Here is a 143653-nt window from a genome sequence, read left to right on the forward strand (position 1 = left end):
ACCAGACAGAGGCGTGCACAATGACGAAAACCATGGCCGGTTTGCAGGTGCCCGTATTCCCTGCAACATAAAAAGTCATTTTAGAGGCATTTGCATTCAGTTTTAAATTTGTAACAAATTTAACTACTTTGGTGCCTCCAATAAATTATGAATATCTTATTGGACTTCAGCAGGTATTAGGGTGTAATTTAGTTTTTGTCTATCATCGTAGAACAATACATACATGCATATAAAATGTCCGTCCTCTCATGAATTTGAGGAATGCTTGAAATGAACCCATTCAAATGAAAAGTAATTACAAACATTGTATTATCCCAAACGTTATTCAATGATCATAAATTTTGACATAAAGTTTATAAATTAGATTATTTAGAGTGTATCAAAATATTATTTTACTTCAAATCATAAATTCAGAGATTTTGACTCAAAGTGGTGCTACATGTGTGAATTTGCAAGGAGACAAAACACACATCAATAGCCTGTATATATGTACTTATATTAAAATGATATCTGACAGGGTGAAAAAATAAAAATCAATTTCCATATCTTTTTTATCATAAGATCCAGAGAAGGATATTCAATATGTTTTGTCCCTGTTATTGAGTTTAGATTTCTTAATAGCGATTTCCCTGCGGTAAAAAAGTAGTCAACAGATAAACGCTAACAAGCAATTAGCATGACACGATTATTAGCATAGGTTCAAATTGCCTGTAAAATGAAAATAAATGTACTAAGACTTACTTAAATACATGTAAAGCTGTAATACTAAGAACTTATCATGTACATATACACCCCTCGGTGTTATATTTACTTTAATATTCACATTTACTTGACTAAAACATGGTTCGAACCAGTATTAAGTAAGGTAACATTAAATCAGTCATTTTCGCAACTTAACTATTCCGTTTTTTTTACTACATTCATATTCTACTACATGGTTGAATTTTCTTTTCACTATTCTAGTACTCATGGAGTGAATCCCGACCTTAAAAGGTGAATGCATTGTCAATATTTGTAACCGATAAAATATATTTTTAAGTTGGTTCAGATGCAATAACTACAATATATTTATTAATTTATGGTTTTAATAAAGGGCATTAAGCTTGGATTATATATATATATTTTAAATTATTCGGTCTTTGAAAAGGGGGTACATGTTCAGTGAATGAAAAGAAAGACAACTCAATATGATCAACCGACTTTTCTGTTTATATTATAGTAACGTAATTTCTTTATCAATGTGTCAGATTTTTCCCCTTTTCATTAATAATACAAAAATGCATACATTTACGAGTTAACATTGTACTTTTGGATATCGCTTTCGTCAAATTTGTTTTTCCTCATATTTATCTTGAAATCATTTTTACCAAACATGCTATACCGAGCCATGCAAAACTATAACTCTTGAAGTAATTTTCCACTTCTATATACATGTACATGTAAATATTATAAATAAAATATATATTTTACTCTTGTTTCGAAGAAATAATCAAAATAAAATCTTCATCTGACATTTTTTATTTTACAGGACAATCACAGTACAAGATACAAACGGATACAATTTTTTAAAAATTTGACCCCCCCCCCCCCAAAAAAAAACCAACAACCCACTATATAGCATTCAAAGTGGGATAACTCGAAAACGTTTTCCAGCAACACATAGATATGTAAATTATGTAAAACAAACAGATGAACTTCGAGACACATGTATAGTTTCTGTCTCGGAAGTCATTAAACTTAATCTTGTCATCAAAGTCGGTCAATACATGTTGGTGTATTGAACATCTGTAAATCAAAATAAATATTGTGACACGATAGTACGATTCTTTGTTGATTTGTTTTTCTTGAATGCATCGGCCTCTTTTCCTCAGAGAAATCCCGATGTTTCCCCATAGATTTTTTGGATAAATTTGAGGAACAAATAAATCGATGGTTTTGGTCGGAACACTTATTCATTATCATCGGCAATATTATTTCATCTTTGCTTGGTAGGAAAATTTACACAAAACCCTTTCAATAGAAAAGCCAAAGAGACTGCCAATGGTTAGTGCTTCCCGTTTTTTTTTTGTGTTGTTCATTTACTAAAATGCTTGGTTTCGAAAAGTTCACAGAAAGTTTATTTCAAAAGTACTAGAATGAAAGAAAACAAAATCCCTTTTGATGATCAGTTGTTCCGCCCCAGAATTATACTCTGACCAAAGAATGAGATTGTCGATGTCATTCAGTCTCAGAAAATTCCTGTATTCTCTTGTATGTGCTCATTTTGGCCACGCATTATACTGTACTACAATGTATAAGGGTTCTGGGCATTGACTCTGTCTACGCTACTACTGTATAAAGCACATAGTTCATTTAGTCGGCAAGTAGGGGGGGATGGAGCGTTCCCCCACCACAACTTTTTCTCCCGTCAAATCTTGTTCTTAAATTTACTTACAAAAATGAATTAACATGGAGTTGCCCCTCTTACTTTTTTGGAAGTATGTAAAAAATTGAAGTAAAGGAGTGACAGAAAGGAAATTAACAGTAGAATTGAAGCTATAGGTACTATACTACGCTACTACGCATTACAGCATGTCACCTCAGTGAATCTGGGGAGAAACTTAACCTTTTTGAAAAACTGGGATACCGGATCACTGACACCGGTAATATTTCGGTGTTTGGTTTGGTTGCTATGGAGAGGAGAGGAGATGAAGTTGTGTTAAGGCTACACGGAGGTCACGACCACTGTGTCACCGCTCCTATTTATAGTATCAGACGCGACCATCCGCTATGGATACCTCACAGGTATGTTAAACTGAATACCAATGAATCAATTTAATAAACATGCAGTTGCAACATCAGGAGATAGCTATCATGACTGCACAGTCGATGTGCATCAGTCCTTTATTTGCATGTTTTGGTCAACCATCCGCCATCAAAGCAATAAAATGGGATAATGCGATGAAAGCGTTTAACATATCACAGTAAATTTCATGTAAGCTTACTGTATAACCTCAAAAGTTTTTTCAAACATTTTAAAAATCTTTTATATCATGTATTAGTTTTTGACTTCCTTACCCTTTTTTACCGTCATTTTTTTTCTGCGCAATGATTTTGATACCTGTTTAAAACAATTTGATGCTATACACTTTTTTAGTAGACTATATTGTTTCTTTCCGCAATTTCTTCGATTTTTCACCGAGTAAGGGCTTCGATAAATGCCTATTGCCAAAGTATTTACCTACATAAATGTTCGTGTTGTTAAATATTTTTAAACGAGACCATATTTTTTCAACACTATTGCGTATAAGAGGTGTGTGTGGGGGGGGGGGGGGGCTTGGCTTGTGTCTACATTTGAACATCTGATACTTTTCTCGTAATTTCTTTTTATGTTACTTGCTCTCACTTTTTTGCTGCAATTTAATTAACACCCTTGTATGTATTAACCCGTCCTCTCCAGTCATGTTGAAAATTTAACATAGAATCACGTGATCAATTTCGGAAAGAGTCGGAAATCAGTAAACGGGACACGATACCGACTTGTGTAATTTATAAAATTCATTCCTTGCAGGAAAGTTAAATCGTAGCATAAGAAGGTATTTTATTTGTTTTGATATTAAAACATACGCAATCTGTACATTTATTCCTTTGAATGCATCACAATGGGGTATAAATTAAAGTTCGCTATACATTGCATGAATTTATCATTTCTCAACAACTACTGGTATTTTCATATGTTTTTTTCGAAATTGTTTACTGGCGTTAATATATTAAGATACTCTTAAGTCCTAGAAAAAGTACAATTACATATCTTGATCCAGCCACTGCCACGGTGTTGGAAAGCGATTGATTGAAGTAAGAAAATTTTGATTCAAGGGTGCTTGGATTTTGATGATTCTTTTAAAAAAGAAACTAGTTTGATCAAAGTCCTCTGTATCTAAAACAATGTATCTATTTTGAGCTTGGATGACTGCAAAATATTTTTCTATTTTGACAGCATATTGCTCATTATGACTATTAGACATCAAATATTTAATACCAGAATAAGCCGTCTATGCAAAGGCTTCTTAATCACACTTGTGCCAACATTTAAAGATATGACTATTTATAAAACGTGAAGATTATCAGGAATAGTTGTAAAAAATTCCGGTTTATTGAAATCCAACAAAAACTGTCGTTACTCTACAAATATCTGTCAAATGGAGTGATTCATTTGAATGTACAAAAAGTATACGAAAGCATAAGTTTAAATTATTCACCTGTTTAATCTCTGTTGTTTGATCACATTCCGATTTACTTGTACAAATGAACTAATATAGTAAATAAATATATATATACATGTACATATACATATACATGTACTAGTTATAAAAGGACACTCGTCATCAAAATTGTTTGTTAGTGTTTTTAGGAGTAAAATAACTCGTAAAAAAAATTGCATGGAATAAACATGGACGGATGAACAACGAAACACAAATAATCCTGTAAAATAAAATAGGGCAATTGAACTACTGCACACAATTGATTCTAAATTCGTCCAAGAGATTTTTAACATGCAGGGAATCTCCATATTGCATAATTTTATTGAATTACATAATTGCTCTCTCGGTTTGAATGAAAAGCTACAATCTGATTTGATTTTTATCTTAATACCTAAACAATAAATATTAATTTACCACTGTAACTCATGTCTCTAGTTTGTTTGTATATTAATTGTCTCAAGCCATATAAATTGTTCTTGAGGTACAAAATAAAAAATATTTAAAATTGTACAGATACATACTCGAGTTGTTTTCCCCTAATCATAGCTTCTAGTAGACTCATGCGGTTTTTAACAAATAATTTGATTCAAAATTTTCGTTGTTTCTTAAAATGCATATTAATTTATTGGTATGTTATATAATAAATAATTGCGGTTCTATGCTCTTTTGATTTTCTTTTCTGACATTTAGCTGACAAATTCCAACTTAGAATTCCATATTACTCTCGGTATCGTTCAGTACAAATAGTGAGGACAAACAATTTAAATCACGGTTTTCAATCGAGCTTCAATGTATTTGCGTTTTGATTTAATTTAAAATTTACAACGCATTAAAATGTAAACTTTTTTTGTAAATTTCTGACTCTTAGATACACAATCCTTTTGAATATCAAGATAGGAAGTAAATAAACCGAGTATGTTGAAATGCAGGCTTTATTCGGAAGGGACCAAACAAGAAACTTAAGGACTTGGATTTTGAATCCATGTCCGTTCTTAGAATATTTAACGAATGAAAAGATAAAGAGACGTCCTAATAGAAAATAGAAAATTTTAATCTGTGATTTGTTGGATGGATTTCATAACAGCATGATAGTATACCATACGATTAATAAATAAAATCAAATAAATAGCTCGTTCACACGTACACGGGTACGTGCAGATACATACAAATGTATGGCATACACAGACCAGCTAGCTCCGTTTTTATTCTCAGCGAATGAGACCACTATGGCGAGTTACTCTCTAATTCAGTTCTCTTTTACTTTCACTTTGTCTTATTTTACGTTTAGCAACACCGCCGTTTATATTTGATCTGTGGTACAAACGTTGGCATTCCTCGTGGTTCGATTCTTGCAATAGAGCGACGTGAGCCTGTACGCCAGTAACGTGGACATGGTGTCCGAAGCGGTGAGTGACGCATCAAGATCTAGCCCTCAACATATGTCGGATTCCCTGACGTTCATGTACATATCAACACCGAACCGCTGTCTCTCTTCCTCTGTCATGAACACATTGTCATCCTCTTCCTCTTCCGGTCCCTCCTTTAAAGGCGTTAATTCTTCCGGCGAGTGAATGTATAATCTAGAAGAGTTCGACACGAGAGAAGACTCGCTGGTCGGTTCACTCTCTATAAATAACGAGGTCCTCACACTAGTCCGTACATCCGGCGGGCCGTCCGTACTCGCGCTCCGTCTGTAGGACCGAATAAAACTCCTCACGTTTCCGACCTGTTTCTCCTTTTCAATTCTAGTCCTAGCTTGCTCCAGATTTCTGAGAAAATTGTTGGCCTGTTGGTCAAGCTCGGCGTTGTACCGTCGTATCCTGCCGAAGTACCCCATGACAAACACCCCCATCACTGCCACCCCATACACCACAACTACGGCCACCGTAAACTTGAGGGCTCCCTCCGCATCGTAAGGGGGAACCACACCCTCCCTGGTCTCGGTACCGTTGACACAACTAACGTTGGTAGTCGCATTCAGTGTAACGTTAAGTCCAGCCATTTGTAGTCTGACGGAGTCCGTAAATGATATTTGACATTACAAAAGTTTGTCAAACAACTTTGTTGGAATGTCCCATTACATAAACATAGGAGATGTACGTAAACCGTATATATGACCGGTTACGCAGTGCAGAAATGCATTTACAAACACACCTGAGTGGGTGTTGTCAGGTGAAAATCTGTGGAGGAGGCTTCTTTACATTCGTTAAAAGTTTCCGCATGATTTAATGCCATTACAATGTGTGAGATTTAAATTTTGAAAAATGCATCAACAGGATATGAAGGTGAATTAACAATACAGAGTTACCTGTGTGTACCTGTGATGGTGTTCACAGGCATAACACCGTACAACGAAACATCAGGGAAATATCCTAACAAAACTCTATAGTCACCTTAAAATCGCTCTCTATTGCTAAAAGATCTTCTTGCACTGAAATATTAATAGATTGAAGGACACTTGCTGTGAAATTTCAGTATTAATCAATATCATATTGATGTTACGCAGGAAATATTAGATCCTGTATAGATGGGGCAAATAGTTATGATCGAGGCTTTGTTCTTATTTGATTAATTAGCAGGTGGAGCGATAGTTATAAAAAAAAGTTTCTAAACTCCCACAAACCACGAAGAAGATAGAGACGTTTTAATAATAGCTATAACTGATAAGATTAAACAGCTCATGTGTTGAAATCGACGTTAGCAATGCTTCAAAATTCTTTATGCAAATAATGTCTATAAAATGCACTCAACCACACATTCGGATCCGTAGTAAGCGGATTTTTCATTATCGTTTTTTTTTTTTACAAATACGCGTACGTACTTATCAAGGTTTTTTAGTGTTTGGTATTTTGGTGGGTTTTTTTGGGGGCGGGGTGTTTCTTTTGAGGGGGATGGGGGGGGGGTCGCCAAATATCCAAAAGAACACGTTTTTGGGGATTTCTAACAAAATTTACACATTCACTATATATATACTATTATATTATCCCAAATTCTTTTGAAGTTTGTATCACTTACTAATAACTTTACTTATATATTGCAGATATAGATTACTAAGGGAATTGGGTTAGCTTAGAGGGGTACTGTTTTTGCGGTCTAAATATACAAGTGAAGGAAATAAATTTGTTCTGGATCGACAAAAGTTTTCATACACTTGGAATCGTGTAAATTAATTCATTTATTTCGCCATACTACCCCGATAAATGCGTACATTTATTGTAAAATAATCGAAGCGTGCTTCCCTTTCGCCATCTTGGACTAGGGTAAAATGCGTTACCCTAGTCTGTTTCTACACAGTGACAACAGTATAAATTATGTGTCAGCTGGTAACAGAAAATATTGACAATTGATGCTAAATGTGGGTGTTCAGAGTTTGAAAGACGAAAAAATGGCTGGTTGTCATTGCTATATAACATTTACTCAGTAAACAAAGAGGTCCTAACCTCTTTACTAGCTCGGTACAGTACACTAATTCTTTATTCTAGATGTTACCTTTGTAAATCCCTGTCCTTGAGACTAATTTAATATTTGTAACAATTACTAATGAAACAGCAATGATTGCACATGTACATGTATAGCGGCTATACAGTAATGGATTGCACAAAAAAGATTTTATTCAAAGTGGGTGTTCGGCCATTTATATACATGTAGTCCATAATGTAAACATTTCTTGAACTGACTTATTTATACCAAAAACGGATCAGAAACTGTTTTCAAAAGATAAAAAAGCAATAAATAAATGTAAAAGGTGCACACAAGTGCAGAAAATGCCTTTTTAATCACTTAGAACAGCTGTAGAACTTTAGTGCAATTTTGGGTTTTTTTCAGTTCTATACGTATAAATTACAGTAAATTCTTTTCAGAAATGGGGAGGGGAATTCGAATTGCCTTAAAATAAAATATAAACATTATCATATTTTTCAATGAAAAATATAACTGCAATATACCTCCATAGACGCAGACAAATATACCTCGAACCGACTGATAGTTTTGTGGGACCCATTTTAAGAATAGGGTATCCTATTTTGAGACAAAGCTAGCTAGCTACGTCATGAATGGAATGGGCAAGTTTTGACCTTCTTCTCAACAAATGGTTTTGGAATGGATATCAATTACCTCCTTTTATATTTATTTAGAATTTTAAATCTTCAGTTTAAGTTCATACATGTACCTGCGTAGTTCTTAGTGTTAAAAAGGAATTGTTTTGTTGTTGTGTGCGTAATTTGCATACATGTACATAAAACATATGTAAAACTTCATAATGATTGATTTTTTTTTCTTTTGACAACAGTTTTGGTCATTGCGGGACAGAAAAAAGCCACTTCAAGAAATATATTAATGTTCAAATGCACAAGTTGGCCAGACACCCCCTTAAGTAGTGTCAATACTTTGATTTAAGTACAATGTACTTGAGGAACGTGATTCTCGTAGCAGCAACAAGAATACTTGTTTATTCTCATCAGCTCGGATAATGATGGAAACCACCATACCTTTTCATTCTGTTTATAAGTAAATAGACAGTTATTACTTCCCCGAGTATCACAAACACATGCTCCATATCTCACTACCTACACTGCCCTGGTCAGCACATGGATGTAACGGATTATGTAATTAAGAAATACAAGGCTAAGGTATAGATTTTAGATGGTTATCGATTTGATGCACCTGAAAAATTACCAAATGGTGTAAATTGATCATTTCTTTCACCTTGAATTCACGCTGAAGCACAGATGACATGTTATAAAAGCATGTATATACACAAACAATATGCAAAGAGCACAATAATATAGAATTCCAGTCATGCCAATAAAATGATAATGACCACGAAAAAAATATCGAACTGCATGTAGTAGATGGAATAATATTATAAAACTTAATCACTTTTTTCAATTCTGATTTCAGTACTGCAACTAGATAGACTAGGCATTTTAAAGTTAAGTTCATCCATTCTACCGATGAAAATCAAAGTACTGAAGAACTGACGGGAGTTGATTTTGTCGATGTAATCAATGATACGTTATTTAGCATGACAAGTACAAGTAGTTTCTAATTTGTATTTGAATTACGCACATTTTTATAATATGAATTTTTGGACTTTTTCGACAAGAATGTCGAGAAACCCCCATCTGAATCATGTTAAATACTATTTAAAGATAGAATTAATTCAATCAAACTATGTATCAGTAATAGTCTCGTTCAACCAAACGCTCGGCTGCCACCGTAAATCGCCGACAAGCAAGAGAGACTCTCTGCTTGTCGGAGATTTACGGAGACAGCCGAGTGTCGAGTTTAACGAGACTATATTAGACTCTGGCGTAGGAATACATACGACTACAAAAAATATCTAAATTGTTCGTACCATTTAAAATCTGATTATTTATAAATAAGTTCCCTTGAAAAAAAAACAATGCTTTAGCATACATTACATCGAATTTATCAATCATTTTCAAGAACTAAGTCTTGTCAGCAGCGATGATTTGTGCTGAGGTCCAAACACTGTTTCACTTTCGGTTTGTCTGAGTAACTGCATAGGAGATTTTGATTAAAATCAACTCCCAAAAATTAGTGTACTGATTGGATTTTATATAAATCAATACAAGATATAAAAGATTGTTTATTTTTCTTTCTTTATCTAGATATTATCTCATTTCTCCATCAGTAAAATATACGCAATAAGATTCAAAACTGAAATCTCTCCATCAATGATCACTCGAAAAATTGGTATTTATTGAATATATCTAAATTAAAATACAATTTTTACACTTGTTAGATGAATTGAGATATGATATTACCCAGTGAATCGTAGACGACAAACAAGTGTCCAAAAATGAAAAACAACACTGAACTTGAATCAAACAATGCAACAGATAGTTGCCATTCCCAGAAGCTCTCCGAAGAACTAGAAGGTTTCGTAATCATTGGAGCATTGCGAAGTGTAAGTTGTCTTAGTAATGTCAATCTGTAGGGTTCACGCCTTGACCTTCACCCAGGTACAATGCTGCCAATACAGCCAGGACAATTAATTGGACTCGGCACAAGCGCCATCTTCTGCCAAAATCATCGTCTGTGTCAGCTGATACGGCAAATCAGAATCGTATCTGCTCAGAGGTCCTGCAACTTTTATCTGCAAGGTAAGAACATGTATTCATCCACACTTTCACATGCATTTCATTTTATTTGTAACTTGCATTTCTTTTAATTCATAGTTTGGAAATTTTCAAGCGTGCAAGCTCTATCAAACATTTGTTTCCCTCTCCGTTTTAAATAAAACTTTTTCATTTGTTACATAAGCTTTATGTTGTTTGTCCGAGTGCTTTCTATTCAAGTTTGATAGATTTTTTTTTTAAATATCAGAAAATATAGAGAAAAATGACTTTAGTTAGATATAATGATATAATACGTAATTTATTCCAGAAAATAAGTTGTAAAAATTTAGATATTCAGTCAATTCAAATTCAAAATTTGTATTCGATATGATTTTTCAAACTGTTTTGATTTTAACCTATTAATTTGTTTTAATCTTAAAGAAAATATTTGGCGTAAAAAAAATACTGTCGAATATGATCTTGCAAAAATGTCGTGTGAATAAAGAATAGTTTGCAGGCTACTAGTACATAAAAAATAAAATTCATTTTCATTTCTTTTTTCATTTATTTCTAATAAAGAAAAAAGCCAAGCAACAGACGAATAACAATCTGTATTGGTTCTTTTTTTTTGTACCCTATGTACTAGGAATAGTTCACAAAATATAGGAAAAATTGCGATGTATGTGGTGAAAAAGAGATTGATCAATATCACGAAACCTGTCTAAAATGAACTATTTAACTGCATCGAAATTTAATCGGTTTTCTCTCTTTAAATGTTATGCGTAATTTAAAATTTGAAATTAGAAGGAAAGGTATTTGTCAATGTTAGATTTTCAAAATGTCAGAGTATTAGTAGTGTAAAGCCCCAATATATTTGGTCCATCGATCTCTTAAAATTTCCAATCAAGGGAAATAAAATTGAAAGGTTGGACAAAACCAGCTTGCCTCTGTCACCGTTTTATACCCATAAATCTGTTTTTCGTCGACGAGGAACCAGTATTTGTACAGCAATGTGTACTGTATCCATACTTCGCATGTACCTGTTCATGTATTTTATGTGCATCTCCCGCCGTCTGAGATAATGCCAGCTATTTATTTCAGTGCTCGGTGATAGTACTGTACAGTTCTAGACGCTCGGTGTATACAATGAACATGTTGCTCATGATGACCTTAGCTGATATAGTCACTCATGTAATTCTGTGTGCGATTATACCCGACCCTTTTTATGATATAACCAAGTTTTAATAAATTCTTATTAACAAAATTAGTAATTTAGCTTCCCCCCTCCTCCGCCCAGTTTGAAGACCATCGCGGTCCCTTCTATTTTTTTAACCTTTAAAACAAGACTGAAACAGGGGTTTTCAGTGACTATGCAATACACAAAAATACACTTAAGATTACTAATTTTAATCATTTTTGTCCTTAGGAACAAATAATAAAGAACTCCACTATCCAACAACCGAGCACCCGTGGTTTGGATGCAAGAAATAGATAGTTACGTCCTACTGAAAGTACAAGGGCATGAAAATAATCTCTCTCTTTCTCTCTCTCTCTCTCTCTCTCTCTCTCTCTCTCTCTCAGAAATAATTACACATAAACAACAGATATCTTGACCACATACACATTCTGACTAACACATATAGATTTCCATGAGCTGTGTATTACATGGAATCATTTGTCGAAGAATTGTCTTTCAGATTAATATTAATACCATCTGTTGCTGTTAGTAAATCATACATTCAAAAGATGAACTTGAATTATGAAATTGATCATGATTTCTGCATTGAATCGGTAGATAATAGGATTAGTTCTTGCGACAGACTCGCACTTTGACAAGAAGGACTTCGTAGCACCAATTGCTTGTCAATAAATTGTGAACAGATAGTGGTGCGGGCCGTTTTCATTCGACTCCGACCAATTTTAAAAGTAAAACTGGTTAAAATAGTGAAACTAATTTAAGGGTACTTTGAGTTTAAAATTATTATTGATTTCTCAATTTCTTGAGGTTTTCCTTCAGCCAGACATTTTTTTAAAGATACAAATACTCAGTCACATGTAGACCTGCTTGGCTTTGTTATTACATAATTTATCTTTTGTCAAACAAATTATTGTTTTTCGGGATTCAAGCCCTGATGTTGATTTCATATTGATTTTTTCTTAGTTCGCCCTTTGACCTTTGCTACATGTATGTTTACAGTGATTTCTTTACACTGGAATTAATGATACATGAGCTGTTGGTTCCACCTTGGTGCCGTCAAACTTAATTAAAATTCCCTCATCTGTCATAACTTTTTCCCGGCAAATAATTAGAAAAAACTATAAAAAAAAACCCAAAAAACTGAATAAACAAACAGTGAATAGTGATAGTTCATTATTATCATTATTTACATTTTTTAAAGAAATTTCGAATCTTTCTGTCTGAAAGTTAATCCTAGTACTTTAATAGAAAACATGACTGTACTTTGTGTATAGAACATTCGCATATTATTTTCAAACTTTTTGCAAACGTAATAAATAAATCCATTATACCATTCTTGATTTGCTTTCAATTTAGCCCCCCATTGCCAAGTTCTTAAATTTTACTCTAGGTGCAGTGAACAACAGAAATGGGAACAGAAAACAAACTGAAAGTTTTAGTTTGCGGAGGAGGAAACGGAGCTCATTGTTTGGCGGGATTATCGGCCAGTAACCCGGATGTTGAAACACGTGTTTTAACTTTGTTCGCTGACGAAGCAGAACGCTGGTCCAAAATACTCCAGGACAATGATTTAATCGTAACTATGGTCAACAGTGATGGCTCCTCTAGAGAAATTAAATCCAAACCAACATTGGTAACTAAGGATCCCAAAGAAGCCGCGTCGGGTGCTGACGTCATATTCCTAGTAGTCCCAGCGTTTGCACATGAGCAGTACTTCAGAGAGATCTCGCCTTTTGTCGGGGACAACACGTTAATAGTTGGTCTCCCGGGCCAGGCTGGGTTTGAGTTTCAATGCCTGTACATGCTTGGAGAAAAAGCAAAAACTTGCATCGTCATGTCTGCTGAATCTCTACCTTGGGCATGCAGAATTTTGGAATTTGGTCGTCTGGTTCAAATTCTGGGCTTTAAAGAAACTCTAGGAGTTTCAAAACTACAAGGAAGTCAATCAAATGTTAAAGGGTCTCCTTTTGATACCGTTCAGAAAGTCTTGGGGCCAAAACCCGTCCTGAGGGAGATCCAGAACTACATCGCCGTGAATCTGATGGCCAAGTCTATCATTCACCCGCCGCTAATGTACGGGAAATGGTCGTCATATGATGGAACTCCGCTCAAAGAAAAACCATTGTTTTATCAAGGAGTCGACGAAAAGCAGGCAAAGTTATTGTCTGGGGTAAGCGACGAATGCATTGCCATCGGGAAAGCAATAGAGAAGCAGATTCCGGGAATAGACATGTCAGAGGTCATCCATATATTTGACTGGTACCTCGCCTACTACGCGGACCAGATTACAGACAAGACAAATTTGATGACGGCCATGCAGACAAACAAGGCATACGACGGCTTACTTCATCCAATGAAGGAAGTGGAAAATGGCCAGTTTGTGCCAGACTTTAGCTACAGATACACGGCAGAAGACGTACCGTTCGGTTTAGTCGTAATGAAGGGAATCGGGGAACTGGCCGGGGTAGCGACTCCTGTGATGGACGAGATCATAACGTGGGCTCAAGGCAAGCTTCAACAAGAATACATGGTGGGCTCGCAGCTCTCGGGAAAGGACGTGTCAAAGACCAGGGCACCACAGAGATTCGGATTTAAGAGCGTACAGCAGCTATTTGATGTTTAAGTAGACTACAAAGCATGCAAATCAGTGTTTGTATGTTAGAGCCATAACGACATTGCTTATGAAAATGCTTATTACTGAGGCTTTTGAGTTTAACATGATCATTTATCTAGTCTTTTATTACCACGTCGATTTTGTTGTGCAGTTGGATATGTACTTGTATTTCTATTTAAATAAATGTAAAATTATTTTTAAACAACTTTGATTTTATTTTATGATAAAAGAGGACATTTACTATTAGGCTACATGTATTAGTCAAACATTATCATGACAGGTTATCAGTAACTAGTTCTGATACGAAGAAGATTAAATGTGCCTGCATGCTTTTGAATTTTCAGAGTCAGATTTGGGCCCAAGTAAGTATAATTAGATAAATTAAAATCTGTTCATTGATTAAGCTTCAATTAATTATAACCATTTCAACAATTACTTATCATTTGTAAATAAAACTGGTTTGCAACTTCTAATTGTTTAACTTTATTTTTTTTATAGTAAATTTACTGGCGCATGCATTTCTCTCTAATGATTGCTTTTTTCTCAGTTTATTTATCGATATTTGTGTTTTATCAGAAAAAATTCACTTGGTACCATTTAAAGAAAATTAATACTTTTTTGGCTGATATGAGATTGATGCCAAATTTTCTACATCTTATTGAAAAGATAAATGTATATTTTACAAAATTGTTTTCATTTATATCAGTTTATATGAATGAAGTTTAAGTACATAAAAAAAAGTCTTAGCAAATAATAAAGATTTGACATCATATCATGAATATTCCTCCCGTCGGAGCAATCCCAACATCACTTTCGTCGTCAACTTGACGGAAATATTACGTCCGCCGTCGCAGATTTTGAGACAAAATTACAAAGAGCGGTAACTCTACTTGCAAAGATGTCGAGATTCGTTATCTAGCGCCGGTTCTGTTGTGCTGTGCCCCGGCTGCTTTAGACTTGTCCTCAAAAGAATTTCATTTACCATTGAGTCTGAGAGAGTATTGCTGAAATCAGGTACCCTAAATTTATATTTGCATCGAATTTCAGTACATGGTTCTGCTTGCGTAACAGGCAGGTTATCTAAATATAGGGTGTTCGAGTATTTAAACGACGCAGTTTTGGGTGTGACATAGTTCAGGGGGAAAATCCAACAAATATAAATATTGTAGTATTTCTTGCATGTGTTTTTTGTTATAAATATGCAGCTACACTGGTACATGTACTTTCATTCAGCCTGACCTTGGAGCGGACGCCAATGTATGTAAACATAAATCAATACTCGACATGCATGCTCAAGGTCTTCCGTGTGTGTGTGTGTGGGATATACGTGCTTAGTGTCCGGCATTTAAACACACGTTGTTTTTTTTTTTTTTGGTTTAAGCGATAATTCAGATATCTGTTCGTTTAGTGCTAATTAAAAATCATATATAAAAGACTCATAGATATATACACCACTTATTATATTAGCTTTGGTTTGATGGCTGGAATGTTAATTAATTATCTTAATTGAAAGTTCAGTTTGCCGTACATGTACACGTATCTAGCTACATGTTATTCGATCCTTTATTCATCTGGACATTTGAGGGCCATGAACCCCAGGACCTGAAAGATAATATCAGTCTGTCTACTCCAGTCACTACGTGTGTACATGACAACGCTGAGCAGGCAGAACAAATATGCAGTGTTATAAAAAAAATCTCCCAACAAATCTTTGTGTGTAAACAGGAAACATAAGTCGGATTAACACGTAAACTGTGTGGTATGCATAAATTCTACAGTAGAATATTTTTAACGCAATTCATTTATCAGATTACATTCAGTAAAAAATGAAAATATTTATTTAAATTACAGTGATGTCTGGAAAACTGGTAGTATTAACTTGTGGGGGAGGAAATGGCGCCCATTGTTTGGCTGGACTGGCCGCCGTCAGACCGGACATCGAGAGCCGGGTGCTGACAATGTATGCCGATGAGGCGGAGAGATGGGCAGCTAATTTGGACTCAGGATTTATAATCACTGTACACAATGATGATGGAACCATAAAGTCAATTAAAACCAAACCGTCTCTAGTGACCAAAGACCCCAAAAAGGCCGTACCCGGAGTTGATTACATCTTTATTGTTGTCCCTGCTTTTGCACATGCAATGTATTTTGAAGCTATGGCTCCGTACATAGATGACAACACCGTTATTGTAGGACTTCCGGGTCAGGCAGGATTTGAATTTGAATGCGTGAACTTACTTGGAGACAAAGCAAAGCGTTGTACAATGGTCACGTTTGAATCGCTTCCTTGGGCATGTAGACTTATTGAATTCGGAAAAAATGTTGAAATTTTAGGCTTTAAAGATACTCTGGGTGCCTCATTATTGAAAGGTAAAGAGTGCAATTTGACGAAACCCATTATTGAAACAACCCAATATATCCTCGGAGAAAAACCAAAAGTTAGACACGTTCAAAATTACATTGCTATAACTCTCATGGCAAAGTCCATAGTTCATCCTCCAATAATGTATGGAAAATGGTCTCAATGGGACGGAAAACCTCTCTCAGAAAAACCACTGTTCTACCAAGGACTCGATGAGAGACAGGCAGAGCTCTTGTCCGGAGTTAGCGACGAGTGTGTAGCAACAGCGAAAGCTATAGAGAAGAAGGTCCCTGGCCTGGATATGTCTGACGTCATCCATGTTTTTGACTGGTATCTGAATTACTACAGCGACCAAATTACGGACAAAAGCAATCTCATGATGGCCATGAAAACGAACAAAGCTTATGACGGCTTAGTTCACCCAATGAAGGAGATAGAAACCGGAAAATATGTCCCAGACTTCACATATCGCTACATGGCAGAAGACGTTCCCGAGGGAATAGTCCCAATGAAAGGAATCGCTGAACTGGCAGGCGTTTCCACGCCATATTTGGACGAAGTAATCACTTGGTGTCAAGGCAAACTGAACAAAGAATTCCTGGTAGGTAACAAGTTGACGGGTAAGGACCTGAAAGACACAAGGGCTCCACAGAAATATGGCTACAATAAACTTGAGGATCTGTTCACTGGGAGTTTCGAAGTAACTCCACAATGATGAGTTGTTAAAAAGAAACGTTTGTAGATCAGTACCTCTAAAAGTAGACAATCTAATCAGCTTATCATTCTTGTAGAATCATAATTTTCTATATATTTAAAAACAATCTTAAGTTTGATAGATCTTTTACTATAACAATATCCCACTCTCCCTCCGTGACGATTAGTACTTGCCAGATTTTGAGTGGAGTGTAGTATTTACTTCATAATGTATCGTGACCCTGGAATTTTTTACTTGCATGTATTATATGCATGTTGAGAGTTGTTTTTCCTTGCTTTATTTTCTTAGCATGTTAATTGTTCTGCTAGATACCGTTTACAAAGTTGTTTTCTATATATTTATCTTTCTATTAAAGAGTTAAGAAGTTATTTACTGAGTTGGTTTTTATTAATAAATATCAACGGTGCAGATTAAGAGTCAAAGAAAGGAAATATGAATAATTTTCTTTCTCACTCGATTTGGGTCCAAACTAAAAACTTTGATTACATGTGCATTTAAATAGTGTTGGTATTTTTTTTTGGGGGGGGGGGGGGGGCTGCGTGGGGTTGTTCGTAACTTAACAAGAGATACACACATGTAGGCTAGATCGAGGACATGAGCAACAATGTATTGATAGTTGATACATATTAATATTGCGTTACTTTTACTTTATCAAAACAAATACAGCTCAAAAACATGTTTAAATGAAAATTAATTGAAACAAACTGAGATTTAGTTGTTTTTTTTTATCCTAAACCTCCAAGTATATTTTTACCGGATTCTTAATTGTACTAAAATTGCCGTTTCATTCATTTGAAGACTGTTTTTATTCTGGTTTTAATAAAGTATTCCACATGCTCTAAAACCTTTTTTTAAAGTTTTTATTTCCTGCTGTGTGTCCCATTTTGGTTCCTTTCTGATAGCTAGAGTTCAAGGTATACATTTTCTAAACTACCTTGCTCCCTGATCATTTTTTCAATTTAAAGCTTAAAAATTTGTTGTATTATTTTTGTCAGGTATTTTATATAGCGTTGAACCCCCCCCCCTTTATTCCTCCTTTTTGACTATAGTGTATTAAAGTATGAAGGATTTCACAGAAGATTTGATCACTACCAACCAAGTTCAAATCTCGATGAACTTTTCAACATTGCTGTTTATTACTTGTATTTACATTTGAAAACGGCAAATCGCTAAAAATTATTAAAATTACTGTGTTTTTATGTTTACAATACTTAACCGTCAAACGATAATCACTGTGACGTCACCATCAGAAAAAGTTCACACAGAATTGAACGCTTCCCCTATACGATAGTATCATATAAGTAAACATATTTGCAAATGTAAATACATTTGCTCAAGAAGAGAATATCTCTTAGCCAAATGCAAGTAAAGCATAGTTGAAGGTTCAACTTTGATAGGCCTTTGGTTAACCAATTGCTATTTGCATAAAAATTATTGCTTATTGCATATACAGTCACAACTTACTCTACTTAAAGCTCTTGACATTCAGTACATCCCTGTTGTATACTATGTTGCATGGATGAAGTCGTGATCAACTGTATCAGATAATGAGTAATAAGGGTTTTTTTGTTAAACAATTTAATCAACAAGTATAATCCGTCGGAAACTTGGAATACTTGGCCTTGTGTTCTAAATATTGTTGGACCATGCAATTTTATGTTCTTCAAGATTAAGAAAAGAAACATATCTTATCAAATAACTCAGTTTATTAGTATAATTTGATTACAAAATAATTAACTTATCACAAATGGAGAATTTTCACCAGTCACTTATAATATGTATACAAAATGAAATGTAAGACGTTTTATGTTAAATTACCTATTCCAACAACCCAGTTGTACCTCGCCTTGATCTCATTATCATCAAAATGGGCACGTTGACGGTTTAAAAAGAAACAGAGCCGCAAAGTGGCACGCGAGCTTCCTATGTTACGTCTTTTCGATTTTGTTACATTCCGGTGGAATTTCGTTAAATATAAAAACCATTATCACCGGCTGACATTTGTAAGGGCATTCATTTATAATCTTTTTATGTGCGATAATCATGTAATGCAGCATCCAGTAATATAAAACAGTTTACATGTCAACTATGGATGGAATCATTTATTTCGGATACATATACAATACAAATATGGATCTATCTACTACAGAATATAGATAGAAAATGTCAAATCTGAATCACATTCTATATCTGGGTTTTTTACGTCCATTCTCTCAACCTTTCTCATATCATTCCATTCAATCGGGAAATATAAAAGGTATTGCAAATTCAAAGTACACAGATGTTCATGAAAGGTGTAATAAATGGAGTGCTAGAGGATGAAATAAAGGCTGTTGTACCAGGAATATGAAAGAGCCTCTGTTTATACATCTTTGTTCGCCAAGGGTGTATGATTTCCTCCTCTCCTCTCACACAACCGCTGTGGAGCAGAGGATGGGATCGTAAATCCGTGGTTAGCGGAAATTCAGTTTATATCAGGGATACAAAAATCTTAAATACATGTACTATACCTTATAAATTAAGTACATTATTCACAAGTTGTCGTTTGTAGATACAAATAGTCATAATTTCTTATTTGTATACTCAGATTGTTTTCATATTACATGTACTTTTATTCTTTTTGACAAAACAAAATGTTTGCAATTAATATTTCAATCGTAAAACGCTGATCTTTGATACAATTTAGTCGACCCAAACTCAATACCGGAATGAATTCAAGTTTCCACTGAACAGATCCTCCAGCTTGTAGTCGTACTTCTGTGGAGCCCTTGTGTCTTTCAAGTCCTTGCCCGTCAGTTTGTTACCCACAAGGAATTCTTTGTTTAATTTGCTCTGACACCACGTGATCACCTCGTCTAAATATGGCGTGGAAACGCCCGCCAATTCAGCGATTCCTTTCATTGGGACTATTCCCATAGGGACATCCTCACTTAAGTAGCGATACGTAAAATCTGGAACATATTTTCCTGGTTCTATCTCCTTCATGGGGTGATCTAGGCCATCATAAGCTTTGTTGGTTCTCATGGCCGTCATGAGATTGCTTTTGTCGGATATTTGATCACCGTAGTAATTCAGATACCAGTCAAAGACATGAATGACATCAGACATATCGAGGCCAGGTACCATCTTCTCTATAGCTTTTGCTGTTGCTACACACTCGTCGCTAACTCCAGACAAGAGCTCTGCCTGCCTCTTATCGATTCCTTGGTAAAACAGTGGTTTTTCGGAGAGGGGTCTTCCGTCCCATTGAGACCATTTTCCATACATTAAAGAAGGATGAACTATGAATTTAGCCATCAGAATGGTAGTAATATAGTTTTGAACTCTTCGTACTTTTGGTCTATCTCCAAAAATGTACTGTGGTAATTCTAAAACAGATTGCGTCACATTGCACCGTTTACCTTTCAACGTTGATGCACCCAGTGTATCCTTAAAGCCCAAGATTTCTACATTTTTTCCAAATTCAATAAGTCTACAAACGAATGGAAGAGATTCGAACGCAACAATTGTACAAGCATTGGCCTTTTCTCCAAGAAGATCCGCGCATTCAAACTCAAACCCTGCATGACTAGGTAGTCCAACAATGACAGTGTTGTCTTCTATGTATGGAGCTATGGCTTCAAAATACTGTGCATGGGCAAACGCAGGGACAACAAAGAAGATGTAATTGGCCCCAGGTACGGCATTTTGGGGGTCTTTAGTCACCATGGATGGTTTGGTTTTTATGAGGCTTTTGCTTCCATCGTCATTTCGCACAGTGATAAGTAAACCAGAGTCTAACTCAACTGCCCACCTCTCTGCCTCGTCAGAATAAAGTGTCAGCACACGACTTTCGATCTTGGGTCTCATTGCGGAGAGTCCAGCCAAACAATGGGCGCCATTTCCTCCTCCACATGTTAACACTACTAATTTACCATCCATCTTTGCCGAAGGAAGAAAACTACTTGTTATGATTGAAAAAAAAATCAGCAATTGTATCAAAACTTAATGAAAATATTAAATGCACTACGATCCATCACTATGCTCGCTGTCAGATAGATAACTTAACGACATGTTTATGAACTTATGCATGAACCCTGTTTAAAATTTGATTTCATGACTATGCATACGCACTTACTTTTGATATAAAAGCTAAAACGTTTTAAAAATTATGAATTAAGTCATTTTTGGACGTCCCAGCAGCTTACTTGAAATTCAAGTAAGCATTATACTGTCTAACACTTTTTCAAGTCCCCCGCTTGCAGCTATCTCCGTTTTAGTCAGATGTTTATCGTTAAAAAGAAAATGCATCTAAATCTATGCTATACATTATACAATTCTGAAAACCTTATAAGACCAAATAAAAATATCAATCATGATTATTCTGATATTAGTATCAATATACCGGTAATATCATCAACATGATCATGACCATAGTTAATCATGGTAAATGTGAGATAATAATCGGTACGTGAATGTGAATATTTACACACAACGAGTATTATCTCATTTGCTTCTTTAAAAAGCGACTGTATTTTCCATTAACAGACTCTTAATTCAACAGAATCTGAGATTAAATTTTTTTAAAGAAATCTCTTCAAAAAAAGATGCAGAAGCATAGTTTTAATCAATTAACGTTTTCTAGCATCAGATATCCGGTCGATTTTGATTAATAGAAACTCATTTATCTCATCTTATTTATGTTTATCAAATATACTTCATGGTCAAGTGGTGAATTTTAAACAAATAAAAGAATATCTTTCCATTGTCGTAGATTATATACCCTGATCAGGAAAGGCCTGGGATAATTAACAATAAACAAGAGGCCAATTGGCCTTAACGGTCACCTGAGTAGCATATATCCCATACACAAACTTGTCATGGAGTCTCATATATGCATCTAATTAATTAGGTTTCATACTGGAGTAGAAAAATTATAAATTTGTAATGACGACCACGTTTCAAAAAGAACTGTGAAACCTATTATTTTGGTGAAAAACTAAAAGATCTGGTCAACAAAATCATGAATTCAGTTTTCCTTTCAGGTGTGTGGGAGTAAAGAAAATAATTTTTTAACGTTATATGCATTAACATCTATACATCCATTTTGGCCCTGCCCTAGAGTCAAAACCCATCCTTGAGGGGACATGAAAATTAAAATTTCAGTAGAGGACTTCCTGGTAAACATAATTATTAGTCAGTTTTTTTATACAGATGTGTGAGAATAGAGAAGAAAATGTTTAAACATTATATGCATTAACACTATATTGCCATATTGCGCCCCCACCCCCACCCCCCCCCCCCTTCATGTTTTGAACCCCTGACTCAGGGGCCATGAATTTCACAATTTAGGTCAAGGAGATTGTGGATATAACCATGTATTCATTTTTTTGCCCACATGTGTGGGAGTAGAGAAGATTTTTTAAGATTTAAAACATTTTTACTATATGGCCATATTGGCCCAACCCTAGAGCCTGAACACCTAACAAAGGGGTCATGAATTTCACAATTGTAGTAGAGGCCCTCATGGACATCATAACCATGTATTCAGCTTTTTGCTCACATGTGTGGGAGTAGAGAAGAAGATTTTTAAGATTTAAATTTTTTTTACTATATGGCCATATTGGCCCCACCCTAGAGCCTGAACCCCTGACCCAGGGGTCATGAATTTCACAATTTTGGTAGAGGGCTTCATGGACATCATAATCATGCATTTAATTTTTAACAAATATATATGGGAGTAGAGAATAAGATTTTTTAAGATTTAATACATTTTTACTATTTGGCCATATTGGCCTCACCCTAGAGCCTGAACCCCTGACCCAGGGGTCATGAATTTCACAATTTTGGTAGAGGGCTTCATGGACATCATAATCATGCATTTAGTTTTTAACAAATATATATGGGGGTAGAGAAGAAGATTTTCTAAGATTTAATACATTTTTACTATTTGGCCATATTGGCCCAACCCTAGAGCCTGAACCCCTGACCAAGGGGTCATGAACTTCACAATTTAGGTTGAGGGCTTCATGGACATCATTATCATGCATTTAGTTATTGACAAATATATATGATAATAGAGAAGAAGATTTTCTAAGATTTAATACATTTTTACTATATGGCCATATTGGCCCAACCCTAGAGCCTGAACCCCTGACCCAGGGGTCATGAATTTCGCAATTTAGGTTGAGGGCTTCATGGACATCATAATCATGCATTTAGTTTTTGACAAATGTATATGGTAGTAGAGAAGAAGATTTTCTAAGATTAAATACATTTTTACTATATGGCCACATTGGCCCCACCCTAGAGCCAGAACCCCGGACCCAGGGGCCATAATTTACACAATTTTGGTAGAGGGCTTCATGGTCAACATAACCATGCATTTAGTTTTTTCCTCACATGCATGGGAGTAGAGAAGAAGATTTTTGAAAATTTGGTTTTTTTTGCATATTTGGCCCCGCCCGTGGCACCTCAGGGGTGGTAGAGCCATGAATTTCACAATTTAGATTCTTCTTACCATAGAGATGCTTTACACCAAAAACGGTAACGATTGGCCTGGTAGTTTTCAAGAAGTCAAAAATGTAAAATTGTTAACGCACGACGCACAGACGCACGACGCACAACGCACGACGACGGACGAAGAGCAATTGCAATAGGTCACCTGAGTGACTCAGGTGACCTAAAAACAGAAACAAAAAATACGGATAACAGATTATCAAACAGGAACTTGAAAAGGAGAGAAAGGAAAGCATGTTCATCCGATGGATACATCACGAAGAGGACCAAGTATTTTAGTTCTGCATCCGAACAATTTATCAAGGGAATTAACATTAAGATTTAATTTATATAAATGATATTCAAACAAAAAACTAATGAAGCGTATAATTGATTTATAATGTGTCGTTGTAATCATATTCTTGAGAATATTTCTCTATTATTATACTATTTTAAGTTGAATTATTCATAATAATTATTATAATTTTTTAACGGGTGTTAAATCTAATGTTTGTTATTTTTCATATATATATATATATATATATATATATATATATATATATATATATATATATATATATATATATATATATATATATATATATATACTATTATATATATATTTTAAAGATCAAACGCAGCATCGTAGTAATTGTTGGTAATTTAATGAAATATTTTAGCTATTTGCATTGATATATTATATAAACGTGCATTGTAACACAAGTCTTTTCCGTTCTTTAAAATCAAATTGAAGAGTCATGATAATCATATCTAAAAACGCATTTTGTTAACAAGAAGATCAAAGAAAGATACTAACATTAGATAACTCGATAGTAACAAAGGGGATAGGAAAGTTATTTCAAATTCAAGAACTGTAGAGGAACGCGTATATGTCCGGCTTTTCGAAATTGTTATATCAATTTACATGTACAAGTACATGTAAATAGATTAACCTTTTAATTTACGCTTTGGGGGTTATAAATGAGGATCTAATCTTTAACCTTTTAAATGAAAAGTTAACATATTGTACTTCAAAAACCGTATAAAAATGAATATTGTTTCTTAATAATTAGTATATTTACGTATAGTTTCTAAAGATATCGACTTCTATTAACCAAAATTCATGAAAAACATTCAAAATAATGTGAAATCATTAGAATTTGTGGGGAGGGGGGATCTTTTGAGTATTTCAATGATTTCACGAACATACAACCCCAATGAGTCATTAGACAAACATTTTTTTATTTTGTGTAAGGAAATCTACAAAATTACATCTCATCTTACCTTGAAAAAATCAACAGTAAACAGCTATTGATCGAAATACTTAACCGATTTCTGAGTACATGTCACTGAAATAGTAGAAACAAATAGTTAAGAAGTATTTCATGAGAAAATTAAAGTTTAAAGCAGAAAAAGAGTGACAAGAGGATCACACTTTTAATTTTGATATATTCTGTGTTGTTAGCTTGAATTGATTTGTTTACTAATGCTTTTAGTTTACCCTAACTTATAGCCCCTGGTGTGAATAGCCATATCAATTTCTTATTGAATTTATGTTGTGCAGGTACACGAAAAACGAAATTAAATGGAAAAAAAGTCAAATCTAAATACTACCTCACATTTAGAATATTAATCATTTACTGTCAAGGGAACAAAGCTTCCAAATACACTGGAGATTGAAAAGTAAATGCAATATCATGATCATGGATATTTTTTACCTGTACACGTCCTTTATATACGGTTTTGTTATTTTTTGCATAGGACCAGGTTTGTCAGATTGTTAGCTATAATATGCTTTAATTAATTTAAAACCACTATTTGTGACTGCTTCAAGCTGTCGGGCTAAAACCAATAAGTATATAAAAGAAAAGTTTAAACATTGACCTAAGTTCACGTAATAAAATAATTGGACAAACCAATAAAAAGGGTTACCATACGGAATACACACCAATGTGATAATTGTGAAGTAAATTTTTCAATTGGTGACATTTTTTCGGTTAAAACTGATATTGTTTGACCCCTGATGAGCGTAAAAAGAGTGATTTTAATTTGTGGAGGTGGAAATGGTGCCCATTGTTTGGCAGGGCTTGCCTCCTTAAAATCCAACATAAAGAGTCGAGTACTGACTCTATATTCTGATGAAGCAGAGAGATGGACAGCGAAATTGGAATCGGGTTTACTTATCACTGTCCGAAACGACGACGGTAGCGAAAGTCTTGTACAAACCAAGCCATCAATGGTAACCAAAGATCCAAAGGGGCTGTATCTGGGGCTCACTACATCTTTATTGTCGTCCCTGCCTTTGCACACACCAGCTATCTTGATGCTATAAATCCTTACATGGGAAAAAACACCGTCATCGTTGGACTTCCAGGCCAGGCAGGATTTGAATTTGAATGCGTTGACTTACTTGGAGACAAGACCAAGCACTGTACAATTGTCACGTTCGAATCTCTTCCTTGGGTATGTAGACTTATTGAGTTTGGAAAAAATGTGGAGATTTTAGGGATCAAAGATACACTTGGTGCATCAGTATTGAAAGGTGAGCAATGCTTTGAGACCAGACCAATTTTAGATCTTTCTCAGTATATATTCGGAGACAAACCAAAATTGAGACGCGTTCAAAACTACATTGCAATTACTTTGATGGCAGATTCTACTGTCCATCCTCCAATAATGTACGGAAAGTGGTCTCAATGGAACGGAAAACCCCTCTCGGAAAAACCACTGTTTTATCAAGGAATCGACGAGAGACGGACAGAGCTCTTGTCCGGAGTAAGCGATGAATGTTTGGCAACAGCAAAAGCTATAAAGAAGGTCCCGGGCCTCGATATGTCTGACGTCATCCACATCTTTGACTGGTATCTGAAACACTACAGCAGTCACATAACCAGCAAAAGCAATCTCATGATGGTCATGAGAACCAACAAAGCTTATGGCGGCTTAGTTCACCCTATGAAGGCAGTAGAACCCGGAAAATATGTTCCAGACTTCACGTATCGGTACATTCGTGAGGATGTCTCTATGGGAATAGTTCCAATGAAAGGAATCGCTGAATTGGCGGGCATTTCCACACCATATTTGGACGACGTAATCACATGGTGTCAAGGCAAACTGAACAAAGAATTCCTGGTAGGTAACAAGTTGACGGGTAAGGACCTGAAAGACACAAGGGCTCCACAGAAATACTTCTACAACAAGCTGGAGGATCTTTTCACCGGGAACTATTCCATTTAGAACCAGAGAATGCTAATATCTTAACAGACTTTTTAAGGAATCCCACATAATTATATATCTTCATAGGAAATGGTTTTGCATAAGTGTATAAATTGTATTCAGTGTACCTGTTTTTGATTTAGTAATCAATGAGTTCATGTGACTTTTTCAAGTGCCCGGAACTAACAGTATTCAACGAAACCAGTATACGAAACAAAATTGGGTGCTGCATTTATTCACCTGAGCTATCGAAATATAGAAAGTATATTTGCATAATGTTCATTGTTTTAGCTGTTAGTTATAGAAATAGTGAATATCGAGGGTTTTTGTTTGTTGTTGTTTTTTTGTTTTTTGTGTATTATGAGTATTATTTCTACGGCAAATTACAGTCTTGCTTGTAAGCTTGGTTTCAATCCAGAAACAAGCTTGAGTGAAAAGTCAATAAAAATTCATCTCATGGGTACTTAATATTGAAAAAAAAGTCTTTGTCTCACGCTTTTCTATTTTAAAAAATCTTTGTCCCATGCCTGTTTGCACCGGTCTCATCATTGTGATAAATTTTGCCTTGTCCCTAAAACGGGAACGTTGCTTCAGGAATTGATGGTTACCCCCCTCCCCCATTCTTTTTAAAACAGCTTTTTATCTGAAATACGCATGTATACATGTAAAACACTTATTTTGGACAGTGTTAAAAATTATAGTGAATTAGACCAAAAAGAGTAAAATTTAGAAAAGAAATACGACGCTCTCCACGTTTTGAAATAAGAATAATTGGGTATATATATATGTGAGATTTAAGGTTGACATTTAACAGATAATAGATTAATGCAAAAATGAAAGTAATTTTTACTTGCAACAATGATTGTTGGAATAACGGTACAAACAGTCATTACTCAAATGCCAAAATGTTTATAATTCCCCAGTCAGCTGCAACAAAACGAATTTAAGCCACATATTATATATAATCAATTTCAGTTTAGAATTTCATTCCTGTCCCAACTCTAAATAACTAGCCAGTTGCTTTATGATTTCAATTTTCAAAGAGTAGATTAAGAAAAACGATTAAGAATATACAGTACATGAATTTACAAAAAATGTGTGTATAATGAATAGAAAGCCAATTTACTTTCCGCGCTTGCACGGGACATCATGTAGTTAGCATATATATTTACAAGAGTCTCTATTACCAAAAGCATAGACTTGCATCCAGAAATTAACTCGATCTATCAGGTAGAATACTGTGGAATTATTTTTATTCGTGGGGGTCAATGTTCGTGGGTAGCTAAATTTTCCCTTGTTCGTGGGGACGAAATTCGTGGGTAGCATCTTCGGGGTGATCTTGATAAATGTTTAAAAAAATTGTATAAACATTTGTAGGGACATAAATTCGTGGGTAAGGGTTTACCACCAAAGCAACTAATATTGGTCTTCCACGAACATTATGATGATTCCACAATACCTTAGTTCCAATAGTCCGTTTCCCATAAGATTCGACGTAACGTGCGTCCCCGGTCGCCATAATGGTACATTACATTACAAATATTGAAATATAATTTACGAATGACGCAGGCAAAAATGTCAAACTAGTATCGAAAGAATAATAAGTAAACAATTTACCAAAATTTCAAAGTCTTACAAATAACGATTTGCAAATGGCTATTTGAAATGTCCGAAAACCAAATGACAAAGTTGACAATTAACATTTCTATTTTTACATTTATGAAATAAGGCAATAAAACAAATGCACAATTACATTATTTCCCGGCCGGTTTTAAATTCTTTTCGAAAAAATCAAGTTAGTATCATATCCGAATGGGCGAGTGTGAATTTTCAATATGACGTTACTATATAACTTATGCTACACTTTTCTAAATGAATTATGTAACAGCTCCGCTCAGCTGTTGCATACTGTTTATACGGACACATGTTGAATTGTTAACGGCAATAGAGACAATCTAATACTTGTATTGTAGATATGATAATTTCCTGCCAAATAGCTTTTGTTCGCGCGTGCGTGTGCGTTTGTTTGGATGTGCCCCTCCCCCTTCCTCGTGCAAACTGCGGCATGTATTTTTGTGGTATAAGATTCATCTACTAGTAAACTAACAAAAGTTGCATGATTCAAATCAGTAAAATGGTGATAGCTAGCATATTACGTTTTATTCTTACTATACAAAAAAAAAACCCAAAAAGGCAAGGGTGAGTATTATATTGCATTGAAATAAATTATTTGTGACTTGAAAAAAAAAGAAATATGAGGAACTAATTTTTATTAAACCTTGTCTATTTTAATGTTTCTATGTTGAGTTTTTTTTTCAACATGACTATATACATTAGCTGCAATTCAAGAATAATAACAACATACAATAGGGTACATGACCATGGATATAGTAAATTGGATATTCATTAATGTATACAATATGAAATCGTTAAACGCATGCAACACCTTATATGATTTGAGAAAGAAATAATATATACGGGTTGCAAGAAAAGTTTAAACTTCCAATGATAACAAATCCATATATTAAGTAATAGCCAATTAGTTGATCTGAAAAGGTAAATATTATTTTTCCTGCAACAATAAACAATTGATATAATACAAATATACTAATGATCACAGTGACAACAATATTCATTCTTCTTTGTGATTGTTCTGTTACAGACAAAGAATTCTGTAATGTTCTTATCTTTTTAACATGCAATAGGGCCACTACAGAACAGACTATTAACAATATTAAAACATTGAAGATGAGATAAATCGTCAACACATATATCTTAGGTACTGCCTCGGCAGTATATATTAAACCAATTATGACAACACCGCTTGAAATCCATATTGTGAGTGAACACAAACACATCGACTTTACAGTTAGATGTTGTCTGCTTTGTAGGGGATGAACGGTGATCAAATATCTTACAGCGGAAAGTAAACACACGTGAAAAAATGAACTTAATTGAAAAATATCCCTGAAGACTGTAAATTCTGGCAAAAACTTCGAAAAGTTTGTCATATTGTCAAAAGTTAAAACTGTGACTGAAAGAAAATCTGCCAAAGCCAACTGCCCGATAACAGCAAATGTCGGTTTGTGGTATTTCGGATCGTATACGATTTTACCTATTGTGGCAAGGTTCCCAATGCACCCAAAGAACGCAATAGTTAAAATCACACAAGTGAATGTTATTTCGAAAGTCGTTTCTCTATACGTGAGTTGCAAAATAAATCCTTCTGGAGTTGAATCATTTCCAAATCCTTTCTGGATACTTGTACTCGCATTATCATTTATGTTGTCGGTAGCACGTAGAGATATATTCATCATTTTGTATTTTCAATGGAAATATCAGTTACATTTACTAGCTGGGTTTACACATGCATAAATCACAAACGTCTTCTATGCCATACGACTATCCTCTGTACTAACAACGATAACCGAACACAAATGCAACATTGAGCAAAAATGATTATGTGCATGTCGTATACAGGACAGATCGGCTTGACCTACATCTCATGACTGTGTATTTGTTTTAATTTACTTTCCTTGTCTGAATTTGCTGAGGGCTTATTTACACAAATGTAATACCGCCTCGTGTCGCGATATATTCTCATAATTATAGTGTTGAATAAAATTGCTTGAAAATTGGCAATATAATAACGACGATATTCTCTTTTAAGTGACCATTTTGACATATCTCAAACGAATTAGAAATTTTGAATTATCAAGGTCGAATTCCACAATATCTCACAAGAATAAAGCATATTAACTATGACGCCCCAATTAAACGTCGCAGACACTTTGGAAACATATCATATATTACGACTTTGCATTGCTTCTATGACTCGGATGAAACCTGACTCATCGTGTAGCTATGGGCTTAAATTATACTCATATTAGATTTTTCGCAAATTAAAGTTGCCTAATAAACAAACTGTCTACCTGAGATAGTCAAAATATTAATTTCAACATACACGGGTCAATAATTTCTCTTTTTTTAATGGGTAGGGTCTGAGAAACAGAGGTTGGGAAATCCAAGGTCTATTTTCTGTCACTTTACTTCATAAAATTCATAAGTACATGTATATAATTCTGGAGGGACAAGAACCCCCTTATTCCCACCCACCCTAAAATCAAGATATGCGCATGACAGATCCACGCAAGACATTCTTTTAAAATATAATTCAATCAGGCTTGTCTTAATAATGACACATGAAAAATTGCCAATATGTGCTGAGGTTTTATTACTTATAAATGATGAAATTTTTCCAAAATTTACAAAATGCAATCTCAGAAGTAACTACTTACACCTTTAATATTTCAACAAGTGTGAGATGATGTCCGTAAACTATAATTGAATCATACCTGATAAGTCATTAATGTGAAATTAATTAAAAACCTACTTTCATTTTCGATAAACTAGGCCGAACTAGCAAAAATGAGAGTAAGGTGGTAGACACGCTTTGGCGTATCATGTCAGTGGGAGTTTGTATCAAAATATATACTGGCAATGAAATAAAATTGAATAATTATGTAAAGGGTGAATATTTTTAGCGACAATTTAATTAGAGTAATCATAGAAATTAAGACTTGACAAATTTTGGAAAAATTAAAATGAGCCAATTCGTTACTTGAATGGGCGATTTTAGTTCTGATGGAAAGAACTATCCAGAACGGGGTAAGTAAGAACGCTGGTTGACTAATTAACGACTTTGTGGAAAATGTAGGGCGAGTTCAATATATACGCATAAAACGGGGACATTCCTTTAGGAGGTGGTGGTGTAATCCTCCTCCTCTATTTTTTTAATAGTTTGATTTTCAGAATAAAATCTAGAAAAGAGATACGACTCACTACATCTCCCTCCCCGTTTTAAAATAAAAGTCACTGGGCATGTATGTGTGAGATTTAGGGTTGACATTTAACAGATAATAGATAATGCAAGAATTGAGAGTAATTTCAATTGCAAAAAATAAATTACATACGGAACAAACAGTCATCAGTCACATGCCGAAAAAGTTTGTAATTTTCCAGCCAGATGCAACAAAAAAGAATTTAGACCTCATATTATAATGTTATCAATTTTAGTAAAGATTTGCATTCCTGGCCATGCTCTATTCATTTCCTGCGCTTGCGCGAGATATTATTAAGTAAGCATACACATTAGATAGATAGATAGATAGATAGATAGATAGATAGATAGATAGATAGATAGATAGATAGATAGATAGATAGATAGATAGATACACACACAATATGATCTATAAGGTATAAGTTATCGTAGGATACCTAGGGTTCTAATAGCCCTTTCACATAATATTCGACGTCTGTCGTCATAATGGTACATATGTGCATTACTTTACAAATCTTACAATACAAATTACGAATGACACAATCACATTTCAGAATTATGAGTCAATATTTTTCTAAAATTGGATAAATCTTACAAATGATGATTTGAAAATGGTTATTCACAATGTCCGAGAACCAAAAAACAGAGTTAACATTGAACTCTTCTATATATACATTCATTGAATAAGGCATTTAGAAAACACATTCGACAAAAGCACAATTATATCGATAAAATGTTGAACCCTTTGGCTTCCCATACTATCAGGGTATCTTTGATGAATTATGCGTTATCAAAGATTTTCACATATACATGAAGACCTACACGTCTCCAGCAAAAATGAAATGCTTTTACATACTATAATTTGAGTTGTTGACGGCGATAGAGACAATCTAATACTAGTATTGTAGATATTATGATTTCCCGCCAAATAGCTTTTGTTTGCGCGCGTGTTTCATGTTTTCATGCCACGAGATTCATTTACTAGTTATTTAAGCAGTCTAAGTAAAATCTTGTCAAGTTAATTTTTATTTTAGTGAAATAATTTCATCTAATTTTGAAAGTATTTTCAAATCTTGTGGTATTATCTTCTTTTGGGGTTTTTTTTTTCAGATAAACATATTCTATTTTGAAATGGAGGTAGTTGCTATAAATATTTGTATCCTGAGGGAAAGGAAATACGTTTGACCTGATCTTCCTCCGGAAAAAGATGGCCTATTGAAATATAAGCGATGCCACAAGTAAAAAAGTTACAACTTTCCAAAAGGCTTGCCTTACTAAACAATATTATCCCAATGTAAATATAGATATCCTTAATGGTAAAAATCGAATCTCTTAAGTTTAATTTCAGTTAAACAACATCTCGAGACCGAGGAGGATATCATGCAACATCATTGAAAAGTCGTACTTAATTTCATTGCGGTCTGAGAATCATAGATGTGATATTAAAATTTTCCTATGTTTTGTATGATTATTGTACATTCATCAACATGCTTGTATGTCCCTCTAAAGGCATGCATGATTTTAAACACTATATCAATTATTTTTAAAATACATACTGAAAAATGTCTTTTATTTTTACAATTGTCGTAAACAGTCTCGTGGAATGAAAATGTACAAAATTACATCGAATACAATGAAATACTCAAGATGTATCAGTATAGAAAGAAGTTTGGTATGCCACAGTATATACACAAGATGAATACAGAGAAAACCAAGGGACCGTGCCTGTACATGTATACAGTTAATCAAACTGGCATACTTGTACTTTCCTTGTGGTAGTGAAGTCAATACATACATGTATATACATTACTTACAAGAAAAAAAAATAACAAAACAATCATATTTCAGTCTAATGAATAATTTTACTAATTTGTTATTTCTGTGAATTTCAGTAAATAGTCAACCGTGGAAAGAGGAGTGTTTCAAATCATTTTAATCTTTCAATTTTTTGTGAAGAACGGAATATAGAATTATACAGTCTCCCTCCGATCGAATGTTTTAGAAAGGAAGTACCAAATACTGGTAAAAAAACCCAAATACAATAGTGAATTGTTCAACCGACTGAAGTGTTGACATACACATTGTACATTGTACATTTATTAAGACAAGCCAATGACATTCTTTATAACGTGACTGTCATCGCTCAATTGGTCCCGAATAACGGGGTTCATGGAACAAATCACCTTGCTTCTACCAAACAGCCACTATGCTGTTAACACTTCATACTTTAAAACTCAAAGCAATATGAGCTGCAATTTCCATGTCCTTGTAATATGCAATTTTAAGTGTAATGCAACTGTAAAATGACATTAAAAATGGTTTATACATTTTTAGTCATATTGAAATAAAGTTACAAAATAATTGTTGTCTTCTACAAAAATGTTTTGCAATATCCTTTTTATTCCTTAGTATAGAAATCTTCCTTGTAATAAAATTTAATGATTTAGTCTTATATAAATTTATCATAAATGATGAGTTTTTGAAGAATTGTAATTATTTAACAGGTTTTTGCAGCAAAATGAGATTCTAAATAAAATACACAATGCTCGGTGATTTATAGATAGAAATTATAAAAGAAAACACGATAGCTTAAAACGTTTTTCGTGTTATTTTTTCTTTTTAAATATCTATCTATCTATCTATCTATCTATCTATCTATCTAATCTATTTATAGTTTGGTTAATAAGACTTGTTTCCTTTTAAAGAGTAAAGTCATGTAAGTTAGCTATCAGTCTAATATGTTAGATATTATGCTTGATGATAAATATGTCCATAAATATTAACTACAAATGTGATAAAATATGTCTTTAAGTAAATATTGATGATGTTGTATTTATTTTGTACGGTGTTTAAATCATAGCGTAAATCCCCAATTTGAACATCAACGGCTGTGTTTTGTTTTGTTTATTTGATGACAAACCAACGGTTACACGTACACTCCAAAGAAATACAACCGCTTGTAGTTGACATGTATAGATGACGACGTGCAATACTGTTTAAGTCATTTTCAAGGCTTTGTGGTTTATTAGACACTTGACTGATCCCATTGTGTACGTAAAGCAAATTTTCAATTTTTGATGTGGAAAAGTAAAAGGCTTTAACTATGCGAAGAGAAAACAGACCAAAACTGACTTTTACAGTGCATCTGGCATCTTTGAGTTATATATATCCAAAACTCAATACATTGTGAATTCAGAAAATCATGAAATCGGTTATCTAATATCTTTTTTTTTTTTGCTTTGGCAATTATAACCCTGTATAAATACTTAAAAACAAAGTTGCATTGCTATCTCATTCATTACATTTTTATTGCAATTGTATTTTAAGGCCCTTTCTGCCATCTGATAGATCAAGCAAATGCAAACGTGGTGTTGTGTTAATGTGGAGAAGTAGATTAAAGCTCTGATATTACGATTTTAACATTAGCGAGCAGGTACAGTCATTGATGTCCGGTACAAGCATTGCCAAAAACAGTTGCGGATGCAAGCTGACGAACACTCTTGAGTAAAAGGCGTCTTTCTATACCCCCCCCCCCACCCCCTCTTTAAACAAGAGGCTCATGGGCCACATTGATCACCTGAGCAACAGTTCATAGTGCCATTTCATTTTCGTTTTTAAACATTTTCTCTATATATTTCAAAGTTAAACATTGAACCACTCTTGGGGCCCCAGTATTAGTCTAGGGTCACAATTTAAACAATTTAGAATCCACCTTTTCTCAGAATGCTTGTAATGTAATTGTTGCATTTTATTTATTGATACTGTAATAAGATTTTTAATCATTTTCCCTATGTATTTCTATTTCAAACTTTAAACACTTTTAGGGCCAAATATATTAATCCGGGGGTCACAATTTCAACAATTTATGATCTACATTATTTGAGAATGCCTGCATTGTAATCTCATAAATTGTAGCAGTGTAGTTCTTGAGACGATTTTTATATATCACCCCTATACATTTCTTTTTCAAACTTTTGAGCTCCCTTCGTGTGCCCCAGTATTAGTGCAGCGATCACGATTGTAACAAATTAGAATCTTTTTTATTTGAGGATGCTTTCGTTGTTATTTCACAAACGTTAGCATTGCAGCTCTTGAGAAGATTTTAAAACATTTCCCTATATATTTCTATGTTATACTTTGAATCCCTCTTTGGACCCCAGTATTAGTGACAACGAAAGCATCCTCAAATAAAATTTAGATTATAAATTGTTAAAATAGTGACCCAGGTCACTATTTTAACAATTTATAATCTAAATTTTATAGGGATGATTGCATTGTAATCTCACGAATTGTAGCAATGTGGGTCTTGAAAAGAAGATTTTTTAATAGTATCCCTTCATATTTTCAAACTTTGAACCCGTCTCAGGACCCCAGTATTTGTCAGGGGTCACGGTTTAAAAAATTTAGAATCTACATTATTTAAGGATGCTTGCATAGTAATCTCACAAACTGTAGCAGTTATTGAAAAGAAGATTTTTAGACATTTTCACTACTTATTTTTATGTTAATATTTGAACCCTCTTGGGGCCCCGATTTTAATCCGGGGGCCACAATTTAAAGAATTCAAAATATTGATTACATGTGCAAGCTTTAATGTAAATATTGACATTTATGGTGTAGTGGCTCTTGAGAAGATTTTTAAAGACATGCACCCTATGTTAACCGTTTCGCAATTATCTCCCTTTTAAAAAAGGGTTTCGTCCTTCATTTAATTTTTTTAGAAGCTGCTTTGTACTTAATTAAGTTAAATTTGGTCAGGTGGTTCCAGAGAAGAAGTCAAAAATTTAATTTACAGACAGGCAGACAGGTAGAAGGACGGACGACTGACAACATGTGATCAGATAAGCTCACTTGAACCTTCGGTTCAGGTGAGCTAAAAACAAACAAAATTTACTTTTTTGTGGTATTTTTGAATTACATAGCTAAATATTCAATAAAACGTGAATCTAAAAAGTCATGCCATTGGGTATCAATAACAAATTTGCGTCGTCGATTATAACTCTAAGTAACCAATTTTTACATTGTGATTATGTTTACCTCAGGAGGTGTTCATATTAATCATACTTGAGGAATAGATTTCTACGTAACGCTCAGTGATGACTGAAAAAGTTGTGGTTTTAACTTGTGGAGGAGGAAGTGGCGCTCATTGTTTGGCTGGACTGGCGGCCACGAAGCCTAACATAGAAAGCAGAGTGCTGAATTTGTATTGTAACAAGGCAGAGCAATGGGCAGCCATATCCAACTTGGGTTTACTTATTACTGTGCGAAACGACGATGGCAGCAAACATCTCATTCAAACCAAACCGTTCATGGTGACCAAAAACCCTCAAAACGCTGTTACTGGGGTTAAATACATCTTCATTGTCGTTCCTGCTTTTGCACATGCACAGTATTTGGAAGCCATTGCTCCGTACATAGATGACAACACCGTTATTGTAGGACTTCCAGGCCAGGCAGGATTTGAATTTGAATGCGTGAACTTACTAGGAGACAAAGCTAAGCGTTGTACAATGGTCACGTTCGAATCGCTTCCTTAGGCATGTAGACTTATTGAATTCGGAAAAAATGTGGAAATTTTAGGAATCAAAGATACACTGAGTGCATCAGTGTTGAAAGGTGAGCAATTTTCTGAGACCAGACCAATTTTAGAGCTTTCTCAGTATATATTTGGAGACAGACCTAAATTGAGACGCGTTCAAAACTACATTGCAATAACTTTGATGGCAGATTTTACTGTCCATCCTCCATTAATGTATGGAAAGTGGTCTCAATGGGACGGAAAACCCATTATCAAAAAAACACTGTTTTACCAAGGAATCGACGAGAGACAGGCAGAGCTGTCAGGAGTAAGCAATGAATGTTTAGCAACAGCGAGGACAATAAAGAAGAAGGTCCCGGGCCTCGATATGTCTGACGTCATCCACGTCTTTGACTGGTATTTGAAACACTACAGCAGTCACATAACCGACATAAGAAATCTCATGATGGCCCTGAGAACGAACAGAGCTTATGACGGCTTAGTTCACCCCATGAAGGGAGAAAATCCCGGAAAATATGTTCCAGACTATACGTATCGGTACATTCGTGAGGACGTCCCAATGGGAATCAAAGGAATCGCTGAATTGGCGGGCGTTTCCACGCCTTATTTAGACGAGGTGATCACGTGGTGTCAAGGCAAACTGAACAAAGAATTCCTAGTAGGTAACAAACTGACGGTCAAGGACCTGAAAGACACAAGGGCTCCACAGAAATATGGCTACAACAAGCTGGAGGATCTTTTCACTGAGAACTTGACAACAATAACTTAAATACCAATTACACGTTTTCTTGCCAATGAACACACGTACCAAGTTGAAGTCATTCGGGGGCACAAATGGGGGGGGGGGTTAAAATTTTCACATAGGAATATATAGAAAATCTTTAAAATTCTTCTCAAAAACCTTTTGGCTAGGAAAGCTGAAACTTGTAAAGTTCGAATCATGATCCTCGGGGATTGAGTGGGGGAATTATAGACACAGTTTCTAAATTATTCACCTCAAAAAACCAATTAGCCAGAAGAGTTGAAATTTGTGTGGAAACATCCTGAAGTAGTGAGATTCAAGTTCGTTCAATTCATAACCCCCTGGGGATTGATTGGGACCTCTAATTTTTACATAGGAATATATTTAAAAAAAACTGTTGTCATTTATAACTGTGTAAATACCGGTACCAAGTTTTGACACTGATAATGATGTACCTAAGGAAGCGTTCATATTAATCATACTTGAGAGATTTCTACGTAATACTCTGTGCGCTGACCAAAAAAGTAGTGGTGTTAACTTGTGGAGTTTCAACTCCTAGTTCAATGTGCCGAATTTCGAAGAAAAATAACGGAATTAAAATTTCCTGGTAATATGCAAATCTACACAGTGTCATAAAACCGACAGTTTCTAAAAATTCCGTGCAGTGGTTTAAGAGGAGATGCGTTTACAAAACGAACTGACTGAAGGACAAACATTATACCCCTCGCAACTTCATTGCATGGGGTATAATAGGTAACTTCATCTAAAAAAAATTCCAAAAAACTCATTTTCAGCATCCAAGCCTGTCAAAAACATTATTATCACAAGATGTGCCATCCACCTAGGTTTAGTAGATTTGACCAGTAATAACTTAGTTAAGACCATCAAAAGGGCACCTGCTCTAAAATCGTTTACCTCTTTAACCATCTGAAAACTATGGTTTATCATTTATTCTTTAATCATGCATACACAAAATAATACTCAATGTTCTGTCTTCAATAAATTTTATTTTCTATGATGATTTAATGGACAAAATTAGTCAAAATCAAAAACATTTGATGGACATTGTATATTTCCTTAAAAAGTTCATTCCTTAAAAAAAGATCACTTGACTAGGATAATAAAACATAATCTTACTAACATAAAAGTGCACATTGATTACATGTACATATCAAACAGGTGTGCTTCTTTAATGAAAATAAAAGAAAAGATCAGTAAGCAAACTTCCAATCAAGTTGATTTTAACCAAACTTGTACACTAAGAATGAACTGGTTCCTGTGTATTTAGTGGCCAACTTCTTCCCATCTGGTGTTGGATCCGAGAATGCTATTCGTTTTTTGGGAATAAATGTTCCATAGTGAAAGTGTTGCCTGCAATCAACAATTAAATTTGTAAGTAAATTGTATTACTGATTTACTATACCGTACAAAAACCATAAAAAATTGACTAACAGTTGAGCAGTATATCACACAATAGTTTACGTGATGTTTTTCTTAAAATTGTCAATAGGATTTATGAATTTACTTTATAACTTAACTTTATACAATTACCATGTTCTCAGATTCAGAGATGATATCAATAAGAATATTACAAAAATTATCTGATAACTTTAATATCTGCATCAAAATCTTTTGTTATGTCCTTATAAAATATCCATTTCTGAATTTCATCCAAGCAAAAAGTTTAAAACTAATTTTATTCAGTCGCTCTAACAAATTAGATATTGAATGGCTACATCAAAACTAAATAATATTCATCAAAACTTGGCAAAATAGAAATCGCCATACTCTTACACAAATTTATGCTCGTATTTGTAGTGAAAAGTATAACAAAACAGTTATTGACTGGGATTTGGGCAAAATTGTTTGTTGGACATTCACACAAAAATGCTGCCCTCACCAATCACCCTTATATCTCGACAATAATTGTATAATATTGAAAAACTAGATTTCAGTGATGTAAGACCATGACTATACGAACATTCTAAGATGTCACACAACACTGACCTAACACAGTCCAGTAGTTTACAGGCTACTCCGGTTCTCCTGTGCAGCTTATGAACCCAGATTTTGCTGATTCCTACAGAAGCTGGTTCTGGTTCCGAGTCACAGTACCAGGGCCTGGAACCAGACTCTTGACTGGACTGTGAATCTGCAATCACTCGATGACCCTAAAATACACAAAGGATTTTCCTTCACTATCAGAATTCATTTAAAAAAACATTTATTTTTTCTAAAACTTGAATATTAGTTTATAAAATTACTCCTAGAATGTAACAACATCAGAGGAGAAACTATCTTTACTAAATAACCATTCAGATTTTGTCAGTTTTTGTTAATACCTAAACTGTATTCAAAATAATAAATGGTGTCCATAGAACATTTGCATAGAAAATTTGCTATTTTTACTACCCATGCATTTCAGTTTAGCTTTAAATGACAGTACATGTATAAAAGACTGCTAGTGTGAACAGGCAAACAAGCGATTCTTATAATTGTGAAAGAACATGGAAACATGGAAAAAACAAACATTGCAAACTTTGGGGTTTTTTTTTTTTAAATCACAAATACCATGTTTATTTACCTGTGTAATATTCTCGGCAATACAGCATCCAATGATCTTCTTCTCATCAGAAATCATAAGAAAAACCTACAAAAATGTAATAATGTAACAAAGAACAAATATATCAATTTAAAGGGTCTAAAAGTAATATTTTTTCTTCTTCTTTCAGTTACCTTATAATCCGTTCTGAAAATTAAAGTGCTCTCTGGAAATCCCAGCTCAGCTCCCATAATTTTATTGATCTCTTCAACCTAATAAAATTCATAGGAAAAATTTGTAAAAATAATCTGAAAGGAAAAAGTGTCAAATACTCTTTTTTAAAAATAATCTCCAATCATTCAATTATTGTTTTCATTTGCTTTTTTGGGAACGTTTAGCGATTGCCTTTATAAATCTAATAAAATTTTACAGCCTAAGATACATGTACTTCTGAATTGCATTAGCAATCAGTACAGTCATATATATCTTACCTCCTGTTGAATTCTAAGAAAATTATTGGCTTACAGCAGTCATGTTGAGACTATGTATAGTCAGTACAAAATATTACTCCCTTTGAGCATTATGACTTCTTACAGTATTATGACGTCATGTTTTTTTACCCAAATTATCTTATAAAGCATAACTATTAATTGTTATTTTTCATTAATTGCCATTTATACAAAGGCAGTTGGTAAGATATAATCGTTACATGGTTTGTAGTTGATCTAGCAATATTGATCAAGAATGTTGCTAAATAACTTGTCATCTTTGCTTTACCTTTTTGTGAGCGTATTTGGGATCTTCATAAGTCACCATGATGATCCGACTACCGTCATCAAACTCCTGTACCACTCTCTCTTTCTTCCAACCCTGTTAGGATAAATTGAAAGTAGAACTTTATCTAAAAGGGTGGAAAATGATATTTAACACAAAAACACAATCTTTAACTTTTTAAGAAAAATTAACATCATTATATCACAACAATTTCTTAATGCACTTATTATAATATGGAACCAATAACCAGGTTTCATAAATTTGATTAACTTTCAATATTTGACATTAAAATTTTTTGGGCAGAACAATATAAATAAGTTTCTAATGGATGGACATGCAAAAGATAAACCCATTGAATATTCACTGACAGGAAATTTGAGGGCATTGAGGATGCTCTGGTGGAACTTTGCATGAGTGGTTTCATCAGTAGGTTCTGCTTGGGAGTAAATCATTCCACAGGTATCACACTGCGTGGCCCCAAACTTCTTCTGACCAGCATCCTAGTCAAAAGAAAAATAGTGTCAAACAAGAACATTACAGCATATGTGTATTATCAGTGAATAATTGTTGTTAATTTGTTGATTAGTATTCCTTAAATCCATTCTTACCAAAGTCATTTGATCATCTTTATTTTCAATAAATCTCAGCTTAGGGGATTTAGAAACAGATCTGAAAATAAATTCTACAAATCAACAGAATTTCATACAAATCATGTGAACTTTTATACAAAGAAGTTTACTCAATTGACATAACTTCGTTTTTTTCTGCCATAAATGTAGTTTATAACTGCATTAAACTTTAAGAGAGAAAAGCAATACAATAAATGAATGGATGTCTTAAATGATTTATTTAAATTTTTAACAATTATTTTTTACACTTCAGAGATTAAGCAGTCAAATACTGTAACAGTGAAATTTAATAATTTCAACTTAGTCATCCCCTCTGATAAACATAATATGAACACACAATAATACAACAAATTTTATAACGCAATGGATTTGATGAGACTAGTTTTACCTGCTTCGTGTGTCTCTGAGTGTCCGTAGCCTGGACTTTGGACTGGGTGTGACCTTGTTAAATATTGGGAACAGCTTTTGCTGGGGCGATGCTGTAGAGGATGCCATAGGACTCCCTGTAGAACTACTGGACCGGGTCTCTTCCTGTGGGGTATTGGTAATGTCATTCGGTTTCTTGGGTGAACCCTCACCTTCACTGTCCACAGTTTCAATAGGTTGAATGCCCTCCATTACATCAGAAGTTGCGTCTCCATTAGAAGATATATTGTCTGTGCTAAGTGAGATTTTGTCTTCTGTGATAATACTTGAGTTTGTTTTGATGTCCAGCTCGGAATTCATTGGCTGAGATGCTGGCTCTAATGTCTGAGTTTTGGTCCTGATGCGAATGGATGGCCCAGAATGAACAGAATCTACAACAGACTGGGATGAAGACACAGAGTTTGGAGAACTGGTTTTGTTGGAATCTTCACTTTCTTCTTGGCTTAATGTGGGACTACTTTCTTGAGAAGTCTTTCTCTGACAAGCAGCTATTGGATAAGAATGCCTTACATTGTTTTTAACAGTTAACCCTGCCTTCCTAGAGTTTTTAGCTTCAACTTTAGGAAATGGTGTAAGAGGCCATGCTGTCTTTTTGGCTTTGGTCTTATCACTGCCCTTCTTTTGCTTTCCCAACACAATCTCCTTTCGGTTAGGTGTAAATTTTAAGTCAAATCCTTTGCGTATGACCACACCAGGGATGAATTTCTCGGCAGATCCAGGACATCTGTGTTTAAAGAACCGTCTCTCTCCAGTGCCAGGTGTTGATGGTTTTAATGGTGAGTTTGTCTTGTTCCGGATAATAGGTGTTCTTGGTGACTTAGTCTGAACTGTTGGTGTTCTAGGTGAGTTAGTTTTTGATGTCTCATTTTTCTGAATGGATGGGGTTGCAGGTTTAACACCTTTCCTGGTCCTACAAATTACAAACATGCCATAAAAATATCAAAACCTGCTTTAGTATTTTTGAAGAATTGTCCATCCCCTTTAAAACAAGCTGAAGATTTTTTAATTAATTAAATTAAATTTTATTTCAAATTTCTTAATACAATTTTCAAAGTATTAAGCAAGCATTGCGTATAAATAGATGCTACATGTTATAGGTGAATTTACCTTGGTCCCAGATCTGTCTTCTCTTTATTCTTTGCCTCCGGTTCGCTATCAGTTGTCTGACTTTCACCCTGTGAGACATTTTCTTCATCTGAAAGTTTTTTCAACACCTTCTTTGCTGCTTGGCGTCTTTTGGGTGAGTGTGGAAAAGATTTTTTCTCCCTTTTTCCATAGAAGGATTTCACAGCTATTTCCTCTTCCACCTCTGTGTCGGATTGCGATGTAACTGGACTATCAACTGTTGCAGTCACGGACAGCTTACAGGTATTTTCTGAAGGTCTTTTTTTCTTCGGTGGAGTATTTTCAACCTCCTCAAAATTAAAATCATACCTGCAGGACAAAATATTTTAAAATTTAATTTCATCATAGGTTTTATACAATATTTCTTAATTTTCATTAGTTTAAAAAAATCTGATTTATGTAATTAAAGTCATAAAAAAAATGAATTTGTTATCTGAAGTCATAAAGGTTCTTTTCTAAACTATTTCAAGGGTAAATTATAGCAAAAAACATAAACCCTCAAAATACTGTCTGCTTTAAATTACTTAGCTAACATGTATATGTAGGGCAGAAAAATGTTGTCGGGTATTGATGTAATCAATCCTTACTGGTTTTTATTGCTTTCCTCCAAATCACCATTCTTTCTCTTTCGTAATGTTTTCATTCTAGTTGTCATATCTTATGTTTCTTTCCTTCAGTAGATTACATCCATAGGGAGGAACTACAAATCAAAAGAAAGTTAATTATGGAACATGATGGAAGTAAATTATGAACCATCTTAAAAATCATATGAAGCATTGTGCGCTGTTATGTTTAAAATACATTTCACATCAACACATATACACAAGAAAATATATTTTCCCAGGGAGGAGATGATCATATCATGCATCTGGATTTAAAAATATATATATATATACCCCTTAATCAATTGCAAGACTCTTCAGGTACAGTGAGGTCGCCTTTAACGAATCACTAAGTAAATTCGCGTTGATAGTACGTAACCAAGCCCGAGTTAAATTCATAATACAACATTGTTTAATTGTACCATACTTGACTCATAACATCATATATTTCTTTCCCAACAACCAATGATTAATCAAAAATTATCGCTGTACTTTGATGGACGATGTTTTCTCCTTTAGCGGATCATTTTCTCCATTACCGAATCACGTGATATATACAGTCGATTATTTTTTGTTAGGGACAGTGTCGAAATATTTTTTTTTAAGTTTTAAAATGCTTTAAAGCATGAATATGAAAAATGGAAAAGCTAATATTTTTTTTCATTTTGAGTGAAGTGTTCATTCTATTGAACCCGACAATTCATGAAAAAATAATAATGAATTCAACGGTAAAAAAATGATTGCATGATTTGTAAACTTTGATCCACCAATTTATTAAAAACCGTTTAGTTTTTAGTCATTAATATTGTTAATTTTATGAGATACATGTATATGAACATCTTTTCATGAAATTACAAAAAAATATAAAGTAAATGAATCGAGAAAAAAAACGACATACGACATACGAGGGTTTTTCCCAAAATTGCATAGACACAGAATGATGAAGTTTGTGTCGCAACGGGTTTGTTATTTGCATTGAAATTATGTGTTGATATTAATTAAATACTGTATCAGATTGGGTTTTCATAACATATATTTACTACATCATAAATTTTTCATGCGGCGCAACGACACTTAAAAAAAAAATAAAAATAAACATATAGAAACTTGAATATCGCGAGGAAAATAACTCATGGAATAAAAATTTTTTAAAAAAATAAGAAGAAAAAATGAATTTAAATTTCTGCATTGTTTTTTTATTTATTCAGAAACATTTAGCCATTCCGAATTTTTTAAAGATTTTTTAGCACGTACGTTAGAAAAGTTGAAGTTTGAATACACAACGGTAACTAATTTTAAAAAAGGTTTTAAAGGATCTAGAAGCATATCCTAGGGCGATTTTAAAGTAAACAAATTAAAATACACAAAATTGCCTAGAAATGTGTTTAGTTATTGTATAGTTAAGCAACCAAAAAACAAAAACAGGACCCAGTATTGACATCCAGCAAAAAAAAGAAGAAAAAAAGAAACCTCCACCGATAGAAATGGAAGAACAAATACCGGGAAGTCAGACGTTATGAATCGGCGATCATTTGCATGTACAATGAAATATTTTAAAACAAATCTAGAAATGTATAGTGAATGACTGAATGTGCAAGCTGGATATGTGTTCAGGGAAAATAAATATGTTCCATGACCTGTACATGTATATGGAATCAGCGATCATTTGTACTTAAGAAATATTTTTAAAACAAAATTAAAAATGTATAGTGAATCTGCAAACAGGATCCATGTTCAAGGAAAATTATATTTTTAGGAAATAAAGTACTAAATGTCATCGGATACGAATAACTTTAATTTGTAAGGCATGGGTTTTTAAATCAATAAATATCCGTATTAGTACAGGGAATTGGGGAAACCAAAACATGGTTGAAATCATAATCGAATGGAAAAATAACCTAGAAAATGGGAATGAGATATGTTTTTAAAATATTTTATTGTTGTTTCTGTGGTTTTTTTTATTGAAGCAGATGTGCAAATAATCGTAGCGGTATCAATTAATTTTGACATGATCCCTCCATGATCCCCGCATCTCGGTGATTCGTTATTGGAACCCTGACTACCCACAACATTATAACTAATATAATTATTCTCTGATTAAGAAATTGTTTGACGCTTTCAGTGCATGTAGACAGATAATTTTATTAAACATCGGTACCAAATATGCTTAGATACAATGAGCCGATCACATCAGAGCTCAACCGAAAAGTGAAAGTAGTCAGCTGCACGCATGCTTTTTGTCGGCGTCCTCAAAAAGCTTGTTCATGTTTGTTTAGAAATTACGACATAAAACAAGATAAAATTTAATAATTTCATGATAAATAATTAAAACAAGAATAACTCTACATGACAGGATATGTTAAGTTAAGTATTGAACCTTTAATAGAAAAATACAGAATTGTTTATCTGAAAGTGATTCGTTAATGGAGACGATTCGTTAATGGCAACCTCACTGTAGTCTTTGCTTTATTTATAATCCACTAAAATTAAAACTCCTTCTCTTTCACAAAAAAATTCTGTACAGAATGGTACCCTACATTTCTGGCGAGACTCTCTACCTTTGAACTTCCGCAACCTGGCCAAAATTAAGACAATTTGCCATACCAACTCTTTTTTATCCTTTTCATCCCTATCTACCGTATATGCCACATTTCATATAACTTTTTACTAACTTCTCCAGAATTATATGCCAAGGTCCTAATGCCAATCACCCAAACCAACTTTATCAAAGATTATTGAAATACAAGTTCGACAGAATGTGTGTTCCTTCGCCCCGAAATGTTTGCCCTTCATGCTTTTTGTCTCAATTCCCAATAACCAGACATCTTAATGACCTATGTATGGTATAACAAATTATACTACAGCTAACTCATTGAGAGGATATGACTTTTATGTGTTTTAATAAGAGAAAATATCATATATATTGATAAAAAGTCAAAACTTAAGGCAAGTTAGAAAATATTACCGTTTCCAATGGAACGCGTTTTCCCTCTATTTTCAATATTGGCGCTACTGTAGGAGTTTTTATTTTCTGTACATCAAACCCGATGTGATAAAACTATAACCTATAGGCCTTGTCTAACACATACCCACTGCTTATAATGATAACATTTATTTCAAGTAAAATTAATGAAAATTAACTTGTTATTTGTGTCAGTACATTTGTAATGCCTATATAAAATCTAGAATAATATGGCTGAATTAAATAAGCATACAATTTATATCCGTTTCATTTGTCAAGTGTGTCCAGGGGATGAAACTATATAAAGGGTTCTTGATGATTTTGTCTGTTTGCAGGTATATATATCTGTCTCTTTGTCATTTCAGACCTTCTTTTTGTAAGTTCCGAAACATTGGGTAATGATCTTAAAAAGTCATATCCAGAAATAATTGTTGTGAGAAAAAATATTAATATTTTTATTATCAGTGGTGATAATCTGCCATGCTTCATACATAACCGAATTAATCGAAAAGAAAAATCTATAGCACAATGATTGCATAATATTATTTCAATATTTGCAGTTTTCATTACAGAAGTGAATTTCAATCATAAAATTTTAAATTAGATATTCTACAATTAAAGAAAAAAAGGTGATAAAAAGCTTCCCTTTTGGGGTTATCTTTCTTTCCAGCGTTTTAGCCGCTAGAATTAATTTAACACAAAAATGGGGGAGGGGGGGGGGGGGGGGCAGGGGGGATGTGAAAATCAAATTGATAGGAAAATCAGGAAATTAGGATTGAAATTGAAGTTATAATATTATATTATATTATTATTATATTATTATATTATAGTACGCCAGCCCCCCACCCCGGATTAGGATTTTGAAGATTTTGGGGAATTCCTAATTCCTAAAGTCCCCCCCCCCCCCCCACTTTCAAAAACGATGCTTCGTGCCTGAAAAACCAAAACAACAACACAATAAACAAAACAGAGGAGTTCATAAAAAATACAATATTTATTCAATACAATATATCAGTTTAATATACATGGTCTAGTACATAAATGTTCATTCAGTTCTTGTCAATAAAAAATGTTTCTATGCAAGTAAACTTTCTATGCTCGAAATCATTTAAAGTGTTATTTCAATTTATATACTTTAAGCAATATAGCAATTTTAAATAAGCGGCTCACAAAACAGAATGATCATCTTACTACCATATAGCACGTACATAGATCTGTCAGGGAATCTTCTAGCTATATTCTATGGGCGATAATTTAAACATATGGTACCCCCCCCCCCCCCTTCGTCATTCCAAAAGGAATCTTCTAGCTATATTCTATGGGCGATAATTTAAACATATGGTACCCCCCCCCCCTTCGTTATTCCAAAAAAGAATTAAGAAATCTATAAGTATTTGGTATACCACTTAAATATTTTTCTTGATATGCTCATGTGGCTATTATAATAATTGCATATTATTATTTTGTTACTTGCAACCAAAAAAAAAAAACAGAGACAAAAAGTTTGAGAAAATCATAATTTAATGTCAAAACAACTACAGTATTTATTCAATACAACCCCAATTCAATAATACCTGTACATACTGTACATAAATGACATTAATGCTCCGTTTGTCATGCGGTCTGATATTATTACCTATATTGGTATGTGGTACTTTCTTTACTTTAAATCATTAAACGTGAATACACAATTAATATATTTAAGCGACATAACATTTTTAAATGAGAGGCCCACAGGCCTGAACGGTCACCTGAGTACCATAGCTCATTCATAAACCTGTCAGGAAATCTCATATAAATCAAATCTAACATATGAGAAAAAGTAACTGTGAAATCTATACATTTGGATGTACAAATTTAATATCTTTCTTCATATGAATGCAATACCCATACGCCCTTTTAATCCACTTTCGAGACTGAACTCTTACCACAATTAATGGATATCATGATATCCTGACTTTTGATAGACAGCTTCATTATCTCCTCTAAATGTGTATTTATCATATTCATATTAGAATATTTATATATTTTACAGCAGAACAAAAGAAGAAGACTTTTAAACATTACATATATAGTGACTATATACATGTACATACTATACATCCAAACCTAGCGGTCGTGAAATTTACAATTTTTGGTAGACGGTTTTACGATCTTCCTAACTATGCCTTCCAGTAAGTTTTTATTCCTAGTAACTCAAAAGAAGAAGATTTTTAAACATAATATGCAATCATACAAGTTCTATACGACCTTTTTGACCCTACATGCCCATCGGTTATAGTCTATACCCTTACTCAACTGGGGGGGGGGGGGGGGGGTGTTTTCATTAACGGTAGAGGCCTTCTTGGTCTATACAACAATAAAATCAGGTTTTTTAAAATCGGATTTGTTATAGTAGAGAAGCTTTTTTTAAAAGGTCAAATGTTGGCAATTTTAGCCATGACCCCACAGGCGTTTGTTTTTGTAGTCAAATTCATCCTACAGCATGCATACTATGGGGTAGATTTTAGAAACACGTGCCTGTGCATGCCCGTATGGTCCCTGTTGAGCAAGAGTCATAATATTTACAAATTTTGTTCCTCTTACACCCCCCCCCCCCCCCCGATGCATACAATCACAATTGAAATTGGCGATGCGGTTTTCAAAATGAAGTAAGAATGTTTCATTATTAACGCACCTTGCACGCAGACGGACGAACACCAATTGCATTAGGTCATTTTAATGACTCATAAAATTGTAGTTTTATACCATGAATACATAATAAAAGTGTTCTAAGAATAAATTGGAGGCCCAGCGTTATAAATCCAGAGACATTTCATATGTAGCAAGACCATCTTTGCACATCTCTCGCATTGAAACACGTAGTTTCATGATCTGAATAGAAGCAGCAACACAGACAGAAGAGCTGAGACCAGGTGCTCGGACCCCCTGAGACATATGGACCCACTCTCATGGAAGAAACTTCGAAGTGGACACATCTTGGGTTCAAGCGAGTGGTTACTAGAGTGATGGACAATGAAGCCATTTGCTATGTTCGTGTAGAAGGTTTCATTGACTCCCAATACTGTTGCTCTATACAAGAAACAAGTTATGTGAATGATGTTTTAACAAATCATAATTAAAGTTAAAACGACAAAGTTTCTTTCGCAAAATTTGTCTGTATTTAAGATAGTTTTTGTTATTACAGCATTGTTGAAGTTCTTACACAAAATAAAGAGTCCGAGTTTCCGATGCAGAAGGCGGGGTCCAGCTAATGGACACTTCTTCTAAACCTTTTTCAAAGACGTTAAAAGCAACCCCCTGCCACAAAATATAAGATATATATTTAATTCAAATATCAATGCAATAAAGCTACATGTGAGGTAAACGTAAACGTCCATTATACAATAATATACTAGTATTAAACCGATTTAAACTGATCATTTTTGCTCAGATTATTATTTCCCTTTTTATAACTGAATCTTTATATAATGCCATTATTCGTCGTTCACAACTCCTCATGAAAAAACATCATGTAAATACATTATTTTTCAAAGAAAAGCACATATTTGTATGAGACTTTGACTTACGTTGGCAAGTGAATTGTCACACTTGACAGTCTCCAAGTCTGTCTGTTGTTCTGTCCGTTGAAATATTCCGATGGCTTTCTGATTATCCTTGCCCTCACACTTTGCCACCCTGGCTTGCAGCAATATCCCAAAGATAGATTGTTCAGGAAAGAAACTCTCCTTTGTAAAGACTTTAACTGAAATAAAATTTAGTTTGATTTCCTAACACGAAGCTTCAAAATATTGGCCATAGATGAAAGAGGATGAGGACAACACGAACCTAGTTACTTCATTTGACATGTTACATATACTAGTGTAATATACTGCACGTATTTGTACTTTATTATTTTTCTATAGCTTTGTCACCTGTGACAGACGCATCTGGGTTATATTCTTTCCGGTCGAGAGAGAGATCAAACGGTTCTTCAGATTTCCTTAGCTTTGCATTGGTGGCGTCTTTTTGTAAAGATTCTGGGAACATGTCCATGCACTCTCGTTCATTGAGGTAAAAGGGAGGCCTATCGATGGGTTCCAGTGATTGTACTGTACTTGGACATAGAATAAGACACAAAGTGGACAGAACACCGCATTGCAAAATGTTGAAATTCATCTGAAAAACAAGTTTAGCAATCAATAGTGATGAAACACTTCAGGCCTTCTGAAAATGGTAGGATCTTGGACGCAAATACTATGTAAAGATAAAAAATATTTTACCTAAAATATTCTAGAAATAAACAATTAAATATTGTTCTTAGCAAAAAATTAGATTCGTGATAGATAGATAGATAGATAGATAGATAGATAGATAGATAGATAGATAGATAGATAGATAGATAGATAGATAGATAGATAGATAGATAGATAGATAGTGAAAATCTAAATAATTTATAAATCAAAATTTTTCTAATGAAATTCATTTTTTTGGGTAAAAGACAATTATAAACAATACCTTATCTGTTTATCACAAATCCGTGATCCTAGACTGAATGCTGATGCACTGTCGCTTGAGCGTCGTTCGTCCCCGGGAGGAGGATTTCATTTCTTCCTTTTGAAGTATTTTTTTGTTCAAGGCCATTATTCATCAACTAGACCAAGCCCTGGGACACTAGAACATGCCTTTAACACACACACACACACACATGTACACACACAGAGAGAGAGAGAGAGAGAGAGAGAGAGAGAGAGAGAGAGAGAGAGATCCATAATAGCTAACAAAAGAAAGCGCTGAAGAATTTTGACGAAATCCAAGATGTACATTTAATTTTACATGTACTGCGTAACACTTTAAGGATTAACGTTAATCTATTTGCAAAGAAGTCGGTTATTTCATTTTTCAAACATGCATTGCTAAAGGGATAACTTGACGCCGATAAACAGTTTGATATATTTCTTTCATAACAAATTACTGGTTTTCCTTTTGTATTTACAAAAACCTATATTTTTGGAGTCAAAGCTCAAAACTTGTTATGACAAAAACAAAGAATGTCTTTTGAAGGGAAAAAGTATTGCTGAACCTCAACTAAAATCCAAACAATTAAGGACTCGTCGGAATAGTTTTTAAAACCCTTTCACTGTCATCTACATTTCAAACAAAAATGTTTCCAGAAGTTGTCATATCATTGTCATTTAAAACTCAATAACGCTCTGACATTAACATAAATATACGACCTCAACTTAGATAAAATAAGATGAATTTACGTAAGGCTAGACTAACTTATGTACAAGGCATAGTGAATGGTGACAGTCTTTTTATACATGAAACCCCGGCTCAAAGTATCGTGTTTTTTTTAAAGTGGGTAGGATGTAGGGGAGGGAAAAACATATTCTGTAAGTCTTGACAAAAAACCAAGACAGTTATTTTCTTCTCGAAATCTCATTTATCACTTCGAAATACCCCTAGAGCACCGTGCTTGAAATTTTACAGATAAAAACATAAAAAATGTCTCTGCAAGAAGAGGACAGCCTCCACCATATCGAGTGCCTGCAGCCATACTTATTTCTATGAAAGCAGTGGCAATGACCAAGAAAGCAGTGACATTGACTTTTTACGTAATTAAAAACACGACAAAAACTTACAAGATCTATGCATGCTTTAACGTATAAAAAAAGTCTGCCATGCTCTAGAAATATATCAATTTTTGTACATTTTTTAAACACCGTACAAAATTGAACAAAACACTGTCTCCCTATATCTTAAAAAGTGATTGCCCTTGTATTGAAATTTGATCATATCTATATGTACTAGTATTTTGAAAATAAGATATCAACGCAAAATATATTTAAACATATGAAACTTTTTATTATGATTTTCTTATTCTTTTCCTTTACTAATTAACAATTTTTAATTGTCAATGAGTCCATAACTAATTAGTCATAGACTCATTGACAATAAAAATTGTTAATTAGTAAAACATATTTGTAAACATAGACTGAACTTACTAAGACCATTGTGACAGTAATAGAAATATGAGATCGAACTACTCTATCAATTCAGTCTCACTTCCAATAACTCAATAAAACAATGCAAGATGACAACTGTCAACAAACAAATTATAAAGAAACACAAAACCTGGAGAAACTATCAAGAATATGCATGATGATAAATTAGTGCTTGAAATAGGTCTTTAATCCAAACTACTGGTGTACGTCTTTCGAAGTATAATTTTCCTGGTGTAGAACTACCTGTGTAACTTCCTAGTTCTTTAGTTAAAATTGAATTGATCTAACTGTCAAAAGTTAGCCAAGGCTTTAAATACTATTTCAGACAGTAAAGATATTGAATTTCGTTACGTAATATGCTGGGTAACAAGGTCTAAACAGGAACCGGTATTTATCTCAACAGGTACAAAAGAATAAATGATGTTTAAATAAAACTGACATCAATTAATCTATCTACATGTAAAGTGGTACCACCGGATGGTTTGTGTATAAGCATTATGTATGGAGCGCAAAATTAACAAAATTGAGCTTAAATAGCTGCACAATTACATAACAAGTTTTCCAAACTGTAAAAACTAACATTAACAGATTGCTAACTATATAATAATTTGGACAAAAAATTCAAGTTTTTCCTCCTATAAATAAACGTTAACAATAAACGTTCCTGGTAAATAAATATACATTCACATCTGATGTTACATGTAACTATAATCTATATCCGTTAACTATGGTAATCCGTTGTTAATCACACAGTATCTATCAGATCAATTATGTTTTAAATTCGTTAATTATAATTATCGATCGTAAATGAAAGCTAGCTGTTAGTTTTACTAACAAACACAAACAAACGTTATATCGTAAAATATAGTTTTAAGATATAAACTATGAATTACATTTGTTAATCATAGTTTGTTTCCACAAACTAGAGTTCACATTAGTACCTATAGTTAATAACCGTTTTACATAAAGTTTATGAATCTAAAAACTAGTGAATTTTGATTTTCTAATTAAACGCCTGAGGAACCTATCTATTATTTAGGAACAAAGCTATTATGAAACATGATTTTGTAAACTATAGGTTAGAGTCGTGAAACAGTCACCCAAGCAATCGTGCATCTCTGATACAAAACCAGATATCCTGTCTTAAACTGTGTTTTTCAAATGTAAAACTATAATTTATCTTATCTTTATATCAATATCGATAATAACTATAGCTATGATTTACAAATTGTAAACTTTAATTAACATTTGTTAATTAATTTTAGTTAGAAGTAAAAAACCATATTTCACAAATTGTAAAGCCGTATCAGAAAAACTTATGGTTTACAGTTGCAAAATTGTTTTGGTATGAGTTACAGATTATTGACTTGCCATGGTTACAATTTGGAATAATATATGAACCTTGTTATCTACAGCTTAGTACAACGATCCTTTAACTTTTAGTATATAATAGATTACAGTCGATAAACATAGTTTATCAACTTTCAGTGAAACTATGTTTAGCTTATTTTTGTGAATTTGGCCTGCCATACTTATCCTTCATAATGTTTACCTATATCATATGCACGATTGTGAAAGTTGTTGGATACGTTCCTCATTTAACGACTGCTGTATACTTACTGGCGATGCTTAGTCTAAGAAGATAAAGGACAGTTAGGTCTGCAATATTTTTGGAGCTATGTGAAGCAGGAATTACAACGAAAGAGGAAATACAGACAACACAAAAGAGGATAACGACGTCAAAAATAGCCAGACAAATAAGAGGGCCATCAAAATGTCCACAGTTCTGCTAAAGGAAGTTTCGGTGAAACTACCAGAGGAAAAGGATTGCAAAGTCACAGGGTTGTCAGCGTTCACAAACGAGATTAGTACCCTGGTGGCAGATGTGGAAAACAACATGTTGAAGCTGTTTGACAATAAATATGAGTTTAAATGGAAAGTTCATGTGTCTCGAGATTGCATGGGAGTCACAGTGGTGTCTGAGAAATCCTTCGCCACCATAGCGAGAAAAAAACTCCAGTATTGGGGCATAGAAACCAACGAAGATGGAACCATTGTTCTGAAGATAGAGGAAGAAGTACAATTAAAACACACGGGTTTTGCAGTTCACTCAAATGGCAAATACATCGGGGTTCTCATGAGTTCCGATCATCAAGTTCAGATTTTCCACCTTTCGTGTGACAAGATGCAAGCGATTGACTTGAAAACTATCGCAAACAGAGCCATAACTCCTGGCTTTACGCTGCTATTAGACTCGGATCTTGACCGTTTCTACATCTCAGACAGAGACTATGATAAAGGAACCAAACTTCTGAGCGTGTCTTTTACGGGTGAGGTGATTTGGGAGTGTCCCGTGCCTGCGTCCGTCGGGGGAATTGCTGAATGTGACAATCTGCTGTTTGTAGTTAGCATCGGATATGCCAAGATACACATTATTACAAAAGATGGGATGGACATTGGAAATTTGGTAACTGACGAAGGACAACTTCCTTTCCATATCTGTACTCAACCACTTGAAAAAACATTGTTTGTGTCTTATAACTTTACTGGAAGTGACAGAAATATTATAAGAGTGTACAATTTAGAGGAAAGTCTCTACTTGCATAAAAAATATGAAGAGCTCAGTGGGATGATGGAACAAGGGGCCATTCTTTAATGGTGGGTGTGTGCTTCAATCTCAAAATATGTTTATATATACTCAGTGTTAATCAAAATAGAAAATCACGTGGATGTCCTCTGACTTTTTTTCTTTCGCGAAATTCAAATGGATGCAAGCGTCTTTAGAATAGCGCAGCCACTTTATCTTACTCAAAATAAAGGTGGATTTAACATAAAGAATATTGAAATGAACATTATGTGACGTTAATAGCAACTCTATTTATTGCAGTGTAAACCTCTTCATGGTAATTCATCGCTCGGACATATAAATAAAGTGATTTCCTCCCAAAACTTATAGATAGACAGAACAATATAAAGACTTTATTATTTATATACATGTTAAAAACATTTAAGAGACGTAAACTCGAACAAAATTTTAAAAATACAAACATCTAGATTATCGCTATCACAATGTGTTCGACAATAATATTGCGGTATGCTTAACAATAAATTACAAACCAGAACTATACGCGTTAAGTTTAATTCCTTGTATGATCTGCTGCATCTGATTAAAATTTAACACGATCAAAGGGTCGGTAATAATTACATTTCTGAAGAAAATCGCCTAATAAATTTTGTTTTAGTTTTTATGCTGAATATGTCGCCTTCTATTTATTATTGTATAGGAACACTAGTTTTCATGTTATGGTTATAATTTCTTAGTTTTTTTTTACCTTTAAAAACATGTTACACCCGATAGAAACACACCTCTGTGTAATACTGTCAATTAGTATTTAAGCTGTCGCTCCCTGGCGGTATATTATAACTAATTATCAACAAAATTAAACTGTTATTTAATTTCATTTTCTGAAGGATAAGAGCAGATTGGAGCCAGACCAATGTTAAAACCGTATTTGATGTTTATCAATAATAGGACACAGTCATTGCATATCTAATGACATCTACCCGCACTGACGTTGAGTGTGTAGCATATTCAATGTAAGAGACAAAAGACATTGAACTATCTATGGATGGTTTTTAAAAGTGTGGGTTTTTTTTAATACTGAAATTGTCCGATAACGTTTATATAATGAAATTAAGAAATTTATGTGAATTACATTTATTCTTAAAATGTTTACTGTCCTGATGAAAGTAATTTAATAAGATTCATCTGGTCATATCGGAGTTCATTGGGACTATATTATAAATATGAAATTGATTTTTTTCATTATAAGTCCTAAGAAAATAAAACCTGATCTAGCGAAAAGGATTAACGAAGGTTTACCTAAGCTTACAAACAAACCATTTGTGTCTAATGATTTCTATTGTTTCCATTTAAACTGTTTATGTGCAATCCGGGGTCGTGTGTTGTAATCCCTCCAAAACTTACTGCACCCCGCATTGTATCCAGGTATGGCCAGTTCTAGCCATTCACTCTTACATGCAAACCAGGTGTCCTTGTTTATTACTCAACATAACAATCAACGATGACAGCTGAAAACAAACCAACCATCGAAAAACAAAACCCGGTGGAACGTTCAAGAATGTGCATGAAGGCTCTATTCTTGGTAAGAAATAAATGTTTAAATCACCTAACTTATTAATATGCTCTGAAGTTTAAAGTTTCACATTCATAAGCTACCGGCATATTTTCATAGTTCTTGGGTTAAAATTTGAAATTAATTTCGTTCTTATCATTTACTGTCAAAAGTTTTAAAAATCCTCGCGGATTTAAATTCAATTTCAGATAGGAAAGATATTGAATTTCGTTATGTAAGTATAGCTAGGTAACAAGGCCTAAACACGTATACCTATTTATCTCCACAGGTACAAAAGAATAAATGATGTTTAAATAAAACGGGCCTAATCAAATAGAAACCTAATCTATCAAGACATTGAAAGTGGTGTGTATAATCCCTATCCTTTACAATGTCTTCGTATATCATTACGCACAATTGTGAAAGTTGTTGGACTAGGCGAGTTAGACAGACCGCCAGTCTCATGTGCAATGACTGTCGTATACCAATGTGCGATGCTTGTTCCGAAAAACATAAAGGACAGTTAGGCCATCGAAATTTTTCAAGCTTGGCGAAGCAGGAACCCACGAAAGAGGAAGATAGCGACTACACGTACGAGGATAGCGACGACGAGGAGAACAAGGCTGATAAAGACGCTATCAAAATGTCCACACTTCTGCTAAAGGAAGTTTCGGTGAAACTACCAGAGGAAAAGGACTGCAAGGTCACAGGGTTGTCAGCTTTCACAAACGAGGTCAGTACCCTGGTGGCAGATGTGGAAAACAGGATGTTGAAGCTGTTTGACAATAATCTAGAGCTGAAATGGACAGTACCCGTAACTCGAGATTGTGTTGGAGTCACAGTGGTGTCCGAGAAATCTTTCGCCACGATAGCAGGGAAAAAACTCCAGTACTGGGACGTAGAGATCAACGAAGATGAAACCATTGTTCCAAAGATGGAGGAAGAAGTGGAAATTAACCATACGGGTTTTGCAGTTCACTCAAATGGCAAATACATCGGGGTTCTCATGAGTTCCGATCATCAAGTTCAGATTTTCCACCTTTCGTGTGACGAAATGCAAGCGATCGACTTGAAAACTATCGCAAACAGAGCCATAACTCCTGGCTTTACGCTGCTTTTAGACTCGGATCTTGACCGGTTCTACATATCAGACAGAGACTATGTAAACGGAACCAAACTTCTGAGCGTGTCTTTCACGGGTGAGGTGATTTGGGAGTGTCCCGTGCCTGCGTCCGTCGGGGGAATTGCTGAATGTGACAATCTATTGTTTGTGGTTAGCATTGGATATGCCAAGATACACATGATTACAAAAGATGGAATGGACGTTGGAACTTTGGTGTCTGACGAAGGAAAACTACCTTTCCATATCTGTACCCAACCATTAGAAAAAACACTGATAGTGTCTCATAACTTTACTGGAAGTGACAGAAATATTATAAGAGTGTACAATTTAGAGGAAATTCTCTATGAACAAGAAAAATTCGAAAAGGACGATGAAGAGATAGAACTACCTTAATGTTTTCGTTTTTATTTATCTTAGGCTTCTTAGCGCTCAGTCTGTTATTCTTTGATGGTGGATATGTTTCGCAATGTCAAGATTTGTTTTTATACTTATTATTATTAAAAACCTAAGTTCAAGTGGATGTACTCCAACTCATTTCTTCTCTTTCTGAACGATAAGCTTCAAGTTCAAATAATTATTTACCCACGAAATGAATCTGGTATTTAAATTTCATTTTCTTGAGGACTGGGAGAAGATCGATTTGGAGCCAGATCAATTTAAACACAGTGCTTAATGTTTCTAAAGAATGTCTCACATTTTTTTTCTTAGCGACACCCACCCGCATAAATGTTGTAAATCAGTGTATACTAATATGTGTAACATCTCATCAAATGCCATTTATCTTTACACGATGAAAAGGAATGCATACAAATTAAGAAGAGAAATCTTTACTGTGGTTTTATGTATTGCAAGAAATCTAATGCTCTTTAATATGCAGATGTAGATGTAATCAGAAAACTGAGGCCTATCAACCAATGAAAATATCTGTATACATGTACATGTTTATCGAACCTTCTTATCTATAGAGGGTGGAAAAATGAACCAAAAATTATGTCATGTATGTAACTTTTTTTTAAATCAAGGTACTTGCTTACTTACTCCATCTTATATGCATACGTGTTCGTTTTTTCGTTCTTCAAGAATTAATGAAGTACACGCAGCTTAAGCCGATCCTATCTGAATACGATTATAAAGAGTTCTGTGTTCGTTTTCCTCCAAGGTCACAGATTCTTGCAAAGCTACTTTAATACAGATTTAATATAAATCTCTGATGAGCTGATCTAAACAGCGATATTCTTAAGTCGCCAACTCTTCATGGTTTCTAATAGGTTTTAATTGGATGGTAAAAGAATTGGAGAACAAGGCAACCTAATGACTAATGAGCTTTATTGTGTACACAATCAACACACATCAACAAAAATGTACATACAAATAAATTATAGTTGCCATGTTTGTAACAATAACAGAAACATCCTTCTAACATTCAATGTATCTGGAAGCAAAGTTAATCCACAACCAAATAAGCAATATGTACATAAAAAGACCTGACAAATTCAAAACTACGATCGTGGTATCGATTCATATGAACCATCGCCTATAGACCCTTTTCAAATAAATAAAGTCTTTTAGACATTACGATTCGTGTTCTTCATTGTGATCAAACAGTTGTTCCCCCGTGGACTCGATGGACGGGCCGCTTAGTGACATCTTGAGGTGAGCTTCCCTCTGATGTCATTTTCTGCTTAGAGCCTATTGCTGTTTGATTCCAGCTGCAGTCCACGAGAGGAATGACTCATCGTTTCATCAATCAGGAAGAGAAATTTTCTGTAGAGAACCAGCGTGACGGCCAAAGACAGCACCAGGGGAATGAAGGACGTCACACATATGATGACGTATGTATCCGTGCTTGTTTCTGGTGCACTGCTACTGGTGTCTGCAAGAATAACAGCGTCTTAAAAATCGACACATGCTTTTCCTTGATCACCATTATTCTTATCTTATTAAGCTTTTAGTTATTTTCTACGGTTTTCATGAAAGTATTTATTTTTGTTTCCTTTCCAGGTTACCAGTAAGATATAAAGCGCTATTAACTACATATTGCTACTTCGTCACTACTCGTCAGTCTTTAGTTAACACCCCTTTCCACTTACATAATTTTAGTTCTTACGTCGTTATCTCACCTTCACGTTTACGACGGAGGGGTTTTTCCGTGCTATATAACACTTTCAACTTCTGTTCTACGTACATCCGGTCATATTTGTTCCCGATATATCCAGAACCAACTCCACATGCGTTCTACATAGAAAAGCATTCTTAAACTTGTCATTTAGTGTTTATCCTAAACAAAATATAAAAGATACTAGTATATGTACACATATTTGACCGTAAATATATATTTGGACTAACATTTACCTCAAAACATTTTCCTGTGTAATCGTAGCAGAGAAGAACTTGACATTGAAAGTACACATCAGTACTTCCGGAAAATCTAGCGCTCTCTAGATACCCGGATGAAAAGAGTCTCGGATAATGCAATCTGTTTGCAGTTATTTCGGAGAAGGTTGCATTTATAGAGAACAGTTCACTGTCCACTGGGCACCTGTCAAGTAAATAAGATACGACATAAAAGAGCGTATGGAGGCTGGGTGGCCACTAAATAACCATTAGATCTACCTAATGACATATTTAGCTATTAACTATATTCTAGTACAGAAAAATTCCATAAATTTGAGTATTCTCGAATATCTTTGTACAAAGCTCTTCTTTCCCAGGAGATCAACATAGTATTAAAATGGCCACCACCACCCAGTCCTCTCAATGCGAGTAAATTCCTCGACTTGAGTTCATAATGTGTCTGTAAAGCATTTAACTTTTACACTAACCCATTTTCATCAATAAAAGGAATGGTTGGTCCACCATCATCCCAATCATTGTTTGATTTTGCAATACAATTTGCAAAACGGATTTCGCCTGCAGGTTTTAGTCCTGAAAATAACATTAAAATAGTTTATTAAAGTTTATATGACTGTGTATTTATCAATCAAATTTTTAATTAATGTAATTGCAGTTAACTAAAATGATAAATTAATACCTTGCGTGTACCCTGCCAAGTCATAGGGCTCAGATCCTACAGTAAAAAAGAATCACGTGTTATCCTCAAATGAATATTGCAGTGTATTGACACTTTTTCAATAAGGGTATTGATAAAATGTTGAAATATACTCACTTCCTGAGTTTCCTTACCTGTTATGATATCCCTGTCTTCGTCTGCACTCCCATCACAATCACTGTCCACTAGATCTCCACTGAAACCCAAAGTCTGGCTACATTTCTGGAATAAACATGTGAGGAAGAGAATGCGTTACTTAGCGCTGATTTTCTTCTGTAGCAAAATATATGTGTGGAAGATGCATTTATGAACACAATTTGAAAATTGTTTGAGGTTTGGAGGCAAAAGGCTTTTTGAAATATTATGGTTATCATTTGTCATCAGAGATCTGAAAAAGATTTGGTTAATTCTTACCCACACGTTGGTTAGAAATGACTTTGGTGGAATTGTCACAGATAATTCTCTATTATCCCGCAGTAGTACAAGAAAAGACTTGCTTGGATGGGAAACCTGTACTATCGGTCCAAATAATTTACCTATTTGAAAGGTCAAGCCAACATAGGTGATTCCTGAAATATATACATATATTATAAAACAACATAAAGATTAAAGGCTTATTTAATTAAAAAACAAAAAACCTACAATGATTTTTCACTGGGTTTTTTTTCTTCGAAAGTCATCCTTTTTTTTAAATGTTTACTAAAATAGGTGTATTTAATTAATTTGTACAAACGTATGTCTAGAGATTAACATCGTCTCAGAGAATCAGTTTTCTCGGTAAACCAATGAAATTGACTGTATGTTCCGAGAACGCTCTGAGTGACCTTCGGGCGATGTTATGTTAGTATACAAGATGCACTCTCTGTCAGAATCAGGGTGAAAATAGGCCTTTCTTTGGACCCTTAAAGTGAATTTGGAAGGAAAGCACTTTGATGCCCTATACCTCTTTTGTTGGCGAGATTTTCCCATCACCCAGAAGACGGGGACCTGCTATCTCCCCTCTGTCCTCACAGACTCAGTACTTAACTACCCTATCCACACAATGTTATGGCGCCATATTGGCATTGTTATGGAATCTATTAAGAATCCGTGCCTTCATCTCTTTGCTTTATCAGCACTATCAAGGGCACTATCACCCAGTTAAGTGTAAATGATGGCATAGATTAAGAATCATTTGAATAAATTTAGAGAGTAATTGATTTCTTTCGAGTTGTAACGGTTCCCTGAGTAAGAACGCGGAGGAATTTCTGAATAATACGCTGCAAATTTCTCAATGGTGAAATGGTACTCTCGAACCTAAGGGTTTATAATTTTTCTTCCGATTTTTCTATCGAATCATATAAAATGTTTGCAGTTAAAAGTATATATCATTTACCAAATATCTTTTTAATATGTATGAATATTACCTACTATTTATAAGATAGTTTCATTTATCTTAAATTGGTGAGCAAAATTCATACTAATCACTAATTGTCCAATTTTAAAAATATTGCTTCTGTGGTTTTTTGCTTATTGTCCGTAGAAGGTTGTGTTGAAAATGTGTTAAAATGGTAGAAAACCATTTTCTGTTGATTAATATAAAAATATGTTATGCTGCTGTCTAAATTTTGTCTCTCATCTACCGGGATTTATACAACAATCACGTGACGCGTCTTATTCCATGAAAAACTGTCAATACATGTATCATATTTCCGAGACAATAAATCTACATTTACAGCTACCAGTTATCACAAACTATAAACACAACAACGACACGAACTAAACTTGTGAGACACATTCACTCGTAACATTTGTATCAGAGCATCATTCTAGTCCGAAAAAAAAGATGTAGTATTACCTAATTGCAGACCAGTAACCGTAAAGAAGTTTTTCTATGAACTTGGCGCTATGAACTGCATTTGCTTTGCTAGTTTATTTCATGGTACGCGTTGCTTACTATTTTTGTTTCCATGTTTTTAAACCATTTAATTGCGATTATACCGTTATGAGCGCAACTGCTGGTTATGTATACAAAAATAGTTATAACTAGATACGATCTCGTTACGAGTAACGAGAGGTCTTCCGTTCAATTTTTAAACGATAGCATCAAAATATCAATGAAATTTCAGAATTCCCCTCAACCACTCCCTTTCAGAAAATGTAAACGATTGTCATTATCCTTTAAAATGCTTAACAAAAAGTTTTGCTTTTTCTCATACAGAACATTAAAGATGTAAGATTTTTGTCCCCTAAAATCCCTAATTACGTCATCAATGGGTTTGGAAATGAGTTCTACAAACTGATATTGTTACGATCAATAACTTTGTTCCTACAATGCATTACAAAATCTGTATCGTTTTTAAGTTATCTGTAATAGAGTTTACGACAGTCTTGGCCCCTAAATAAAGGGGCCAGCCCCTTTTTCTTGAGTTCATTCGAAAGGTCTCACGAATTATAACATTTTTTGTTCTTACACTTATCTAGAATTGTTGTTCATTTTTTAATTACAAATGATAGAATATTTTAGGGGCCAGCCCTCTAGATCCTTAATGGGGACAGACATTGGTGTTTTGATTAATGGAATCGATTAGAATCATCAATACAGATATTTTCTCTTCTACAATGCTTAACAAAATATGTCTTCTTCTCTAGATATATTGCGTCAAAGCTTTAGCACTTTGGCCCCTAAAAATCCCTAATTACGTAATAAATGGACGTGGCAATGATTTTTTCTGATAGATATTGTAACGATCAACAACTTTGCTTCTATAATGCATTACAAAATCTTTATCGTTTTTTCGTTATCTGTGATAGAGTTTACGAGTTTCTTGGCCCCTAATTTAAGGGGCCAGCCCCTTTTTCTTGAGTTCATTCGCAAGGTCTCACGAATAATAACATTTTTTGTTCTAACACCTATCTAAAATTGTTTTTCATTTTTGAGATACAAATGACTGAATATTTTAGGGGCCAGCCCTATAGATCCTTAATGGGGACAGAGATTGGTGTTTTGATTAGTGGAATTGATTATTATTATTAAGACAGACATTTTCTCTTCTACAATACTTAAGAAAATATGTCTCCTTCTCTAGATATATCGTGACAAAGTTTAAGTACTCTGGCCCCTAAAAAACCCTAATTACGTCATAAATTGGCGTGGCAATGATTTTTTCTGATAGATATTGTAACGATCAACAACTTTGCTTCTATAATGCATTACAAAATCTTTATCATTTTTAAGTTATTTCTAATAGAGTTTACGAGTGTCTTGGCCCCTAATTTAAGGAGCCAGCCCCTTTTTCTTGATTTCGTTGAAAAGAACTTTTGATTTTCTACCACTTTTGTTATATATGTCTTAACAAAATACCAACTGATAAAAAGATACAGATCAAAACGTATAAAAATTTTGGATAAAAATTCGTACCCAATTTTCGTGCCCAGGCGAGCTCCAAGAAATGGCGCCACTGGCGTAAAACAAAATAATAGTGCACAACTTCAGACTATAGACTACCTATCCTGAAAATTTCATAGTCATATCTCTGATAGTTTCTGAGATCAGCTCTAATAATAACTAGATACGATCTCGTTACGAGTAACGAGTAGGTCTTCCTTGTGATTTCTGTTTTTAATCATACCATGTATAATCGATATAATTTTAGAATTACCCCCCCCCCACACACACACACACACTTTCAGATAATGTATACAAATCCTTAATTACGTAATAAATGGGTGTTGCAATGAGTTTTCCAGATAGATATTGCTACAAATAACAACTTTGCTTTTATAATGCATTACGAAATCTTAATCGTTTTTATGTAATTTGTAATAGACTCTAAGAGTTTCTTGCCACCCCCCCCCCCCCCAAAAAAAAAGGGGCCAGCCCCCTTTTTCTTGATTTCGTTGGAAAGAACTTATGATTATCTACTACTTTTGTTATACATGTCTTAACAAAATATCAACTTATAAAAAGATACAGATCAAAACGTATGAAAATTTTGAATAGAAATTCGTACCCAATTTTCGAGCCCAGGCGAGCTCCAAGAAATGGCGCCACTGGCGTAAAACAATATAATAGTGCACAACTTCAAACTATACACTACCTATCCTGAAAATTTCGTATTCATATCTTTAATAGTTTCTGAGATCAGCTCTGCACAAAATAGGTCGTAAATAGATAGAAATTCCGCCGTAACTCGGTACCGGAAGTGACGATTTCAAAATTTCAAAAAACGTCTAGAATTATGATCTCTGGCAATCATCTGTGAAAAAATTGTCAAAATCGGCTGAATAGTTTCTGAGAAATCGCGTGCACAAAATTTGTGGAAAAAAATAATAAGAAGAAACAGTACGAAAACAATAAGGTCTTCCGTTGGCAACGGAAGACCTTAATAAGAAACAGTACGAAAACTATAAGGTCTTCCGTTGGAAACGGAAGACCTTAATGAAATAAGCAAAAACTTAACTTACAGAAATATAAAGCTTCATGCTGAAGCATGAAATATGTTTATATCATATGTTAATTTAGAGTGTATATGATAAAGGTCGAAGAATACTTCAATAGCATATGCTAAGATGCATATCATATGTCAAATCACGTGATATGAGACCGTCGATAAATGACGTTTGATAAGGAATCAAGTACATCCATATGTATTTTGATATATTCTCTATAACCCGAGAGTATTCGCCTATTTTTAAAGTAACAAGATGAGCAGTTGACAAATAACTGTTGCAAATGAATCATCTTACCTAAATCGAAATACGGACGAAATGATCAACAAACAAGCATACAGTACACAGAGTATAATATGGCTCTTGCTATCTGCATAGTTATACTAGAAGTAGCTCAAGATTGTTCTTTAAGGAGGCTGGGTGGTCTACAAAACCAACCGGTCTACCTTAAAAAATTTTAGATATGATTTTTTAAGCTATAAACTCTCAATTAGTAAAATCAAAATTCATTAATTTTAGCTTTTAAATTTGAGTACTTTTCTCATATTTATACAGAGCTCTTCTCATTAAGGAGATCAATACCGTCTAAAAATGGCTACGACCATCCGGACCTCTTAATACATGTATATACCTGAGTGTCGAACAGCACTTGTCCACGATAAGGTAGATCCCTCCATTACACCGGCAAAGGTTCCACTAACGTTGAGGTTATTTTGGTAGCCATCCTCAATCACGATAATGATCTCATATTCCACATTGACAAAGGCTCCAAACGTATAATGTGTGGACCATTGAGACCGAGGAGGTATGTTCATATAGCCTTTGACTGGTCCGTTTATAACGGAACTAAAGTACTGTCCACACGAAAGTGGGGCGCTGGATTCTATTATACAGTACTGTAAACTTGAGGCTGTGAAGACTGTACTATCATGCTGTTGTATAGTCCTTTCTTCTGATAAACCATCTTTGCAAACATAACTTAATACTGTATTTGCCGTAGACGACGTGCATACGATTTCCCCATAAGCTGGAAAAAATAGAAAGTGTGATCCCATATTTGACGTATCGGATAATTGTTCTGCAAATCCGTCCGGATTAGAAACAGTTTTCTGAGAACCCATGAAAATGGCGACTGGTTTAGTAGAGATGATTCTGAGTTTAGTGACATCCTCTTTAGCAACAATTTGCAGCGATTCGAAAGGAACAAGCCCAGTAAGAGATGATGGAACATCCAGTTTGGCGACATCGCCTTGTAGTGTTATATCTGTTTCCCGGTCAGTAGCGAGAATTACTACAGTATTACTCTGAAAGAGTTTATTGATGATGTATTCTTTTCCCAAACTGTTTGTTGGGAATACGGTAAATATGGTCGTACTCTGCACTGTTAAGTAGTTGAACGATTGAACACATATCTGATGGGAGGAGGTGAGGTGAAGAGATTTATCACTCACTCGCTCCACGCCAGCATGAGGAGCTATCGCTAGCTTTTGTTGAGAAAAGTTCAGTACAAAATTTAGAAAGGTCTCGTTGCCACTGGAGTCAACATAGGAGGCATTGACAGGGTCTTGTTGTCGGTGGGTCACTATCAGGTAGCGAGTAAAATCAAAGAAAGGATCGGAGTCCTGCGGAAGAGCCAACCAAAAATCATAGCCACAGGTTCCCACCCCTGAAAATAAAAACACAAAAGGTAAGCTGAATAATACACTGAATGCTGTATTTTAAAGTATGACTCTATTGTTTTCTAAAAGTGCAGGTATTGAAAATTAAAACCTCTAAATAAACTTTCATTACTTTGTAAACTTACTGTATTCGTTGTTGTAGTAATACTCCGCTTTGAAATACACACTTTCCCCGAGATTTACTGAAGTAACAGAGCTACTCTGGTTGGACATTAATTCAAATCTTAGCACTTTTGATTCTGGAGGTACGAACGCAGGTCTGAAATAAAGTTATTCGTTAAACGTTTATTTTTTTCTTCAATTGGTTTCAATTAATTTGCAGTAAGTGATATCTAACATTCTCAATTACCTTTCTTTTCTATCAATGGTATATTAGCTCCTCTACATAATATTTATATCATTAGCATTTATTTAGTGAGAAAATATGAATTGCTGTAAATGCTTTATAAAGTTTAATGTTTAGGAGATGAAATAAATTACTGAGGTAAGATTTTAAGTGTTTGACTCCCAGCTGATCGGTCGCACACAGCATCTAAAAACACATCATTCGTAGATTTCACTCCAGGGTGTTCGAATGTGCGTAGTCGAAGCCGATATTCGTTTATATTGATCTAAAAGATATGAAAAATTACAAGGTCCTTTATTTGTTTATGTTGAAATGATAAGTGCAAAAACGTCAATAAGCTTTTCTATAATATGATTATTTTCATCTTAAAGTTAAAAAAACCCAACTCTGTCTCGCTTATTGTTACATGTATTCAAGAACCTCTTTTTTTCTTTACATTTTAAGGTAAACGCAAATTGCTGAGATTCTGAAAAAATTCATTTTTTAATCAAAGCTTCTTGTCTGGCATGCACTATTAAGTTGTTTATCCTATAAAAGATCACGCCTGTTTTGCACCATTTCAAAACTAATTACATTCAAACCTGTAAATTATAGTCCAATTTTTATTTTGAATAAATTGTGTAAAAAACGGTCTTATCGTAAATTATCTTCATCAACAATCGTTCAAACCCTTAATCTGATCAAACAAAATAACGTCAACAGACAAAAACAACATCGTTAATGATGGAGCTCATAGTTCCAGACAATCATTTACATAAGACCTTGCATTCTACCGGATTTCTCTTTTTTTTTTTTTGATTGAAAGAAAAGGGAAAGAAAAAAAATCCCACTATACATGTTAGTCGGGCTGAAATTTAAAATGCCAAAGTCGAAAAACAAGTTATTTTGTAAAGGATATTGGGCTGTATGAGTAAACTAATTTGTTTGATAGAAAAAAATATGTGACGAAAAATAAAGATTGCTATCAATAATTACATACCACTGCAACCCCACATGGATAATTAACTAAGGTAGCATCAAACGATACAGTCATAGTAAAGGGCGTGGCTTCTTCTCCGTTTCCCGCCACTCGGCAGCTATCGTTTTCGATTGGTTTGCTTAGCGTTGGGTCCTCCTCCTTCGCTGTATAAACAGTCACTGCTGATATGACGTCAAATTCTTTTAATACATTCAACGTCATTTCTAGAATTTGATTGTTGCTGCCACTAACAGAACACGTCACAGTAGCTGAAACATTCACGGTATAATTTTTTTCCATATTTACCTTTCATGTTTTGAGATTGAATTCAGTGTATCTTTAAATATCGAAACGAAAAGGATAAAAATGTACAAGAATTCAGACAATCATGTTTTAGTATTGAGTTTTCTTAAAAGAAAAATATCTTTCTTTGAAAAAAAAAATTTTTAAAGTTTGTGCGAAGTCAAGATAAAGGTAAAAAAAAATACATGTTCGTGTTCATATGATGTTTTTTTTTACAACTTCTGTGTACTTTATTGAATCAATTAAGCCAGGTGATTTGCATGGTTAACCCTGTCACGTAAAGAGAATGTATGATGAAACTAATGACCCAACAACGACTTATAAAAGACCCCCACTAAGGTGTGTGGCGATGTATGGTAGTGGCCCATATTTTCTCTCTACGTTGAATTTTGGCATTATATCGTATTGAATAAAGGGGAAATATCTTACCTTTCTCTGACCGCACTTTACCAAATACCTGTAAATCATAGCCCAAATATGAATAATGTGGAATAAAAAAAATGTGAATATCTGTCAAAATCCAGTTTTATTATAGCAATAAATTACCCAAAGGTTGGACTGATTTATATCCTGCACACCCCGAGAGGGTTTTTAAATTGTTCCATACAGGTACATACATGCATTCTTATTTTTTTTTAATTTAATTATTTTTTTTTTTTTTGATATATTAAATAAATTATGGCTATTATGATAATTCAAAGTCAAGTGTACACATTTATTATCATATTATTGGTAGCCATTTTCTTTTTTACTGGGTCGGGGGAGGTTGGGAGGGGTAAGTTTTTTTAAATTATATTTTTACCTTCTTCAAACTTATCAGACTATCAAAAGGGTTAAAATCTAGACCCGGACTATATGTTTATCAAAGCAATTCTCATTTAATATTTTTTCTACTGAAAGTCAAACTTTTAAACAATACATTCTTAACGAAATGAAGTTTGATTTTAGGGAATATGGTCTCAGAATAATTGTTAATTTTTTAGTTATGATTTCCAAATGAAATACAATCTTGCTAGATTTTATAGTAATTATTCTCTCAACAGATTTAAGTGGAGGACAGTAAAATTTAATTTCTCTCTTATCTTATAGCCAATTTATTTTTTTTTCTTTAATATTTTTTTTATACAAACGCAAAATAGAATTTTGTTTTGTCTTGTTTTGTTTTTGTTTTTTATTTGTTTGGTTGTTTATCTTTTTTTTATTGTGAGAAAATTTATTAATCTTGGTACAACTAATATAAGGAGAGACCGTTCTTTTTGAGTGGTTTCTTGATTTCTAGATTTTTATATTTTAAATCTAAAACAGAGAAAATCTTCATTTTCGTACCACATGTATGTACTATTCTAACGTATGCATTAAAAAAATTAATACATGGTGACCGTTTCAATATTTCTTTTACAGGGGAAGCTTTTTTCAACACTTGAACATCGGACCTATAACTGAAATTTATAAGATATTACAAGCATTGCTGTAATTTTTACATTAAGTACATGTAAGGAGTATACAAAATAATAGTTCTATTATTTTGTACGAGGGGTGTTAAGGAAGCATATGGAATCTGAGTTTCATGTAATTCCGTGAATATATTTTCAAAATTGTAACATCTCAAAACAGCAAATTAGACGAAATTTTCTCAACTTAAATTGACGAAATTTCAGCAAGTTAAATTGAAGAAATTTCAGCCATATGTATATATTCTGGCTTTTTTAAATTAAATATTAAGGTGTAATATACAAATGTTTTTACTTTCCAGTTTCAAAAGAAAGAAATGATTTGCATATATGTATTTAACGTAACTAAATAAACAGTGTTTAGTTACTTCTCATGTACGTTAAATCGTTTTCTGTAAATGTAACATATTCTAGTTAACTTTAAAAATTTGATATTTTAGTAAGACAAAAATTATCTAGACTCTATAAATCGAAAGCTTTGAAGACATATTTTCGGTATTAAACAGCTTTTACTGTGTTTTCGCAGTAATTCAATTTATACAGATCTATGAAATGATAAAAACAAAAACAAAATCAACCTACATCTGCCCACATAAGTACCCATGCGGCATAGATGACCATGCTACCTGGAGTTCTGCCTCGTTTAAATTTTAATCTCATATCCTGCAAAAAAAAGTACGTTTTACATAAATATTATATTTGAAAAAGCAAATACACTTAACAGAACTTCTAAGTGTTCATCCTTTTAAATGGAATAATTTGAAAAGCGCAAATAAAAAAGAAATAGCACGGATAAAATAAGACAATACCGATCTAAATCAACTACTTTGTACCCGTGACGAAACCTCAAAACAAGAACTTCGTATTTTGCAGCACGTGCTTCATGTCTAATGGCTATTTAAATTGCAATTGACTTGAGTTTTTACTAACAGTCTCAAATGTAGAACACTTAAAAAAGACAGAATGACTATTGTGGAAAGAATCAGAGCGCTTGAAATGTTGGTGTTTGCATTGTTTTTACGACAGGATGTACGAACTATCAGCTAACTGTTAATTTCGTCCACATTGTTCCAATTATTTGGCAATGTATAAAAATTGTTTTAAGATAATTTTTCTTAGTTATGAATGACACATCTTTTCTATCGTCAACCCTGAACAATCCGAAATGTCTGGGCGAAATTCAACCAAACCGGAAGTCACATCAAGTAAAGGACCAAGTCTCATTTTGCAACCGGATTGCTACAACGCAACCACTTGAGAGAATAGCCATCTCAACGACAAGACAAACGAATGCCTTCATTTGTCAATTATCTTACTAATATTTTGATAATTTTTTTTATTATTTTGAGGATGTATATATTATGTCGGGGTGGGGGTGAGGGTGTTCGCCTTAATTAAATGATATATTTTCACTCAACATCCAGTAGAAAATTAATAGTTAACAGCGTTGCGTATCATTTATTTCAAACACAAAATGTCGTCAAAAATTATTGGCTGAACATCAAAAACTTGGAGTCAGTGTATTTTGGTGTATATTAGCACATGCCGAGACACAGAAGTTAACGATGACTATTGAACTGTCACTAACAATTAGATTCTCTGTTCTCTTTAATAACGATTAGAATAATTTGTTTTATTCAGTCTTTTCTAGTTTTTAGGTTTCATAAAATATTCAATTCAAAAGCGCCAGCGTTAAGGGAGAGGGGGAATTAAACAGAAACCAAACACTTCCTAGTTGAATACAGCAATAATGAATACAATTCCTCTCCTGACATATTTTTTTTGCGTAAAGATATTCGAAGTAGTTGACATTATTGTCCAACCGCTTATGCCCTTGCCAAGAAGCTCAGTAAGTGTTATTGATGCAGTTATCAAAAATGCACTAATAATGCATTTGATATCTTACAAATAAGAATTAGGTTGGGTATGAATATTACCTACCTACATGCATTTACATCTCTCTCTCTCTCTCTCTCTCTCTCTCTCTCTCTCTCTCTCTCTCTCTCTCTCTCTCTCTCTCTCTCTCTCTCTCTCTCTCTCTCTCTCTCAATATGTCATTTTCCAACTTTGCCAAACTTTTAATGTGCATTTCTGAAATACGTTTTATATATGAATTTATTTCTTTATCTATATATTTTATCACAAATAGTCTTTTTTTAATTGAAGAATAATTTATGGTGAGAATTTTTAAAAACCCCAGATTTATATCTAAAAAACATCACGTCGTTTGAATATTAAATATAGTAGCTATTAAATGACAAATATGTCCCGTATTTTTACAATCATATATATATATAAAAAAAAATAATATATGAGAGAGAATATTTAAGCCATATACAATGACAATATCGAGAGTAAGTTAAATCGACCATTCTGAGAGTACATATAACTTTAAGGAAGAAGCGGGAACATCATCTAACAAATAATGTTTTGTATATAAAAACAAAGAAACTTCTTTTGTCTAAAAAATGAATTTAATACATACCAACATGTCTTATCGCACTTGTCATTCATGTTAAAGTTTTTTTGGATTGCACATGTTTTAAAGTTTTGGTACATTACTAAAATCCGTAAAAATATCACTATCAATCACAAGAAGTTTATTTGCCTATAAGAAACAACATCCCGGGTATTTATACCAACTGATTCTTGTATGCTACTGGCTGGACCCACATCCCCCAAACACTTTTATAAGTCGAATGTTAATTTTTTTTTTATTTTTAACAAATATCATAAAGTGAAAATTCAAAAATCATGTAAATTCACGGTTGTAGATCGTTATCTCAGAGACGCCGTACCCACACGCATTATTCTCTAGGGAGATGATCCAAGTATCTTGGCGCAATCAGGGATCCAGTTCAGAGAAAGATTGTGGAGAGACGAAAAAACGCCGCCGATTCATAAGAACAGGGGGTCTTTGACTTGAAAATATCACTGAGAACAAAAGGTGAGGTCATATCATGATGCCCCGCGATCAAATAGATGATAATATTCTGTAGGGATGAAGGTATTTCGTAAAGGTCACCCAAAAACACACACACACACACACAAGAGAGCCCTGATAAACCTTGGAAATCATAAAGATTGTCGCAAAGGACGACAAATATTCATAAATTAAAAACTTTGAATAACCTAATCACTGTGAACATTTCAAGAAGGAAATTACGGATGCGCTTACCTTGATTTCGGGGAAAGATCTATTTTCATGTTTCACACTAAAAGAAGTAACTGGGTTTTCTATCCTTTTCATTAATTCCATCAAATATATAGACCTGGATTTGGTCCGATTCTATCATTTCGAAACAAATTGGGAATAGTTTTCTACTCTGATCCTCCCTGTTTCCGGTCTACTGATTCAGATGCTCTAGTGATATCAGTTAACCGTGACCAAGTTCTGAAAAAAGGCTTTACAGATATATGCAGCCTTTACAAAGTCATTCTGATATTAAATGTTTATCCATTTTAAAGGCATGTTTGTGGGTTTTACACTAAACGTTTATGTTTATCGGGGCATTTGGGCTATGATTATAAATGACAACAGATACGGATAAATGTATAATCCTCAATTGCTATTCTTAGGGGGAAAGCCCTTCCACAAAGTGAGCATACAACATACTAGTACGATATATATATATATATATATATATATATATATATATATATATATATATATATATATATATATATATATATATATATATATATATATATATATATATATATATATAATTAATTTTTGTCAATTCCTTTTTGTTGATATAATAGTAAAGGAACAGGTACCTTTGCCCTAAAACACTCACCTTCCAAACTTGCCAATGTAAACGAGGCAGACACCCAATGTTTTCTTATAGATATTCTAAATTGCAAATTATTTTATAAAAATTGTAACTTATTCGAATTTAAAAACTACCTTTAAAAAATTCTTTTTCTCGATTATGTACAACAAAAAATAAACAGAAAAGTGTGAGTTGGTCTCAGATTTTTTTTATCAAAATGATGTTGAAAATAGAGTGTATATATTCATACCCCAAATGCCTGTGGTAAACTTTTACCAATACTGACGTTATACGGACTCGTCTATTGAGTTTCAAGACAGTGAATACATTTGTGTATCAGAGGAAATTCATCTTATTTATTTTCGAAACATTCTTTTTCTCTGACCCTTGTTCCTGATGTAACCAGTTGTTTCGTTTAGGTAACATTATATAAATAGTGCCTGTTTGGGAGGGTAACAATTGAAATTGACACCCAGAGAAAACGATTGTCAACCGACGCGAAGCGGAGGTTGACAATGGTTTTCGAGGGGTGTCGATTTCAACTGTTATCCTCCCAAACAGGCACTATTTATTTTATTATACTGAATGTCAATTTTAAAGAAAACTTAACTGTTTTTCTACATGAATGCCTTGAATTCTACTGCGAACCGTATGCTCATCATTTACGCGCATGTAACAATTCGTTATGTTACCCGCTGCCAAGTGTGTTGCTAACGCTGGGGATAATAGAACGGATTATGCGTCTAAACCAATCAGATTTCAGTATTTAACATGAAAGTCAAATAATATATAAATAGTGCCTGTTTAGGAGGGTAACAGTTGAAATTGACATGCCGAGGAAACCATTGTCAACCGACGCGAAGCGGAGGTTGACAATGATTTTCGAGGGGTATCAATTTCAACTGTTATCCTCCCAAACAGGCACTATTCATTTTATTATACTGAATGTCTCAATTTTAGAGATTTTTTACTGCTTTTATATAAAAATGACGTCAATTCCACGGCAAACCGTACGCGCATAATTTACGCGCATGTAACATTTCGTTGTGTTACCCGTTGCTAAGCGCGTTGCTAAGCGTGTTGCTAACGCTGAGGGTAATAGAACGGATTATCAACTGCGTCTAAACCAATCAGATTTCAGTATTTAACATGAAAGTATAATAAACCATTAACGCAACCCAGCAGTAGAAAGAATATAAAAAAGGATATAATAAGACTTATGCAGAAGAAATTCAATGTGTATTTGTAATGAAAATGTCAATTTATGAATAGAGTAGTAGAAAAAACATAGTTATTTATTTCTATTTTGAATAATTAAAAAACATTTAGGTAACACCAATCATAAACATTTTGCTTGAATCATTTTATTTCGTTTATTGCTCAATAAGTTATAAAAATGTAATATATTTTGTGAAATTGAAGACCATGCTTAATCAAATATACATCATATTACATCAAGCCAAAAAAATCGCCAACTTTCAGGTGTGATGTGAAAATATATTAATATGTTTCGTTAAATGATATGTAAAAAAATAACATATTAAATGCTCATTCAATAGAGGTATCATTGGTTCAATCTCGTGTATTGTGGGTTTTTTGGGTTTTTTTGGACGTATTTCTTATTACTGAGAAATGTAAAAAAAAACATAACTGTTGCAATAAAAGACGTACTAAATTTTAAATATTTATATCATAAGAATGAAAAATGTAATCGCATTTAGATTTTTTTTATTCTTTGAATGTTTTAGTAATCATGTTGAATAAAATCTTCCTATTTGTGATTATTTATGATGAAAGTTGTTATTTTACATTGACCAGTTGTTCAATTCAAAATTGTCCATAAAAGTTTTATTTGACTCCATTAAAACAATTGGTTTCTCCTCCACGTATGTCTCGTTTTTTGGTATAATTATATAATGATTACAAAAGGAGCGTTGCATTTATTTTCAATTTGTTTTATTTCTACTGATAGCGATATATTCTAATCCTACCTTGTTTCGTCCGTTAAAAGCAATATTTTTGATTTAACAAAAATTATGAATGTAATACCTATAAGACGGTTTGTTTTTCGATGTCTATGATTACAATTTAATTTACGACGACCGAGGCACCCAAAATGTAAATCATTACTGATACATCAAAGAAACTCACATAAGATATCGCAAATTTATTCAAAAATCGACTTAAATTTTTTTGTTAAATAACATTAATGGATTTTAAAGATACCAAATCTGCTACAACTGTCGCCTCCACGCAGATTTCATACGTAAACTGATTTTGTAGTCAATGAGAATTAGTGTTTATGTCCATTTCACGGTCTTCTTCACTGATGAGATGATGATAAAGTTGACTTGTCATGGCAGGCGTCTGTCTGATGTCAATGAACTGGGCATGCGCATTTCCTGCTTACGAGGCAAGCGTCACACGATTAACGTTGGAATTCCTTTGATATCACCTCTTGTTCGGTGAAGAGTTTTGTCCAAATCACAAATTAGTAAAAATACGACAAACCAAATAAAAACACTATAAATATGAAATAATTGCTCGTATGGCATGAATTAGCTTCATTGTTTGACTCAACTTGAAGGGCAAAATGTTTGATCTTTGGACATTCCTCTGCTTTACTGAGATCTGTTCCCTTTAGCGAAATGTAACGAATTTCCTCGCTGTCATTATGTAGATAGATGTTACCATCTGGGCTAATGATAGTGGCCCTGAAATAAGAAATCCGAATGAGAGCTTTCCAGGTTTCTAAAATTGGTTTCTCTGAGTGTCCTAATTATATTTGAATATTTGAAAACTATTCTACAAAAAAGGGTGATATATATGGATTTCTTTTAAAATGAAAAAAGTATGAGAATACTTTTCAGACCTTGGTCTAAGTAGAATCAAAATATAAGTTTGGCTTGCTTCACAGGCGGTAGAAAATGTATTTTATTTCACCCTTTCTGTAACAATTGATAAAAAGGATGTCGACTGAAGCCGCAATGCAATCCGACTGATTGATTGATTGCAATTTTACATACCAGCGAGAATGTTCCACCGAAATGGAAAACTCATTTAAGTTTTAAATTGCGATCCAATGCAATGCTATAGTAGTTAATGGTAGTACATTTATATGCTGTGTTTTTTTATTTGTTGTGTAATCCGCATGATCTTGCGTTCCATTCCCAGGTTAAACGATGGTTTAAATATGCTCTAAAATGATTTTTATTTGCAGGTTATATCTTATATCAGTGGAGATTGTCATGTTTCTGATCTTGTTAAATGGAGAGTGACCCAAATAAATGCTCAATTACCGACGCTTCACAACAATGCAGCCATTTCATAAATAGATTGGCCGAGAGATTATTTCCATAAAATGCACTTTTAGATAACAACAGAATATCTTATTTCAACGAAAGTAAAACGAGAATGAAATGGAATTGATATACATTAAATCAAAGTCTGATGTAGACTTTCAGCATTGAAGGACTTTGAACATTTTTTACGGTAGTTAGTTTGATGGCAAAATAAACCTTTAAGTAGTCGAAATGATCTCATGTACAGTGCAATGAAAAAATCTGTCATTAAACAAGCAATATATATTTTATTTCAATAGAGAATTATATCTTTTAATTTGGTGATAAGTTTGTTAACCCTCTGTGGAGGCCATTAACCCATTAACGTCCTAAGAATGTTTTTCGTATTTCAGAGAACTTTTAATTCGTCTGTGAGAGGTTTTTGAATTGAAAACACTTTGTAGTACAATGCTGTAAAGGTTCGACTAACAGTGTTATAACGCTGAATTGGGGACAATGAATCCTTTGAGTAATGGTACTGTACATAAGCCACGCTGTATTTCCAAAGAAAAGGATTTCCAAAGTGCTACTTGAATTTTTCTTTGGCATTTCCCATCCCATATCATAATCATCAACATAATATGTATATAAATACTAGCATATACCTGAATTTAATCTTTCTTTTGGTAGTGGTTATGACGAAGTTGACTTCAATTTTTCCTTCATAAGGTTTTCCTGACCATTGTTTCGTTACAACAGCGCCCTAAATTTAAGAAACAAATCAATCATACCTGTACACAAATCAAGTAATATTAGCATTACACATTACGTAACATATGCACATTTGGCATACCTTTGGATTTTGTCTACAGTTCAAAAACTCGAAATAATCATTTCCGGGGAGCATCTCAAACTCTCCGATGTTGTGATCTACATCCGGTCCGTCACACCCTTTCAGTCGGGGCTGAAGTAAGACCCATCCAATGGGACGACTCGTCATGTTCACTATGCTAACTGGAAAACAAAATATATTGAACTATTGATAAAGAACTTTGAAATCCATTAAGATTTTGTGTTTAGTAATGTTAGTTTTGATAAGAATTGAATGGAAGAATTTCAGTAAGATATCTGTAAAGAATATTAATAGTACATGTAACCCTTGCTTTATAGAATGCATGTATTTCAAAAATGATACCCGATTGCACATTGAATGGCGTACAATGGAATTTATGAATCTAGAATCTATTTTAGCATCAAATGTGTACAATACCTTCGATGTGATGCATATCTTCATGGTATATTGTGTCACTAACACGAACTTCATAAAGACTTTTGTCTTCTCTTGGCGGTGATCTTGCTCGAGATGGCAGCATCGTTCGGCACTCCTTGTCCGAGTTCCTAAAGGGGGATTGGCTCGCACTCGTTTTGGTCATAAGTATAAAGAGACAAACGTGTGCAAGAATTGCGGTCTGCAAAATAGTTATGAAGATTCATGAAATAAATACACAATAGAAACAAAAACACCCAGAAAAACATACACTGGTATACGCAATTTGATCAAAACACGAGAAACTAGGACATCGCATGCTTCGATTGATTACATGTAATATTCAGGTGGTGGATTGAAAGTTTTAGAAAACTATGAAATCTAAACACCAATGACTCATGAGCAACAGAGACGCATAAAGTGACAAGGACAGGGTCACCTGGGTGATTATTAATGTGACTGTGTGATTATTAATGCGCCGTGGGGCCATTTTTTTCGCCCATTAGATGCCTTAGTCCGGGGGCTCTCTAAACACTTTCTGTATTTGGCAAGGGTCATGGGGTTAATTTTCTTTAAGCCTTCTCACAGTTTTTTTCTCTTTGTTATAACCACATGTTTTTTAATGTACATGTATCCTTTAATGACTTTTTATTGTAAACTTTTTTCTACCTAAGTCTTAAATCAAGTACTTATGGAACAGTATGATCGAATATGGTCATATCTTAACTTTCTTATATTTCCTGATGAGCAATAATTCGATGCTTAAATCATATTTTCAAATGATGGTAAGTATTTTGTGGTGATTAAGAATTATTGCCTTTTCATCCTACAAGATGTAGAGTTGCTACAGAGGACATTGACCGTTTTGTCAAGGTTAAAATCCAATCGTGTCTTCGTAAAGACCATAAAAACTGAGGAGTTATGCTTTTGTTGAATTCAAATTCATTTATTCTCTCACAACCATATAAGTGGTACAGGTGGTACAAGTTCAAAATGTGGCCAATTTCTCGGTTTAGTTAGTAATGTTACATTAAGCTATAAATTGGCATTAACATCGACAATTCACCAATATATGGGCCATAAACATCAAACCGAAAAAGATACAAAATTGGGCATAGAGAATTTTTTTTCCATTTTTATAATTGTCCATTAATATCAGTTGAGTACCTGTTTGATACGGTGATTAATAATGTTAAAACTCCAAATAAGGAGAATTGCAGATTGATTTAGCAATTTAAAAAGTGTTGTCTCAATATCTCTTAAACATACCAAAGACAATGCTAGTTAATTCGATTAATTTTTTTGGCTTGCAATTAAACACTAGATGAGTTATAAAATTTTATATCACAAGTTATCGTATAAGGAAAGTTATAGAGTTCTATGCGTGTTCTTTCAAGATATTGTTGCAGAATTGAATGTTATCAAACTGTAGAATTTAGAATAGCGTGAAAATGCATTAATTAACTTGATGCGATATTTGGAATATCTTTGCAATTATGTAAAAATCAAATTTTAAAAACAATTAGAAAGTTTTAACCTTTGGAATTCCTCACAATTCTAGAAGAATTGTTACAAAACAATGCAACTTACCTTCATTTTGCCTCGGCCAATGTTTATGAGTCCTATTTCTTAATGAACATTAAATACTGGATAGTTTGGGGGCCCTAATTAGTCGGCTGTCATGTGAGGGGAGGGAGATATAAATTGTTCACCCTACATAGGGGATGATAAAGGTCCAATCCTCGTTAGTCACAGTGTCTGTGTGGTCAGCTCTGAATTTTCTGACTAACAGAATGATAATGATTGAAAACAAACGATGCCAAAAGGAGGGTGTTTACTCAATGAATTCAATCGTTGAGTCCCTATGATGTGTATATGTTACGAAAACCCTGATATAGGAAAACCTGATATACAAAAGCCAAATAGGCTAAAACATTTTTTTAAAAATGTCTTTAAAAAATACTAAACTCGTAACGAGTAAAAGTACCTTCTAACTACGAGTTTGTATAGCTTAATTTAAAGTAAGTATCTCGTTATAACGAGTTAATTATCCAATACTAACGAGTTAATTATTTTGCTTTAACGAGTTAGTTACCTCATTAAAATAAAATCAGTATATAGTTAAAACGAATGACATTGTAGTATCTCGTTTTTTTAGTTAGTAGATATGTATCTCCTTATAGTTTTTTTTTTCTCTATAACAAGTTAACTAACTCGTTGTGACGATATAACTAACTCACAAACCTGTTAAAGGGGCATGGTCACGATTTTGGTCAAATTTTCTTTTTCTGTTTTTATTATTTATAATGCTTTAGGAATGCATTTCTAGTGATCAAGTGAAATTTGAGGGCCAGTTGTAGAGTTATTAGCAAAATACAGGGCTCACTATTTCTTGTCATGTAAACAAGGCTCGTGCGCTGTTTTTGTTTACACAGGTTCATTATACCAGTCAAATTTCGTTTTCAAGTTGATTTTTTGTCTGCTGATTCATTTTAAGCATGATTAAACAGTTCCTAACGTTTAACATATTCATTTTAGGTCTACAACTGGAATTTTTACTTCAACATTCAAAACGTAAACAAAAGCTTTGTTTATATAGCAAAGAATGTTAAGCTCTGTAACTCGCTTATAACTAAACGAATGGCACTCAAACTTGAAATGATATTAAACATGCCTTAGTGAAGCATTGTAAACATTAAGATTTGGGAAATAAATTTTGACCAAAATCGTGACCATGTCCCTTTAAAACGAGATAACTTTCTCGAAATAACGAGAGAACAGTAACGAAATATTAACTCGTCATAACAAGATACATTGTGCTATCTATCGCTATAACGAGTTAAAAAAATGTTTTTTTACCCTTTTTTAAATTGAGCCGTATCGGCCTTCTAAATATTCCCATATTAAAAAAAAAAGATCATTGAAATCGTCTTCATCAAGAGTATCCCAGTGCCAAAAAAATCGCCACAAACGAATTTCTGTTGTTTTTTTTTTAAATTTCATATTTATTTAATGAAATTGGACAACCAAATTTTGTGTTTTTGGTATGCTCATTCTTAAATTAATTATTTAAAACAATCTAACAGAAGTTTAGGAAGTGTTTACGATATATTTGCAAAAAAACATCCCAAAGCCATTGTCTGGAGGGGAGGAGGTAAAAGATTACTGACATGATTCAACAAAACAAGTACATCTAAATATGATAAATTTGATTAAAATTTCTTGTCGTTAATTTGCTCCGATGAACACATTTTTCTTTGCTAAGGATGAGTAATGTCATTCAATATGATAAGTTGATGGTCTTGTTGGATTTACCGTAAATGGACAGATCATCCCCAAGTGTTAACATCCACGCATGAGGTGGAAAATTTTAAGGGAGCAGTTAAGCCAACGCATTGCCACTTCTTTTATTGATGGCCTATATATAGTTATTTCAACTTGTGAGTAATATCTGCGATATCTCTAAATAGGTCATATCTATAAGGATAAGGGGGGGGGGGGATATAACTGTGGGAATATTTCGAATCATTTTTATTTCATTATAGAATGAATATAAAATGGGAAAATTACACCTTTTTGTAGATATCAGAAGCGATAAAAACATTCTTTAGATCCTCTGTTATTTCCAAAGAAGTGCTCCATCTCTAACGCTTCTATATAAGATAAAAGTACCCTTTTTATTCTTTGTTCTTTTTTTTTTAGCCATCTAATTATGTGAATTGCAGGATTTGTACTTTAAACAGTTTTGATGTGGTACAAATATGCAATTTAACACATAATAGCTGCAAAACAGAAAAGTGAAGAAATAGAAATAGATTGAAGGAGAACGGTGATTTGTAAGATCGTAAATCTTTGATGAAATTAAACGTACCATAAACGCCACTTCCTTTTGCATAGTAATGCAGTTTGAGGCTTTAATGCCATTTGTTACACTAGATGGTGGCCGCATCAAACGAAAGACAAATAATGAGGATACCTTGGTTTTCATAGTCAATATTGAAAATTCAATATTAATTACTACATGTGTTTATCATTTCTCCTTTATTTCTGGACACTGTCAGAAAAAGATATTCTACCGTTAAAGTTTAACTTTTTAAACTTCAAAATATGTGCAAAGATACTACATTTATATACTTAATTTCTGATATTACTGCCCATTAATTATGTCACTATCGCATCAATTTGTTAGAGGAAAAATATATCAAAAGGCATGAAGAATAAATTAAAAAGCATGAAAATAAACACCGACGATGTAGAGTTAACAGACACGTAGCAAAATGGTAAAGGGGGGGGGGGGGGGGGGGGGCTCCTCCCAACTTTTATTGCAACTCGACCTTTTTATCATATCCACAATAGTCACTTTGAAAGAAAACTGGGTCTTCCACATTTCCCTTAATCAATTTCGACATAAAAATGATATTGAAAGAAAAATTATAAATCAAAACTGGAAGATCGTAGATAGTAATTGGGATTTTGAATTATGGGCTGGGGATGCTATCCTTCAGTTTTATATTATTTATGGAAGAGGGAGATCTTGTCAAGATTTGGGGAGGGGGTGCAAGTTGGGCCTTTCCATGAAAACTATGTTGCGTGCCTACATGTATATACCATCTTCGCAGGCAAACCTCTAGCGAAGATTATATGTAAGCAATGGAACAGAAAAACTTGCCTACATACTACTTGTTCCCAAATGTTTAACACTCCCCCCTCTCTTTATCTTTTTTTCTCTCATTAAATTGAAAGTAATTTTAAGCAAACAGTTTTAAACACAATAATTCGGTTGAAAATTTATAGCTGTAGGTCAAGGAGACTTATTTTTGAAGTATTTAAATTAGTTTTGAATTATTTTATTTAATATTGAAAATAGATGACACATTGTAATAGTAAAATAAACACCACAGAGAGATTATATCCCATTCATTTCAACACCAGTAAATTTACAGCAAATTGACGGTCTAAGACCAGGCTGACGGAATTAATCCACACTAAGACCCGTGTCATTGTCCAATACACGCTCAGCCTTGAGAGATCACGTATTATTATACGGTGTAAAGTTAAGGAAATTGATCTCTGAGCCAAAAGTGTTCATATGTACATCTTTTTCTCACACCTTATCAAAGCATTCATGGCTATAATCATGTCCCATTAGCATTCAGGCTTATTTTTGAGAAATTCTGAAGATCAAAGATATAAGATTTACATTTCATTAAATCAACCAATTTTTCAATTAAAAACACGTAGCTCAAAACGAAAGGCTACGAAAGGTCAGTGGAGAAGAAATATATCTAAACGTTTCTGAATTGCTCAGTAGCAAGGTACCGAGGCCGTGACAGCAAAAAATTGAAAACCTAAACAAACTTTTATTTCCTACACCTAGATTTAGTTTCCTGCATGCCTCATTAGGCGTGCATGTCTATTGACAGGTGTATCTTAATCTTGTTTTATCCCAAACTGTGCATCCAAGCTTCGATTTGAAGGTTGAGCATGGCCACTTATTCATTCTTTGGTGTCATTTCCATAAAACTGCTTTTTCATTCTTAAAAACTATTATGCAGATATTGGACCTACCACCATGAATGAAAATGCCTTCACCAAAGCTACAACGCTTCTATGGTGCAAGCCATGCACAGACTTAATTCCATCTATCTCCACCCTTTGGAACCAATAAATTTATATGTCTTGTCAAAAATAAAAATAAAAAAAACAAAATAAAAACAATTTGTACTTTAATAATATTAACACTTCACATTAGGGAAGGTAAAAGTAAATGCAACAACAAAACAAAGTCCTCAATAGTTTCAGTACTTGTTATATATACTAGTACTATAGAGTTCATACTTTTACATGACAATTAAGACTCGCTTCTCTCCATCACTCAATCTCTCCATTTTCAATTTCCCATACAAAACGTTTTATACATTATAACTTATTTAGAAAAATGCACAGAAAGTAGCAAATTTATGACAAGGATAGAGGATTAATATTTAATAATTCATCACATCACACAAACATGAAATACCAGTACATTAGTTGGAGGGGGGGGGTGGAGGATAATAAAACTTTATTAACATTTGATCTTTAAAATTTCCAAATCTGTCATCATGAATTATCAGGAATTATTAATAATGTTAAATATCTTTTCATATTTGTAAAAAAAACACTGGTTATAAAAAAAACACATTTAAATTCAATAACTTTAAAGGCTCAAATCACTATTGGGACATATTTTTCATAAAACTATTTGTTCAATTATAATTTTTAAAAAATGTTGTTGTTTTTTTAATATTTGGAAAAAAAATTCTTTGTAGTTGATCTTTTTGTAGTTTCATTTTTAAATATAACAACTGATTCATAATTGACATCGATCGGAATACATGTAGTTTGATATTCATTTCATCAAAAAAATAATTTCTGTTCACATAGAAATGACAAACTTTGTAGATTTCTAAATAACATACTGCTGTAGATCTCTCCCCCATACAACAAGAAAGGAATCACTAAATCTTATCCTGGACCATTCATGATAAGATAAAGTGATACTAGATATGTATAATGTGTATTTACAAAATTGCACTAATTTTATACGCATTTTCAACAAAAATAAACTATACTTATATAAATAAAGAAATATGATTATTTGAAAGCACTGAGAAAGCCCTTGGCACAACAACAAGTAAACATAATTGCATTGGAATTTGCAACGACAACATAAAAAATACTGAAAATGTCAAAATTTATATACATCCAATTTTATACATGAAACACTTGCTTCCTTTTCAATTATATTAATTACAGAAAAAAATTAGAATACTTGTCAAGTGTTTCCTCCTCCTCATTCAGTGGTGTAAATACACCATCAAATAGCAATATCAACACAGCATGTTACTGTACTAAATTAACCAGAGAGTTCTTAGGAACATCCACCAACATGTTCCATATACAGTTACATAAACTTGAAAGTAAAAATGATTTTCATTCTCCAAATCTTCAATATGGATGGATTTAGAATGCAGTGTATGAATATTGCAAAGTTACTTCATTGCTAGAGACAATGTTAACGGTAATCATTGACACAGTCAATATTGTTTCATGCATCCAACATTGCTCAAGTCAACGAAAATTGAATTGCGATATTGTTTTGCGACTCTTAATTTCACTGTAATTGTGGTCTCAGATCTTCTATTTAATTGGTGGAGATACAACAAACATCAGATCATTATATCCCGTTCTGGGCACTGTTTCTCCAAATGACAGTCGTCATGGAAATGCCTTTTACAACACAAACAGATCTAGGAAGGCCTCTGGGGAGAGTGGCCTTGACTTAAGCTCAGAATCACTGAAGCATGGATGCCCAATGGACTGGAACAGATGCACATTGAAAACTCTCATAAATTACTTTTTTAATTTCTTTTATTCTCTTGTATATTTTTTAATTAAAAATTATGTAAAATATGGCAATTTCAAATCAGAGAATTCAATCTTTTATTCTTTTTTTAAAATTCATTGTGCGAACTTTGAAAGTATTTATTATTTTCTATTTAAACTTTTCCACATACCTGCCAAAAGAGTGTGTCGCAATGACAACAAATTGCCAGGTGGTCTGCAAAAATGTCCTTCATTCCAAACCGCCTGAGAAGAAACAGGATCATTAACTGGAGCATAAATTTTACAGTTTTATCTGGTCTATCACAGAGCATCAATCTGACTCATAAGTTATTCTTTGAAAGGAATAGAATCTTTTAAAAGACAGTTTTCCAAATTTTAAGAAGTTTTTTTTAAACAAAAACTATGTGGAAAAATTATTACTTTATCTTACAAGTGAAACGATGTTTGTCTCCCAAAACTTGAAGTGTATCTAACAGCAAAAAAAAGTTTACTAAGACTTTGAATGAACTGGTAAATTATCATTGCTATCCACGTTAAAATTGATGACAGATGAAATAAAAAACACTGAAGGCTATTATGCGAAATCATATAAATCATTAAAATATAAATAGCCTACTTGTAGCAGCGCCTGTAGATGTATCTCCAGTTCACTCGATCTTCGTTGATATCGAGTTCTTGAGGCAAGAAGACAAGAAGCTGCTGGTCAGTGAAGTGGAAGAAGCAGAGCTGTTTCCATAGCAACATGTGCGAGGAGACTGTGTGATTGGTTTGGTTTGTCTGACCAGTGTGGATGATGTCACTGTGATTAGACAGCTTCCTGAAGATGCAGCGTAAGCAATCTTCCGGAAGATCATCCAATGTGGGCTTTCCATCACAATGTCTCTGATAAAATAAAACAGAAATGAACAGAATATATTAAGTATAATTTTCTAGAACAGTGTACTGAAAACGAGAGTGTGTTTTGCAATTGGTTATATCTTTTGAACAGTCTGCATGCAGATTCAGCTAACAAAGTTCATCTCTAAATGGCACTCCCATTGATGTATACAAAATATTCATTAGTGTGACCTTGTATATAAATTTATGTATGAATGAATTCATTAAATCTACCCTAGTTTGTTGAAAACCCTATTCCTGCAAATACCATACAAGCTTTAAACAAGTGAAAAGCTGTCAATGTGACAGCAAACCGGGTTTTCTTTTATGTAAACTGTATCCATAATCCATGTCAACCCTTATCCAGTGAAATGGAGTACCCTACATGTATATGCAACATTTTGCCAAAAAATGACTAAGTTCAAAAGCTAGTCTTTTTTTCATAAATTTGCCGGAAATCAAAATCCTAGCAATATGCACACCTCTGATATATGTACAATTGATCTGCAAAAGAACAATTTCCTATCTTGAGAACTGTAGGAGGAGTTATCCGTACAATGAGGGTACCCTACATGTATATGCAATATTTTGCCAAAAAATGACTACGTTCAAAAGCTGGTATTTTTTTCATAAATTATCAGAAATCAAAATCCTAGCAATCTGCACACTTATGATATATGAACAATTGATCTGCAAAAGAACAACTTCCTATCTTGAGAACTGTAGGAGGATTTATCCGTACAATGAGGGTACCCTATATGCAACATTTTGCCAAAAAATGACTACGTTCAAAAGCTGGTATTTTTTTGATGAATTATCGGAAATCAAAATCCTAGCAATATGCACACCTCTGATATATGTACAATTGATCTGCAAAAGAACAACTTCCTACCTTGAGAACTGTAGGAGGAGTTATCCGTACAATGAGGGTACCCTATATGCAACATTTTGCCAAAAAATGACTACGTTCAAAAGCTGGTATTTTTTCGACAAATTATCGGAAATCAAAATCCTAGCAATATGCACACCTCTGATATATGTACAATTGATCTGCAAAAGAACAACTTTCTATCTTGAGAACTGTAGGAGGAGTTATCCGTACAATGAGGGTTCCCTATATGCAACATTTTGCCAAAAAATGACTACGTTCAAAAGCTGGTATTTTTTCGATAAATTATCGGAAATTAAAATCCTAGCAATATGCACACCTCTGATATATGTACAATTGATCTGCAAAAGAACAACTTCCTATCTTGAAAACTGTAGGAGGAGTTACCCGTACAATGAGGGTACCCTATATGCAATATTTTGCCAAAAAATGACCAAGTTCAAAAGCTGGTATTTTTTCGATAAATTATCAGAAATCAAAATCCTAGCAATATGCACACCTCTGATATATGAACCATTGATCTGCAAAAGAACAACTTCCTATCTTGAAAACTGTAGGAGGAGTTACCCGTACAATGAGGGTACCCTTTTGGCAGCCGCCCGCCCGCCATTTTCACCATTTCAATAACCGGATTTTTCCATTGGAAAACCCGGTTAATAAAATGTTACTGAATTTTTCAGAAGTTGTCATTTTTAGAATATTAATAAAATACTACAAGAGAGATAACTCTATGAGATCCTGGTATCGACTGTAGAATCACATATTTTCGTTTGGTCCAAATTTCGTTGTTTTTAAACCAAATAAAATTTTGTTGGCATTTGATTTCGTCATATCGTAATGTAAACTGTTTTTTTTGTATAGTGGGGCCCACACTGGGTATACCGGTAGGTGGGGCCATATCCACCTCACTCCAGTGAGGGGATGCTACAGGCTGGTGCATGTAATAATTGGATGATAAAGTAGCCTTTGTCATGGAAAGTTCTGAACCAGGTAGCACTGCAGGAGACAGGGTGAGAAAGGCAGGTCTCACTATCCTCCTTAGAATGCTGGGGATCGTTCAGGTTCGGGCACTGATGTTTCATACTCGGGCCCACAGTGTGTCCCTACATGGTTAGTTAATCTGGCACACTGGTCGGCTCTCCAGTTACCCCACAAAAAATTATTATGCGGCCAACATCCACCAGTTGTTTGTAATAGCGGAGTAATAAATATTTCTCAAACCATTTATTATTAAGTTCTATTTCATAATTCCTGAATGTTGCCAGGCTTTGTGTCTTTCAAGCAAATATAATGTATAGTGCTGGGTTAACTTGGTGAATTCAATAATTAATCTCTCAAATGTATTACGAATCAACTCTGTATTCATTAATTCTCAACAAATATTTCTGCTTCTACAGTATATAATTCTGTAAAAATCGTGATGATATGAGAGTGTCTATTATTACCTGTTTTAATTGGTACTTTTCCAGCTTGGCGACTGTTTTGGACACTGTTGCCCTGTGTTTGTTCCACAGACACTCACTGCCAATGTGAGAGTACTGTCCATCTGTCAGTGTATTAACTGCACAGTTCAGCAGAGCCTTCATGGCTGGTACATTGGTATCCGTCTTAAGGACTGTCAAATGTGAGAATTGTCTGATTTAAGCATTTTATAGTTCATTTGATATTCAATGCTGCAGTGTCCTGTTAAAATTTAAACACAAGTTAAAGTTCCTGATTATTGTCTGATATAAATCTGTCCCCTTTTGATAAAAGACGGGGTTATTGCAAATTATTTCAAAATATGGTGAAATACCTGTACAGTTTTATATTGATCACATGTATACACTATATTCTGATGACTAATAATTAAGTTTATCTGTAAACAAGATTTAAGGTGTATGTATGATTTAAGGTGTATGTATGATTTAAGGTGTATGTATTTAACATGAATTGCAGACCTGGCTAAATAAGATATTTTTGGTAAAATAGAAAATTCGCAGAAATGTCATTTTTATAAATATTTAGTGGATGGATTTTATCTTCAATATTACCTTAGAAAGTCAATTCCTGTAAAATTTCAACAGTGTATATCAAAATTAAGATTGTCCTCTCATCGTTTAGCTATCGAAACTGGAAGGTACAATTATACACACAGAGCCCAAAGGAACTGCTTTTCATGTAAAAATTATGTTGAAGATGAATTCCATTTTATTTAAGTGTGTCCAGTATATATTGAATACCATCAAAAATATATTAAAAAGTATTTTTATGAGAAACTATCAATGTTCAAGCTGTTGCAATGTTTTAATATCGAAAATTTTAAAGATATGTGTAACCTCGGCAAATACATTTACTATACATGTAGTATGAAATTAAGAAACAATATATTTAATTAATTTTAGATGTTCTTCTTTTGATTCTTTTCACCTTTACTTATGTCAATTTTTCATATTTTATATGTATGTACAATGTAATAGGGTCTCCTGTAAAATACCCACTTCTGTACTTTACTATGTTTAATTTGTATAATCTGCAAAGCTGAAAGAAATAAAGAATGAATGAATGAATGAATGAATGCCCACTAAATAGCAGATCTATTTTGTTTTTCTCAGAAAGCGATTAGAAGGGAGTGGAAAGCAGTGTTTCACATATCGATATACCATTCAATTGTTATTCATTAACACCCCTTGGGTGATGACTATAAGTAAAGGTTAAATTACATTAACACCTGCTCTGAGAGATGACAATATGTGCAAAGCCCACCTTGATTTGTCATTTCCTCTAGAATGTTAATGATGTTTTTCTGTGAAGTCCCACTCAGATATCGAAAGTTTCGTGTCAGTAGTAAAAACATCAGCTACAAAACAATTAATTCTTTGATACAAAGCAAAACTGTTGACTCATACTGATTCATAGAGTCTCTCAGTCTTTATCTCAAACTTGCATGACTATGCATGTTTGCAGTTTCCCTCATATCCATTTAATAAATGTATACTATGATATCATCTGTGGGAAAAAGTACAAATCATGCACTGGCAATGAAATTAAATGGTTAATCACACATTACTCATTCTAATATCAACTTGATTTAATTTTGATTTTTGTTTTCCTATACTCTCATGAAGGTGTTGGAATATACCAACCTTTTTGACATAATTGAATCGTCTGATGTCTCTTACAGCCCCTGTCATATCCAGGTGGACAAATGCCTCACTCAAACTAGTCATCACTTTCCTCTGTCAAACAAAAATCATTAAAGCAAATTGTTTAATATAAACTGTGTGAAAAATTATTCTACTAGTTGAAACCTGTTATTAATTAAAACAATAAAATGCTTTCTTTGGTGATTCATGCTGGATACGAAGCTGGCTACATTGCAGGAAAATACATAACCCGCGTTAGCAGGTTAAGTAAATTTTTTCTGCAATGATCACTAACTTCATACCCGCATGAATCATAAAAAAACCCACGTTCTTTTATCATTTTTTATTGTTTTTATTTACATCTTCCTTTTAAAAAGCTAATAAATTGATAATAAAAAGTACATTAGATAAAAGAAACAGCCAAATCATCTTCAATAGAAATTTGAGTCTGACATCAGCATGATTATTAGTGCAGTCTGTGATCTTTCTTAGGTTGCTGAAGGTTTCAACTAATCAATAAACGGGGCTTGTAAATTTCAGTCCTGTCAGTTAATTTCTATAGAGCTATGAATTAACAGTAACTTTTTGTAAGAAATAAAGGGAATCACACTTGGTAGGTGTAAATATATTTGAATGGTAAGGGAATGCATTGGTTTTTTTAATCAATTTTAAAATGGGTAAATGTGGCAATTACTGAAAATACTTTAAAAAAGTATATGTTGGCCGGGTAATAAAAGTATGACAGAGAAGAGACTTGTCTTAAATGATCTAGTTTATCATATCTTTGTTTTGTCAGATATGACGCTTATAAGAAATGAAACCTTATCAATTGATTCTGTCTATCCTAACTTTATTTTTACAATTCAGAGCCAACTCATATGTCAGTCACAGAATTAGTCATTCAATGCATCCAAAAATATCAGACTTGCTAAGAAAATTATATAATTGCAAAAATTAATGGTTTTAACAGCGGTTGCCATTTCAGTCATAAAGATAGCATCAGAAACAAGGGTTGTAGTAACCAAACTCAACCCACTACTCGTCTAGGTCTATTTATTTATAGTGTTTGTAGTGCTGTAGACTAATGCATTTACATATATAGTACTTTTATTGTCATATCAATAATTAATTATTTTTTATAAATTAATAGTATTTAATTAATTAGCGTCATTAATTGTACCTCCTTAGAAATGCCCTTGATGTAGTGAATGTGTGGCTGGTGTTTGTGCCAGGTGTCATCGTACTCACTGACTGCCAGTCTCAGCAACCTGCAACGGGACGTGTAGCATGTATAGCGCTAATGGGTACACAATATAAAACTGGTGCATTACATTAATAAATGTCATTTGCAAACGGACCAGTCATATTGCTTGACACAGCCCATTTTCCATTTATTTATTAACTATAACGAGAACATAATTAATATTTAACAGACAGCTGTTCAACATAAAAAAATTGATAATATATACCTTGCTAAAATATTTTCATTCATTCGCTCAAATATTTTGATACGCCAGAGTTTGAGACGTTCCCATCCCTCGCTCGTCCTCACCCACTGGTCACCTGGCGATCGCCAATCCCGACTTAAAAAAGGCATCCTCGAAAATGTGCAGATATAAATATGTCTGCTTCAAGTCTTCTTCCTTTGTGTTTTGGTATATGCGCAAATGTTTATGTTTATGCGGAAATATGAATTTTACTCAGCAGAGAATGGCAATGATTCCTCTGATTAGTCAAGCTCGTTTGAAGGTTCGTCTTGATTGGCTGTTTCAACCAATATGCTAATGCACGTGGCAATGTTTACCTCGAACAGCTGACTAGGTAAACAAAGAACAGAGTATAAGTATATTTTGTATTCTCGGTAATTGACACCATATAGATCTTACGTTTTTACAGCACACATTTTGTTTTACCCGTTCCTCCGACTTCTCGGTGAAATATGTTATTGTCTGGCAGAAAATAGAATCTTTTAACACACTGCACGCATATATTATACATGTAATTCTTCTAACTGACGTCAGCTCTGAATATAATGTAATCTGAGCTTCCGAAGATATATTCATCTATATTTTTTAATGTATATTTAATTAAACAATAAATATTAAATTACAAATATGCTAGTCTTCTATATATACATTGTATTTATTCTTATAACTCAAACAAATTAAATCAAAGCTATCAGTGGCATCGTCATGACAGCAGAATTTTGAAGTTGCGGTCATTTCCAAAATCGATTTGAGATCTAGGATATTTGTCGTCCGAGTATCTTTAAACACATACTGATGTACCAGTTTCTGACAAGATTGCACAGATGCCAAAATATGAATTGCGCAGCAGGACTGACAATTGCATCAGCAACCTGTGCATTTGCCAGGTATTCTAACGAGGCTAAAACTGCGTAGAGTGTATTAGCAGGCCCTTTTGCTAAGGTGATATGGGACATATTCATATTGTGACGTATTTCCAATCGGAATAAACAATAAAATCAAGTATAATTTTATAAATTGTTTCTTTCCCAAAATTGTTATCTATATAACAGCATAGCGCAATAATTTCGAGCATTCACTGCGAATCTGTAAGTCATATAATTTTTACATTTCCAAAAAAATTTAAAACTTATTTTTTGATCAAATATTGTGAAATTTGAAAATTCTAAAACGGTGAAAGTATTTCCATTCTTGTGTTATTTTATCCACATTAACATCGACAGGTTATCCCACACCATCTTAAAGCTAAGATCTAGAGATTCAACGAAAGACAAAATTATCACAGATATTGATTAAAAATCATGAAATCGAGCAATTACGGACGCACTCGCGTAATCTATTGGATGAGTAAGTAATTTAACTTTGAAGTAAGTTCTTTTTTCGAATTAAAAATTTAAAACGATTTTCAAAAATTAAATAAATCAGGTATTTTTTATAATAGTTTATAAAACGATGTGTTTTACAGAGGTTATTCTATTATAAGATCATGGAAAGCTGCACCTAAATAATACATAAAACGATCGATGTGTTTCACAGATTTTCTTAATACACCATAAAAAGCTATGGGGCAGGTGAAACTAGAAATAAATAACGTACTTACACATTCGCTAAGTAAGAGAATGAAGGCAATGTCCGTATACCTTCACAATTGCGGAATCCAATTATTACAACACAAATGCAATAATTTACAAGCTTAATTATATGCACATTTATATTTTTTTTTCGTTACACCTTTTAAAAATAATTTTCTTTCTATCATTTTACCACGAGTACTGATATAACTCCACCGCATCTAAATTCATATCAATTTTTTTCCATACTCCCAAAAAAGTGGGGGGGGGGGGGCCAACTCCATGATAATTAAATTTTTTTTATGTAAATTTTAAAAAATTTGTTGCTGCGAGAAAAAGTGTGGGGGGGGGGGGGGGCCTGCCCCCCCCCCCGATGCTACGTGCCTGACAGTGATACAACTGCTACATCTAGAGGACATACTGGGTATTCTATTAAAGAACGATATAAAATTCAATTCGTTCCACAAATTGTTTCCATGAAACAAAATTCGTTCCCACAAAATAAATGTTGTTCTCGTGGCAAGTGAAAATGAAATAAAAATGTTCAATAAATTGATGTCAAAAACGTTAATTTTAAGTTTTGTTTCAAAGAATGAAACATAGTAGATTACGTAAAATATTTTGGTAAAATGAAAATAGACTATTTTTTCTCTGTTTTTATTTTGAGATTTTCAAAGATAGCATGCGCAGATCTAGACGTCCTCTCCAAAGGGTGGTGAAAAATAATTTTTATTGCAGGGGGAGGGATAGCAACTCCTTGATCCCCCCCCCCCAACTTTCTAGATCTGCACATGAGTTGTTTGTAATTAGACCATAGCCATAGTTTCAGAATCAGTGCTTCCACTTGGTCTGCATGAATATTGGTTAAAAAAAGTGAAATCATGCCTTGAGTCCACACTTTTTGGCAGAATAGAATTAAATGGTAATATCTGTATCGAATATCAGAACTCAGATTTACCAAAGTTAAGATGAACTACCAGTACTTTCAAATCCAGCACTTTTCTTGTTCCCTGAAACACTCACTGCCAGAGTTTATGAAAGCATTTAATGACTGTAAATATGAGATTTTATATCAAAAATGCTACACAACACTTTGCTGTGTGATAGAAGATGACCAATAACAACATACATGTATGTATAACAAACTACACTAGCTGCTCAATAAAATCATACCAAACTAAAACATTGAAACATAAATGCTGCAATTGAAATGTGCAGTTTTTATTGTCCAACAATTACAGGTAAATATATATACAAACTTGCACATGAGTGTCTTTCAACAAGTTTAAGTCAATCCTCTAATAAATGAGCATATTGTTTTTTCACCTCCTCTCTTTCTTCTTTATCAGGCAGAAAGGGATGAATTCCATTCAACATTCGATTGCGTTTGACCTTAAACTATGAATAAAAGATTTCTTCAGTTAGAATTTTACTCATCAATCTTATTTTACAGCAGTACATTTATCAACATATAATGACATTTGGATTACCGTAACTATTTTTTGGTCATTATTAGAAAGTCAAAGTGTTTTTATGTAGTACAATGCATATGTATCATTATGGTATGCATATCTATATACATGTATACTCAATTAAACCTTAACAATATGAAGCATTATTTTTCAGAGATATCTTTGCTAACAAAGAAAATAAATTCTTAAAGGTGATAATGAAATGCTCATCAATGACGGGGCTAAACATGTCAGATCTCGAGCAGAGGTAAACATGGTACATGAAAAATCTAAACATTTTCAAAACAGTAACAAGCATGGTTATAAACGGAAGGGTTAGGGGAAAAAAGCAATCCCCAAGCAAAATGTTTCTAGAACTTACCCAGAACTTCTTACAAGCACGTGTATTCTCAAACTCCAGGGAACATTTGGCTTTATTGTACATGTTTTTCTTCAGACATTCTAATGCCATCTGACCTTCCTGAAGGACAAGAATTTTAATACAAAATAAAACTTTAAATACACATTATAAATATTACAGAGCGAGTGAATATTCAATACCATATTCTACTGTAATGTAAAGAATTTAGCAAAATCAGACGAACTTATTTTGGGGCTCTAATGATTATAATTATCAAAATTTGGTGAGGTGCCAATTTTAGGTACTCCAGAATAAATGTTACATGGGATGCTTTTGCTTTGGGGTGATGCATGTTCATTTATAACTATAACAGAGGTTCCTGAGAACACTCTTGAAAAACTCATTACAGTACTTAGTACAAAGACTATAAAATAGAGTTGTACTCTACTACATGGATACAGGTTCACCAGGGTAGGAGTTCTCTACCATTCCATGTACCCATAATCTGCTGCAGGTTGCAGGTTTTAAAATGTAAAATGATCCATCTTTTTTTAATTGATTTATTTTAATGAGTGCATAAAGTGAACACTAAGAGAAAATTGACAAGTCCCATATATGGTATTCCAAGGTCATAAAAATGACCTAAAAATAAACTTGTCGGAAGTTCATTGACTGTTAACTATAGTATACAGACTGTTATTTTTAGTAAATGACTCTTTATTTCATGTATATATGTACCAGTAACCATATCTATTACCAAGATATATTGCATTTATTAACCATTGGTCACAGATAGATAAACATAGATATATGGGATGCTGTAAGATCTTATATAGTGTAGAGGAGCGTTTCACAGTTTTAATTCTAAACAGTTTGACCATATTGTGTACCAAGAATATTTATCATAATATAATTTTTCTATTCATTATGATCTCTAATCCCTTCCATATATATTTATTCACTTCCTTTAAATGTCAGGAAGAATAACTTTTAAATTTAATCAAAGTACTTGATGACAGAATCGCAATAATAATTGTGAGCACAAGGAATTTTTGTAGTGTGGACAAGATAGCATGTCATGCACTAAAGTTAATATATCATCGATGATAAATGATGATAACTTGTGCACACCAGATATTATGTTGCACTTGAGATAATCTCCTGCATTGAAGACAATAAGTTGTGCACTCTCACTCTGCGATGGTCAGACCTGCTGTTCAAAATACCAGCGTCAGATAGCTCATTTGGTAGAGCACCTGACTAGAGATTCAGGGACCTGGGTTCAAATTCCCTTCTGGTCAATTATTATTTTTTATTATTTTATATTTGGTGTCTTCATGATTCCCTGGAACTGACAGGTTAACTTCTGATAGGAAAAGTGCCTATGGTGATCTTCGAGGGTGAAGATCATTCATAGTCTGTCCTAAGATATCTTTGCTTCATATTTTCTTACATTATTTGATATTAATAATTTCCTCTTGGTTCAGACGATGTTCATTCAATAGTACCAAAAAATCCCAAGATTTCCGCTTTAAAACGCCCCCTCTAGCTTGTCAGGTTTTAATACATGGCTAAAATAAAAAATAAAAAATCTACACCAGTACAGGAATTTTCCATTGCTACAGAGATGAAAATACCTGGAGATGATAATGTTGAAAAATTGTGTGAGGTATTCAGAGTGACTTCCGAATGGAGAAAAGATGTCAACATTCCCCGATATAAATCCCGTAAGAAATGTGTTTCATTCCTGTGAATTTTTACGAGGGAAAAATGATAATGTGGGAATGAAGAATAATGTGTGAATGAAGAAATCTTGGAAATTTTCCTTTTCATCAATTTCCATTGCACTTCTTTCACATGCATGTGTATATTTGTTAAAAATCGTGCAAATGTGCAGCATAAATATCCTGGGACAGCCTAAAATGGGGGAGGAATGTGACAGTCAGGCCAGTTCAAATATTGGCACCATATAGCTCAGCAAGTAAAGCACCCAACTGGAGATTCAGATTAAAGTGGCCCAGGTTCAAATTCCAGTCTTGTCCAATATTATTTCTCCAATCTTGTTACAGCTCTAAAGCAATTTTTATAGATCATTTTTGTGAATTTTGAGTGCCATATCCACGCATTACATATTTTGCATACATTACTTGTTGCTTTAACAATACCATGGCAAACATTGTATGAAAGTAACTTTTTATAAACATCTAAATGATATCTATGGCAGTGTTTTACCTCGAAACAGGGGTTAGCATCATCAATAGTTTGTCTACGTAAGTCGAATTCCTCTGCTCTGTTCTTACATGATTCTTTAATTTTCTCCGACTTAGGTTCCCATACAACTTTCCCATCTTTTACATACGATCCGTCACTTGTTTTCTCCATTCTTTGATCTTATGTTGCATAACTTCAAAGTTTTTTTTACCCTTCAAGTTTGTCTATGGGCGCAGACATCTTGAAAAATGACGTCACTATTTGGACGGCGAAGAAAGATTTCCCATAATTCAATGCGGCAATGGCGACCTATGGGACTGCTGTTCGTCTTTGTCCAAAACAGCCAATAAAACACCAAGAATAGGTTTCTGCCTGGTAAGGACGCAACAAATACTTGTTAAAGAATGTTATACAATATTTCTAGAGTGTAAAAATGTCCAAATCTGTCTTGTAACGGGGTCGTTCTTCGGGTTTTCCCATAGGTAGCCTGACCCCTCCCTGGTACCTCAGTATAGGCCATACGGTGAAAAAGTTACTTACTTTCAAAGGGGCACATGTTGTCATCGAAAACAGCCATGCTCTTGTTTGTTTATTTTATCTAAAGGATGATGACATTGTCAGTTATTTTGCAGAAATATTTTCTATATTTTCAAAATATTTAAAACTGAAGAAATACACAATTTTTATAAACAAACATTTGTATATTCTATTTTTTATTAGTTAAATAGAATGTTTTTATTTATGTTTGGTAGAGAGATGCACTAGAATCGCCCATTCTTTTTATGTTCAAGTGCATGTATTCTGAGGGTCTTGGCTTTCACCTTTAGTCAGGTTGGGATCAATCGCCCAAATGGGTTATAGCCTGTTTGGTATATATGTTACCAAACCAATTGGGATACATACAGTATTTGAGGTGCAAAAATCCAAAAAAAAAATTTTTATTTGGTAATTTATAGATCAAATTTTCATTAACGTGTATCAAATGCAACAACTTTTGGTTTACAAGTTTTAAGTCTTTAGTTTGTAAGATTGATCCCGAGAAGTTTTGGATATATATAATGTTGTTCACATATCGAGGGTTCAATCTCCACAACAGTTGTGTTAGACAAGAACTTGTTTTACAAAAATTGTTTCATTTCATCAATTCTAATGCAGATTAACCATACTTTTGCAAAATAAAAATTTCGAAATTTTTGCACTTTAAATTTATATATGTATATATATTTATATACATGTATATCTTTGAGCAATTGAACAAAATCTCATCCTCTGACTCAGGAAAACTTCATTTTTACAGTAAAATATGAAATACTAACAAGTACAAGTTGCAAGATTACTTTAAGTTTTCCTTGAAAAAGCATGAAAAATTCCAGCTAACAAGATTAAGAAATTCTTAATAAGAATAAGTGCACATACAATATTGATTGAAACAGGTAGATATTGTAAACCAATTATCCCAAAGGAAAAACGTTTATGCTATTCTTGTAAATTATGAGTCGAAAATGAAAAACATTTTGTACTTTACTGTCCTGTGAATGACAATCTTCGATTTCATTATTGTGATATTTTCAATGATAAATTGTACTGTGGTATTGATCCCATAAAAGAAATTGTTAATCCATGTGATTATAATACTACAAAACATCTATGTATCTACTTGGATAAATGTTTTATGCAGAGAAAACAGTTCCAGGGACTTTGAAGTATTGTATAAAACTGTCTTGCACGCTGTAGCCTTTATGTTACAATTTTCTTTTGTCTGTCATTTGATTTCATTTTGACTGTATGCCAACATGGTGATGTCAATAAACCATTGAATTGAATATTCCATTTGGGGTATTATATCCAAAATGGGCTATTACAACTCATTTGGGTGATTGGTACCAACCTGTTGGATGTATGCTTGAAAATAATGTACAGAAACACCAGGGTCACTTAGTTTTGTTTTTGAAATATATTCAAAGTGTTAAACATTTGGACCATCACTTATGCACAAGTATCTGCCATGACAACTTTGTTAGACCATACTTATTTCTATGTCAATTGACTACAGAACCGGTATTATGAGTTCCCTTAACATTTAATGAAAATCACCATTACTGTTTTATATTGTGTAACCAACATGATAGAGAGACAAAACCATAATTTTTAAGTTGCCAATCAGTCTGATATGTAAAATTAACAATACACTGAACACGTTGGTTTCATAAAAAATATCACCCCCCCCCCCCCCCCCCCAAAGAAAAAAAAAGAAATGAAGTAGCATCCTTCATCAATCTTTACACTATTGTACAATCAGAAAATAGTTTTACAGAGTGATCCTATTTTTTGGATCACCACATTGTGGTTTTTCGAAACAATATCAACCCTCTCTGAAACTGATGATGTATTAAACAAAAAAATATGTTTGGTTTTTGCTGTTTGCAGGTTTAAATTGTTTTGATGTATTACATGCTGTGTGTGGCATGTATTTAACATTGTTAGTCTAAATTTATGCTCATATGGCTCAGTTTTGAGTTAAAGTAAAATTGCCAAAATCTCCAAGGTGATAGAAAACACATACCCTGGTAACTCCTTTTTTATACCGGTAATTTGAATCAGGGTTGGCAAAATAGAGGGAAATACTTATATTTCCCAGGACAGTGTGAAATTTTGGTAATTCCTGAAAATTAATGGTATTTCCTGGGAAATGAATAACAACTACATGTACATACTTCATTAGTACAAATTTTGTATACCATACAAACCATGAGAGATCCTAGTATATGCATGTATAGGCAACATGAATTATTTGTTTCTTTTTTTTTTAGGATGGAAGTAATCTGAAAATGACTAGCAAACATGAAGATCAGTGTAAGTAATGGTTAAATAATCTTCGAGTTATGAAAGAATTCTCTAAAAAAATCATTCAGAAAAAGATATATAATATTTATTCAAGATAAATAAAATAACCCTTATATTAAAAAAAAAAAATGAAATACACCAGCATTGTTCACCAATATCTTCATCAGCAGACAAAACAGATTAAAGACAAGAATGTAAGTTATCCATGATTAATATTCTCATCATTTGGAAATCAATTCTTTTCCCACAGGGCACCAAGACCTGATGACAAAAGGGGGTTTCCATCAGGTGTATGACAATGACATCCCATCAAGGGCAAGGCTGACCTGTCCCCCAGGTCTGAGTATAAAGGCTGTTAAGGACCATGAAGGCAGACCCAGTAAGTAATATCATAATAGGCCCAGTAAGTAATAGGGCAATAACCAATTGGCCATGATTTGCTCAGTTTATTTTTTTAATTTTTCTTCATCAAATTCTATATGCAGACTGCCTTTACTATGTTACTCTCTTCTTTTTACAGCTTTTGGTGTGTTTGCCAAGAAGATAGTACAGGTTAGAACAAGATTTGGTCCCATTTTAGCTCCAACCAAAAACCGCTGTAGGTCTCAACCCATCCCCCCTCCTCAAGATGAAAATGTTGATGTCCATCAAGAAAATCTACAGACTAATCAACTTCCGAGTGACTTGCCTCCCAATTCTTTGCACAGTCAGATATCTATAGACCAACATGGGGACAAGTCCCAGATGTCATCAAATGACCAGATACTGCAAAGTGTCAAATGCAGCATTCAGGAGGTTGCCATTGACAGAAATAATGTGGAACACCAGGATATTGTTCAGCAGGCCCTGGGCATCGTTAAGCTGGCAGACGATCAGCACGGTCCCGGTCCGTACGGAGATGTGACGACCACACTGTCCGACACCATCCATCTAGCTACATCACTAGCCAGTGAATCAATGGCTGGTGCCGGCCAGTTTGGAACAGCGCAGATTGGGGATGACCTGGGTTTGACTGTTCCTATAGAATCTACAATGAGTCCAAGTGTGACTGAGGGGCTGACATTAACAGTTACACAGGCCCAGAGTTTGTTGGCTCATATGGACACCTCTAGTTTCACATCTGTAACCAGTAGTGGCTCTTTGATATCAAATCAACAAGACATTTTAAATAGTGTTGTGACTGAACCTCAAATGTTGACACAAAATTCTGAAGCTCATGTTGTTGGTGTTGTGAAAAATGCCTTTCAAGGGGTTGTTAATGAGATGATGAATGAAGTCTCGCCTGTACCAGTCACGCCTAAAGAGGAAGAATCATTACAACCAGACCCTGCTGATCAGCCCTTTACTCTCAAGGTCAGCTAAAGATACACACAATGTTCTTTAGGAGTTTGTTTGAGCATTAATTTAATTGTCACTGCTACTATCTTAATTTTAGTACATGTTCTGCTATTTTAGTTATTTTAAACATTTATGTAAACTCTGTGCATTGACTTGTCAAAATTCTTTGTTAACTACTAGAGTCTGATATGTGCATTAAAATTCCCTTCAGGGAAGCAATGTGTCCAAGGGATGTTGTGAATGAAACATGCATTTGTATGAAACATGCATATGTATGGAACATTGATAGTTAATCTTTATCGTAAATTTTGAAAACTAGATATGTATATTACATGTTATGAAGTGAGTGGAACTAATTATCTGTGCTACTATTGACAGGTTTTCTATGAGGATGGTTTTGAGGAGGAGCTGGACCTCTCTGATGAAGACAAGTGTAACTGGATGATGTTTGTCAGGCCGGCCAGGACTGCTGCAGAACAAAATGTGGTGGCCTGCCAGCATCAAAACAAAATCTTCTTTGTGTCTACCAAGGTGTGTATCAGTCGGTACCATGTTAAAGAAGAAAAGCGTTATTTTTCATACGTTTCATTATGATTTCTGTTAAAGCTGACATGAATTCATAAAAGCATTTGGTCGCCATATTAGTTTTGATCGGTCCTCTACTGTCACTGGGGTATATATACCGGTTGAGAAAGTTACAGTCGGTTGCTTTCTGATCGAGGCATTCAGGTTGCATGGACTTCTGAATGCATGAATTACACAATGTAGTAAAATGTTTGTAATAAATTATAAAGGAATCAACAATCAATAAAATACAAAATATATTTATTCTTTGAAAGAATTTCCAAGGTATCCGTAATATTATGCACATAGAGTGCTGCCTTACTTCACATGCACATCGAACACGTGTGACGTTCATACAGAATGCATAACGTCTGCATCATTTTTTAAACCCCAGCGGCAGTACATCCAACACTGTAGCTTAATGATAGTCAATTCAAGAAAGTACATCCAACACTGTAGCTAAATGATAGTCAATTCAAGAAAGTAACAACGTAACATCGTTTCCATTTGTTCCTACAAAAACGCTTCGTTTCTAAAAATCCATGCGATCATTGACATTGCTCGATCTGCCACAGTGTTTGCACATGTGCGATGTTATATTATACACAGGAAAACGGTCTACAATAATCGAGGATTTTTGAAGTATCTGTGGCTGGATTTCAGTCTGCTTGTTTCGTCATTCATTGGAAATGCCTTGCCAGTGAAGTGGTTGTCATATTATTTTTGTTCCAAACGTGTTTCTACACGTCTTTTCGTCCAAGGTAACGTGTTTGGGTGAATGAAATACCTGAATGCGGTGAAGCATGAATAGTGCTCTCGGCCTTATATAGGGGGTGTGTAGCGATGAGCAGAACAATAGAAATCGACAACTAATATGGCGGTAGTTGGAGATAAAAGGGAAATAATGCGTATTTATGAATTCATATCAGCTTTAAGATGAGGTTTGAATAGACTGAAGAAATTTTATTCTTACCTGGAACTAGTGCATATAATAGATATTAAAAACTTTTTGAAATCAAATTTTATTAGACGATTGAACTGAAATTACAATGGTATTTTTCTTTTCATGTTTTACGGATGAATTGAATACATTTCATTTATTCTAATACCCCAATACCAACGATTTGATTCAGTTTGAATTCATTGCAGCCTATTCCCTCAAACACAGAGATTAGGGTTTGGTATGAACCAGATTATGCCATACTGGTACAAAAAGAACTGCTGCCAGAAACTGATGTCCCGACCAATCCTGCTACAGGTCGGTACATTGTCTCATCTGTTAGATGGTACAGTGATGAATTAAATAAATGAGTACAGTAAAACTCGTTTAGTACAAACACGGATAGAGCAAATTCTCAGATATAGTGATGTTTTTTTAATTCCCCAGTAAAAGTCTTCTCAAATCTTTGCAAAATTTTACGGTTATAATGAATACATATATAACGTTTTATTGAATTTATTTTCATATAATTTTTCAATTCACAATTTCATTATTAAATGTATCAAAGTAATGCATTTTTATTTTAAGCCTCAATTAGCAAAAATTATAGTATGATGAAAGAAAACGTGTGTAGTGAATTCGCTATAGTTATTATTACGAAATCGTTAATCGGATATAACGAATTATGGATTCAACAAAGTAAATCCATTGGTCCCTAGGAATTTCGCTATAACTGAGTTTTACTGTACAACTTCTTTACATTTATAGACTTCAAGTAAATACGTGTACCATATTATAACTCTTCTTCTAATAATGATGACAATGAAATCTTATAAGACTTGCTCGGGTCTCTATGTTAAATAATTTTAGTGCTCTCTTTAATACATTTAAATGATGCCAAACAGAGTCTTGAAAACATTGTGAGTCACAGACCAGAATATGGTGAGTAAATTGATCATTTTACAGCACTGCAGTGTGGTGCTGTAGAATGGCTGATACGTTGATCTACGATTTCCAAAATGTTTCATAGTTGATCAATTTAAATTTTATATCTGATGGATTAAAGCAGTTGTCTATATATAAACAGAGAAAAGTAAAAGATGCATATTCATGGAAAGATGATGGGTTTTTTTCTGATCATCATTTGGGAGTGGAAAATCTTTAACATTTGAACTGGCACCCTCTTTATACCCAGCAATATGTTTAAAACATGCACTAACCACTGTGCTGGTCATTTTCCTATTGACCTATTTTTTTTTGATAGCGCACATTTTATTTTTGAGTGAATTTCAAGACTTTGTTGATGCTACAGTTATTTTTGCAAGATCAGAGTTCCTCTTAAACATTTAAGAATGACATAGAGCAGGAATTAAAATTTCTGGCACACTAAAATGCAAGAAATATAAAAATACCTGTACTTAATTAAAAACAACATAGAAATTTGAGCAAGTGTTAAATCTTATATGTAGGGATTACCATAATGTTCTTACAATCTTATTCCTAATGAATCAATGTACATGCATATATTGTTATTCATTGTTTTATTGTATGTTTAGGTTATCCATCTAAGTGGGCATGTTCTGTGTGTCTGGAGGGATTCAGTACATTTAATGAGCTGGAGGCTCATGCCTGCGCTGGTGAACCCCCACCTGACAAACGACAGCTCAGGGGAAGGCCTCGCAAAGGGAGACCCAGAAAGTATGTCAAGCCATCCAAAACGTGGCGAGCTAGGCTGGAAAAAAGTAGATTACCACCACGAAAACGAGGCAGGCCTCCAAAACTTAAAGGGATGTTAACAGTTCCAAAACCACCAAAGGAAGTGAAAGTGCCCATTGCAGATCCACCAAAGATAGAAGAAAACAACCTAGAAGATGTTATTGATAATCCCCCAGACCTAGTGGATGATGATCCCATGGACAAAGATGACCATGAAGTGTCTGCTCTGGAATTGTTAGATGAGGTTCTTGGAGAGGAGGAAGACGATGAAGACGAGGAGGATGACATAGATATACCTATCATGCCTCGAAGACGAGGCAGAAAGAAGAGGGCTCCTGGTGCTCCAAAGATTACACGCACTCCAAAACGGGAACCAATGGCATGTCCTCACTGTGAAGAAACATTTACTAAAGAAGCATTATTTGTGATACATGTTTCCGAACACACAGGAGTTAAACCATACATCTGTGAAGTGCCTGAGTGTGCAAAAGGATTCATGTCCAAATTCAAATTAGAGAGGCATAGACTCATTCACACCTGTCCAAGATCCCATAAGTGTCTGTACTGTGACAAGTCATTTAACAGAAAAGATCATTTGAAAAACCACATGGTTACCCATGACCCAAATAAAAAGCGTTGGGTTTGTGAAGAGTGTGGAAAGGAATACTGCTACAATTTTTCATATCGCACACACAAAGCCTTTCATGATGCGGATGCAGGTCGGACTACTGAGTGTGGCATCTGTCACAAGCATTACGATTCAAAGGACGAGTTACTGTATCATTTGAAGGTTCACAGTGGTGCCAGATCTGTTAAAAACTGTACTGAAAAAACTCATGCGTGTGAGGATTGTGGGAAAACATTTTACACAAGGAAAGATGTGAGACGTCATATGATCACTCACACAAAGAAAAAAGACTTTCTGTGTCAGTATTGTCCACAAAGATTTGGAAGAAAAGATCATTTAACAAGACATTTACGATCATCACACACTGGTGATAACACCAACAATCGACCTAAGGCACCAAGGGCAGAAAGGAAGGAAAAGCAACAGTACACCACTACAAATGTCTCTATGGTCGGTCTACAAATCCCACGCGATGATCAGAATATCCTAGTCACATCCCAGCCTGTTAACTATCAACAGTTACAGCAATTATCAACAGCTTTTGCCTCAGAAATACCAGTCCCACTTCACATGTTTGATAATGCAGGTAACCAAACTGTGATTGCAATGCCCAGTATGGGAACAATACAAACACAGCAAACCCAGCAGCAACAGCAGCAGCAACAACAGCAACAACCTTTGCAAGTTGCAGCAATACAGAATGTGCAACATGTTGCTATTCAAAACCAAATGCCAGTTTCGGAGAATCGTTATGTCGAAGCCATAATAAGACATCAACCTCAACAGAACATTGTGTCCTCAACTCCAACTGAGTATAGATCTCTAGAACACCAGCCAAACATACAGACTTATATACCACTAGCAGCCCAGCAACAGCAGCAACCTCAACAACAGCAGCAACAGCCACAGCAACACCTGCAAATAACAAAGACTGAAAATATTGACCTTAATTCAAGGGCCAATGGAGTTCTACAGACAGAGTATGTGCAAACCACAGGGGCCAGAAATGACCCTAATTCACGCCCCACAGTTCTTCAGGCCACTGAAGTCAACAGGCAAGGAAATCCTCCCGCTCAAACGTTTTCTACATTGTTGGGCTACATGGAGACTCTAAGATTCTTGGAGAATCTTCCTACAAATGCCCAGGGAGCTGTTATATCTCAGATGCAGATGCAACAGGATGGACAACACCTTCCTACCATGGTGCCTATTCAGACTAGTACTCTAGCGTATTCTGTGGCAACAACTGCTACCCCTACTCATCAAATCATTCCCGTGGAAATGCAGACAAAGAGAATGGCTGTTACCCAAACCCAACACAGTGCCTATCAACAACAGGGGTCCTGATACTTGGTCTATGCAAATAATGTTCTCTGCCAGTCATATCTTCCATTTTCCAACCCAAGGACCATAACTCCTGCTGTGTATCAAGCCATGATTCTTCCATTCAGCTTTCTAACCATGTTATTGTTAGTGATGTTAGGGACTGATTATTCATGGTTTTGTTCTAACTTTTATCTTAATGATCTAATATGTAATTTAATTTACAAGTGGTTTATTCTGTATTGCATGTATTTATTTATGAGCCATTTGCTTTTTTTTTCTTTTTTTTTTTTTTTGGAAAGGTCTGAGACTAATTTATCAAAATAAGATAGTATATGTGCAATTTGAAAACAAACTTATTAACAAAATCAATCGCAAGAAAATAGAAATGTGAATTTATTTATTTTGGAAAATCATGATTTAATTTTCTGCCAAAGAAGCAGTTTTGTGATATGCATGATTTTTTAAAAACATTTTAAAGAGAATTCGGTGAATTTTTAATGGCACTAGTTATGTTCCACAATTTTGCTGACTTTTTATTTTTGTTGTTTTACACCTGATCTGATTCAAACCATTTATCATTTTGTTGGTATGTCATATGATCCCAATGAACTTTTAAAAAAATGAAATGTACGAATTGATTCCAATGCTATTCTCGATAGCCATATAATTGGCTGTTAGAATTTTTTTAAAAATCAGTTTGAAAATGTTGAAACTAATCATATGATACGAGGGATAGTTTTAGATTGTAAAGCATAGACAGTCATATGTTTGACTTCTATTGAAGTATTTCATGTGTTTAATTCCTTGTTTTGAATTTATCCCTACATTTTTTTTTGGTGAAAGGGGTGTAATAAATTGACCAGAGCATTCGTCTGGTATGTAAAAGATAAAAAGTCATGTGACCTGTTTCATAATTTTTTTTTATTAGAGATGATCTAGAATATCAAATTATAATGAGTGACCCATTAATGAATATTGTTGATGCATTTAATAGCAAATGCTCGTCATTAAAAAGAAAATGCATTTGAATTTTATTGCTTTTATACTATGAGTTGTTCCTCTTGGTATCAAACGACTTGTTCTGTTGGACGTATCATCATTTCACTGACCTGCAATGCAAGACACGTCCATTAATGCAATGATGTTTATCACTAATTGAAATGGAGTATTAACCTTAGTGTGTATTTCTTCGGAAATTAGTGATATCTGAATTTGATTATGCATAAGATAAATACTGGAAAATTGAGTACCAGTACAGTGTATCTAAATTTACCTGAACATGAGGAGGCGTTGCCAGTACGAATTCTACAGACTTTGCCATGTCATCTGGCAGTAAAGCCTGTCATCAAAATTGGAAAATAAAATTATACATTTTGTCACAAACATCTATCGATTGCAAAATGCACAGGATCAATTTTTGTGTTGAAAAAATATAATCTGAAACAATGTATTGTTTCTTAATGAAATCGATTCTGCTGTTGCTGGGTAACTATATTTGGTTATTTTATGTTGTGTACGGAATAATAGGGTGGTAAGAGCTGACCTGTCTTGTGTTATAACACTCCTCCCCGTCCTCTCTCCCCATCAAGTTGTACGCGAAGTTGGTGCGTACCAGACCGGGACTAATGCTCTACAAGAGGGTAAATATATTAGTAGGTCAGTAAGTCCAGACTTTCATAAATATCATAATCCGAGGGTTGACGTATAAGACATGCGGTTAATTCCAAAAAGAATTGCGTCATGCAGCCAAATCTTGGATTAGTCTGACTGCTTAAGTGATCCATTAACAACATTAAGGCTTTATATTGCTATACGACAAGTAGGGGCTGCCGTCAAATATGAACTTTACGATACGAACAAATAGTTGATACGTAAATAACAAATTTATTTTTAAAAAATACATTTTAAAATGGCAAAGGTTACAAAATAAAGAAGCTCAAAATAGTCACCGTGATTTTGATGTGGGAGTTGGCTCTTCTGAGCTCCCAGCGCACCCCCTCTGTCAGGGCTGTTACAGCGTACTTTGTCGCCGAGTAAAAATGGGCTTTTCCAAGACGATGTCCAGATAGGCTTCAATGTGTTTTATTGCATTGATTTTAATCGCTGGTGTGTTAACCTTTTCTGACAGTATTCATGTATGCAAACATTTGGTTACCAAACATTTTGTTATCGTCAACAGGATATTGTAAACGGTTTTGAATTTTGCCAAATTTCAATGAGGACGCGATTATTCATGTATTTTTTAAGTCAGCCAGAACGAGACTTGTAAAATACACACATTATCATAAATACCTGTTGATGTTTATGATGTGTCCATCGTCGACCCCGCGATCTAACATGGACTTTACAGACAGGTGCGTGCACATACAAACCGCCCGCACATTTACCTGAAACAGAACTAAGCAAAATTATCGGCGAAATCTCTAATATACTACCCTCTTCATTTTTATTTATATTAATTTCTTTCTTAACATTTCTTAATTCACAATAAGCATGTCAACTGTTTGTTTACTAGGAATGAATCTTAGCAAAATACGGCGTTATAACTAAATGGTCGGTAAAACGATTCGAACACGAACTTGCCACATCACCTCCCAGTCGTCGTAATGGCCGTCAATGATGGGCGCGTCCAGTGCAAGGCCAGCATTATTGACACAGACATCCACACCTAACAACTTCTCCCTGATGAGGCTGAACATCGCCTCTATGTCCTCCCGGACTGTCAAGTCACACTTTATAGGGAGGATGCTGCCGCGTAGTGACATACACTCTGTCGTCAGCGTCTGAATTCAAACGTACATGAGATTTACTTGAATTAAAGCTGCATCTGTTTAAACACCTAACCGTTATTAAAAATGAATCTATGCTCCCCTACCTGTAGTTTTTCTATACTTCTTGCGCAGGCCGCTACACGCATTCCGTGTGAGGCCAACATTTTGGCAATAGCCCTTCCTGACCCCATGGAAGCTCCTGTTACTAAAGCTGCACGGCCCTCCCATTTCTCCATGTTGAACTACTGTACAGGTAAATGACCAGATACACATTGGGGTCTCTCAGCCTTTACCTGACCGGGGTTCTGAGAAGACGCCTCCGTGTCGTGATCGATGTGCACCGTCTGTTGTCCTGTATCACCAATCAATTCTGCCGGGGTTTTCTTGTTGACAGTCAAAATGTGCTCTAGACAACAGCTTCAGAAAACCATGCGAACTTTATATTTAGGTGGTAAAATCCAAGTTAAATTGTATCATCAACATGAAAGCGTTTTAACACATGTGTAGCTGAAAATTTTTTGGAAATTGCAACCGTGTTCGAACCTCAGTCATAACAATAAATATTTCAAAACTACCCCAAACTCTGTTCCATCTATTGTTACATGCTCCTGTACAAGTTGTAGTACATGTACTAGATTGTGAGGTGTTTTATCAACAGTGTTTACTTATATGATCGGCTTAGGTCTCTCCAAGATAAACACATTTCTTTTCACATTTTTACTATTAATGTGAAAATGTGACCATCTCTTAATCAAGGCCATGTATTATTGTTGTTGAGTTTTGGGGGGTTTTCTCTCAATCTAACTCAAGTTCTGTTGGATGATAAATATATTTTATCAAATTAAATGCAATTAAAAATAAATGTTTTAGAGATATTGTATTTTAATTAATCGGAGTACTTAGGATTCCCTTTCAGTTCTTCTCGCATACACTAAAGTTATCTAACTTTATTCATCTGTGAAAGTTAAAGGTTTGAATTAAAAGTTTGCCATTTTCCTGATTACTAAATTCCAGCAATCAGTCCTATTTACTTCCGAGTCAATTACCCCAAAAAATGGCCCTTGAATTCGAAATAACAGGCATTACAGCGCTATCTGATGTCTCGCAGTCAGAATTGGCGATAAAGCTGCGATAAAAAAAAAGATTAAAGGCTGAAGAGGAAAAAGCGAGTAATCTGCACACATTAACAAATGTCATTCCACCACAATTTGTTGCATTAAAATTGCTTATTAAATATGTGAATATGTACCAACAAAGTGAATAGGAAAATCTAATAAATCGATCGCTGCAGTTAATACGTCACTTGTATGTACATTTTCTAATGTCTCTGTAATAACACTACGAATCAAATTTGTAATGTATAGTTCGATACATTTCATCAATGACGCAAATGACGTAATGTTAGGGTTAAATACAAAATTAAAATAACATAAAAATATCAATAATTTAGTCGGACATTTACTGAAAATTGTCTAAATGTAAACATTACGGTTGGCGTGTGATCATAAAATAAAGCCCTTCGCTTTGTAGTAGAGATTTTTTTTTATTTGATCACGCCCCGACCATTAAGATCGTCTCATAATACTCAAAGAAACTTATATTCGTAACGTTACATAGAGAACCTCAACGCTGCACGACGATTTTGACGCGACTAACCTTATTTTGACGCGAGAGTCTATTAATTAATTTGCAGGAACTTCTTACCTATCAGTATTAGATGAAAATCCTATATAAACATGAACTAGATACGGCTGCTTCTTCGTTGGATTTCAAGTTATGGCTGTTTTTCTTTCGTCTCCATCTGAAGCGGCCCTTCCGGAGATTATCCAAAGCATCCGGCGTCATCACACCAAGAATACAGGCCATCATCCATATTCATAGTACATATTTCAAATATTAAAAAAATAACTACATATGTATCAAGACTCCATATTGAAGCGTCAAAGTTCTCGGAATTGGAATCCAGTTCGGTGTCATTATCTGACAGTGGAAGCCGTGCAGCCTGGTTTGATATGTTCGACCTTGTCACCAGAGCTGAAGTTACTGAATGCATAATTTGGTTAAATTAATATTTCATAAAATACAGATGTCTTGGCACCTAATTCCCTGGCATTGGCCATTTATCATTTGAACATAAAATATTTCAGTGCTTGACAAACATCTTCCTGTGTTGAATGAAGTAATTACAATTAACAGATACTATACTTTAGACTTAATTAAAACAACAAAAAGTTGTTTTGGTTTATTATTTTTTTATTGTCAATGTTTTATAATTTTTAATCAAATTGCACATTGAGTATTTTATATACAAACTTTGCTCGTAATAACAATACTTTCTAATAAACAAAACAAAACAATACTTCTTAATTTTCATATAAATCACAATGTCATTGGTTTAAACATTTAAAAAAATAATCTGCCTGATTTACTCTAAAGAGCAGTTACCTGCCCTTTAATAGAAATACTGGCAGACGGCATAAATATCACAGCACCTAGTTAAATATAAAATCCTGGCATATATACAAAATAAAACTGATCCACAATATGTATAAATCGCTTACATAAATGACAAAAATCCATGCTTTTTGATATGTCATCAATACTTTGAGTGTATGTAAAAGTCGGGGACCAGTCAAATTTGCCTCATCATTCATTCAGACACCAAACCAGACAAGACTAAGGCCAAAATGAATAGATTGTGTGTTTCCTAGCTATTTCAACCTGGACAAAAATAAGGTTGATATGTATGAAACTAATTTCATTTTAATCAAATATTTTTATATGGTAAAGAGAGATAACTTAAAAAAAAAAGAATTCCAAAACAATTACCTCGGGGCTAAGTAAAAATATTTGTTAAAGTTGTCTTCCCTTAAGTACTATTTAAAATAATTGTTTAAAATTACAATATGATAGTGCTAAATCTCTGCCCTATGAATACACCTGAAAAATGTCCTGTTCTACTTGCAGACATGACTTAAAACAGCTAGCAAGTGCAAAAGGCACTAAAAATACATCTCATTGAAAAATAAAATAAAACATACATGAAATTGATCTTCACAACAGAAGAAAACAGAAAACTTGAAAGTTAAGGCACTGTCAACATATTCTCTTCCTATTATATTTTTTGAGTCTGTATGTTTACAACAGTCATGGCATAAAATAAACAATAAAATGAACTCTTGCATCTCGGTTTTCATCTCATCAAATCCATTTGTAAAGTCTCTCAACTGATACAAAAGAAGGCTTAAAGACTAAGTTTCATTTGACCACTGAAACTGTTCATTCCTACATGCAGCACTTCATATACATTTACTCTATACTATATCCTTCAATAATGTTATTCAACAACAAATCAAAGACCTCCTTTCTCTGGTCACAGGAAGTGAACTCCTTGTCAGCAGTGCTTAACCAGCAGCTTGTTCATTGGATGTAATGTGTGTGACCAATCACAGACTAGATACACTGGGATGATGTTGGAAGCAGATGAGAGCTGGTCCTAGCTAAAGGCATCTTCTGCAGGGGGTACATAGGAGAACCCTTGGAACATGTTGTCCGCCTCCATCACACTGGCACTCACTAACTTGCAGCTACCCATGGACTTTCCAACTGAGGCTAAAAATGATTTTAAAGCAGTCATTGATGAATGCCATTGATCCCAAAAATTACAGAAACTATAGACCTCCATTCCATTAATAACATTTGAAGATAATTTGTACAGATATTTAACCTTAAGCAATTGCAAGTATGGTTGCAATATAACATAATTTATGATTTAATTAAAAGGCAATATAGATCATAAGTTTACCTGGTACAGGTTCTCTGACAAATTCTGGGTCAAAATGTTTCAAATCAAGCTGACCACTCTAAATAAAAGAAAACAAAATTGTTTAACTGAAACCAAGTTTTCAACATGAAATTGGTGGAAAGAAAATGATACACATGCATTTACATGTATTATGATGCACATTAATATAAGTTAATACAGAATGCCTACCACATTGGGGTTGTAGGGAGGGTTAATTTTCTTGGCATCCAGATCATCCCAGTTGATGTCGGCAAAGAAATTGTGGTTCTTAATCTCTGTGAAGTCTCTCTTGGAACCTAGCCTCTGTTCCTTCTCTTTTTGTAGTAACTAAACGAAATCAATACCTATGAAACTCCTCATATCATGATGTCTTGGCAGAACATATTTAAAATATATTTGTGTCCATTACTTCAAGCTCCTACTGTAGACTGATTCAATGAAGCTGATAAATTGACTGATAAGTTATCCAGTTAGATCCAATGAATTGACTGATAAGTTATCCAGTAAGATCTGAAGCTTACCCCATCCAGTATCTGTCTAGCAGACTGTGAGACGTTGGTTCGGAGTCTGAGGGGTTTATATAGAATGTTGTCGTACATCTCAGCTGTGTCACGACTATAGAAAGGAGGCTAAAAAGAGAAAGAGAATAATGTACATTACATTTTTAACAATTTATTAGTTGGAGGGGGGGGGGGGGGGGTTGAAAAATGCTTGACTGGATGTACCAAGAACTTTGAGATACGAAATAAATTAACGATCATGAGATGAAGTTGTTAAAAGATGATATTTCCATTCTGGAATTCATCTACATGTATTAAAATTCTTTATCATTGATATTTATGATTAATGGTTTCACCGATTAATTAGTTTCACATTTTGGAATTCATCTAAAAAAATGCTTTATCATTTATGATAGATAATATTCAGATTAATAGAATAGCCAGAAATCCGAACGGTGCATTGTGACCTGGCTGGAGGGAGCATACGTACCAGTCCATACATCATCTCGTACATGACCGCCCCCAGACACCACCAGTCCACCGTTTTATCGTACGGCTGCTTCCGCAACACTTCTGGAGCCAGGTACTGAAACACAACAACACCAATCACTCAATTACTCCAAATAATTAACATGCCTCATTAGCAAGTCAAAGAACCCAAGTACTGCAATTCGTAGTCTGAAATTTGACAAGTTCAAAGACAGTCACATTTACAGATAGCACGTACACAATGGTGCTGCATGTAATAAGGATACCAGTAAATACATGTATATGAAGTATAACTATATGTGGTACTTCAAACTTATTATCAAAAATAGCAGTCTTGAAAACAGTTTGAAGATTAATTACAGAAAAATAATTGAGTCATAATGGATGAACTTGAAGTAATTTTGTTTTATGGTTTGAGGTTTGTATTCATTAGGGAAGAAATAGCTCTCAATACAATTCCTAAAAGTCTGTCGGGTTGTTAAAAGTTTCTTGACATAAGATGCATTAGATACAGGTTCCTCAGTGCAATGTAAACAAGTAGAAAATGAATTACCTTTTAGAAATACGCAATTATGTTACATGCTTATTCATGTCAAGTGTTTTTATCCTCATGTCATTTGTGGTTTGTGTAAAAGAGTTTTTTTGTCAATTAAAAACCCCTGGTTTTTGTTTTTAATGTGTAAAGATTTAAGGTATGAATGTTTGGTAATTAATAAAAATCTTAACTAATTCTGAGCCCCCCTGCAAGTTAAAAAAAAAATAATTCATTTCCTTGTCCGTCACACTTGATTTAGCCGACAGAAATTTAATCAGTATTCTCGACTCATTACTAAGGTTGGGACCTTAGAAGATTGATGCCAGCCTAACGATAGAGAGGAACATCGCGATGAGACCACAGGGAGAGAGCGCAGTGTACAACCTGTATACCTGGCTACACCCCGTCAGCGAATGAGGGCAGGGTCTGCCCATTAACCACTAACACCTGGTGGAAATGAATGCCGTTCAAAACATTGATTAGATAATAGGCATATTTTTTTGTTGTCTGTGTAGGATGTTGATGTCAAATAGGTCCCCTAATGACACATAACTTAAATGTTTGGGAGCTGCATTTATGTAAACTTTTTTGTTTCAAAACAAGTATAATTTAATGCAGAAAACATGGCATGTCTGATCTCTCTAACATGGTGTATTCTGTCACATATTTCATACCAATTATTAATTGATTTTTTTCCTTAATGTTAAACTGACAAATTAAATCACTTATGAATAATTCTTAAGATCATAACACGGAAAAAAATGAAGTGCTATGGGAATTTCATTATTAACTTCTCTTACGAGATAGCTGGTGTGTTTAAGTACATGTTACATATTATGTGCATACCTCTGGTGTTCCACAAAATGTATTTGTTGTGCCCATGCCTTCAATTCCTTCTTTACAAAGTCCAAAGTCCGTCAGAGTTATGTGACCCTGATAATAAAACAAAATACATCAACTCTGTATCATCAAATCATTGGATTAAAGGCTGTGATTATAGATATTTAAGGTACACCTCTATTTAAATGACAATGTGCAGATTTTTGTTCTGAATGAGAACTTAATTTACCTTGGAATCAAGAAGGATGTTTTCTGGTTTGAGATCTCTAAAAACAAAATAAATAGACCAAAAATGAAAAATCAAATGAAATTGATCAAACATTTCATAAAACATTCCAAACACGAACAAAAATTTGATTTCAAACTTTTTTTTACTGTTAATTCTAATTTACATTTATTCACTTAAAAACAATCAATCAATCAATCAAACAGTCAATTTCATGATCCATCACTCCATTTAACAATTAACGTTGGTACATATTATTTCATAAATTACATTTGAATGAACTCAGTTAAGTGCGAGTACTAAAACTTTATTTTTCCATAAAAATTCATGTGGTCAACAGAGTAGAATCTTAATTGCTGCTTCATTAGATTGAATTAGACTGGATTAATCATCCAACACGGAAACACAGTGAGGTCTCTGTGTGAATGTATGTAAATTGTCTTGGCACTGACATAGTTCACAACACTGGAGGTTGCCTCATCACTTACACTTAACAAATTACTTCACGTATCAACTTAACAAAGGACGCATACACAGGGAGTCTAATGTTGGTTTCACAAACTCTGACCGGAAATATGATGAAACAGTTGTAAGATTCTGTTCCATTTTATTGCCTATTAACAGTGGCCCTATTAGCCTGAACATATGTTCTAGTGAGCAGAATGGTAGGGAACGTGACTTTGACTATGTCCCTTACACTTATTCGTCATTAAGTCAAAGACGTAAATGGCACAGGCTTCTACCATTACAACTGAGTTGTTTAAATACATTTTTCCAAAATTAAATAAATGTTCATGAATGGCAATGTAAGTGCACTTTAAATATATTGCAATGAATTAATTGTTGACATTATTACCTCACCCTTTGTATAGAACGTTGTAGAGAATGTTAAGGTTGTATGTTTGATAATCAATCAGCTAAATATTCTACCCCTATGGAGTTTGCAGACGAAAGAAAGCAAAGGACTGAGACCCAATAATGTACCTGTAGATAATGTTTAAGGAATGAAGGTAACCAATGGCGCTGGCCATTTCTGCAGCGTAAAATTTGGCACGGTGCTCAGGAAAGTATCTCTCACGCTGAAGGTGGAAGAAAAGCTGTCAAAAGAAGCAAAAACGGCAGCATGAACAATTAGTCATCAAAATTCTGTTGTGTCATTTATTTGGTTTACAGGATTTCTAAATATGGTAGGATATTTTAATGAGAAATTTCCTGGGGCTGTACAGCTAAATATTAATGATATATGCTGGGATAACCAGTGCTGAAATATGATGACGTCAGGCAGGTCTATTTATCTCCCTTAGCTGTCAATCAAACTAACACATCTCAAACATCCACTGTTTACACATTGTAATTAATTTCCAAAACGGAAAGTTTCCCTGTTGTAATAAGCTTTCATTATGGATTTTGTAACAATGAGAGTTATCTCAAAAGACACAAAAGCAATCTTAAGATAAACAAAGGATATTGAATGTAAGCTAGTCTCTAGATCAATTAACATGTCTGTTTTTAATAGAATAATGGTCAATTAACAGAAGCTTTCATATTGTTCACACCTCAGAAAAAACAGGTAATTAAATTATGGCATACATATAAGTGATTTTTGATTGATGGTTAAACAATAGGGAATTTTGAAATGAATGAATGGAGATGAGTTATTCAATACAGCAAGATTTGGGAGGAGACCTCTTAGATAAATGTCAAGACTTCCCTGACATAAATCTCCTAAGATTTATTTTTCTAATTGACATATAACTTCTCTTTAACAATCCAAGATTTATTAATTGGGTGACATTTATATGTACGAACTTTGATGAATTGCATCAAGACTATATTTTCCTACCAAAAGAAATAAGATGACAATACACAGGTGTTCATGCAGTAACACAGAAGCTGACAGAGGTCAATGAGGGCAAACTGAAGGATACTAACCTCACCACCATTCACGTAATCCAGAACAAAGTACAGTTTATCCGCCGTTTGGAATGAGTAGTGAAGTCCCACTAGAAATGGATGTTTGACATTTTTCAGCAGTACATTCCGCTCAGACATGATATGTTTCACTTCATTCCTTTTCATTATCGCCTGCTTTTGTAGCACTTTGATGGCGTAAATGTTCCCTTCATTTTTATTCCTTGCAAGCAGCACTCTTCCAAAACTGCCTTTTCCAATAACTTTTAGGAATTCAAAATCACTAGGTTTAACACTGCCAAGGAAAAAATCAAATAAATTAAAAATATCTAAAGTTTTGCACTGATAAAGAAATTGTCTTTGCATTAATCTATTGTCATATTTCAACTTACGTCTTCTTTTCACTGGGTCCTAAATTGACCGGGTTATCATCCCTACCATTCTGTAAATTCAATTCACATTAAATCAATTCAAATTCTTATTGTTAGCTAATTAATCCAAACAGAATTAACAAAAAAAATTCCTCAATAAAAGATATATGAATTCTCACCATAGTTTCAGAGTCATCAAAGTTGTCTACAGAGTCTTGTGCATTTCGTGGATTATCAAGATTTAGAAATGCTCTGACTTCCGGACTACAACAAAATAAAAAAATAAATCTATTAAGAAATTAAATTAATTCAATTTTAAAACAAGGAAACACTTGTCGCACTTTTGATAGGTCCTCGAATTACCATGATGCCACATGAGGTAACGTAGCAGGATCTCGTAGTTTTGACTTCTTTTTGCTCCATACTAAAAATACATCTGCTATGCTTCTCAGCTTCATTATGAGTGACAGCCTAACACCAGTGTATAGTCATTTTCTCTCCATGCTTTAACAATGTTAATTTTTTTTTACCTGTAATATGATAATGAGATCACTGCACTAGAGATAGCTCTATTTGCGCTTTCTCTCGTGCTCACCTGTATAGGTGTATCGTCATTTTCAGTCAAGGTGCAATATCCCCCTAGGGGTCACACCAACACCATGGAACAGATTACGTCCCCTAGCCCACAACAATCACCACCAAACTGACCAGTTATTATCAGTGTTGTACAAATGAGTAGTCAAAACAACAGATGGCTGAGTTAATGTGAAAATAAACAGATGAACTTCTGTAACAGTAAACTTACTGGAATTTGACGAAAGAAACCACATTCAAAGTCCTTAAGTACTGGACCAGTTCAAAACTGTCACTGTTTGAAATTCTGGTCCTACTTTTTTAACAATTCCTAATGAGCTTAGTACATAAACGAATGAAAAATGATTTACATATATAAAAGTCAGCAGAGATGGTAATTCAAGATGTACTGAATAGCCTTCATAAATCAAATCCGATGTCAAATAAAACTTTGCTTAATATTACCTTTAAAATGCGCAGATAAATCCAATATTGTCTGGTATTTTCACTGTTGGTGGGTTATACAGAACCAGTGAAGTGTAACTAAGTAAGAAATGTGTCAATAACACCACTGCCCTACAAGAACCATTGATAAACGGTACGTAACTCATTCACAAGTTTTCTTCTATGACCAGTATAAGGCAATCCCTAGTCTTTCCGGCTTGTCCAAAACTCAGTCCCTTGACCCAAGTGCAATCATGACTAGACATAACATTACACATACAGTTATTGCTACTGGTTTTGATGCAACAAACTGTGAATGAATGTTAAAGGAAAGGTCAAGATGTCATTTTATGGCCCCAAGGGTGAACAGAGAAAAGCATACCAACTTAATGACTGTACGTGTGGGAGACATGTTAATTGTGAAACCTTCTTGTATAAACTTGTATATACACTTCAAGAAACTGTTCACTTTAATCTGAAATCAATCTCTAGACTTAATATAGTTTCAAAGTTTTGACTATTTGAAACTTAACATCAAAAGTTTAGGAAAGAAGAAAAAGGTACAGTCTCTCACCTGAATAAATTGTTTTTTTAAAAATCCAAGATCAGAGTCTCCAAGTATACAAAGAAAAAAAATCTAGCTAAAGAATCAAAGAATTTCCTGCAAGTGAAATCTATGCCACTGTCAAGTATTGTCGGCCGGTGTTATAATTTCTGCCGTTAGAATCGACACAATGGATCTTCTGACACTTTTACCTGTCAATCTATCTCAGGTAAATGTGGCTGACTCTACCTGTCCATCAACAGTAGGAAATAAAAGTTCACCTGTATGAAATCTCTTTTGTTTATATCACTCAGATTTGAACAAAGTCTCTATTTGTGTCACTCTACTAAATGAACAAGACTTTTTAATCCCTTCCTATAACAATTCATATACCTGTATACATAAGCCTAATTAATAGATTTTATAACACATATTAATCTCTTTAGCGGGATTCATTAGAACAGGTACTGAAGGAGCTTAATTTATTTCCCTCAGAATTGTCACAAAACCTCTTATGTACATTACTTGCATTGTGTTTTCGACAATTCAAATATTCTTGAGGTGTGAAGCAAACTTTGAAAACTTTTTAAGGATAATCATCACATTACAATGACATTAATCTACAACTAGTATCATACAAACACTAACTGAGGCCAGTAGAATATATTACATGTACCTTCTTAGGATGTTCTCAATCTGCCTGCAGCCCTTATTTTCTCCATTGGGGTTTGAAGATTAATTGTTACAGAAAAAAGGGGATATCCCACTTAACTTTGAACTGGATGATTTTTCAAAACTGACCAGTCATGACATTTGCCTACTCGTATAAGGGAAAACAAAATAAATTTTAGATATATGATCGTGCAAACGGACTTCCTGATAGATATACAAATGTAGATACTAGTGTAAACATATAGAAAACAATTGTCAACAAGTGTAATTTTATTACACTGTGACAAGGGAGATTAATTGAAACGAAAATAAATTAGTAATCTTGTTGAACAGATTTAGAAATTATTTTGGTGGCTTATGCAAATGTGATACATGCGGAATTCATTTTGTTGTCATTTACTTGTTTTGTCATTATATCAATTCTAATTATTTGTTTGGACTATTTCATTTCATTTTACTGCGTTTTTGGTGAAAATTGCGTTGTTTTCTTTGACTTTATTTATGATGCAAATATTTTGACTGCAATGTCAAGGTTTTGAGAGCTGCAGTAAAAAACTCAACACAACTTGGATTATATAAGTTAATATAGCCGGATAAAGCACACTGACGCCAAAGTCTATAGCCTTTTCTGTTCAAGGTTTTTTCTAAGATTCTCATAATAAATCTGTCAACTTTGGAAAATAAAAATTGACTTCCTGAATTTCTTCACTAACATAAAACAAAATTTTATTCTTTTCTGTAAATGCTTTCATTAAGATATTTAAAGAGGAATTTTTGCTTGGCAAGATCAACATCGAATGAGCTGTTCTTTTATTAATGGGATTCTGATCAAGTGCAATATACCCGTTATTCGTCCTCTAAAAATACATTTCATCATTTACATGACTACTTTTAAATTAATACTTTTTCGAGACTGATAAAATATTTTTGCTTTTCGAATTTTTTTTCATTGAATTTTTTAAAGATTATCATGTATTTTGACACATTTATTATATATCATTTTAAATAAATTTCAAAAAAAAATTATTTGGATAATCACTGATACCAGTCTGTTTAATTTTTTGTTACATATATATTGACTTGCATTATCAAGCAATATCATATGTACAGCATGCTTTTATCGAACTGACATTAGTAAGACATGAAGCATATATTGGGTACAAATTTCCTACTGAAAGTGTATGATGCCACACATTTTACACATCATTTTGTATTCAAAATAAAAGGCTTTCAAGATGAACCAACTGATGAACTTGATCCATCTCAATAATACTCGAGAACTTTTAGGTCAGACTTGGCACAAAATTGAAGAGCTAAGTATACCTTAGTTAGACTGTTGGCAAGTTTCTCCACTTAATGTATTCATACGATGGGATATCTTCTCATCAGGCCTCAGGCCAAATATTGTTCCAGTGACCTTTACATGTATGAAGTAGGACACAGATCAGCTGAGGCCAGTGAGGAAATCCAGGCATCCACGGTATATATCTCAACACAGACAGCATCAGATATATACCAAACTTTTCCGTTATCAGAAAATTACACAAACACACAGGGGAATTGAGTTATTTCAGGACTTCAGCAGGAGAAAATCCTCTAAAATTAATACTTTCCAACTCACTAGACTGTTTTCGATGCAATATCTAATTGCAAGAATTGCGGAGTTCTTATAGAGCTACATGTATTAAGAGATCTGAAGAGATTCAAGGTGAATCTGGTTGAATGTACCAGCTTTAATTTCCCCCTTGTAGCATGACTCAAGGCTTGTCTTTACATTTGAAGATAGTTCATGAAGATGCAACATAGAAATCAATGAAACATCAGTTATAGATTAAATTTTTCCGACTATTTTTGCAAAAGAAAGAGAAAATACAAAACAAAGGAAAAGAAATTAAACAGGATTCTAGAAGATTGTAGAGAGTGTCATTAACCTCATATAGCATAAAAAAAATGAATCCTCTCAAGAAAATTAATCACAGGCCAAGTCTGTAGTCTGCTGACAGACAGAAGACATTGTCTTGCTTTGTCTGCATGATATAATGTTCTAGTTTCATGAATGGAAACTCTTTCACCTTGACATATAAAAAACTTAAGAATATTTTTTATTTTTTCTCAGCATAATGCATTTGTTTTAAGATAAATAACTGGAAAACTTGGACAATTAGCATGTAAATAAAACCTACCAATGTCAGTCACCATCATCGAGACACATTTATCAATGCTTCAAATCTTCAATGTTAATTACAGCTTTCAAGTTAATTTTAAAAACCTACGTGGAAAATTAAACTAAGCTTGAGAATAAATTACATAAAAAATTATTTTATTCATGATGTAGGAATATTTTCTTTGCATATACATATACCAATAAACCAATTTTTGGTATCTGCCTTCCAAAATTTTATTTTTCAGTCTTAATTCTATGCTGTATGTGTAGTAGTATGAACTCATACAGTTTGGGATATTGCTGAATGGTTTTGGGATAATTTCCGCTAAATGAGCTTGGAATAATTTTTACATATTTTGTTGTATAACTGAATATTGGGTATTGTTGTGTGAGTTTAGGGTATTTGTTTGCTATAGGTACTAGATTTAGATGCTTATTGATTTTTAAGTACCATTGCATTTCCTTTGGACTTATGTTCCTGTCCTTAGATTCTTGGTACAACTACTGTACTCTTGATAAATACTTACTGCTGAGATAGCTTTGGGTGTGTGACCAGCTCCTGGATAAAGTTGTCCAGTCCCTCTCTTCTCTGCTGAATGAAATCTGGGTCCAAGTTCCCAAAAATCTTCTTCCCTGGGAGACGAAGGCTTGCCTCGGGAAACAATTTCTTCAGCTGGAAATATATCATTTTCATAAAATATTACTATTTCTAGCTTTTTCAGTCTTTATTTATGGAATCAAAGAGTTGCTAACCACATGATGTCAAATGGAATCACTTGATGGGAATTAATGATTGCATTACAGCTCTCAGGGAAGTTTTTGTCTGTTTTAGAAGTGCCCTTTCCTGTCAAAAATCCACTGTACGAGGTCAACAGAACTCCTCAAAGAGAATAACAACATATTGCCGTAATATTTTGATCAAACCAAAATCAAGTGCATCAGAGAGTATAGAGGATATAAAAAGATACAGCTGAGCATGAATGAGTGATAGATGTACGTCATTCAGTCAGCAGAAATGGGTACTATGTCATGCCAGAACAACACACCTAAGCATTAATACATTACCCACATATGGGGCAGTCTGACATCAGAAGCATGATGTGATACATGTATTTTGGCAAAAACAAATTCATTGTCATCTGCAGATGCATGCAATACACCATTTCAAGGACAAAGATACATGTATGTAACAATAGGACTCTGAAAACTGATATAGAACATGTGTGAAGTTGAAGGCTTACCTGACTATAAGACAAAATAAAGCAGATGCATCAAACTCCTGATTACAGAGAGAAAACTAAATCACAAGAGTCTTCCAGGTTATTGCTGCCAGTCCCTGGCAGGTAAATACTTAGTCACCAGGTCAGACTACTCCAAAAATAGCTCCCACTCCGTCACAGCCATGCAAAGAGGGCTCTTTATGGCAAGTCATAAATAAAGCCCACAAAAAGTTAGTCCAGAAACCAAACAGCAACTTCTGTCCAGCTAACTATGATATCAGTTCACTTTACCAATGTAAACAATTCATTTAATGCACCATAACTGTCTCATAGTTTTCCATACATTGTCCGATTATATACATGTACGTGCTATTAGGGTTTAAGACTGCCCATATAAAAATAACATTCCTCTTTGCAGGTTATCAAACCTGACCCTATTTGTGTGCTATATTTTCTGTGTTTTTGTTTTATCAGCCTTTAATCAAACATATGTTTTGAGTCTGAAGCGAAGAGTTCTGGAGGTTTAAAAGATTGTATAGAACATAGTAAATTAATGTAAGCAGGTCTACTGATAAGAAAAAAATCAATCATGCCAATCAATATTATTTGCTAATACATCACTGAAATGTATATCGTAGAGGTAACTGAGCAGCCAAAGCATTTGCATGAATAGACCCTAAACTCCAGTCAAACACAAGAATTCAATGTGGTTTTGAAATACCATTTTAACCATGCATTAAAGGATTAGAAGCAAGTACAATTGATGAATGATAAAGCCATCATTTACCGTGGTAGATTGTTATTCCTTCATAAACTGCACTTAAATGACTATTAACGGAATATTCTATCAGTCTCCAGATAAGACGTGTCAAACAAATTATGCCTTGTGTAACTTTATGACATGCATAAATTATTTGATTAATTCTTACATAAATGCAAGTTAAAGGACCACATTGTAACTGATAATTTCTTTTGTTAAAAATCACAATGCATGTATTTGTGAAATTTGGTCTGTCAGTTACTTCAAAATCCTTTTTATTTTTCAAATTGTATCCTCTTTTCCAAATCTTGCACAAGATGTTCAAAAATCATAATAGTTTAGGAAATATGCACAAGATGTTCAAAAATCATAATAGTTTAGGAAATAGAGCAATTTAAATTTACTGATATTCATGACTTGTTTTGTACTGAATTAACTGATCTACAAAGTATTAATACCTTTGTTCAAAGAAATTCATGTAATCATGATGTTTTTTAACGTTGGCGACAAGTCAATCACCAAGTCCTTTCCATGTTTCCATATATGGTGACAATTTTTAAATATGGAATATTAATTACGACTATAAATGTCATATTAAACACTAGTTTCGTAATAAACAAAAAATACGAAAATAGAAACCAGGACCAGCCAAACAAACTGGTCTGTTGATAAATAAATCAGCTATCTGTCATGCTGAAGACAGTACCTGAACAAGTTCTCTTACACTCAAAAACCACATGGGGTATGTGTGGATTGCTTTGAAACCACAGATAAGCCCCAAACCTGCAGAAATTGGTTATACAAGCCTGATATGTAGCCCTGATCTGGGGTTCAACCACTGTTCGGTGACATTAAGGTCATTGCCAACTAGTCAACCACCTAAATGTTATGTTTGTATTTCCATTTTGTCCACTTTACCTGTGCGCAGGTGCATTATACTGACACAATGAAACACATTTGACCAATGATCACCTCTTCCTAACCTTTTGAAAAACGGTCTTTATATGAGTTTAACTGCTACAATCTTTTTGGAATTCTTTAAGTTTTTAAAAACAGCAATATTAAAATACATGTACAAAACTTTCATAAGAAAACAGTGTGTAAAATTCATTAATATGTATATGCATATATCACATGACATTGTATACATTTACATCTACCGAGTATTTTCTCCTCTATTTCCAAAGACTGAAAACCGATTGTGGGATTCATAGCTTTACAGAAACTGACAAGGCTGAAATCCATAAGATCCAGTTCTAACCAGTTAATCGATTAATCGAAACCTTCAGAAACCTAAGAAAATTCACAGTCTGTGAAATAATTACTCAAATTTTTCATATATTAAGGCATGAACTTAGCCATTTCTTTTATCTAATGTACTGATATACATTAACAGTAATTTAGTTAATTTTACTTACTCTTAATGATCAATTCACTAATCTATTTAAAGAAAGATGTAAATGTAAGCAATAAAATGCTTTTAATAATTTGATGATTCATTGGGCTATGATTGTAGCAATCATTGCAGAAAAAATAACATAACCCACTAACTCCGGTTATGTATTTTTTCTGCAATTTCGCTACCTACATATACTGCATGAATCAACAAAGAAAGCATTTTATTGTTTAAATATTTTTATTTATCATAATTCACATAAATTGCTGGCTGGTACATACCTTAACACAAAACTTTCCAACTTTTTTCTTCAAAGAAACCATATAATGGAGCATGGTATTATAGAGCTATATTTTAGAAATATCAGAATCCACAGTATTATTCTCCTCTCAAATCTAACTATATCTCTGATACTATAGAAAAAACCAGTGTCTTCATATATGTCTTAATGATGTTATATGTTATTATCGCACATAACCAAGTTGCAAATCATTATGGAAAATTGATGCTTGTATTGGTGGAAAATGAACATAAAAGTTTCAAGAACCATCTTATGTTGGCACGAAACTCTTTGGAATTCATTAGAGATCTCATTATACTTTAAAGTTTTCTCCAATTACCATCACACGTTGTCTTTATGGGACAACTCACATGTTTTGATAACCACAAACAATAACTATTTGCCCCTCCAACCCTCCTATTTGTTCTGAAACTCTTGGATGAGAAATGCAGGGCACCAAAGTCTAAACCATCTAATTAACCTATGTGAACCTATTCTCCATTTCATGAAAATTTGATGTATGGTTTGAGTCCAAATTCCAAATATTTGACAAACTTTCATTTTGGTTATTTACTTTAATCAGCTTGTGAAAGTTTATCATGAAGAAACACAGAGAGAGGGAGAGAGAGAGAGAGATGTCTAAATATAAGCAATACATCGATACTATTCTAGCAAATAATTCATTCGTGTAGGATGTTCGATTGCCACAAAATGGCAAAGTGGTTTAATGGGGGTGGGACATTAAGGCTATAAGAATAAATGCTATATGGGTCATTATCAAAATATGCAGACTTTTGAAAAATGTAAAACATGAGAAAATTATTGCTGAAAAAATTACTTTAATTGCAAAAAACACATTTAACAAACAATGAAGTATGACATCTAAAAATTTGCAAACCTTGGAATCTACCATTTGAGAGAGAGAGAGAGAGAGAGAGAGAGAGAGAGAGAGAGAGAGAGAGAGAGAGAGAGAGAGAGAGAGAGAGAGTAACAAACTTTGCAAAAATTTTAAGTTTTGGTTAAGTTATTTTTTATTTAATATAAACAGGAATTTAAATCAATTAAATAAAAATTGAATCTGAATAAATCAGACGACAATAGGTACATGGGACAACAAGATTCGGGAACACCTGAGTAACCATACACAGAGCTCAATCATCAGATCTATAAATATTTTGCAGATGATTGATATATCCATAAATTTAATCTACTTCATCATCTTTGATATTTTACTATTGAATGGAAATGAATTGAATATATCTGATCTATACTCTTACAAAATTGTTGACGTGGTTTTCATTTCTAGCTAGTTCAGTATGACTTGCATAATTCATCTACACATGCCTATCAAAAATAACAATCCAATGTACTAGTAAGTGTATTTTGCAAAGCAACTTGGTGTTAAACTTTTTTTTTTTTCTAAATTGCAAAATTTGGGGCAAATGTTACTTTTGCACACCTGAGTATGGCAAAATAATGATACGATGTTATGCCAGGTCTCTAACACTGCAAGTAAGCAAGCAGCAACTTACAAAACCAACAAAAATAGAAAGACTGATTCCAATGGGAGCATTCTTAGAGGACACAGTAAGGTTATATTCAAGGACAGACTTTATCTTAACATTGGTGGGTTACGTGGTACACCCTTCTTTAGTTTACAAACATTGATAAGATTCAACTTTCTAGTTCATACCTGGCCCCCATGTAATAAGATAAGTTGGAATACACCAAAGTCATGAACAAAAACTGTACTAGGTACTACGCAAAAAGAGGTTTTATAACGATCCATCAAAAAACACTATCAGATGAACTTAACCACATTCAGTTTTATAGTAAAGGTACTTGTGTGACAGAATGTTGAATATTTCAGGTCACACAGAACATAGGCTTAAAGTTCAAGGAATACGATAAAGTTTATTCAGTAATTCCAGTAACTTTAAAATCATTATAGTTTGTGGAGGTCAGTTTTGTTTTGATTGTTGACTAATCAAAGGTTATTATAGGATCTACCTAATATCACAGATGGATGATTTTCTTGTGTGATCAACTTTAATCATTTATAAATAGAATATGTCGAGGAAAGGGGTACCAACAAAATCCTGGAATTCCAAGACTCCGTGAAATCAGATAACCTTCCCTCAGTATACCCAATATCTATCGTTGATTTTTGTTACAGAGATGGTTTGTTGATCCAAACTTTCCTGAAGCCCTCTACACAATCTGGAAATGTTATTGCATAAGAAGCCTTCAAAGCCCGGCCACAACAAACTGTCAACAATGCAAATCATTTAACCTTTCCATTAACATTCAAGTTTATGAGGTATTGATGCAAAACATCATATTTTTCATTTATAATGTTATGTCATGAAAAAACGTGAGGGCCTAAAACATGCTCAAATATCAAGTGTACTTGTTCCATGGTGCAATATGTGCAACAAGGGTCAGGGTCAAACTCATTTCCATCCTACTATGCAAATGTATCATCTTGCACATCTATATAGTAATGTACAGCAAAAATATTCAATTTGTTGCTTTTTTCTTGCATTATTTAGTAAGGTTACCAATAAAATTTGATGATGGTAATAACATTCCTTTAAATAGTTTGCGATTAGAGAATACTAATTCTTCAAATTGTTAGCTGTCCACTAGTATTTTACTTCCTTTTGAGTCCATTCACCAGAGAGAAATGCCAACATATTTATCACACACTCTAACTATAAAGTTCACCAAGTTTATATCAGGATACAATACAGAATAGCTTCTTGAACTCCGACCAGCTGTCTAGAATATCAATGAATACAGAGTACCGGTACAATGGAGTTCTCTAATGTTGCAGCAATCAGAAAACATATGTTGTAATATTATGTACTCTTATATTTGGCACTGGAATCATCTGTTGCTTTTTTTATCACGACAGCTGGATTGTACTTTTCCGATACTCTATGAATATATGGATTGTAAAAGTAAAGAACCCATTTATTTGTATTGTCTTGCATTACAAAGCAATCCTTATAAAAACACAGGAGTCAGATCTAAAAAAAAAAATATATGTACCAGGCAAGAAAAATTGTAAGAAATTGTAAATACTGTATTTAAGGTGGAATGGGACACCTGTCGATGATAATGTGGATAAAAATACATTATAATCATAATACATTCACCAGTTTAGAATTTTCAAATTTTACAATATTTGACCAAAAAATAGGTTTTAAAATTTTTTTTAAAAGGTAAGAATTATAAAAGCCACAGCTGGATTCAAACTCATGACTAATGGAATAGTATATTACGCTCTTACCCATCTTGCTGTTAAGTAACAATTTTGGTAAAGAAAAAATTATGAAATTATACTTTAATTTACCTGGTATTGTTTATTTCAATACTAAGAAAGTACACATATGTCACAAAATGGAGGTGCCCCATACCACCAAAAAGAGCAAAATGTTACAGCCTGGTGACAGTTCTCATTTGTGTAGGATTGCTTGTGTAGTACACCAACTTATATTCATGTGCACAAAAAAATAATTCACTCTGCAAACCAGTCTCTCTCTCTCTCTCTAAGCTGCAAAATAAGTTGTAATAATTTACAGTTTACCTGCTTTAAAATGTATCATGGGATCCTCTTTTCAGTTTATTTGCATATGAAGTTATGAACCTTGTGTAAATTTAAAACGAAATTTTCTGAAATTGAACAATACATTACTTTGTAATATCTTGATCTCACGTTTGAAGTATCATTGAACAGGTACTTGAAATGTTCAATTTGCTTACATAACTTCAATAACAAGATTTTACTTCATACGATTAAGAGAATACGATTAAGAGATAGACATTCTGCAGATACACAAAATGATATATTTGCAAGATTTTTTCTAACTATAAATAGAAACCTTTACAAAACACATCACTGAATGTCTGTCATCTTCAACTTAAAGTACCACCATCAATCACGGCCCACAAAGAGCTGGTACTCTGTGTTATCTTGTCATATTTTATGGAGAGTATGTACAGACTGGTTCTTGGGGGAAATTATTCATTGGGGCCTACACAGAATCCATGACCCCATGAGCTGCCTGCATGATGGAGCATCCAACATGCTACTAATGCACAACATATACATGTAATTCTATTATAAAACATCCAGGGAGGTATGACATATGGTAAACTTATATGAAGTAGCTTCTCATTGGTATGGGGGAATTAATGAATTATGAATGTTTCAAGTTTCTGAAAATGTCAGTAATTTTCTTCTTCGCTGTCATTTTGCATAAAATGATATTGAATAGAAATTCCACTAAAGTACTCTTTGTACTAGATAGGTGCTTAGTCACACTCAGCCTTGAATTAAAATCTAGTACATATGTTTACACAGAATAACATTCTGATTGTTTTTATGATAAATTCATCTGTATTATGAAATTCTGAACACATCTGTTATAAATAATTCTTTAAATAGCTTGAACATGTTATTTTTAACTCTTCATGTCGAAAAAACGTAAGTTAATACAAGTAATATGAATACTCCCCCCCCCCCCCCCACCCCCCCAAACAAAATAAATGAACTCACCTTTTCATGAAGACTGTGAAATTCATTGTATCTTCTGAAGATGAACCAAGACTCTTCTCCAAAATTCACAACCACTTTGTACACCTGAAGAGGAAAAACTGACTTCATCAAGCTCAGCAAGTTAGACTGCACAAAACTCAATCTTTTGTACTTGACAATCTTTTTAGAGTGGTCCGTTATGGCCTCCAGGGACACAGATAAATTTTCACTCATGTTTCATTCACTGAGTGTTCAAAATGTTAGTGTTGTAAAAATCCTAGAGCTTATATTCCTTGAAAAACTCTGTGGACAGCTAATATTTCAATGAAATGAAGCAGATTATCTCCCTTCACGGCTCCCTGTGGGGTGCAAACAAAGTGAAAACTTAGCTTCACTCATCACTGGCAACTATCAGCAAATATCAGAATATACTGGAGGCAGAGGGTGCACCTGATGATAATCTAATGCAGATCTCTTTCTCTTTCTCTCTATCCTCAAACTGTTGCAACAGAGAGAAATCAGTCAGCTGATTCGCTGGTGTCCAGCTACTGAAGGTTAATGTTCAGGTGTATGCTGATCCTAATCCTGTTTTGAGTTAAATGCTTCAACCCTCCAATAGATCATACTAAATCAAGAGGCCAGATCCCTAGGTAAACAACACACTTAGGACAGGTGAACACCTCTAGTGACCATGTGGGCCCAAGATAAGAATAGAAACGCAATTAACACACAAAGCTTAACCAACTGTAAGAAAAACACATATCATCAATTCAATCTGATAAGTGAAAATCAAATAATAATCCCCAGTGATTATAAAAATTTAAATTCTTAATAACAGAAGTCAGTGTATAAAATGTCCATTAAATTGTCTCTTAAGAGTCCCACTTGGGTGCAGAGACTTAAACAAGTACATGTATATCCTTATGGTCTTCTTTAAAAATACTTAAATAATGGTACATCCTTAAAATAACAAATATAAGCAGAAAATGAAATGGGAACCCCCAAAAGTATCCTATATTGCTTGCCTTTTTTACAATTCTACAAAATATTTTCCCCCTTCTTACATTGTTTGTCTGATTAAAAGATGTAGGTAAGTAATTAAAACTTGGCCGATGACCTTAAGAATGTCTAAATTAATATGGTAAAGGATTGTCAAGGAGCCAAAAATAGCCTGATGAAATTCAAATGAGACAAGAAAACTAGCAGTAACTATTTCCTGCATTCTTGAAAACAAGTATAAATCAAAACTCTAAACTGTTTTATCTTTCTGTTTGTGGATGAGCATTACTTTAAATCAAGCGGGATACAAGTTGAACAGGAGCAGTTAAACTTCACACAAAGGATCCCCCTCTCCATTCTCTCAGTGCCAGGTACTAGTATACCTGATGGTCTAACAGGTGAAAACAACAAAGATCTAGACAACAAAATGACATCATTACATCACCTTTCATCACCTTTGATCTCCTAATATTTGTTTCTAGGATCTCCTTGAAACTTAAATTTTTTTACAGCTAAGCTGATCTGACTGTGAAAACAGTTTAAAAGGAAGAATTGTTTGAAACTGTTTTTCAGCTTATGCAAGCTTTTCTTTGAATAGTGAAGAAATCTGTCGACTTGAGTCGTCACTTATGATCAATTTCTGACAGCTCTGACAGATAATATATGCACTTGAAAAGAACTTAATTCCATGCCTACTGCTTGATGAAATACAATATGCCATAAAATGCATTCCTTCAATATGTTATTTACATGCAGTTATTTGAACAAAATATTTGAGGATCGAGTTATAAGGAGAAAAAGTTTCTAAATCCTTTTCATAAAACTTTATCTTGGACTTTTCAGGAGAACCAATGCTTAAGTTTTTTTCATGAACAAAACCAGAACAATTCTATTTGTATCTGGCAAAATAAAACTTAAAGTTTTACAATTAGATTGAATTAGTCTTATCCTAGACAATTTCAGATGAAGAAGTGAGATCTGTAACTAGCTACCAGTGGAATGGTTCAAATTAAGCATACATTTCTTGAACTGAACTCTCGTCTTCCATGTGCAGTTTTCATCATCAATAGTGATCAACTTGTGGAATTCTTTGTTTGAATTTAATTAGTTCAGATGTACAAGAGGAGTTTTAGGAGAAAAGCATTTTGCAGTGTACATAGTTTTGTTACCAAGGACAAACATTGTATTATGTTTGCAATCACATGCTTGTCAGGGCATATAGCTATTGTCAGTCCTTGTTACTTTACTCTTAAGAAGATGGCCAACAATCTGATTCAGACAGAGTACAAAAAAACTACCAAGTAATCAAAATTCAGGGGTTTCTTTAGCATATAGTTCCTACTTCACCCTAGCTTACATAGCAATTTGTTGGCCTGGCGGTACAATTGAGTTCAAGCAATCGGTCATTTTCTTGCTTCGTAATGGAAATTGGTGACAATGAACTTAGAGGTCTATGTTAGGTGAAGCAGTGAGATTTTTATTTTGATTGAGCCGTGAAGGACGCTGATCTAGCCCCGAATTAAAAGCCCAGAGTACAGAAATAGAATTGAGATTGTTATCACTGACCTTGCTCCACTATGTTTAGAAATCAAACTGACCTGTCATAATACATGTATACGTGGTCCAGATTTTTATGAGTGAAAATTTTTGTCCATTTCAATCTTTTTAAATTACATGTACCCAGTAAGTTTCAAAAGTCTGATAGAAACACTTAGTTTTAAGTTTCAGGGAAATTCAGGTTAATAAAATGACAATCAAATTCAGAACAAAGTAATGTGGAGTCAGCAGAAAAAAAATGTTAAAAGGTTATAGTCCTCTTTTGACGTTCACTGGTCTGGAAGACCATTAAGTTTCAACATGAGCTTGAATAAATCACAAACATAAAACTGAAGCCACTCAGCACAAGCAGCCAAAAAACTTTCCCCAAAACCCTAACTTATACAGAACAATGCAGAGTAATCAAAGTATTTTAAATAGAAAAATTACCGGTAACTTTATTCCACAGCATATAGACACACTGGAATATGTGGACTCCAAAACTTGAATATTTCTTCCATTTTTTTATTTTAATCAATGTTTGTAAATATAAACATGCTAGTAAAGGCTAGTAATCTATGGTTCTATTCATACTCTGCATTTTCAAAGTATTCCTTAGTAAAACTCCTTGCATGTAGTGAATTCTAAGATAAAATATAGCAAAATGTTTTGGGGTCTGTGGCAAAATTCTTAACCATTCTTAGTTTTTGTAACCATCATAACAAACTTTGATATAGGAAATTCATGGACAATGCCAATAAATTTTGTGTTGGATAGAAATAAAAGATGACAAAAATGACTTACCTAAAAAAGAATTCATAGATTAGAATAAATAAAAAAATATAGAGAAAAATATAGAATTGATATTCATTTTTCTGTGTATTCGTTTCTACTGATATAGTTCTCCTGCGTAGGTTTTGAATTCAATGCTTTAATTGGCCTCTTTCGTGTTCATATTTAAAAGTATTAATTGTGATTTCGTTTAATGAAATCTATGAATTCAAAACCTTTTTTAAACATAAAAATGACTTGCTTGAAAAATTTTATTCAATGATGTATAATTATCCATCAAAAAAATTATTACTGTAATTAAGATTGCATGCATCTAATTGATGATCTCATAACTGTCCACTGTGTGCATTTTAAGACATGCACCAAGTATTGACAGACCAATGAGGAGCACCATAAAAAGACTCCTCCATTTGTAAAGTGCTTTCATTACGTCATCCCTGATCCAAGACCTAACAAGTTACATAGGAAATTCATTGTTTTTCTTCATGTTTTACAAGATTTCTGACTGCAACATCAGTCGGTCACATCCTGGCCGGCCTCAACTTTTAGGGGGCACCTGCAGACACCAACGATAAAACGGTTGAGCTTCAGTGACCATCTGTATTAAAATAATCAGAGCAGAACTCATGACACACTCCCTTCACGTGAATTCGAGCCTCAGTGACAATTAGGGCAAGATCGTCTGTTTTTGGACATTGACGTTGTCAGTGGTCAGTTTAGTAATATTAATTTCAATAATTTCTGTCTTTGTCTGGAATATGCATATATACCTGCTTTGATGCTGCATCACATATCATTAGCTTCTGTGACAAGGTTTAGTGTTAAGAACACAGTACCATGAAAAGTCATAAGTGAATTACTGATACACTTACAATACATGTATAAATAAAATGATATGTGTACATCTGAAATAATAAAACTATATACAATGTTCACCTTTATTTAAATCATAGAGAGCAGATCCCATATAAGAATATCAGAGTGCAAACAAAAATAGATGAAATTTGGCAACTGGGAATAAATTGTTGTAGAAAGGTTGGTTACAGAGTACAAAACATAGTAGGGGACTAATTCCCCTGATCGTGATGTACCTTAATTATGTGACATAGGCCAATCAATTTTTGCACGCAGTAGCTGGTATTTTTCTCAATGAAAAGTAAAGAGCAACAAGCAAGTTAACAAGATTATGAGGTCGTTATCATCATTAATTTGATTAAAAAAAGTGCATAGCCAATTAAGAAGGGTGTGCTGGATGCATGGTTAAACCTTCCTGCAATGATGAGAACTTGGAGTGGTTTAATTGAGATCAGGGAAGTGTGGTATAGATCACTTAGGCTGGGGAAGAGGAAAAGAAAAACAATAAACAAAATACCAAACCTACGGAGGTTTTCAAAAAGTTGCACTTATTATAATCCACACTAGAGTAGTCAATCTGCTCTATTTCTGTGACGCGTTTCAATTATTAACATGCTTTGCAGCAATACAGTAACATTCCTTACAGATGTTTTTCAACCATTTACGGAGAGGAATGAGACTTGTGTTCATCATTTAACCCTACAGTACTTAAAGCTGGGAGTTATTTCTGGAGTTGACAGGGTCATCAACCGAAGAACCTCGTCTTATATGACAGACCATCTAGCCCCCTCAAAGTGCAACTCTTAGGAATCAAGTGCTTGATAAATTATTACATACAAGGAACAAAGAGAACTGTGGATTATAAATAATCTTCCTGGCAAATATCTTTTTCTTTTTTTTTTAATATTTAGAAAAAAATAATCACTGCAAAACCTGGTTTTTTTGCTAAAAGTGCATAAAACATTAGAACTCTTGACATTTAATGTCTGAAACTCAGAAAACCATTACTGTCATGTCCATGCAAACTGTGATAAAATAACAAATATTGACTATGAATCATGACACACATTTGAGATGGATATTCAATAAATCATGCAACCTTTCACCAAATAAAATGGGCCAACTTTCAATTTTTATTATGTATGACCATCCTATATATCTTAAACATACTTTTAGAATAATACATAATATTTCTAGACAGTTGGAAAAAAGGCATTTTACGATTTATTTGGCCTTTCACCTTTTTTAATCAAACAAGCAAGAAATCTTTTTGTCCAAGAATCAACAAATCAGTGATCTGACAAAAATTGATTTTCTGAGACACCAACATTTAGGTGCAAAACACCTTCTTTTTTGAATAGCTAAGATATAAGCTTTTTTCCCTCTTAAATCATTGTTGCTCATCTTCGTATCTCTGTTATAATAAATTTATGGAGACCCAATTTTCATAACCATAATTATTTTTATTGGGGTATGTTGGTTATCAAATAACATATTGCAACCATTTTTCAAATCTATAGTTAAAATATCAACCCTAACAGCTGTATAATCTAGGAATTTTTAAGGTTAATTGAGCAAAGTTGTAATTAAATGATAAATCTTGCTCTTGGAAAGAATCTGAAACCCTGAGTCATATCAAACAGACAGTTAATAATCAAAATATCAGTCTTGTATTCACTACCAGGTAAAATGAACCTTGAATACTAAAACGCAAAAGATAAACAAATCAGCTACATAACTTTCACTTGAGGAATAAAAAAGAAGAAAAATATAAAGTATGGTACTTGTTTTTGTTTCACTTGTTGAGTTTCCAAAGGCAGCGGCAGAAAATGGGGACAGCTAGTGAGATCACTAGAACTGTTTATAGCTTTATGGGGGTAGTTTGGTAGGACCAGGAGTCTTATTGTCCCCTATTTGTTCCTACTTCACCTCTGTGAAGATCGATGGTACCACACAGCAGACAGATACAATTTCTCTGTGTCAATAACAATTTTGTCAGTCTGTCTCAAACAATGTAAAGCTTAAATAAATGGACACCAATATAAGACAATAGCGATTGACGTACTGTACAATTTTAGTACCAAGCACTAAGAATCGAATGGTTCAAGAGTGGGTGTGTAAGTCTGCACAAGTTCTCTTAAGCTAATGTTTTACCAGTTTACCATGTTTACAGCATATAAAGACATTTGTATGCTTAAAGCAAAGCATTCACCAATTCACATAGCAATAATATCTATTCAGGAAGGAACTTCTATTGCAATAACTTTACATTTGATTTTTTTGTCAACATGAATGAATGCATGTATTTGAATAAGCTAGGATTCAATCGATATAGAACTGTGTTTACTTAGATTTTATAATATGTTGGTTATTTCAAATACATGTGAACATCCAGGTACTAGGCAAACTAAAGAGAGATAACCCCTACTCATAACAAGTCACAAAATTGAAGTGGTATGGGACACCTGGATAAACATTTATCATAATCTTTCACCTGTTTAGAATTTTCAGATTTTAAAATATTTGACAAAATAAATGTTTTTGAAAAGGTTAACAAATTATAAAATATCCAGCAGGATTCCATCTCATAACTTAAGATTACTAGTTAAGCTCAAAACCATTGTGCAATGCTGTTAGGTATCAATATTTGGAAAGAAAACAGTTATGAAATTAAACTTGATTTCATCGTTTATTTTGATAGGAAGTACATCACAATATGGAGGTGTCCTATACCACCTTTAGAATCGTCAACATAAATTGTTATTTCTATTGGCCATGTTCATTGTAACAGCATTTTCTTAAATCAGATTTTACCTTTTTCTTACATAGACTGAAATTCAAAACTGTTTAGATAATGTTTCAGATAAGAGGAAGGCAAATCAATATTAGTATTTTGCTCCATGTGTTATGTTCGAAGCTAAGTATATATCAACACAGGCTCAATTAAAGCAATATGAGCTGTCTTTTTTAGAATTTTATTTTGCTGCAAAAACCCGCTAGTATGATAAGTCTGCATATGACTTTAACTTTTATGATGATTAAGATTAGAAAAATTCATTAATTTTTGTCAGAGTAAAGATTTCTCTTCTAAGGAACATATAGCAAATCAATTTTTGTACAGGACGACAATAATTCAATTTTGCTCCAATTAAGGCTTCTTAACGGCCTTTTTCACAAAAATTTGGCGAATAGCAACTTAAAAACCATGATATTTTTGGTCATTTTTGTAGAAAATAACATTTTCGTAAAAAAAAAATTTCATTATGAAAATTGCAGGTCATATTGCTTTAACTTACTGTAATCTTGAGTTAAACTGCTGATTTAATACATTTAAAAAATTTTAAGCATTCAATTTTCTAAGAAGTGACACATACCACATATTTTTTCTCCCTTTCCACAGTCTGTGTTCCTGATATTTTCACACAAGGAAAATCTTCTTCCGTCCTTTCAGAGGCTCTTTGTCTGGAACTCATTGCTCTAGTATAAACAAGCTGAGAGAAATAGAAAACTCACAAGCTGAGAGAAATAGAAAACTCGCTCAGTCAAGATTGTGTTCATTTAGAGTGATAATAGACAATGTAAAACCGAGGAAAGGTCAAGTGGATACACATTTTCCCAAATCAAGTGTTTCTGATCTGATCTGGCTGCAATTTATAAAAGTATATTTAGAAAGAGATCCTTGACTTCTGAGGACTATAACTCCTCATATCTACACATTGACTTGGTGACATCTAATATCTTAACTATCTGATGACTATTTTTTTATCAAAAGACAAAAACAATGAAATAAACTTCCACAAGAATTTGAACACCAAAAACAATATTGATGTCAGGGTAAGTTGCATTATTTTACTGTTATGGGGAAATTTTCAATAGTTCTGGATATTTTCAATGACTGCGTTATATCAAGCCCCTCATGATACAACAAACTGTAAATGTATTTGAAACTTATAATTCCAAAATCAATATCATTTCTTTAATAATTTCTTTTAATTTCACAAGTAACTGATATAATTTATCTCCCAGTACACATTCTAAGTTGTGTGTGGAGCAAGAATTTACACCCCCAAAAAACATATGAAACATTTACCGGTATATACATGTATATATAAATTTCGTTGTATTTTTCCTCCACACATAAAAGATATAAACTATTGTCATTTTCGTTAGCTATTATAGTAGCCACAAATACCTTTAATGTACTGCGGAGGTAATGTTTTAAAATTATTGCACATTCAGTGACAAAAAAGAACAAGTTGTTCAAAAACCCAAATGAGAAGTCATTTGGTAGAAATTAAGATCTGAAGTACATGTGGGTATTGCTTATATTCATACTTGTGACAGATAAAATTTTTACAAGAGCTACAACTACTGCACTTATATCTATAAGTGCAGTAGTTGTAGCTCTTGTAAAAAAAACACAGGAAAAAATGATAAAATAACTCCCTCTTCTGTAAATCTGTAAATTAACTATAGTTGTAGCTCTTGTAAAAAAACACAGGAAAAAATGATAAAATAACTCCCTCTTCTGTAAATCTGTAAATTAACTACTGTAGTAGAATTTTTTTCTCTATAATTTTTTGTTAAATTGTGTATCAATAAATTCCCTCTTCTGTAAATTAAGGTGAGAAAGAGTACTAAAACTAAACTACTTCAGTAGAATTTTTCTCTCTATCCAAAAATTTACAGGCATAGATATTTTACTTCAAGTTTTTTGATACAAGATTTATATAATTAATACGTCAATACAAATAATGAAAGCAACCTACCTAGTCCTTCTTTAATCCTCTGATTGAGGTCTTATCAGCTAACTAAGGTGGGCGTCGCCTGAGCATCCTGCTGCACCTTACAGGTGAATGTATTGGTGGTTTACTTTGGGAGACTTTGACCTCTCTGGATAGGTGATTTTTATCTCTAATCCATTCATAGACTAGCATGTCCATGTGGGTCAACATCTCTAGAAAGATAAATTTTACAAATCTGTAAACCTTCATAAATATTCATGTGCACATGTACAATGTAACATTTGGAATAAATTTATACACATGTAGTTTATTTAGACAACACAAATTGTCAAAACTTCGTATAAATAATAGATATATAAACACCTGAAGAATTAGAGAAAAGGGGGAAGAAAAGTGACTTAAGAAAGGGTGATTTTAAAAAGTTTAAGTGCCAAAAAAAGCACAGTTAATAATTACCAATTAGTACAAATGTGTTATATATTGTTTAAATTACAAGAAAAACTTCTCTAAATATTACATCAAATTGGCAACTTATTTTCTTTGGTGATAAAACTTATCTGAAAGTAAAAACTTTAATTCTGCAAACTGATGATAATACTGATGCGAACCTTGTTACTTTCACGACAAAAACTGTGGGCAAGAGTCGTTTCAAATGTATGCACGGGAACCTGCTCATATAAATTCAATCGGGCTCGGGAATTGAAGCGGTGGCTTGTTGAATCGTACTTTAGAGAATTATCAAAACATTTATTACAGTTTTGAGACAGTTTTATTCATTCATGTTTTTTTTCAAGTAAATGCAAAGTAAATTATATTGAACTTATTGATTACTGGTCATGAAAAGAATAAATTACATGTATATTTATGGTAAAACACATCTACATCTACATGTTCTACACGAAACGACTGGGTACCGAAACTCAAGTTACCCATAATTCCAAGCGTAAATAGTTTTGATATGGCGCCGACGACAGAGGTAATGAGAATTTACCTAATCAGATTTTTTGGTTTTTCTCGTGTTTGTAAATTTATTTTCATAGGGTTTGCATTTAAGTCATCATTATATACAAATACCACTGCATTTTGATTATTTTGTTTCAAATATTTTCTCTATATGATGAGGAAAAGTACTCGAATGCCTGTTGTCATGCAAGCCTTAATGTGTAATAAATATGATTAAATGTTATGATTTATTGTACTCTGATTATTAAGCAAAAACAAATCTCTTAGTAGTGTTGTTTAATGACATATAATGTTGTATTTAATTTTAATCAAATTGACATTCACGAAAAGGAAATCTAGGATTCCTTAGGAATCTAAGGAAATATAATTTATTAAATGTTTATTCCATTATCACAATAGAAATAAGGTTCACTGCAAAGATGATCAAGTGCATATCTGTTTGTTGGTATTTTAATCTTAAAGTAAAACATGCGATTTAACGTGAACATCACAAAGATGTAACTTTTTCAAGATTTTTTAGCATAAGAAGTGATAATCACCATTTGATCATTATTTTTAGGGTATGGATGAAAAAGCACAGAGAAATGTTATCGTGTTCAATCAATCAAAGAATGAGATCTTCTCTCCCAGTAATGGTCTGAAAACGCTAAACCGAAAGTTACGTTCAACATGGAAGATTCAAACGTATGAGAAATTTCTTAATACATTGAAATGTACAAATTGAAAAATTTAGACTGATTATTATTTATTCAAAATAAACATTATATATTTTAAATGCAATATTTCAGTAACAAAGCAGAAATAACTCCAGAGACTCTATCCTCTGTCAGCATATTTGTAATATGTGGCAGCAGAGAAAAGTACACAGGTTCAGAGGTAAAGTTTGTCTATGATTGATATTTCCTGTTTTATTTATGTTTATGAATTGTTTTATTTTTTTGATTATTAATGCATGATTAATTACAACCATCTTATTGATTTACTGTGTTGAAAAAACAGCCTTTTATCATTTTTCTTTCCTAAACCAGACTAACATATTCATGTAAATTAAAGTTTCTCCTTTTCTCCTGACAGTTGGAATCAATCAAGCATTACATTGATGGAGGAGGTAGTGTGTTGGTTCTCCTTGGTGAGGGAGGAGAAACAAGATTCGAAACCAACATCAACTTTCTGCTGGAAGAATATGGAATTATGATAAATAATGGTAAATGCCTAGAGTTTTCTACTCTTTCAAGATGTTACTTCTTGGGTTTATACATTGTGTAACTAATCTGTCTGTTTTTGCATATATGATAAGATCTTATAAAATCAATCTATGCTTACAGATGCAGTAGTGAGAACCTCATATTACAAATATTTTCATCCAAAAGAGGCATTGATAGCAAATGGTGTATTAAATAGGTCAGTATTTTGAATTTTAAAAGTTTGATGCTATTAAACATTTTGGTACTTATAACAGTAAAGAATCTATTGATCGATTGAAACTTCATCAGTTTAAGTTCTGTGTTCAGATCTATATTGCCATTTTAGTTATTATTTTATAACTATGTAATCCTCTTTCATTTAAAATACAGAGCAGTAAGCCAGGCTGCTGGGAAGACATTTTCAGTTGAGGAAGATGGAAACAATGCTCAGTAAGTGATGATTGAGATGATTAAACAATTTGAGTTAGTGGCTGCCATAATATAGCAATATTGCATATTAAAAGCTACTGTGTCTGATTCTCTGACTGATCCTTAATTACTGGTATATATTAAGCTGATTCAACAGTTTTTAAATCAATCTCTGATTTCACTTTGACGAAAAATTTCTCTCATCTTGATCTCTTCAGCATTTAGGAATTACATACAATCATGCGGTGTTCAGAGTATTTGAGATAATTTAATAGGGGGTTGTCTGTCTTGCAAGGTTTATTACAAGAGGATGTCTGGAGTAATTGAGTGAAATGTTTCCTTTTGTACAAACCATATATTTTATTTCAGACTGGATTCAGAAACTCACTATTTGTTTTAATATCTTGGCCTCATGATATGAGTAGATAATCTAACTTACTAACATTACTGTAGGGCATTGTCCTTCTTGTACCCCTATGGAGCCACATTGAATGTGATGAAGCCTTCCACTGCTCT

The 143653-nt window shown here is 33.7% G+C and overlaps 16 protein-coding genes and 2 pseudogenes across 23 annotated transcripts in view; 8 read left to right on the top strand and 10 right to left on the bottom strand.

Moving 5' to 3' along the window:
- Positions 1–10049: 10049 nt before the first annotated feature.
- On the top strand, positions 10050–14609 carry LOC128166457 (opine dehydrogenase-like). 2 transcript variants are annotated; one of them, XM_052831632.1, is made up of 2 exons: positions 10050–10369; positions 12913–14609. In XM_052831632.1, the coding sequence occupies exon 2, from the start codon at positions 12931–12933 to the stop codon at positions 14143–14145; it is 1215 nt and encodes a 404-aa protein (XP_052687592.1). In that variant the 5' UTR covers positions 10050–10369; positions 12913–12930; the 3' UTR covers positions 14146–14609. The 2 variants fall into 2 exon arrangements, with proteins under 2 accessions (XP_052687592.1, XP_052687593.1); XM_052831633.1 differs by lacking the exon at positions 10050–10369 and adding an exon at positions 11752–11835.
- A 382-nt stretch (positions 14610–14991) lies between these two features.
- On the top strand, positions 14992–17584 carry LOC128167958 (opine dehydrogenase-like). 2 transcript variants are annotated; one of them, XM_052833984.1, is made up of 2 exons: positions 14992–15150; positions 15988–17584. In XM_052833984.1, the coding sequence occupies exon 2, from the start codon at positions 15990–15992 to the stop codon at positions 17214–17216; it is 1227 nt and encodes a 408-aa protein (XP_052689944.1). In that variant the 5' UTR covers positions 14992–15150; positions 15988–15989; the 3' UTR covers positions 17217–17584. The 2 variants fall into 2 exon arrangements, with proteins under 2 accessions (XP_052689944.1, XP_052689945.1); XM_052833985.1 differs by lacking the exon at positions 14992–15150 and adding an exon at positions 15529–15895.
- Positions 17585–18971: 1387 nt separating this feature from the next.
- Positions 18972–21431, bottom strand: LOC128167379 (opine dehydrogenase-like). The gene has a single exon (XM_052833075.1). The coding sequence runs from the start codon at positions 21135–21137 to the stop codon at positions 19914–19916; it is 1224 nt and encodes a 407-aa protein (XP_052689035.1). The 5' UTR covers positions 21138–21431; the 3' UTR covers positions 18972–19913.
- A 4040-nt stretch (positions 21432–25471) lies between these two features.
- Positions 25472–27225, top strand: LOC128167926 (opine dehydrogenase-like; annotated as a pseudogene).
- A 1945-nt stretch (positions 27226–29170) lies between these two features.
- LOC128167221 (somatostatin receptor type 3-like) lies at positions 29171–30371 on the bottom strand. The gene has a single exon (XM_052832800.1). It carries the CDS (start codon positions 30224–30226, stop codon positions 29357–29359), a length of 870 nt encoding a protein of 289 aa, XP_052688760.1. The 5' UTR covers positions 30227–30371; the 3' UTR covers positions 29171–29356.
- Positions 30372–36832: 6461 nt separating this feature from the next.
- On the top strand, positions 36833–38057 carry LOC128164951 (opine dehydrogenase-like; annotated as a pseudogene).
- Positions 38058–39017: 960 nt separating this feature from the next.
- Positions 39018–47205, bottom strand: LOC128167807 (N-acetyltransferase ESCO2-like). The gene is made up of 11 exons (XM_052833725.1): positions 47094–47205; positions 44114–44226; positions 43509–43835; positions 42364–43311; positions 41955–42015; positions 41715–41846; positions 41350–41442; positions 40767–40844; positions 40615–40680; positions 40038–40201; positions 39018–39401 (listed from the first exon to the last, which is right to left on the bottom strand). The coding sequence occupies exons 2-11, from the start codon at positions 44179–44181 to the stop codon at positions 39272–39274; spliced, it is 2067 nt and encodes a 688-aa protein (XP_052689685.1). The 5' UTR covers positions 44182–44226; positions 47094–47205; the 3' UTR covers positions 39018–39271.
- Positions 47206–49415: 2210 nt separating this feature from the next.
- Positions 49416–51726, bottom strand: LOC128167181 (uncharacterized). The gene is made up of 5 exons (XM_052832755.1): positions 51588–51726; positions 51005–51248; positions 50660–50835; positions 50296–50390; positions 49416–50162 (listed from the first exon to the last, which is right to left on the bottom strand). Exons 2-5 carry the CDS (start codon positions 51246–51248, stop codon positions 49958–49960), a joined length of 720 nt encoding a protein of 239 aa, XP_052688715.1. The 5' UTR covers positions 51588–51726; the 3' UTR covers positions 49416–49957.
- Positions 51727–52577: 851 nt separating this feature from the next.
- On the top strand, positions 52578–56912 carry LOC128164952 (uncharacterized). Its single transcript, XM_052829074.1, has 3 exons — positions 52578–52615; positions 54767–55735; positions 56549–56912. The coding sequence occupies exons 1-2, from the start codon at positions 52578–52580 to the stop codon at positions 55731–55733; spliced, it is 1005 nt and encodes a 334-aa protein (XP_052685034.1). The 3' UTR covers positions 55734–55735; positions 56549–56912.
- Positions 56913–57106: 194 nt separating this feature from the next.
- Positions 57107–59166, top strand: LOC128166800 (uncharacterized). Its single transcript, XM_052832183.1, has 2 exons — positions 57107–57243; positions 57503–59166. Exon 2 carries the CDS (start codon positions 57605–57607, stop codon positions 58727–58729), a length of 1125 nt encoding a protein of 374 aa, XP_052688143.1. The 5' UTR covers positions 57107–57243; positions 57503–57604; the 3' UTR covers positions 58730–59166.
- Positions 59167–59644: 478 nt separating this feature from the next.
- Positions 59645–74149, bottom strand: LOC128166798 (uncharacterized). Of its 2 annotated transcripts, none has more exons than XM_052832181.1 (14): positions 73732–74149; positions 71136–71216; positions 69532–69559; positions 68821–69068; positions 67976–68106; positions 67621–67754; positions 66448–67482; positions 61800–61954; positions 61520–61607; positions 61368–61403; positions 61159–61261; positions 60689–60875; positions 60457–60571; positions 59645–60209 (listed from the first exon to the last, which is right to left on the bottom strand). In XM_052832181.1, exons 1-14 carry the CDS (start codon positions 73810–73812, stop codon positions 60019–60021), a joined length of 2613 nt encoding a protein of 870 aa, XP_052688141.1. In that variant the 5' UTR covers positions 73813–74149; the 3' UTR covers positions 59645–60018. The 2 variants fall into 2 exon arrangements, with proteins under 2 accessions (XP_052688141.1, XP_052688142.1); XM_052832182.1 differs by lacking the exon at positions 73732–74149 and adding an exon at positions 73039–73227.
- Positions 74150–76481: 2332 nt separating this feature from the next.
- LOC128167095 (uncharacterized) lies at positions 76482–80603 on the bottom strand. The gene is made up of 5 exons (XM_052832623.1): positions 80468–80603; positions 78881–79079; positions 78464–78624; positions 78276–78373; positions 76482–77043 (listed from the first exon to the last, which is right to left on the bottom strand). Exons 1-5 carry the CDS (start codon positions 80471–80473, stop codon positions 76821–76823), a joined length of 687 nt encoding a protein of 228 aa, XP_052688583.1. The 5' UTR covers positions 80474–80603; the 3' UTR covers positions 76482–76820.
- A 3983-nt stretch (positions 80604–84586) lies between these two features.
- LOC128167441 (F-box only protein 25-like) lies at positions 84587–93096 on the bottom strand. Its single transcript, XM_052833164.1, has 8 exons — positions 92623–93096; positions 92334–92421; positions 91154–91246; positions 90774–90867; positions 89474–89643; positions 86880–87145; positions 86434–86506; positions 84587–86236 (listed from the first exon to the last, which is right to left on the bottom strand). Exons 1-8 carry the CDS (start codon positions 92748–92750, stop codon positions 86150–86152), a joined length of 999 nt encoding a protein of 332 aa, XP_052689124.1. The 5' UTR covers positions 92751–93096; the 3' UTR covers positions 84587–86149.
- A 2320-nt stretch (positions 93097–95416) lies between these two features.
- LOC128165848 (coiled-coil-helix-coiled-coil-helix domain-containing protein 7-like) lies at positions 95417–98500 on the bottom strand. Its single transcript, XM_052830704.1, has 3 exons — positions 98256–98500; positions 96045–96143; positions 95417–95609 (listed from the first exon to the last, which is right to left on the bottom strand). Exons 1-3 carry the CDS (start codon positions 98403–98405, stop codon positions 95502–95504), a joined length of 357 nt encoding a protein of 118 aa, XP_052686664.1. The 5' UTR covers positions 98406–98500; the 3' UTR covers positions 95417–95501.
- An 8-nt stretch (positions 98501–98508) lies between these two features.
- LOC128165846 (PR domain zinc finger protein 10-like) lies at positions 98509–108613 on the top strand. Its single transcript, XM_052830702.1, has 7 exons — positions 98509–98609; positions 101045–101087; positions 101329–101457; positions 101599–102431; positions 102795–102947; positions 104130–104238; positions 105477–108613. Exons 2-7 carry the CDS (start codon positions 101063–101065, stop codon positions 107609–107611), a joined length of 3384 nt encoding a protein of 1127 aa, XP_052686662.1. The 5' UTR covers positions 98509–98609; positions 101045–101062; the 3' UTR covers positions 107612–108613.
- LOC128165847 (dehydrogenase/reductase SDR family member 11-like) lies at positions 107639–112223 on the bottom strand. Its single transcript, XM_052830703.1, has 8 exons — positions 112066–112223; positions 110466–110778; positions 110170–110373; positions 109883–109977; positions 109540–109660; positions 109134–109220; positions 108864–108929; positions 107639–108699 (listed from the first exon to the last, which is right to left on the bottom strand). Exons 2-8 carry the CDS (start codon positions 110595–110597, stop codon positions 108658–108660), a joined length of 747 nt encoding a protein of 248 aa, XP_052686663.1. The 5' UTR covers positions 110598–110778; positions 112066–112223; the 3' UTR covers positions 107639–108657.
- Positions 112224–112609: 386 nt separating this feature from the next.
- On the bottom strand, positions 112610–141252 carry LOC128164452 (serine/threonine-protein kinase Sgk1-like). 5 transcript variants are annotated; one of them, XM_052828269.1, is made up of 16 exons: positions 141170–141252; positions 140586–140773; positions 139191–139293; positions 131656–131739; positions 123963–124108; positions 119218–119302; positions 119060–119109; positions 118689–118962; positions 117741–117853; positions 116760–116796; positions 116537–116623; positions 115157–115252; positions 114688–114795; positions 114356–114493; positions 114167–114224; positions 112610–113973 (listed from the first exon to the last, which is right to left on the bottom strand). In XM_052828269.1, exons 3-16 carry the CDS (start codon positions 139287–139289, stop codon positions 113858–113860), a joined length of 1491 nt encoding a protein of 496 aa, XP_052684229.1. In that variant the 5' UTR covers positions 139290–139293; positions 140586–140773; positions 141170–141252; the 3' UTR covers positions 112610–113857. The 5 variants fall into 5 exon arrangements, with proteins under 5 accessions (XP_052684229.1, XP_052684228.1, XP_052684230.1 ...); XM_052828268.1 differs by having other exon boundaries at positions 139191–139307; XM_052828270.1 differs by lacking the exon at positions 131656–131739 and having other exon boundaries at positions 139191–139307.
- Positions 141253–141442: 190 nt separating this feature from the next.
- LOC128164453 (intraflagellar transport protein 52 homolog) overlaps positions 141443–143653 on the top strand; it is a 4486-nt gene continuing 2275 nt past the window's right edge. Inside the window, exons 1-7 of the mRNA XM_052828272.1 lie at positions 141443–141537; positions 142084–142208; positions 142313–142400; positions 142599–142728; positions 142850–142925; positions 143099–143158; positions 143591–143653. The exon at positions 143591–143653 is cut by the window's right edge and continues 64 nt beyond it. Coding sequence (XP_052684232.1) covers positions 141520–141537; positions 142084–142208; positions 142313–142400; positions 142599–142728; positions 142850–142925; positions 143099–143158; positions 143591–143653 — 560 coding nt within the window. The 5' untranslated portion in view covers positions 141443–141519. The remainder of the gene's footprint in view (positions 141538–142083; positions 142209–142312; positions 142401–142598; positions 142729–142849; positions 142926–143098; positions 143159–143590) is intronic.

Source organism: Crassostrea angulata, chromosome 10 (assembly GCF_025612915.1).
Source record: "Crassostrea angulata isolate pt1a10 chromosome 10, ASM2561291v2, whole genome shotgun sequence".
Classification (NCBI taxonomy): Eukaryota; Metazoa; Mollusca; class Bivalvia; order Ostreida; family Ostreidae; genus Magallana; species Magallana angulata.

Bases quoted from the DNA above. Each gene is read 5' to 3' on its own strand.
- LOC128166457 (XM_052831632.1), top strand. From the start codon at position 12,931: ATGGGAACAGAAAACAAACTGAAAGTTTTAGTTTGCGGAGGAGGAAAC.
- LOC128167958 (XM_052833984.1), top strand. From the start codon at position 15,990: ATGTCTGGAAAACTGGTAGTATTAACTTGTGGGGGAGGAAATGGCGCC.
- LOC128167379 (XM_052833075.1), bottom strand. From the start codon at position 21,137: ATGGATGGTAAATTAGTAGTGTTAACATGTGGAGGAGGAAATGGCGCC.
- LOC128167221 (XM_052832800.1), bottom strand. From the start codon at position 30,226: ATGATGAATATATCTCTACGTGCTACCGACAACATAAATGATAATGCG.
- LOC128167807 (XM_052833725.1), bottom strand. From the start codon at position 44,181: ATGACAACTAGAATGAAAACATTACGAAAGAGAAAGAATGGTGATTTG. The intron at 43,836-44,113 runs GTAAGGATTGAT...TTTGTCCTGCAG, and splicing joins GAGGAAAGCAATAAAAACCA to GTATGATTTTAATTTTGAGG. The intron at 42,016-42,363 runs GTAAAACTAGTC...ATTTATTTTCAG, and splicing joins CTCAGAGACACACGAAGCAG to ATCTGTTTCTAAATCCCCTA.
- LOC128167181 (XM_052832755.1), bottom strand. From the start codon at position 51,248: ATGAATTTCAACATTTTGCAATGCGGTGTTCTGTCCACTTTGTGTCTT. The intron at 50,836-51,004 runs GTGACAAAGCTA...ATTTTATTTCAG, and splicing joins CCCAGATGCGTCTGTCACAG to TTAAAGTCTTTACAAAGGAG. The intron at 50,163-50,295 runs GTAAGAACTTCA...TTTCTTGTATAG, and splicing joins ACTCGGACTCTTTATTTTGT to AGCAACAGTATTGGGAGTCA.
- LOC128164952 (XM_052829074.1), top strand. From the start codon at position 52,578: ATGTCTCTGCAAGAAGAGGACAGCCTCCACCATATCGA. The intron at 52,616-54,766 runs GTGCCTGCAGCC...TATGTGAAGCAG, and splicing joins GACAGCCTCCACCATATCGA to GAATTACAACGAAAGAGGAA.
- LOC128166800 (XM_052832183.1), top strand. From the start codon at position 57,605: ATGTCTTCGTATATCATTACGCACAATTGTGAAAGTTGTTGGACTAGG.
- LOC128166798 (XM_052832181.1), bottom strand. From the start codon at position 73,812: ATGGAATTAATGAAAAGGATAGAAAACCCAGTTACTTCTTTTAGTGTG. The intron at 60,876-61,158 runs GTTAGTGTAAAA...TTTACTTGACAG, and splicing joins CCTTTTATTGATGAAAATGG to GTGCCCAGTGGACAGTGAAC. The intron at 60,210-60,456 runs GTGAGATAACGA...TTATTCTTGCAG, and splicing joins CCTCCGTCGTAAACGTGAAG to ACACCAGTAGCAGTGCACCA.
- LOC128167095 (XM_052832623.1), bottom strand. The intron at 78,625-78,880 runs GTATTGTACACA...TTTGTTTTCCAG, and splicing joins AGATATGCATCACATCGAAG to TTAGCATAGTGAACATGACG. The intron at 77,044-78,275 runs GTATATGCTAGT...TTCTTATTTCAG, and splicing joins AAAAGAAAGATTAAATTCAG to GGCCACTATCATTAGCCCAG.
- LOC128167441 (XM_052833164.1), bottom strand. From the start codon at position 92,750: ATGCCTTTTTTAAGTCGGGATTGGCGATCGCCAGGTGACCAGTGGGTG. The intron at 90,868-91,153 runs GTTGGTATATTC...ATTGTTTTGTAG, and splicing joins GATTCAATTATGTCAAAAAG to CTGATGTTTTTACTACTGAC. The intron at 86,507-86,879 runs GTAGGCTATTTA...GTTTCTTCTCAG, and splicing joins ATCTACAGGCGCTGCTACAA to GCGGTTTGGAATGAAGGACA.
- LOC128165848 (XM_052830704.1), bottom strand. From the start codon at position 98,405: ATGGAGAAAACAAGTGACGGATCGTATGTAAAAGATGGGAAAGTTGTA. The intron at 96,144-98,255 runs GTAAAACACTGC...CTTGTCCTTCAG, and splicing joins ATGCTAACCCCTGTTTCGAG to GAAGGTCAGATGGCATTAGA. The intron at 95,610-96,044 runs GTAAGTTCTAGA...TTTTATTCATAG, and splicing joins GTGCTTGTAAGAAGTTCTGG to TTTAAGGTCAAACGCAATCG.
- LOC128165846 (XM_052830702.1), top strand. From the start codon at position 101,063: ATGACTAGCAAACATGAAGATCAGT. The intron at 102,432-102,794 runs GTCAGCTAAAGA...TACTATTGACAG, and splicing joins ATCAGCCCTTTACTCTCAAG to GTTTTCTATGAGGATGGTTT. The intron at 102,948-104,129 runs GTGTGTATCAGT...AATTCATTGCAG, and splicing joins TCTTCTTTGTGTCTACCAAG to CCTATTCCCTCAAACACAGA.
- LOC128165847 (XM_052830703.1), bottom strand. From the start codon at position 110,597: ATGGAGAAATGGGAGGGCCGTGCAGCTTTAGTAACAGGAGCTTCCATG. The intron at 109,978-110,169 runs GTTCGTGTTCGA...GTTCTGTTTCAG, and splicing joins ACTGGGAGGTGATGTGGCAA to GTAAATGTGCGGGCGGTTTG. The intron at 109,221-109,539 runs GTGACTATTTTG...ACCCTCTTGTAG, and splicing joins ACTCCCACATCAAAATCACG to AGCATTAGTCCCGGTCTGGT.
- LOC128164452 (XM_052828267.1), bottom strand. From the start codon at position 131,868: ATGAGTGAAAATTTATCTGTGTCCCTGGAGGCCATAACGGACCACTCT. The intron at 116,624-116,759 runs GTAAATTAAGTT...TTTTATTATCAG, and splicing joins ACATCCTTCTTGATTCCAAG to GGTCACATAACTCTGACGGA. The intron at 114,494-114,687 runs GTAAGCTTCAGA...GATTTCGTTTAG, and splicing joins CTAGACAGATACTGGATGGG to TTACTACAAAAAGAGAAGGA.